The 144,179-nt window shown below is 43.3% G+C and overlaps 2 protein-coding genes across 4 annotated transcripts; one reads left to right on the top strand and one right to left on the bottom strand.

The window, feature by feature from the left end:
- Positions 1-6,410: 6,410 nt before the first annotated feature.
- On the bottom strand, positions 6,411-37,491 carry SMARCA1 (SNF2 related chromatin remodeling ATPase 1). 2 transcript variants are annotated; one of them, XM_069868020.1, is made up of 25 exons: positions 37,356-37,491; positions 34,930-35,016; positions 33,273-33,439; positions 32,258-32,358; positions 32,036-32,136; positions 31,568-31,747; positions 31,052-31,207; positions 30,684-30,815; positions 29,845-29,913; positions 28,977-29,086; positions 26,971-27,197; positions 26,276-26,397; positions 25,739-25,891; positions 24,190-24,322; positions 23,070-23,218; positions 22,305-22,424; positions 21,456-21,566; positions 21,142-21,255; positions 18,733-18,855; positions 17,083-17,215; positions 16,020-16,138; positions 15,604-15,816; positions 11,197-11,307; positions 10,399-10,492; positions 6,411-7,758 (listed from the first exon to the last, which is right to left on the bottom strand). In XM_069868020.1, the coding sequence occupies exons 1-24, from the start codon at positions 37,443-37,445 to the stop codon at positions 10,421-10,423; spliced, it is 3,093 nt and encodes a 1,030-aa protein (XP_069724121.1). In that variant the 5' UTR covers positions 37,446-37,491; the 3' UTR covers positions 6,411-7,758; positions 10,399-10,420. The 2 variants fall into 2 exon arrangements, with proteins under 2 accessions (XP_069724121.1, XP_069724120.1); XM_069868019.1 differs by having other exon boundaries at positions 6,411-10,492.
- A 15,971-nt stretch (positions 37,492-53,462) lies between these two features.
- On the top strand, positions 53,463-122,171 carry GAB3 (GRB2 associated binding protein 3). Of its 2 annotated transcripts, none has more exons than XM_069867471.1 (10): positions 53,463-53,626; positions 100,587-100,890; positions 107,271-107,487; positions 107,951-108,429; positions 110,956-111,011; positions 112,130-112,385; positions 113,536-113,617; positions 115,283-115,385; positions 116,620-116,733; positions 118,018-122,171. In XM_069867471.1, exons 1-10 carry the CDS (start codon positions 53,555-53,557, stop codon positions 118,132-118,134), a joined length of 1,800 nt encoding a protein of 599 aa, XP_069723572.1. In that variant the 5' UTR covers positions 53,463-53,554; the 3' UTR covers positions 118,135-122,171. The 2 variants fall into 2 exon arrangements, with proteins under 2 accessions (XP_069723572.1, XP_069723571.1); XM_069867470.1 differs by having other exon boundaries at positions 53,474-53,626; positions 110,959-111,011.
- The last annotated feature ends 22,008 nt before the right edge of the window (positions 122,172-144,179 follow it).

Here is a 144,179-nt window from a genome sequence, read left to right as displayed (position 1 = left end):
GGAGGGTGCTGGCCTCTTCTCCCAAGTGACGGGGGACAGGAAAAGAGGGAATGGCCTCAAGCTCCACCAAGGGAGGTTCAGGCTCAACATAAGGAAAAAATTCTTCACTGAAAGGGTCATTAGGCAATGGAACGGTCTGCCCAGGGGGGTGGTTGACTCGCCTTCCCTGGAGGTGTTTAAGGTGCAGGTGGATGAGGTGCTGAGGGGCATGGTTTAGAGATTGGTGGGAATGGTTGGACTCGATGATCCGGTGGGTCTCTTCCAACCTGGTGATTCTATGATTCTATGAAATATGCAAAACAAAGACAACCTGGGAACACCTGTGAAGCCACTTGACAAATTCAGCTTAATTTTAATCAACATTTCTGCTTTTGATAGCAAAAAAATGTTGAGGTAGAATGGTACCCAGAGCACAAAAATCCATATTCAACAAATTCATATGTCAGACATTAAAAGACCAGTGTTTGCAATACCAGAGATTCGTTTAGCTTAGGGGACTTTCTGAAATAAAGTCAAGTAACAAGTCCAGATCCTGGCCGAGGACAGAAGACAGCACACAGAAGAAGCTAAAAAAAGTCCCAGCCACAAAACAGCACAGTGATGGAATTTAAGGAGGTCTTACAAGGAGCAGCAGAGGTAACTGAAGTTATTTAGCCTGGAGTCTCTTCACTTTCTGCAGCTCCCTCAAAGGAAACTGCAGTGACGTGAGTGATGGCTTCTTCTTCCCAGTAAAAGGTGATGGCACAAGAGGAAATGGCCTCAAGTTGCACCAGGGGAGATTTAGATTGGATATTTCAAAATATTCCTTCACCAAAAGGGTTGTCAAGCATTGGAACATGCTGCCCAGGGAAGTGGAGTACCATCTCCAAAGACATTAAAAAAAACAACGTGTAAACGTGGCACTTCAGCACATGGTTTATTAGGCACTGTGGTGTTGGGCTGATAGTTGGACCTACTGATCTTAGAGGTATTTTCCAATCTTAATGACTGGAAAATGTTCTTTCCAAAGGGACTGTTTGCCTTCTTTAAAAGGCCTTCTACGTGATCAATCATTTTCCAATCATTAAGATTGGCAGACAGTCCCTTTGGAAAGAACATTGGATGGCTCTGAGTGAACAGATAGATAAATGCCACAGTTCTGCTGCAGTCAAACTGCATAGGGAAAAAAATAAAACAAAGTTAAGTGGGGTCTTTTTCTTTTGATGACTATTGGTAACTAACAAACTGGAGGAGGATGTCGTCTTCGTTTTTCCATCTGGAAAATATAGCAAACCTGAGAGATTCTTCCAATTTTGCTTCAACAGGTAAAACATCTATGAAGCTTTTACAGATCAGTTCACAGACACTTTTCCTTCTGATACCACTGACTCTGACAAGATATCTGTATCTATTTCTATCTATCAAGACATAAGCTAAAGTCTGCACAGGCCCTACTACATGCAACCTGCAGTTACTGCTGCTGTGATTGATGTGAATCCTCTGATCTCCAACAGCAATACGATTCCCATCCGAAAAAATAGACTATCTTATTTTGTCTTTTATTTTAATAGGTTTCCTGTCAGCTGGACTCTGCCTCCATTTGATCAAGGGTACCACATCCTCAAACAACTCTTCTCCCTGGGTTATTTTTCCCTCTATTTTTAAAAGCAGTGGCCCAAATCCATGAAAACCATAAAAATTTATTTTCTCAACTTTTATTACTATAGTTTATTCCCAATGGAAAGAATAATTTCTATAGCAGCCCTCAAATGAAGGTCTCGAATATCCTTAAACAAAAAAATAAATGACGTATGTAAACAAGCTGCAATGCTGCTGACCTCAGGTTGCATGTACCTTCCTTCATCCAAAAACACACTCTTGGAACAACTTAGAGTGCAATGGTTTCTCCAGGAAAAAGATAGGACTAACTTCTGAGGTGTGCTAATAAGAGTTATTAGCTTCATATTACTTTTGGCTTTCTCCGCTGATGAAGATTTCTGACCATTTTAAGACAGACTACATTCACACCGCACTGAGCCCCTTGCGCAGAAAAGACTCCAAAGAGTGATGCCAGCCTACGTATGATACTCAAATTTCAACCTATCCCAGAGAAGATCCAATGACCATTAGGACCCATGATCAGACAGCAAATCCTTACACCCCAGGCTTCTAAATAAACTTCTAAAATTGGGTGCCCATCAGTCAGCATTTTAAGAAAATCAGCATGCAAGAAATAAACAGACCAATATTATTCTTCTGTTTCCGATTTTGCCTCAGGCTCATTACAAAGTGACTTGCAGCTCAATAAACTTTGACATGTTTTCATGTTATAGAAAGAAAGACAAAAACTTATCTATTCACTTTTTACCTCATACATCCCAAATCAATAATTGCCCCTATTGATTGATGACAAATTCAAAACATTAATTTACATTGAGTACCTTAACCTAGTAAGAAGGCAACAATTGAATTTGTTTAAATCGATTTTGCATTTGTTCCAACATAAGATCTTCAGGCCTGTAGAACAGTAAGATGCAGCAAGGGAGCAGTTAATTATCAACAAGTATCACAAAAAGCTAAAACTAAATTTCTTTTTGAATATAGAAAGAAAATATTGAGCCTCTAGGACTGATGTTTAAGCAGAAGAAATTTCTTGTACCTCTTCCACATGTGTATTCAAGCAATGTGAATCAGGGAAAGGTGAATTTCAGTGTACTAAATCACTTCAAAATGTAAAAAGTTAAATTATTTCAGAGACGTGTACCTACAGAAGCTATAAAGTAATCCTGAAACATTTTGGTTTGAAAGGGCAGTATTTATTTATTTAAAAATCAAGCAACATAATTTTAATAGTAAGTCACTGATGCCAAATGCTGTGGCAGCAAGTGATGCTGCTTTTTGTGGAAGCGAGGGGCCTGCCTTCAAGCAGTTGCTGAACACATGTGAACAGTCAGCACAGTTCTTGTAGCATTGGCTCAGAGCTGCTCCATCACAGTATTGCACCAAGTGTCACAGCAGCTAAGAACTCAGATTAAACTTTGGTTGAGAGCTTTTGAGTTGAACATAATGCAATTTTTGGAAAGGAAGACCTACTCAAATTATCTCTCGTGTAGTAACTATCCAGCAAGCCAGCGGAGAACTCTGCAGGTCCCTTTGGTATGAACTAGCAGAATCTGAGGAGATAGCTGGACTACAGCCCCATTGATACAAAAATCTAAGCAATTGCAGAGAGCACCTCAGCAGGTCTTACCCACATGCAAAAGGAGCAACTCCACCCTCAGATTTCCTCCTTTCAGATCCACCACTGACCCCTGGGGTCCGAATGGGTAGAAGCACAAATACGCTACAAACAGGCAATGCAGGAGAGAAAAGCCTGATGCTCACTTTACCACTTATGCTCTGTCCTGAGGCTTCAGTGCCTTTGGTGGTAACTCCACTCACTAGGCAGCAAATTACAATGGTTTTACTTTACGTTTCAGTTTACTGCCAATAAAAATAGATAGATTTAGCTATCAATCTCCAGTTAATTACACACATAGCTTCCCAGCCCGGCCCCCACTCCAGCCTGCCATGGACAATTGTTTCCAAGGTTCAACCTTTTCCCTCTGCGTTTCAAATGTCAGAAGAGGAGCCTGCTGTGAGAGCAGCGTTTGCACAGTAACTGGGAATTGAGCCAAGACACCCAATCTGTTAATTTGGACAGGTTTCCAAGGAGCCTTCTTACGAAAACATCCGTTACATCAACTGACGCAGCAGGATTTGAAATAAGTCCTAGAAGCAAAGGCTTCCTTTCAACCAAGATCTGTGCTTTGATTAAGCACATCACACATACCTGTGCATCTTCCTGCTTTATACCGGGACTTGACCACCCTCCTATGCAAATACCAACCAATATTTAAAGCAGGTTACAGTAATAACTTGCAACTTCTTGTCTCTTCTCAATTTTCCAGACTCATAAGCAGAGTTCAGCACGAAGCAGTACAGGTTGGTATCAGCTCCAGGATTGGCCAGACTTGGGTGTCTGGAGAAGTCATGCAGACACCACACAGGATAGCAACCAGTGCCTCCAAGGAGGGTTTGGAAGCCCCACCTGGAAATGTGTGTTAGTGATAGTGGTCTCACATGGGCTTCAGGGCAGAAGACAGACCAGGAAAGCAGCAGCCTCCTTTATGCTGGGGCAAAGTACTAAATGAAGATACTAATCCACCTATTTGAAATCTCAACATTTCCAAGCCTATGAACAGTCTTGTTTGGCTTCAGGACCAGGCACAAGTGCCACCTCAAGACAAAGGGTTCTAAATAAACTTCTCCTGTCACCCAGAGCCAAACTGAATCAAGCACAAGCTACATCAGACTGGATTTTCTGAGAGAAGCCACCTGAAAGAGGGGAGAGATGGTGCAGAGCAGGCAGGGGAAAACACATATGCTCATATCAAGAGCCAGGCTTAAATGTCCCGCAGTGCCAAGGTTCTTGAAGCAGGCATCATTCCACACCTTCGCCAGGTTACACCACACCCAGCTGAGACAGCCTTCTCAATTGAACACAGACACTCAGAAAACACAGCTGGAAATACTTAACTGTTCAGTGATATCACCTAGGTAAGATAATCCATGGCCTAATTTGGTACTGCTAAATAAAAGATACCAATGCATTTACCAGGGCATTGAGTTAGGCCCCAATTAGCTGTTACTGAAAGACTCAACTAGGAGAGTGTCAACAAAAGGTGTCTCAAAATCTTTTGTAAGAAGACAAGACCAATTCACTCACAGTATCTAGTCAGATATTTTAACTAAAAAAAAGCGAAGGCTCCATTTCAGTGAAGAGCTAAAAATTAACTTCTATTTTTCTAAGCTGTTATGCCTGCTGCATGGTATACAAGTTCATTTAAAAAAGCATTAGTCAACAAAAATACATTTCAGGCAGGAAAAAAAAGACGAGTAATTAGCAAAGTTGCCAACAGTTTATCCATACGTACATGAAAGAAAATTATTGACACAGTTAAATATGAGAAGGAAGATTATCGTTTACCAATATGGCTATTTACTATGGTGCTGACTTTACTATAGGTACTTTACAACCAGTTCCTCAAGGTGAAAGATAATTAAAAATTTGTAACTGACATTTTGTTTCAAGAATCTTAAATTGTAATGAGTTGCTACTTGAACAAAGTGCTGTTACTATATTTTTAAGTGAGGACTTATTGCTATCAGCATGAATATATCCTTGGAATATTATGAAGTTCCACAAAATTCATAAACCACCAGTGTGCAACAGTTTGCACCATCTTCACGAAATCTCAGCACAATTTCATGAGACTAAGGACTATCCTTTCTTTTTCTAAACAGAAATGAAAAAACAAAAGCCTTCCTGGACTCTTAAGCATGCACTGTGAAGTGGTTTCCTAAGGAACACCCACCTGTTACGCTAGCGAAGATGACACATAATAAATGCCATTTACCAAACTGCTAAGTGGAATTTATGATTTTGTGGTCTACAGCAGTGTCCACCTAATTAACAAAAGAGAAGATAAATGAAGATGTCTTTTCAGCCTGTTTCCTTATGGCAAGAAACTGGCATGTAGATATAAAAGAAGTCTGTTCTCTGTAGGAGGTACCTATAACCTTGAAAGCAGATGATTTTAGTGCTGATAGACCACCAGAGAAGCACAAGTATAACGTAGCTGTAGGACCACGCCCAGGCTGGCACTAAGCAAAGCTCTCTGCAGAACAATAGTTCCTGTAGTGAAACCAACAATTGTCTTGGCCTGCTACTGAGGACAAGGTACAGCAATCCATGTTCTTGTTCCCAGCTCCCTCTTCCTGGCCTACGTGCCTCACCTGAAGAAGACTGAAATCTATCAAAAGTCACTGTGAAGCAGACAGAATTGCTACTAGCCAACAACAGGATAAACTGGTCTGTCAGAGCTCATTACTGTCTCTCCTTTTTCCCTAAGAGGTTGTCCTGAGGAAAAAAGGTGAAAAACTGAGCATTCCTTTAGGGCGCACACCTCTCCAAGCAGAACATCAAGCACATCTACTAGTGATCAACAGCTGCAATGACAAAATTCCTGGTCGCTACCATTCTGTCTCCAAGATTTAAGCTCTGAAATATTTTATTTTAGTAATACACCAGAGGTACGACAACAGAAAAACAGACTTGAATGCAGGATCAGCATAGACTGTGCCATACCACACTAAGAGAGAACATAGGCAAGGCTGTGTTACGTACACACTGTTAGTATTTTATTTTATAGATTACAGGAAATTAGAAAGTTTGAAAGCAGATGTGAAATAGCCAAACACACACATACCCTTATGTTCAGCTACCACAGCCTGACAATTACGAGAGGTACAAGCACAACAAAACTAAATCCAACTATTTTAACAGTACCCAGGTGCATCTCTACCAGAAGTACAATTACGAGACAACATCAGGTTCATATGAACTTTTATTGTCATATATACACAACTTAAGAAACAAATCTCAATTTGAAAAAGTTCAGAAGTTATCTTTCAACAACACAACACAGACATACCTTTGAGGCAGCAATTATCACTCCTATTAAGGCTCTTATGTAAGGATGGATATCATGCAAATGCAATTAAAGAGTACATTACATTTCAAAATATGCAAACTAAGTTTGACTTTAACTCTTTCAGAAAAAGAACATGTCAAACATTATAACTGTGACCCACCAAAGCACGTACATACATGCTTGAAGCTAAGTACACGGACTAGATAAACATAAGTAAAATGGAACAACCCTCAAGCTGTCTTAACCAGATCAGAACTACAGTCCCAACATCACAAGTGTCAATGTCTGCACCAACCGTGTCATTTCACATTCACATAAACTGCTGCTGACTGCAAAATTCCATATGCTTTTTCAACCTGAAAGGTGCACATTTTTTAGCTTTGGCATGAATTTGTGATCACTTAAAGTACTTAATCCCTCCACTGCTCTTCCCTCCTGGGGAAAATGCATGCACAGAGCGCATCTGTATCATAGCAGTGAACAGCTGAAACTGCAGGAGTGGCGTAACAGAAATTTCCATTAGGCATTTAGAAACATTCTGATTAATTTTTGTACACTGTGAGCAAAAGCTGGATTTTTAAACCATAACCAGCACTAGCACTAAATCAAACAAGCAATGCTGATCTACAAAAAGTCACTTAACATTTTAGCATAATAATGATAATCGTGCAAACAGAATCTAAAGACGGTCTACTATTACCAGCAGCAAGAAAGCTACATTCCCTCTTTATATTATTATAATAAATTGAAATCAAATATAATGAAGACGATCAGCTTCATGACCTTTTTATTGTCTTCATTAACATAACCCAAAACTAAAAAGACTGATTACTTGAAAGTGTTCAGTATGCGAAAACAAAAAAGAACCCAACTGTTGTGACCTCTCTCAGGACATTACGTGCACTGCATGATGTACGAAAGGTACCAGATTACTATGTTTTCTTTCTCCAAGCCTAACGCTAGCACAATAAAATTTTTGTTGTCTGCTCAAAAGGAGATAATAAGCTATTTTCAAGTTTTTATATCATGTAATTTTCTGGCAACTATCAAATGGCCTAAAGACCCATCATTATTATTATCATATTACATTCAGCACTTACAAATTTCCTACAAACGGTATCCCTCACTTAAGAAAATAATAGTTAAAAATAGGAAGATTCCTTTACTTCAGTCCATCTAATTCTGAGTCACAGCAACGTATCATTTCAATACTGCCAGGCATATACTCTGTGTGTATCTGCAACTATAAGGACAAAAAGGGAAAAGAAAGATTCACTTTACTTTAATCCTGACCAACAGCTGTTAGCAATTTTCTTTAGTTATCACTGTGGGACGTGATGGATGGGAAGACTCGATATGCTGAGGAACTAGTATATAGTGTACAAGCGCTCTCAAGGACTATTGTTCAACAGCACATTCAGTTTAACTAGAACTACAGACTGTAAGAGGAAACAGATAGTTCCTGGGAGCATCTATCACTCTTCAGAGAAGCTGTCTGATCACGAAGATAATATCTGAAAGAACAATTGCATTATCTTTTGCTATACAGCTAGTATATCATGCCACTGAAGGAAAAGTAAATATTAATTCAAGTGGTAACTCAAACCAAGAAATCAGCATAAAAAAACCAAGTTGAGATATTACCATTTTAAGACTTTCAATACACTTTGCAACACAGAGAAACTGGATACACACAAACATGCAAGTCAAACAAAGCTAATCTACAATAACCAAAACCAGAATACACTTATTTCAAGACTTAAAACATTAAAATATTCACCTGACAATAAAGAGGAGCAACAGAATAAGGTATAGATCTAACCATGTAATTCAATGAAAATTCAGTTGACTTTTCGAGTCTTTATATCTCTCCTCTTTTTACCTGTTTTTATAATTTCAGGTCATAAACTTACTGAGTGACACAGGAGCCAAAATGCAAATGTAAATAAGATATCTTCTCTCACTATTAATAGTAATGCTCCAGGGATTTGTGATTATCTATGTATGTAGCTGCACAGCCTTTTTCCAGCCCATAATTACACAGGATGTCCTTCTCCCAAGGATAAAGCAAAATGTCAACTATTCAAATAATATTTTTGGCATTGGAGCAGACATCCTTCTTTTTTGAGCAGACTTACCCCATCTGGGCTGCACACTCATTTAAAAACATGCACTGACACCCACCACTAACCTGTCGAAAAGTTGTGCCCCATCATTATTAGATGTAGCTCTCAAGTCAGTAGATGAATCTCAACAGACAAATGCCCTTTTCTACACCCAAAGTCTTACAAATAAGAGTCCATGGAAATAATTACTAATTTGGTCCTCAAACAAAAGCTCCATTCCAAAGTATGAAATAAAATTATTAATCTTTGCCCCAAACTTTAAACACAGACTATCAAGAAAGGCTCAAAATTGCTCATCAAGCTTAAGAGATTAATCTCAGAAAATGTCAAAGGCATTCCAATACATTATAAATGACATAAAAGAATGAGCAGAACTCTGAAAGGCTCAAGAACTTTTTTATAAAGTCCTGAATTTTACAAATACAGAAGAAGGTAGCCAATGCAAAACATGGAGTACAAAGAGTTTAAAGAGCTTTTTTCATCTCAAAACACCTCAAACCACAGAAGGAAGCAAACTGCACTAGAAGAAATTTACAAGTAGTCTTCAAGGGAAGCGTCATGTAAAGCACACTGCATTAATCTAGACTTGACATTATGAGGGCATGTCTCACTGTAGCAAGGTCCATACTAAACACCAGATCAGAGACAGAAGATTAAAGTAAAACATCAGATGTCACAGTCACTGTTCCACTGATCCGGGAAAGGCAGAGACTCCAAGGTGAGCAGAAACTATGAACCTGCTTAATAAAGGCCATTCTTGCAAAGTCAAAAAATCATACATCCAACACTTTCATCTCTTCATTAAAACAGAAATACTAAAAAGGAGCACTCCATAACATATCCCCATTGCTTCTGACTGACATGCTGAATCAAAGGTAAAAGCAGAAAGTTAGCAGAGATAATTAAAGCAACAAAGATCTTTTAGCACAAGGCAGCATAGCCGAGCAGCTTACCGACCTGAAGATGAATTTTGTTTGGTACTTAGAGAAGCTGTTAGTTGACTGCTTCAGTTTATTAGGCATAGAAAAGTTTTCATCTAGAGGTCATTCTGAAAAACACCTCATTCTGTGTTTAAACACGTATGAAGCCAAACAGAAACCAGTCATAAATTTTTTTTTTTAAAAAAAAAAGGATACCTATTTGCTGGTTTTCCTTCCAAATGTTTCAGAGAAAAATGTCAATTTAATGCTGACAGCAAACAAGGTTGTCAGTCTAATTAGATTTTTTGTTCTGTCATGCTCCTGATCCTATCTAAGTACTCCTGTGAAAACAAATCCAATCAATGATAAAGGCACAATTATACAAACCTGAACATTCATACTAAATGTAGCTAGGCAAAAAAGGGAGAGAGGGGAGGGAAAACAAAGGTGAAGTATATTTCTCTTCAAATAATTAAGTCAGTTTATTTTCCAATAGGCATATATATTTAAAATAAGAAACAGCAATAATACAGCTATAGAATCTAATTCTCTTTCAAAGCAGCAGCATATAAAACATAGAAAAGCTAAAACCTCAGCACAAGCTTCAATAAAACGGACTGAGTGAATTTTGCTGAAGACATGAAACTCACAAAATACAGTACACAAAAATACTGGAATGCGTAAGATATAAAGCTACACATCTTAAGTAAAGAAAGGCATTGTAAAGTATACAAAATTTGCAAAATTAAACCATGGGATTTGGGGGAAGAGTACCATGGATACAAACAAGTTGGCAATCAATACTTGTAGATGGAGAGAAGAAAGTGGCAGTTTTACATTTAGCATTCAGTTTTCAGGTTCACGACTTCACTTTCTTAGCATCCTTTTTTCCAGAGCTCTCTGTAGCCAAATCTGCTTTTCTCTTCTGTGACTAGAAAGGGAAAAGAAATTACTTCATAAACTCAAAAAAATGGTGGCATTATACTAAAAACATTAGAGGTACAAGACTAATTATGCACAAAGATAAATGACCCTAATGCACTATATATTTCAATTTGGTTTTGTAAGATGTAAAGGAAGAGCAAACAAAAATTCCACATTTAGGTACTTAATTCTGCTAAGCTTTTTATCTTCTTGAGATTATTACATGGTCTCAGTGGCACAGGTACCACACATGCTATGAGTTGTATGAAAAGATCAGGACCTTGATTTACAGATAATCCTGTTCTAACAATGACAACTCTTCAAAATAGAAGTAGCATTTTTTTTATCATTTCTTCTTCCAGGAACCACTATTTAGGGAAGGAATAACAATCTGAAATTAAATTAAGGCAAACATATGATATAGATATGTGGGTAGAAAGAGGGTCGTGCTACTTTTTATTAAAAAAAGTCTTCCTCTGCTACTTATACAAAACACTCACCTCAAAAAAAAAAAAAGCCACAAAATACTATGACTTGGCAATACACATACAAAATCTAGGAGAGCAGTGAATAGATAAATACTTCAGTTTAAACCATCAACTAATGGTTTATACTAACACAGTGAGTAGCTACATTTTTCCTTTTCATTTTCTAACAAAATATAATTGAATTCTGCCCCACAGGAAGTAAAGAAAGTGCTACTAAACATACTGCTGTAACTTTTGCTCCTCTTTTCTTCTTTTCAGCTCTTTCTTTTTCTTCAATTTCCATATTTTCTTTTTCTATTAATGATATGAGAGTATTGCATCGTCTCTGAAACTCCTAAGAAAACAGAAAACATCAAATTCTCTGTGTAAATTGAAAACAGCGATTCCATGGGCTTTTCCTTCCAACTCAAATGCGTCTATTAAATTCAATGAAGCAATTTTTGAACCACAAGTTATCCTAGAATTGCCCGGTAGCGTAAATCTAACCTACAACTGGTCTATTTGCAATGAAGTGAACAGGTGACCTTTTTGTCCAGGAATTCGTCTCTATTTTCTCAGCATCTGTACCCTGTATATTGGTTACATGAGGGAAAACGATGCAGCCTGCATACTTTCTTGATCCTCAACGTTCTGAAACAGTCAAGCATATGACTCATCTTTGAGACGTTAATACCCTCAAGCTTAACCACACTCCTTAAGATCTGTAGTTTCCACAGATTCCTCTATGAAGGGGGCTCCATGGCCTTGGGTGAGAGTTCTGTAATTCAGAATGGACTCTCAAGCACATAACTTTACTTTACCAAAAAAAAAAAATCAAGTTCTTCAGGACATTTTTCTTTACAACTCCCTGCTGGAAACATTCTAGTCTCATGCACGTAGCTCTGCAAACAGAGTACTGTAATGAGTCACTTCTACCATAGCCTATAAAAGCAATCCTACACCCCGCAGTACAGGTTCAAATATAAATTAGGGCACCACGCTTGTGCTCTGCAATGTGACAGCCCTGCTGGTGCTAACATACTCATTTTGACCAATAAAAACTCTCAAATTTCACCCACACAACAGTTTTTAGACAAAAAGGCGACAAGTCTGAGAAAACTTGAGTGCAAGCCATCCCAACATACATTTCACCACCAAACACACAACAAGAGAGCCTCTGTCCCAAACCCTTACATGCTATAGATGAATAGAGATGACAAAAAGTAAAAGACAGAAGTAGGAAGACGACTGTCAATATGTCAGGAGCATTTTACATCATTTATAGTTGGGCAGACTGCATTCAAAGACTTCGAAGCTGCAGGTAAAAACTGACTCACATTGCTCCATAATAACAATTAGCTAGATCTTTTCTAGTATATGAGAAACTCATTTGTGCTAAATTCAAGACAAGCAATTAATCAGAATGCACTAAGAAACAACCTTAATCCATTTGCCTAAGGCACGAAGAAAAATCCTCCTCTTCCCTGGGGAAAAGTGCTTGCATAACATTTGCTAAAGCATACAGGTTTAAGGTTACACTTTCCAGCTGGACTACTGCTCCAGAACAGCAGCACAGAGGATGGACCCAAAAACTATTTTCTCTGGAGAATCACAGAAAGCAATTGACAGTAAGATGCAATATGCACATAGGTTTCTTCTATGCCTACCACTGGAAAGAAACTGCAAGATAAATCCTGCCTTGAGCTACTAAAATTTCCATATGAATTGATCCGTTCCATTTTTTTGCACCAAAAATACACTTAAGAGTTTAAAATACCCTGCACCTTTAGAAATGAGATTTTATTCAGCATGGCTTGATACTTTTCTCTTTAGGATGGAAAGAGGTAAGATGTACTTCGCTCACCCCTTCACAGCTATAAAGACTAGTATTGCAATAAATAAGATGGGAGCACTGAACCATCACCTTCTGCATGACTGAAGGCAGAGATGCTGACTTGGGAGTGAAAGCAGTCCTAAGCTCTGTCAACAGGCCTGTATTTACAAAGGAGTCCTCTGTCTTATAATGGGTAGGGTGTGCAGAAACGTAGAAGAGAATATGTATAATTTATGACTTTGGAAAACAGATACACAATTCACAACTGCCATGTTATCTTGCATTCTTCCTGCATGGGCAGAAATAAAAGAACATCTAAACTTAAAAATTTAAACCTCTGTGCCCCACTGAAAAAAAAAAATTACAGTTTTAGGCACTCTCAATCTCTTTGAAAACTTACATTTAGGGTAAACCATCTGGTTTTGCAATAAATAAATGAAGCAGAATTTTTGCTTTCCAAAGAGAAATCTTCAGAAAGAGAAGGAACGGAAATAAGAAGATGGAAGATAAATGAGCTATTTTTGTGGAATTCAAGAGACATCTAGTGGTCAGAACACAAAAGTTCTCACAGAGCCTGATAAGCCCTTTTCAGAATTATGCTGCCCTTCCTCTCTTATGTAAAAAAGAGTATTTTTGAGATCAGATGTCAATTTCAGTATTCTAAGGAGTTTTATTCACTTCCACTGAACTTACTACTTATCAATTTATAAAGATTTCTATTCACATTTGGTTCATTATTCTTGGTACCAAGTGACTTTCCAGCACATTTCTTCATAAAAATTACCAAGCAAGTGCAAAGTGATCCACAGAAATTCATACTTCCACAAGTGTCAGGATATTTGAATACATATAGTTATAAACTACTAAACCACACCAATCGTGGCAATTTAAAACATTTTGGAAAACAGTGAAAGATTACTTTAGCTTTGTATTTTCATACTATTATTTTTCAATTGTATAATAGCAGAAAACCTGAAAGTATTAATATTAATGGATAGAATTTTAAGAGAAAACACAACCCAAAAGACTCTTATATTCCTAGTGCCTCAATTTAAGCATTAGACACCACGAAAGACATTCTACACTTAAGGAAATTTTCCGATCCCTTTAAAAATAAAATTATACTGCACATCAAAGATCTGCAAGAAGATTTAAACTTAATATTTAATTCTACCCCTTACTTAACTATACATCAACTAACATTGAACGTTAAGCAACATTTTTAATTTCTAGTGTCCATTTCTGATTTACTCAAATGAACTCCTCCCTCCGTAGACAACTTAAAAGAAACTACATTACTAAATACTAGAGGTTCCTCTCTTTGTGGATATAATCTTGAAATCCTGTATTTCTTCAAACAGACATTTTAGCAAGTAAAGCTTGTAATTCTTAATTAAGGGATAATTGCTGCACTACCCACAAACACTTTAATTGCAGAAATATCAAGTAGAAATTATATTGCATAATTATAAGTAGTACTGGGAAAAGCAAATATTCCCACCTGTTGAAATACACATTTTAAATATTTTATCTTATGTTTTATTTATTCTCAGCCCAGCACCCAGAATTCTGAAAGAACATTTTATAAACAAATCCTGAGGCCAGGAAATTAAAACAGTAGACAATAATGCACAGTGGTTCTGCAACTGCTAGACTAAACATTTAAGTTTCATGATTGTAGCATAGCATTTCATTAGAAATTTCCTTACAAGACTATGAAGAGAATCTATGACAGCTACACAAGGGACAGTGTTCTCCACTGTTGTATCAGCCATGATGAATATGGGTTTGTACACAAGCAGACAAAAATGTGTTCCAGCTCTCACTCATCACAAGTAAGATGAAGGTATTTCTGGTATTATAAAAAAATTGGGAAGTACATTTTTCCTGTATAAACACATTCACAGGAGAATGCACGTGTACTTCTTACACGAGGTACATGTACTTACAAGTATTACTTGCAAGAAAAAGGAACTGAACTACAGGAGATCTGAGAGCAAAGTCCAGGGCAGAGCTAACAGCTTATCATCACTAAGACTCCTGTATTCTGAGGCTGGGACCTATACAGCTTAATATTTGCAATCATCAAGGCTTCTGTTAGCGTTATCACTTCCCAACGAATAAGAAAATTAAAAAAGAACGGCTCTGCTCTTCAAAGGAAAATAAAATACAGTTAAAATATAGAGTAACGGTCTACTTGCTATTGAACTTGTGTTACATTCTAAGTATGAATAAAGCTTTCAGGAAAGTGTAACTAAAAAAATGTAAGCACCTGCATGTGATAATCCTTATTCAAAACCACAAAATACATTTTAAACCAATTGCTTTAATGATTAACTCTCACAGGAATCACTAAATTTCCTCATGCTTTTAGAAATTAAGTACCAGTTTCAGAAGAGCTGTTCTTTCCTCCCAGTATATAATTCAGATGTTTTCACCCTTTAATATTGTCCAGTAATTCTGAAAAGCAGTCACATTTTAAGGCATACAGTTAGGTAAAACTTTTTGTTTGCAATAGAAGTAATAAGGATATCTGTAAGGATAGTCTACCTCTGCATTAATTCCTTTGGGTATCATGGGACTTCAGCTAGGCAGGTTTTCTAATCTGTTTTTTTCAGCCGCATTGTGTTGTTCGCTGTACTAAGGGAAGAGGTTATTTTATTAAAAACTAGAAATGATAATAAAAAACAAGGTTATTTTTTCAGTACTTGTTTCCTAGGCTAATATTCTAGCCTCAATCCAAATTTGATGTGACTGTGCTTAAAAAAAGGAACAAGATACCTCATGGATTTAATCCATGTAACTGATAACACCTACCATTGCAGTTCTGGATTTGATAAACCAGTCAAATCTGAACTGAGGAGCATTGCGCACACACTGCCTTAGTTCCTCATACACATTTTCTTTGTCAAAGCCCATCTTGTGTAGCATGCATATCAAAAATCTGTCTTCCTCTTCTGTGTAATTTTTCCCTTTGTTTGTTCCATACTGAATACGCAACTGATGAAAAGGTGCCTTGTACCTTGCAATCTGAATGCAAAACAAAAGTAAGGTCTATTAAACATCCAATGTTACACCAAAAACTTACTACATATTAGTGCAAATTAATGATACATGGTACACTATATATGCTATATAAAAAGATAGAACTCCCATCCCAAACTAATCCTTTTATGAAGGAATTTGAAAGACTTCAGCTGCAAAAAAAAAAAAAAAAAACCTGCAATGATTACTTTGGCATCGAGAGCTTTCTTGATACTGATCCTCCGCTGAATTCTTGCTTCTCCTCGTTCAATTTGAGCCATAATCCTCTCAATGTCCTGTAGTTCATTACAACGTTCCCAGAAAACAGCTAAAAATACAAAACATAATTTGTAAAATAAAATCTTTTCCTCTACTCTTACTACTGAGGCATTCCAGCCAAAAAAGGAATGCAGTTTGTAGTTCCATTAAATCTTTTACTACGCTAGTCAAGATATAAACTTGTATAGATCCATTACTAAACATCTTTAAAAGTTAACTATAAGCAAAGGTTTGGTAACAATCATAACAAAGTTTACATTCAACATAATTAACAGTAGCCAGGAAAAATTCTGAAAATAATTACTTTAAATGATGGCTTTTCCTAACATGGTAGAATACATTAGAGCCCCTAGTATAGCAGTGAAACCCTGATACTTCAGTTTTCACTGGCTACCTCTAAAGTCAAAAGAGACTACTTAAGTCTCTCTGTTATAAAAACTAGTAATTTGTGGCTTCTTTGGTGGCACCTTTTCACAACAGCAAAATGAAATCCAACACTTGGAAGGGAACTCTTGTGGAGCTCTTCCTTTTTAAGCTACAGTAAGTACACTGTAAAGTTAAATTTTATTAAGGTGTTTAGTAAAATTAAATCCAAGGACAGAACAGGAAGAATTCTGTCCAGACTAAAAAGCACTGCGTAAACGCAAAAGACAAAAATAGAGTGTACTAGCTAAAATAGCATACGTACTCACAGCACAGTCACATTGCCACTACAAGGCAACTTCATGATTCCACAAGATCATGTCAATGTAAATTAACTATGCCCAGTTCTAAATTTTGGCTAAGGAGGGATAAAGGTGGCTGAAGGCATATTTATATCCTGCAAATTCAAATTTTTTAACATAATTAAGTCATCTGAAAAAAACATTGTGTACTTTTTAAAAAAAAAAACTATTCTTGCAGAATGTAGATGTGTGTAACTTTAAAAGAAGATGTAGCAAAAATTATGGTGATACCACAGGATTAAGAAATAAATTTCAAAATCTCACAAACCTGAATATTCAATGACCTCCTCAGGTGACTTTCCCTCCACTTCACGGGCAATATTGTCTATATCATCACGACCATATTTCTCATTAGCTTTAATAAACTGGTTAAAATCTCTTTTATTCCAGTTTGTAAAACCCTGTAAACAGCAAGATATCAAGAAAGCTTTACTTGTTAGAAGAGAAACATTTTGCAGAATTGTCCTGCGGGTCTATCATTGTTCCAACTGGCAATGCCCTTGCAATGTCACATAATTACCATGTTTAACAGCCTTTCAGGACTTCCATAAACTTGTGTTGTCCAGGGTTTATTACTGGATCGTTAAAAGTCTGAAGAGTTGTTTTTGTGCCTGACTCCACATGCATTAGTAAGAGTTTTTTACTCTTCTGTCTTTAAACTTTTTACGAGGTATTTCTCCAAAGAAACAAGCTCAATGACAGGTTACCGTAATTTTAATCACGCTTCAGCAACAAAAGTCTTAGGAGTACAGGGTGCATCAATGCAAGTGTCACTTCAAGTAGTGCAAATACCTAAAGCAACAGCTTCTACTTCGGACATCTACAAACTTTCAGACAAGCAGTTGGATGAAGGCATAACTATGTCAGGAAAGAATCTCTAGACCAAAAAGATGCAATCAAATGGAAACTCTATAGCACTGTCAAACAGAAAAACAGTTATGTATCAGAAGAAATTAATCCAAAACTGAACAACAGTTCCGTGAGATGCAATGCGCAAAAACATCATCCAAGAATGAGACATTACAATTTAAAGACAAGGAAAGGAGAAAACATCAAGAACAAAAGAAAAAATCACATGCCTGAACAGCAATTAGTAGTGCATTGAGCTTCTTTCATCATAAAAATATATCTACAATGATTTCTGTCAGTTCTCCAGCTGAATAAACTCACTATACAACTAGATTGCATCTTTACAAGAAGTCTACCATACACAATACAAATATTTCTTTTTAATCATTAACAGCAATACTGACGTGGGTTATCAGAACCAGCTTAAATATCTCTTCTGCTATAAACAGGTGAAATTGGCAGTCAAATTGTGACCTTGCAAACTTCTTCAAAAGGACACTACACCCAACTCGTTTACAGAAAATTTTCCTCAATCAAAAAATCCTCTTGTTTTTTGAAACACACCCTTCCCCTTAACAATTAGCTTTTCATAAGTCTACTCAGCAGGACAACAGTCCAAAACTATCCAGCGACAGGGATGTGGTCCCAGAATAAAAAAGAACATGCCTAACAACCCAGTAGGGACAAAATTAATGGATGCCTCATACATCTGTGGAATCATCATATATGTTGATAGAGGCTTGTCTCCTATTCAAACCCATGCAAGCTAAATGCTTACACAAGAAGCCCACTGATGGGATTTCCTCGTGTATTGTTGGGTAGTGCACCTACTATACAAGTCCTTGCCTCAGAAACGCTGCAGACATTCAAGGAAATAGTCTGTGACTACGATGTAAACCTGTTCAAGGGTCAGAAAGGTCTCTCAAAGCAAAACCAAGCAAAATCATTACATGTTGTGTGCTTTGTTCTTTCTATAACATCAGTGTAGCTTTCCTGTACATATCTGTTATTATTGGTCCATACTAGTAAAAAGATACATGATTAAATACTTCACCTGTTTTTATTTTACCTGTGTTAGAAGCTTTTCTTTCTCTTCGCTTTCCTCAGTATTCAGAGGCATAGACTCATCTATCTTCTTTTGTTCCTCTTTTTGTACCTGGGCTGCATTTGGGAGGTCAGGATTCCTGGGGACCTAAAATCAGGGTATCAATAAGCTGTAGTGCATGTAAAGAGACTGTATACTTTTATATCAACCCTGGTTTACAATTTATCAGCACATGATAGATCTCACAGGACTGATTCAGTCAACCCTCAGCAAGCATTTGCTGCCACAGAACAAAACCAACCCCAAACCCAAAGAAAAGAAACCCACCACCATACAGCTGGGCTGCCCTGAAGAAACCAAACCACAATAAAAACATTTTTTTAAAAAAATTGTGTAAGCTGTCACAGTTCACTGATTTCAGTACGACCTTTCCCTAGCTAAGGATCTTCTCTCTTACATCTAACAGTTTATAATGTTTTCTAAGTTCTGCCAGGTTTACTGCCAAAGTAAGGACCAGACAGACAATATTATGTAAACAACACCTTGCAACACTTCATCTGTCCCTTTCCACATTGACATCAATTTAGTATTTATGACCTTTAAACTGTGTATTGGAATTCCATACCACAAAACAGCAAACACATCAGAAAACAGCACCCAGTACTGATTTTGTAGACCTTACGTATTTCTGCAACAAAGCTTGGTCTCTACACCTAGTTGATACGTTCTGATATCATTTACAGCAATCTTCATTTTTAACTGTAAACTCTTCAGATGGAAAGCTATACTTCCACTGTAGAGCAGAACAAATTTAATCATATTTATCAATTGCACCACCAGTCATACTAAGTTTTCAAGACAACAAATATTCATGTCCAACCTATCCAATCCACCATTCTGTTAACAGGACTGAAACTCTTCTCTCTACGTGCACATTGTCAACATTAGCTGTTCTCTCATCCTGATTTGTTGGAGTATTAATAATTTTCTTTCCCTAAGCTAATAATATTTCATTTAATTCTGTCTTGCCATCCACAAAATTCTTTTTGCTTCCAGCTAAAACACCTTCTACTTTAAGTATATTTTGCTAATATTAATTCCACTCTTTTGCAATACCAACTTCCTATACATCGCTTTGAATGGCAAGTGTATGATCTCCAACACATTTCATATGTGATTTCTTCTTCCTGCAGCCTGCCATGAAACGCAGGGCTTTTTAAAGCAAGTTACATGTCTGGAAGTACGGGATCCATTTGATTTACTCAGCCAGCACTGGGACAAGTAATGAAAATCAACATCAAAACAGAATCTCTGTTCACTGCCTCTCCAATAATCTCAGCAGGAAAGATGGAGAAATTCAGCTAAGGTGCAGTATGGGGGAAAAAAAAAAAGTCAAGTCAGTTGACTGGTTTTCTTTTTGTAGTAGTAATACATACAAACTTCTCCACACCTCTAAACACTTTATATCCCAGCAAAATGCAAGGGAAATAGATGACACTTTGCTTACCACCATATCTCTGGATATACCACTCTCTCTGGAGAGAGTACAGAGAAGAGCAACAAAGCTGGTGAAAGGGCTGGAGAACAGGCCTTATGAGGAGCGGCTGAGAGAGCTGGGGTTGTTTAGCCTGGAGAAGAGGAGGCTGAGGGGTGACCTCATTGCTCTCTACAACTACCTGAAAGGACGTTGTAGAGAGGAGGGTGCTGGCCTCTTCTCCCAAGTGACAGGGGACAGGACAAGAGGGAATGGCCTCAAGCTCCGACAGGGGAGGTTTAGGCTAGACGTTAGGAAAAAATTCTTTACAGAAAGGGTCATTGGGCACTGGAACAGGCTGCCCAGGGAGGTGGTTGAGTCACCTTCCCTGGAGGTGTTTAAGGCACGGGTGGACGAGGTGCTGAGGGATATGGTTTAGTGTTTGGTAGGAACGGTTGGACTCGGTGATCCGGTGGGTCTCTTCCAACCTGGTTATTCTGTGATTCTGTGATTCTGTGATATCAACACAGAGTCAACTTCAATATTACTTTAAGTTACCTTCTGCACGAGATACAGAAAAGCTACAACAGAAAAAAAAATATACTCTGGAAGGCCAAAAATTATTTTCTCACCTTTGACCACATCACACTTCCGGGTCCAAGAGGTATAAGAAGCCTCAGAACTGTCCTTATTTTTTCTATTCTACTTTATTGTTCAGAATAAACCACTAAACTACAGACAAAATTTTTAATGAAGGAAGGAATTACAGATTACTTTTTCTGTTCCACTGTGGAACAGAAACAGGAGTAAGGGGTTTAAGCCATTTTCTTCACAGTGAGAAGCACTTTGGATAAATAAAGACCAGAACTGTATGGTTTTTAGTTGCAGTCTCATTTACTTCATTTAATCTGCAAACAAGAATACAAATACTCACTAATTTGAACAAAGAAAAAAATTACCTTATATCCTATAGTCTTACGATAATATAGAATTTCTTTTTCCAGCAGTTCAAATAACCGTGGTGGGAAAAACTGGAAATCCTGAATATTTGGTTGTTTTGGAGGTCGTGGAGCCTTCAAAAATAGACAGGTCTATTAACATTAAATAGTGCTCATTTCCGTGCAACTAAACTGTCACAATGCAGCAGCAGAGGCAACCAATCTGTTTACAAATACATTTTCTAACCAGCACAGGGTGAGAGCAGGGGACGCAACATGGGGGAGAAGAACAAGAGAAAAACACAGAACGCGCTCTGTACTTGCTAGCTCCTTACCTTTGGAATTTTGGGTTCACTAACACGTAGGGCTTCTCTGAAATAAGCATCCACTGCATAATTAGCTTTGCGTTCTCTTTTTGGAGGCTCTATCCATTCCATCATGCTCAGCTATGTGCAGAACAGAATAAAAAGATAGTAAAGTATTGTATGCTTTTCTAAAGTGGGAAAAATAATGACTAATGTGGCACCATGAAACAGAAACGTGGTTAGGCTCCACAATTTGGGTACTACAAGAGAGCTCAAATAAGCTAGAAATTATAGCTGATTATAATACATATTTAAACACATAAATGACAAACACAAGTAAGGCAGCACAGTGGCATGGACAGATCCCTTTACTATATTCTACTTACTTCAGACACCCAAGTAAGGTTATGAGTCCATCTACCTCAGGGTCCCTGAGTAATACCTCTTCAGTTGGATGATCCTCATATAATTAGGTAAACTGTTGTACATACAGGTCACAACAGTTGTACATACAGGCTTGTGACTATAACCTCCGCTGCAAAAGAGACTTAAACCCAGGTTCTATATCAAAAATCATTACCAGGTCTGTTTTTTCCTCTCAGTAACTGACTGCAGCGGTATAGTAGGATGCAACATAGGATTTTTGCTGCTGAAAGGATAAAATTTCAGCAATATTACCAGATTTTACTGTGAAGAAAAACAGTGGAGCTGAAAGCTAATTTAACAGAAATTCAGAATATTGATACTTCCACAGAGCTAAGTGGATTTTTCAGTAGCTTCTTACTTGCCTCCAAAAGCCTTTATAGCCGTATAATTTTTAATATGGCCTTTATGCTTGCACCTCTAAACTACAGTCTTAAAGACTTCAAGAAAAATTACCTTTTGTTTTTCTCTATAATCTTCACCTTCAAAGTTGTATAAGCTCATCTCTGTGTCCATAGTGAAATTCCGTAAGGAGCTCTCCCCCATTTTCTGCAATCGTTCATTCATTTCAGCTGTCTGAAAATACAGCAAGATACTTTTAGGCTTACTGAAACTGTCTTATCTTTTCCAAGAGGAAAAAAAAAATATATAATTTTGAGAGCTTTCACCATTATTAAAACATTCTCAGAGTCTTTTTCTGCTTTAAACTTTTACTTTCCTCATAAGAAAATGGTGAGATGCTCATATTGCTTTTCACTTTTTAACAGTCCGATTCCAAGACTCTCCATTAAACTGTATTTATTATGTTGGGATGCAGTACTATAACTGTAAGATTTAACTTTTAAATGTAAAAGAAATTTACGCCAAGTTCTGTAGAGCAGAAACAGTAGTTCATTTTTTCCACAGAGCTACCTATTTTCTAATAAAGCTCCATAAAGGTTTGTACCTACTAGAATTGTTGGCATAAAATGTACATCTTTCTAAAAGCCCACAAAACAAGTAGCGCTTAAGATATGGCACGCACAGTGTGAGCTTTGAAAATAATTATAACTCACTAATTCTACTCCTTCAAAACTTTCATAAGCTTTAAAATACTTAGAAATAGTAAAGGAAAAGTTGGGCATTAAAACCAGATTTACGTAGCCAGATTTAATTTATATTTTGTACATTTATATTTAATGTTTGACACATTTTGAATTCTGTACAAAACTATTCACTAACCTTCTTTTCACCTCTTTCTAAAATAGTGCTTATATCTTCTTCTGTCAGCTCACTATCTTTGGAAGCAAAAACATGCGTGGCTCCATGTCGGATCATCTGCAGCATTTCGTCTTTTGCCAGTTTATTAGACTGTTGGTCTATGAGCCTTCCTAACATTAGGAGGAACACATTGAAAGTTACAACACAAAAGTTCTAGTAGGACCATGCAAACATTGGATTTTTCCAGTTCACTGGCAGACCAAGAAAGGGAAAAATAATAAAGCCATACAACAAAAAAACTACATTTCACTTCAGCTGAAAATAAACAGAAAGCAGGAACTTCAGGGAAAATAAAAAAATGACAACTTTGAATCAAGTAATAACAGAGATGGGATCACATCTAGAAAATCCAAATATTATGTTTAAGAACTTATTCTTACAAAGTTAGCTGAACATCTAAGATTAAAATTCTATTTCAAAATGAAAAATAACCAGGTATTCTGTAACAACCATTAAGAAGTACTTGAGAATTTTAGCACTCCACTGATTTTAACCCAAGCCTATGAATATTTTTCCCAAAATTTTAATTTGTCCAAAAATTTCACTTATCCTACCTCATCTCTTCACAGACCAACAAAACTTCAACCACCATCCTTTCAGTACCCCACCCTTTAGGAAACACAACCAACCTTCACAACTTAGCTTGAGAACCTTAGTTTTTTACAAACTATTCTTCCAAGAGCATCTGAACAGACACATAAAGCAGTTTTAATGTTCAGTAAACTTATACGTGGTAGGAAGCACTTCCATATAATTATTTTAATCTGACATGCAATTTTTTTATTCCCTTTTGTATCACAAAAAACAAGTAACATCTCTTCAGCTGAAGTTTGCTTTCCTCATTTAGAGTCCTGGCACAAGTCTATGTCCTCATTATTTAGGAAAACAATTTTTTTTTGTCAAAAATTTCAGCTGAACAAGTAAATAACTTACACATGACAATTTCTTAGGCTGATTTAGTACACTGCTATTATACACAAGGCCTGCTTTTTCTCATACTGTACATCTGTACAGTTATTTAACCCATACTTTAAGGGACTGAACAATTCTGTTGCATACAAACATATATAGCAGTCAATACCTTGTTGTATAACTATAGAGTCCAGTCTCAGTTTTATTTCAGCTCTTTCTACAATCCTCTCTTCAACAGTATTATCAGTGATTAGTCGAAACACCCGTACTGGTTTCTTTTGACCAATACGATGCGCACGATCCTAACAAACATAAATCAATCAGTGTTCAGCAACAAAATCTCACAAGCAATACACATAGCTTGCTATAGAGCAGACTGAAATTAACATATATTTCTTGGTTCCTTGCTTGTTCAGAAGTATACAAAAGCATAAAATCAGTATAGTTAATATTTACCTGTATCTAGCTATTACACCTTTTTAGTTTGGGTCATTCTATAGTAATAAATGCACTATCTCACTGTAAATGAAGACGCTAAATGGCTGTCTAGACTGCAGTTGGGAAGGGGAGATACGCCACTATGTACATACACGTCTGCACTGCTTTCAAACTAATCCCCTCATTTGACATCAGTATTGAAACTTCGGCATCCCTGGCTTGAGCATATTAATTCCATGGGCAAAATCCATGCAGCCACAGTTTCAATACTGTAGCTGTCCCAAGCTCGCTACGTTAAAGCATCAATATGCAGCTCACATAATAGAGGCACAATACACAGCAAATGAGGTCGTATGACACTGTACTTACTTATAACAAAACTTGTGCTTATTTTCTCTGCAAAGTATGAATAAAAATATTATTTTGTCCTCTTAAGTAAAAAGAGCTAAACAACTGGCCTCCAAGCTGTTGGTACCAGGATTTTCTAACTTTCCCTTAAACATGAAGCATTAAATCTTTTAATCTCCTGCATATTAATTTCTTCCTGAAAAGCCTACCAAAGCTCACAAATCACATTCCTCAGCTTCCAGGAAATCCGAGTGCTACCAGTAATCAGCATGCATATCCAAAACATGAGTTATTCACAGCAAACATTTGATCTGTTTAAGTGCATTTCAAAAACAAAACCGAAAACCCCACAAAACACAGAACAAAACTCCTAGCCCAATCACACAAGAAGGATCATCTGATTTTTATTCCATGTGAATAGACTTGACTTTCTGACATCCAGCACTCAAGAAGCGACAATTTTAGTATCTTTAACCCAAAGACATGGGTTTTTTTCCACCCTAGCATCACCACCAAATAATTTTATATTTCTGCAGAAACAAGGCAGGTTGCAAAAGCATAAGCTTCCCAGGAAGGAAAAATATACAGCTGCATGCTTTTAATTCTTCGCTATTGTTTTGGAAAGAGCTCTCTTACTAAACTGTTGTCCTTTGGAAAGACAAAATTCAGAATAACTCTATGGATAAACAATATTGACACAGTATTTTCACAGAAGTAACCTTGTTTAATTATGAAAAGAATTAAGACAGATTTATAGAGAAAAACCTACAGTTTCTTCCATAGTTCTGTTATTGCTCTTTTTATTCAATTCCTTAGTCCCTTGTTCTTAAACAAAAAAAGTAAAGAAAAATAAAATGCAGGTTCTGGAAATGCATATATGACAGATCAATGACAACTTGAAGAAACAAGTGTATACTAGCGAGTTAACTCACCATGGCTTGCAGATCCACTTGAGGGTTCCAATCTGAATCATAGAGAATAACCACATCAGCAGTTGCCAAATTAATTCCAAGACCTCCAGCTCTGGTACTTAGCATGAAAATGAATTTACTACTGTTGGGAGCATTAAACGTGTCTATTGCTTCCTAAAAGAAAAAGTGTTATTAAAGTATCAGAGTTTTCAAACAGCCTTCCAGTATATTAGTGGCTTTTGAATGAAATCTCATTGAGACATATAGAATCTTTCTATCAAAACTATTTTTTATAGAAGTAAGAAACTATAGGTTTGCACAGGTAGTAAAATCCATTTGAGTTGAGAAAATATTACACTCTTCATATAGTTGAAAAACTAACGAAACCTACTTCCCTATGGGCTTTGGTTAGGAAAAGCATTTACCCTTAGCAGCCTTTTAACTGTAGCCTTTTTGCTTTACTTTCAACAACAATGTAGCTACTTCTATAGGTCAAGAATAATGTCTTAGTAACCAACACGTAAAAGAAGAAATGCTCATTTATACACAACTTCTCACCTCTCTTTCTTCGTGTGGCGTCTGTCCATCAAGGCGGCAGTACTCGTATCCACGCCACATGCAATAGTCTTCCAAAATATCCAGTAAGCGAGTCATCTGACTAAAAAGTAGAACTCTGGAACCTGACAGAATAACACAGAACATTGTAATTGGTTTTACATTTTCACATTAATCTTATCACAGAGTCTGCTATAGAGCATGAGTAAGAATTCATGGGAAATTATCCCTACGATGCCTTATTTACTGATAATAAGTAAACTTACTCAAGTCTTTCTTCTAAAGTAAATTTTCTGGTATTGATTTAACATTTCCTCAGGACAGGTTGTTTGATAATTTGCACAGAAGAAATATACAGCCAAAGAAACAGAACACTTAACACCTTGGTGTGATAAGTGGCTGATGACTAATGTGTACAAACTAGTCATCTCTTCAGAAATTTTCTTAAAGACAACAGAAGAGACATCATGCTCTTCCTTTCTTCTACTTCCCCGTATTATTAAACTTCCTCATCATTCCTGTAGGACTTCCTTCCCTCCATGTGTTAAGATCTACAGCAAAGTGTTCCACAAAAACCTCACAGAAAGGAATGAATGCATTCACTGGAGGAAAGACAAGAATGGATCTATAAAGATTCTGAAAGGTAGTTTTATTTATGAAGACCATTCAGATCACTACTGTTCATAAACTGTACTCACCTTGCTCTCTGAGTTTTGCTAGCAGTTTATCCAGAACTAACATTTTACCACTGTTAGTGATGAGATGCGTGTCAGTGGTGTAAGGAGGCCCAGGCTCAGCACCATCAAACAGGTATGGATGGTTACAGCATTTCCGTAGCTGCATCAGAATATTCAGGAGACGCATCTTATCCATTTTCCCAGCTGAATTCAGGATATCAATATCTTTCATCAGGATCCTTGTGTACCTGAAGTTTTACAGGCAATTTTGAACAACTCCTGGTTTTTATTTGGTATTTAAAACATGAATCATAGAATAACCAGGTGGGAAGAGACCCACCGGATCATCGAGTCCAACCATTCCGATCAATCACTAAACCATGTCCCTCAGCACCTCGTCCACCCGTGCCTTAAACACCTCCAGGGAAGGTGAATCAACCACCTCCTTGGGCAGCCTCTACCAGTGTCCAATGACCCTTTCTGTGAAAAATCTTTTCCTAATGTCCAGCCTGAACCTCCCCTGGCAGAGCTTGAGGCTATTCCCTCTCGTCCTGTCCCCTGTCACTTGGGAGAAGAGGCCAGCTCCCTCCTCTCTACAACCTCCTTTCAGGGAGTTGGAGAGAGCAATGAGGTCTCCCCTCAGCCTCCTCTTCTCCAGGCTAAACACCCCCAGCTCTCTCAGCTGTTCTTCATAAGGCCTGTACTCCAGCCCCTTCACCAGCTTTGTTGCTCTTCTCTGGACTCGCTCCAGAGCCTCAATGTCCTTCTTGTGGTGAGGGGCCCAGAACTGAACACAGGATTCGAGGAGCGGTCTCACCAGTGCTGAGTACAGAGGGAGAATAACCTCCCTGCAGCTGCTGGCCACGCCGTTTCTGATACAAGCCAAGATGCCATTGGCCTTCTTGGCCACCTGGGCACACTGCTGGCTCATGTTCAGTCGGCAGCCAACCAACACCCCCAGGTCCCTCTCCTCCAGGCAGCTTTCTAGACAGACTTCTCCTAGTCTGTAGCACTGCATAGTGTTGTTGTGCCCCAAGTGCAGGACCCGGCATTTGGCCTTGTTAAACCTCATGCCATTTGACTCTGCCCAGCGGTCCAGCCTGCTCAGATCCCTTTGGAGCCTCCTTACCCTCCAGCAGATCGACACATCCACCCAGCTTAGTGTCATCCGCAAACTTGCTAGGGGTGCACTCGATGCCTTCATCCAGGTCATTGATAAAGACATTGAACAGGGCTGGACCCAGCACTGAGACCTGGGGAACCCCACTTGTCACTGGCCTCCAGCTGAATTTCACGCCATTTCCCACCACTCTCTGGGTCCGGCCAGCCAACTAGTTTTCCACCCAGGAGAGTTTGCGCCTCTCCAGGCCAGAGGCTGACAGTTTCGGAAGCAGAATGAAACCCTGCAACACCCCAATTGCTTATTTTGCAATGTGGGAGCCTGCTCTTTTTTATATAATATTGAGCTATATTATCATGAAACTTGGAGAAAACATCTGACTGATAATAAAGACTTATAAATCCATACCTAAACATGGAAGGCAATTTGTCTGTGAGTGACAGTGATCTGTCGCTTCTTGGGCTATCTCAACACTTGCATTTCAGGATTATGAAGTGGATTAATTATATAATTTATTTGACTAAAGCTGCTACACTGAACTGACTCCTTTTCTCATATCTCTTCTGGGTATATGGCTCCTAAAGGCTTTACTTTCATTTCAGCTCAAACTTTTACCGATGCATACATGCTTCCATCAAAGGAAGAAAGTTAGTAGACGTATGTCCTTTCAAATAAAATGAAGAAGGAAAAGAAGTTTCTGCTTTCCTTCTCCCACGCCTTTTCAGCACCCTTCCTGAGCTCTTTTAACTTGGCATCTTTAAAAAAAGCCCTAAAGACATCCATAAATAGGCTTCTCTGTCTGACTGTCTTAACATGCAACCACAAGAAAAACGAAAAAATTCAGTGCAAAGAGCTGCAGTGTTCTTTATCAGAAAAGACTCTTAACTTTGATGTAAAAAAAACTCACCATTCCCTCTGCATTTTGCTGAGCCCAAGATAAATTTTTACTTCCTTCTTTGGAGGCAAACTCTTTTCTACTTCACCTTTTATGCGACGCAACAAAAATGGCTTCAAAACCTAGGGAAAGTAAGATATTTTCCACAGATAAATGCACAACATTGCCTCAAATACAAAATCAATAGATTCAATTATCCGAGCTTTATTCAGAACTAATCAATATTTATTGCTGTCATGGTGACTCCTTCAGAAAAATTCTGCTAAAGTCTGCCAAACAAAGTTGTCCACTATTAGACTAAGTTCACACATAAATATGTAACACTACACAAAGATAGCCATATTCATCCCAGTTGTTATCCTAAGACAGTGCCAAACCAATAAGCTTATACATCCATTTATAATCCATTTTATTATTTAACATAAGCTCCGTTTTATTTTCACAAGCAGCACACACAAAATATACCAACATTTAAAAGATAAGCAATGCAGATGTACTTCTTTCTGATCTGTTTTGTATGATGAAAAATGTCTCCTCATGCACAATAAAACAAAGGTGCTCTAAAACACGCCTTTAGTCAGACTAGCAGGATGTGCATATCAGTATGCTATTCACAATAATAAATGGCTTCAAAAAGATCTCAAAATTATTTATTTTCCTATTTTATATACAGATTTTGTCTGCTTCAAACAGTAACGTTACAGAAAGCAGCATCTGTACTAGTAAGTTTAATTCATGAAAATTCTGCTGGGTGTTTCTGTAACAACACACCTTCAAGTTCATCTCCTCAACCTCGAGATGAAAGGGGAAGTAATCTGTTTGGTTTTTTTTACACTGAGTATGCTAATAATGACATGTGATTACAGCTATAATTACTTACAGCATGAAGTCTTTCTACAAGTTTCTGATCGCCGAGACAATTTTTAGTGTCAAACCATGAATCAAAATCCTGTGGTGAGAAACAGCACAATTGGTATCAACAGTTTATCATCTGTAGTTTTAACAAACACATATCGACTCTCTTTCACGCCAGCTGAAGAGTGGCATAAATCTTGAGACAAATGGCTTCTATGAGTGAAATAAAAAAAATCAGTCCAATTCTGTGCCAGCTCCCCAGCACATTATAACACTCAAGTCATAAGTAACTTTGCAGACAAAATACTACTTAATTTACAATGGGTTTCCATGCTCATCACTGCAGCATCCAAGTTCATCCCCTTAGAGCTTGTGTAATGATGGGGCAACAAGGCAAAAGAAACAAGAATCCTTAAGTAAATGAGATGGACAACAGGGCAAAACGTAATAAAATAAAAGTACAAAAAGCAAGTAATACAAGTACAAGGAAATATTAACAATAAAAGAGGAGAAAGATGACTCAAGTTCTAAATAAAAAAGGCTTACATCTATTTGGATGCTGCGTATTATCCATTCCACATTGCTTTCCCAAATTTTGTTCCACTTGGCATAATTCCTGAACTATTTAAGTGTTACCTTTGCTGTTACTGGCCTGAGGCCTCATCTGCACTAACAGAATACACCATTTTAACTAGGCAGAGAAAAAAAGGTAGTCTACAGATAGGCAAGCCACAGAGTTTCTACTGAATCCAGGTCTCCCACATCCTATGTCTCTTACTAGGCTGGTCAATCTTCTCTTCTGCAGAAAGCAGACTGGGAATCAAAGTAACAAAAGCAAGACTCTATTTCCAAACCTCAACTTACATCTGCAGAATTGAAGACATCGGGTAAAAGAAAATTGAGTAATGCCCACAGCTCATGGAGGTTATTCTGTAAAGGGGTTCCTGTAAGCAGCAATCGATTTGTTGTCTTGAATTCACGTACAATCTCTGACAGCTAGAAATACAACAAATAGTTATCATCACATACATTTTAGCATAATGAATTTTCAACAGTTTCTGAAATCTGAGACAATCTCAACTAAATTCAAAGACAGCGAGCTACCCATTTACCACCCAATAGCTTACAGCTTATATTTTTAAAAAACACCACACCTAAAACTTAATCTGTTAAAAGAGATGGAAAGTATTGTGTAAAACCACCTTCAAAGTACCAAGTAATTCTAAGTTTACCTTAGATTTTTCATTCTTTATTCTGTGGGCTTCGTCAATTACTAGATATCTCCAGTTAAATTTTTTGAAGACCGATTTCTCTTTAATCACCATTTCGTATGACGTAACACAAACATCCCATTCACCAGGCATCATAACATCACGGATAAAGGCAGCCTAAAGCAGAACAATTAAGTTGTTAAAAACTTATAAATAAGAACAATTTATATGGAATTCAGTGAAACCTGTCTCTGCCAACATTACTGATGCGCTAAGCTGGCACACAAAAGAAGACACACACCTCCTCAGTAACTGAGCAGTTACACAGCTGTACTTTGATCCTGATCTATTATTTCACCTACTGATCTGCATTTTCCTCATAGTTACATGCGTAACACTTTGCATTTTCAACACTAATATAGCAAAAGATTATTAAAAAATTACAGTGATTAAGAATTAGCTTTGGGAGAATTCCACATACCTAGGTGCTAGTTTTTGACAAATAACACACACAACTTTGAAATGTAGAGCACTTACTCTGGCATCTTTATCTCCAATAAGGCAAACAGCACGTAATGATGGAACCCAGCGTTTGAATTCATTCATCCAATTGTGCAAAGTTGATTTTGGAACCAGGACCATGTGTGGCCCAGGAATGTTTCGGTAATGCTTCAGGTAGCCTAATAATGCTATTGTTTGCAGAGTCTTACCAAGACCCTGCATTGACAAAGAAGGGGGGGAAAGAAACCTGCTGAGATTAAATGCCATACAGAAATAGTTTCAAACAATTTTCCTAAGATGCAATTCTGCCATTAAACTTATTTAAAGTAAACTACATAGCAAATGTTTGCAAAACAATTTCCCTCACTGGAATTACAGTTGTAGTTGTGAAAAATCTGTTGTAGAACTATGCATGCCACTGTATAAACTTTGAAGAAGATAGGCACTTTAATGCTGAATTTTGCTCAGTAATTACCACAAAAATACCAAAAGATTACTGCTTACCATTTCATCTGCCAGAATGCCATTAACACCATTTTCATACAATGAGATCATCCAGTTCAAACCTCTAACCTGATAATCTCTTAGTGTTCCTCCTTTCACATCTGTAAATGTAAGATTCCTCTAAGTAGAAAAATACTAATTCTAAGTAGAAAATTTCAATTGCAATCTGCTCAGATTTCAATTACATCAAAGCAACTGGAAAATTGTCGATATAATACTTACATGAGGGAGACTCCTCAAATCGAATACACACATTAGATGTTTTACGACTCTCTGACAACAGCTCTTCATCTTCTTCTTGTTCTGTGCGTCTGTGACGATAACTAAAAAAAAAAAAAATCCAATATTCACATTTATATGAAACAAATTCAAAAACTATAAAATCAAGAAACAAATCATAACAGAAACAATCATCCATCTACAATACATGTGCCTTAGTACACTGACAAAAATTGTATTCTGTTAATAATTCCTTATGGTTCATTCCAACTTCAATTAGAAGGGCTCATATGAAGCCCTCTCCTCCAGAGCCATGTATTCTGACTAGTGTAATGAATTCACTACGGTACTTTTAAAATGAGCAACACAGAAATACAAGGCACATTAGCGGTGGCCTTAGAAGCAATTACTTGATAAATACACCATTTAGAAGAATCCCACATTCAATCAAAAAAAAACCTAAAGTATTTCTAAAATAGAGAATGCAATCTTGTAAACATTGCAAAAACTAGTTGCTTGGTACTATATGACCCCTCAGAAGCACCACATGCAGGCTATGTCTGCACTACTCACTAATACAGACAGATTGCTGGAATGACAACTGGTGCCAAAGATCCAATATTCATACTTCATGCACTTATTTTAACCTGGCCTCGCTCCGCTCTGGTCCCACTGACAGGTCCACTAGCAGCTGGAGCACATCATATGCATTTCTGGAGTGCATCTTCTAGCTCAGAGTTATGCAACAGAAATTCCATTCACGTGCTCCAAAATCACTCCACAATACGGACCAAAGCATGGTAAGTAGCAAAAAACCAGGGAATTTACTTTAAAAATGCATTCCTGATCCAAGGTCTTACTAACACTGATGGATCAACGTGCTTTTAAAAAGAGCACAAAATGCCATTAACAGGAAGAGTTCTGTACTTACTTACACAATCTCTATGCTACTAATTAAACAAATGTGTTAAAATGCATAATTTGTTTGAAAGCATAAAAAGTCAGAAATTAAACATACTCTCCAGCTGAAATCAAACACTGTTTTTCATCTTTCTTCATCCGTGGCCGTCCCAGCTTGACTTTCAATGGAGAAGTTGGTGATTTCTGTGCTGCAGGCTGAATAAAATGTGCAAAAAGTTCTGTCTGCTTCAGGAGGAATTCAAACCTTTTTGCTCGATCTGTTTTCTAGTTTCCAAAGCGGGAAGAGAATTAAAAAAAAAAAAAAAAAAATCAAAACTTTTCTTCATAAAAATGTATTTTTATTAACAAACAGAATTCAGACACTCATGAGAATAACTTATGAATTAGCCAACTCAGAGGTGTACAAGCATCATGAAATAGCTCTTGAACTGCTTCAGCTAAGCATGAATTGCTTTAGAGCATCCAGTAGTAAGGCGTATTAGTTAAATGATCCTTTGAGAAAACCACAGCAATGTGGAAGAAATGGCAGGACTTGACAGACTTATCTCCACTCAGAACTCAATAGTAAAATAAAACAAAAACAGTTTACTTGTATAGATTGCTTAAGCATGCATGACACGTTGTGAAGGAAGTTTTATAGCACTGTCTAAAAATGATAAAGAAAAAACTAAGGTTCTAACTTATAGTAAGGGATGAAATCTTCGCTCTGCTCAAATCAATGGCAGAACTTCTTTCAGTTTCAAGGCTATCAGGGTCTCATCCAAGACAACAACGTGGTAGCTCTGCTTTTAGAGGCATGACTAAAGAAAAGGAGGCACTAGCTCAAAACTGCTTTCACTGAAGCTCATGAACTTTGGTGTCAGATTTCAGTCATTTTGGTTTTGCCATTCCAGTGAGGCATATGCACTTCACTGTATAAACACAGCAAAACATATGTCCTTCTCTATATTTAAAAGTTAACATTACTTAATTTTTAAGTCAAATATGATAAAATGCCAGCGCTATCGTTTTCCCTATGCCATATCTAAGCAGCACGTAACACTGCACCACCGAAGACGATTTTCATGTGGTCTGTTATATATGTTGATATAAACTACAAAAGTGAAATTGTTCTCTACCATAACCTTTCTAAGAAATATACAAATAACAGAAAGCTTTCCTGCAGGTAACACATGCAAGTGCTCTGACAGCAATAACACAAACAAAAGCCGATGACATGCAATGCATGATCTTGCCACACGAGGGCAACGCATTGCTTTTAATAGAGCAGTACTTCCCGGCAAATCAACTTCTGCACAAAGCTCTCTCGGAAAAAAAAATACTATTATTTTTCCCTTGCATTCGTTATTGGACCACTTGTGCAAATAACTTGAAAACCAAAGAAAGTGTAAATATCAAGTAAAACTTCTTCAAAAAAAAAAATTCTAAATTGGGGAGTAAAGATGTGGATATTTACAAGAAAGAACAAATCCCTTCCAAGGATCTATATTAAACTAGTATTACAAGGTAGTTTTAGCTAGTTAATCATAACTGGTAAAGTTCTATATTAAATGCAACAATATCCTCTTTTGCCTCCAGCATCAGCGTCTGGGTGTAAGTAGCATGCCTTTATGGGTAGTAAAGGCCTGGCTTACAACTGCACAACACATGAAAGGTAGATTTTGAGACCTATTCCCTTTGCATCTTAGAACTGCACTAACATTTTAATTCAGGAAAGATGCAAATTCATCAGGAATTACTGTGAAAACACTCACCATCTTCTCTTCATATTCTGGGTCAACTTCTTTTTCAGGTCTAGCTGCCTTTGGAGGAAGTTTGAGTTGAAAAGGGGGATCATTTTTCTGGAATTCAAATTTTAAACAATTGATAAATATCAACTTCTTTATTTACTAAAGCAAAAAGATCAAACTGAACAAACTTACATACTACAAGATAAGCACATGACTTTTTCACTTTTTTACGTTTTACACTATTCTGTGCTGGCAGAGCTATATGGGTAGTACGGACGAGACTCATATCCAAACTTGCTTCTGCATAATGTTCCAAGTTTTAAAAGCCTAGGCCCAGTCAATTACTGAATTTTGGTATGAATAAGAATACTTCTGTCTTACTGCCAACTGGATCAGGTTGCCACCCAAGCTGGCACAAAATATCAATTCTCTGAGAGCTTTACCCCACAAACTTGACCCAATGCATCTTCATCACTAAGAGGGCTGGCTTAACAGGGTACAAGAGGACCAGCAGAAGCCTCGGTGCAAACAATTAATTAACCAGCGGAAGCAGTACTTTCATTTTTAACTCAGGGAGCCAGCTGGTAACAATCTGCCTTTACCCTAGACAAGTTTTCCATTAAAGATTAAACCCTACATAAGAGTCCCCTGAAACCCTATGTCATTTAAAACATCTGATAAGAAACATGACCATGCAGCAGTTTCAAAAACTACAGAACTCCAAGGATCCAAACTGCTTCCCCTTGAAATCTCGAACTAGCCTAAACAGAGCAACTCACTTCAGGCTGAGAGAGATTTCTATTTGGTAAGTGCAACTGTTAGTCCTAAATTGGGTAGGTGACATTATCTCCTAAATAAACAACTGAGGAGAAGAACTACTGCTGCTTTAACTGACTTTATTGTTATAACCTGTGCTATCAAGCACTTCAAACAGATGTATTACGAATAATTAGAAGGACCCCTCTAGTGTTTAACTCACATACACGAAGCGGAAATGTATTCCAAATGGCCATTAAGACAAGACACTGTTTTGGTACCACAATAAGACAATCTACAGTGAAGTGAAGCAGTGAGAGGGGAACAGAGCACAACAGGTGCCACTATTATGCAGATCATATAACAAAGAGTACAACTATGTAAGAGACCCGTGGCTCAAAGTGAAGTCAAATTTCACAGTCTGAATAAAAACTCAAAACAGCAAAACCTTCCTTTTTTTCTTCCCCCTCCTTTAAGAAATATATTGACCAGTTTAGCAGTGTCAATAATATCCAAAACCATTCATTGCTAACAAATTATTTATCCAGGTAGGCATTCCCTGAACATTAAGTACAACCATTTACCAGTTGGGATGCACAAAATTACACAGAATAAGCTGCATCCAATACAGAAACTTTTTCTCCTGAACAATCAGGTAACATTGAGAATTACACTGCACTGTATCTCACAGCTGTTTGTATACGTACATAATGAAATAAAATACCAAACATTCTCTTCAAGCAAAAACACTTTCATCACTTCAAATAAAAATATTAGTAATTCTGCAATTTTCTTCAAATCATACAGCCATCACTAAGTTTTTATGAGATTCATTCTTCAGGTTAAATCTTGTTCAGTTTCCAAGGATACGTCAATTTCAACATTCCTTGTGTCTTAGCCTGTACTCTTTTTCCCAAAAACCTAACGGGAGGAGGCTGACAGCCACACAGGCATTGCAGGGGGAAGGGGTTGTTCTGCACTACGGCTGCACCCAGTGGGGCAAAGGGGTGGTTATTCTGCATGAGGACTGCATCCAGCGGGGCAGACAGGGCGATATTCTGCATCACAGCTGCATCCAGCAGGGCAGAGAGGGGTGGGCAGGCGGTTATTCTGCATGAAGACTGCACCCAGTGGGGCTGAGGGGGGTTATTTTGCATGGAGACTGCACCCAGTGGGGCTGAGGGGGGTTATTTTGCATGGAGACTGCACCCAGTGGGGCTGAGGGGGGTTATTCTGCATGGAGACTGCACCCAGTGGGGCTGAGGGGGGTTATTCTGCATGGAGACTGCATCCAGTGGGGCAGAGGGGGGTTATTCTGCATGGAGACTGCATCCAGTGGGGCAGAGGGGGGTTATTCTGCATGGAGACTCCATCCAGTGGGGCAGAGGGGGATTATTCTGCATGAGGGCTGCATCCAGCTAGGCAGAGGGGGGCTATTCTGCACCACAGGAGTCCCCCGCCCGCTGCTCCCATCCCGCCCCAGGACGGGTCGGGTGAAACATCAGGGCGAGGGGCACCGGAGGAGGAGACCGACGCGGGGCAAAGCCGGGAAGCGGCCCCGGAGAGGCCGGCGGCGGCTGCCACGGCGGTGCCGAAGGACGGACCGGGCCAGGCCGCCTGTAGGAGGGGGCGACGGGGCCAGGGTCGTGCCCCACCGCCCGCGGGGCCCTCCCCGCCCGCCCCCGGAGCGGTACCTCCTCCTCGGCGCCGGGCTCGAGCGCGGGGGCCGCGGCGGCGGAGGTGGAGGGCAGCTCGGAGTCGGCGCGGGCGCTGCCGGCCTCCATTTTGCGCGCGACGGCGCCTCAGAGCCGCGGGGCCGGGGGGGGGAGGCGGCGCGTCCCCCAGCGCGCCAAACGCCAAGTCTCGCGAGACTGCGCGAGGCTCCCGCGTAAACGGGGCACGTGGAGCGGGGCTGGTGGCGCGCGGGGAGCGGGCGGTGGGAGCATCACAAGGCGGGGAAAAGACCTCCGGGAGCATCGATCCAACCATTCCTATCAGACACTAAACCATGCCCCCCAGCACCTCGTCCACCTGTGTTTTAAACACCTCAAGGGAAGGTGACTCAACCCCCTCCCTGGGCAGCCTGGTCCACTGCCCAGTGACCCTTGCTGTGAAAATTTCTTTATCTAATGTCCAGCCTGAACCTCCCCTGGTGGAGCTTGAGGCCATTCCCTCTTGTCCTGTCCCCTGTCACTTGGGAGAAGAGGCCAGCACCCTCCTCTCTACAACCTCCTTTCAGGTAGTTATAGAGAGCAATGAGGTCTCCCCTCAGCCTCCTCTTCTCCAGGCTAAACACCCCCAGCTCTCTCAGCCGTTCCTCATAAGGCCTGTTCTCCAGCCCCTTCACCAGCTTTGCTGCTCTTCTCTGGACTCGCTCCAGAGCCTCAATGTCCTTCTTGTGGCGAGGGGCCCAGAACTGAACACAGGATTCGAGGAGCGGTCTCACCAGTGCCGAGTACAGAGGGAGAATAACCTCCCTGGCCCTGCTGGTCACGCCGTTTCTGATCCAAGCCAAGATGCCATTGGCCTTCTTGGCCACCTGGGCCACTGCTGGCTCATGGTCAGTCGCTGTCAACCAACATCCCCAGGTCCCTCTCCTCCAGGCAGCTTTAAGCCACTAAAGTGTCACCACTTTCCCAAGGGGTGTCAGGCAAAGACTGAACATGCCGGCAAATCAGGTCCCCAAGACTCATTTTGGAGCCTTAAAAAGCAAGTGAAAGAAGGAACAAATCATTAAGAGTAATAAGAATAATAGGAATCAAATCTTGGCCAGCTTGCAGTAAGACAGAATGTGATTGTAACAGGGGTTTATCTTGTTCACTAGTTGAAACAAGGACGGTCCCCCAGCAGGGACAAAGTGTAAGAAACACTTATTCGCTGGTAAAATATTGGAAAGGACAAAGTCTTTGAAGCAAAGACGATAATATCTTTATGTTACAATTCAGTGCTAAATCAGATGCCCTTCTTAAAAAAAAAAGACACTTGGTCTGTTCAGCCTGGAGAAGAGGAGATGGCTCTCTGCATCTTTCTCGCAAAAGAAGAAGGAGGAGCTGATCTCTCTGGTGACCAGAGGTAGGACGCATGATAATGTCAGGAAGATGCACCAGGGGAGGATTAGATTGGATATTAGGAAAAAGTTCTTAACTCAGGGGGTGGTGGAGCACTGTAACAGCTCCCCAGGGAAGTAGTCGTGGCACCAAGCCTAATGATATTCAAGAAGCATTTGGACAATGCACTCAGACATATGTTGTAAATTTTGGAGTTGTCCTATGCAGGGATAGGAGTTGGACTTAATGATCCTTGTGGGTCCCTTTCCACTCAGGTCATTCTGTGGCCCTACAACTCACAGAGGAGAAAACAGTTAGAGCCACCTCACCCATTTTCCTAAATGCCCCAGGCTGTATTTGAGAGAGAAAATCATCCCTTAACATCTGCAGAGCTAAGAAGCAAGAGTGGAGCTCCAAAATCAAGAGGAGCTTATGAAGAAAATTTACATTTTTTCACAAGCCATTTCAAATTTGTCAGTGCTTGTGTATTTCATATTGAAAAGGGCACTGATGAAGCCACTTTGCTTAGTGCACTGCACGTTTCTGGCTGTCCATGTAAGGTGTTCACATTCTCAGCTGCTGAGCTGTAACATTGCCCATGCTGCTAAAGGATTCCAAAACAATCGTTGAAATCTCAGGCCTAAAAAACCGAGCTCTAAATCAGCTACTTTGCCTGGTGATTACTTACAAAAGCAATATTGTGGGTGTTTTGTCCAGAGAAACAGATGAAACCAAAGCCTTTTAGGCAAAATGAGCAATAAATGCATTTTCATTCCAGTAAAAAGCTCTGTAGCTGTTACAAGGTCTTTTTGCATAACTCAGTGACTAAGCTGAGCAAATGGATTATTGCAGCTCACGGGCATTGCACTTAAAAAGACCTCTGAGGCCTCTTTTCCATCCAGAAATTGACTCCAATGAGGTACCATTTTGTGAAGAGTAACCCTGTGTCTGAACTGTTTCCATGACCGATTGATTACTCTGAAATTTGGTATCTGATTTATGGTCCAACACAGAAGATTTAAGCTCTGTACTTGCCTTTTGCATGTTGTGAAACGCCTGCAAAACACAAACAGTGCTGTTCCCGATTATTTAGCTTCCTATTGCCTCCTGTGTCTGTTGTGTCATTTGCGATACAGCAAGGCCCACAGCCTCTGCAGTTGCCCATCCACAGGATTTATTTTTAAAAGCTTTGGGAAGTACATTTTCCGTAGCACAGTTGAGAAGGATGACATGACTGGTTTTGAAAGAGTACTCCAAATAGCTTTTCCAAGCAGGGCTATCTAGAAAATGAAGCTTACCGTTAGCTGTGTAAAAAAGTCTCTAAGGTGGGAAAATTCCAGTCTGTGACGTGCTTGTTCTTAACCTTTACAGAAAATAGCTCGCTAAACACTTTTAATATTTGACTTTCCTACTCCAGTTTCAAATGCTTGTAGTTTCTGTTTATGAAAAACATTCTCAAGTGTTTGTCACAGCTTGCTTTTCCCTTGAAACTCACAGGAACATTACATGCTGTACAAAACAATCAAGCTGCTGCTTTCATGAAAAGGTCCCCTTTGGATATTTTTTGCTTGTTTGCTTAACATTTGCATTTGGCACTTTGCATAGATGTTCTTAGTTGCTTCTCTTTGACTATGTTGTGTACTCCTGTGAATCCACAGACATTTGCTGAAAAAAAAATCAATCATACAACAGTATTTTCATGTGATAATCAAATTAATTATTTTTAAAGTAACAAAATGCTTTTCCATACTTACTTTATATGCTGTTGGGGGTTTTGTGCTCATGTATCTTTAAGTATATTCAAGAAATTCCACAGAATTTGGGTTGTTTTTTTTCTGTGCTTGGGAGGCAGGGATTGTCACATGAAAGTTGTGGGTTTCAGTATTAGCTCTTTGTTTCTCCAAGTTTATTGCTCCTTATTTTACAGTCTTCCAGGCACAGTCACTGGGGCTGGATGTGCAGTCTCCTACACGCTAAGGTTTCACTACAGTTAAGGTCTCCTCTGTCCAACTCGAAAGATGGCATTTGACATCCTGCGTAATGAAAATTATGGTTTCTTGTCAGACACAGAGAGAGAAATTGCATATACTTAGGCTCATTGTTGCCCCCTTATGTTTCAGGCACTGCTGGAGTCTTTAAAGAGTTGGTGACATCTGGATCCAAGGGCATTTTTGCGTATTACCCAGGTAAGATTGTTGTAATTCTTGGACCGTGACTACTCTACCTTTCCCAGTCAAAGAACTAATTATAGTGATCTTAATTGCTCTAGCACAGATCTGTTTACTCTGGGTAACTTTTTAAAATAAACCTTAGTATTCTGTGGCATTACTTTATAGGCAAAAAAAAACTTGATTGTATGGATAAGAGAGGCTTAAATCGTAAAAGATCCCGTACTCACCGTTGTGATTTGAGTCTTCCCCAAGGCGACAATCTTCTGGATGAGGGGAAGGCTGTGGATGTGGTCCTCCTGGACTTCAGTAAAGCCTTTGACACAGTTTCTCACAGCATTCTGCTTGAGAAACTGTCAGCCTCTGGCCTGGACAGGCGCACACTCTCCTGGGTGGAAAACTGGTTGGATGGCCGGGCCCAGAGAGTGGTGGGAAATGGTGTGAAATCCAGCTGGAGGCCAGTGACAAGTGGGGTTCCCCAGGGCTCAGTGCTGGGTCCAGCCCTGTTCAATGTCTTTATCAATGACCTGGATGAAGGCATCGAGTGCACCCTTAGAAAGTTTGCGGACGACACTAAGCTGGGTGGAAGTGTCGATCTGCGAGAGGGTCGGGAGGCGCTGCAAAGGGATCTGAACAGGCTGGACCACTGGGCTGAGACCAATGGGGTGAGGTTTAACAAGGCCAAATGCCGGGTCCTGCACTTGGGGCACAACAACCCTATGCAGTGCTACAGACTAGGAGAAGTCTGTCTAGAAAGCTGCCTGGAGGAGAGGGACCTGGGGGTGTTGGTTGACAGTGACTGAACATGAGCCAGCAGTGGCCCAGGTGGCCACAATGGCATCTTGGCTTGGATCAGAAACGGTGTGACCAGCAGGGCCAGGGAGGTTCTTCTCCCTCTGGACTCGGCACTGGTGAGACCGCTTCTCGAATCCTGTGTTCAGTTCTGGGCCCCTCACCACAAGAAGGATGTTGAGGCTCTGGAACGAGTCCAGAGAAGAGCAACAAAGCTGGTGAAGGGGCTAGAGAACAGGCCTTATGAGGAGTGGCTGAGAGAGCTGGGGTTGTTTAGCCTGGAGAAGAGGAGGGTGAGGGGAGACCTCATTGCTCTCTACAACTACCTGAAAGGAGGTTGTAGAGAGGAGGGAGCTGGGCTCTTCTCCCAAGTGACAGGGGACAGGACGAGAGGGAATGGCCTCAAGCTCCGCCAGGGGAGATTTAGGCTGGACATTAGGAAAAAATTTTTCACAGAAAAGGTCATTGGGCACTGGCAGAGGGTGCCCAGGGAGGTGGTTGGTTCACCTTCCCTGGAGGGGTTTAAGGCACGGGTGGACGAGGTGCTAAGGGGCATGGTTTAGTGTTTGATAGGAATGGTTGGACTCGATGATCCGGTGGGTCTCTTCCAACCTGGTTGTTCTGTGATTCTGTGAATCGGCTGCACCAGGGGAGATGCCACCAGGTGGGGACACCGAGCTGTGCACGCTGGGTGCTGTGGCGTGCGAGTGGTGTTCAGCCTCTTGCCTGATCCGATCAAGAATAGGAAAGAATTGCATCAATTAGATCTGCAAACCACCTTTTACCTGCTGTCGTTTGATTACTTTTTTAATTACTGTATCATGTGCCTCCAGTGCCTTCCCCAGAACGGCGAATGTGTCTGGTTAAGAAGGGCCTTGGGTAGGTAGTATTCTCCTGCTCTGGGGTTTGTTCACTCCCTTGGGTAGGTAGCATCCTCTTGCTTTGGAGTCTGTTCACTCCCTTGTGCACATTCAGGAAGCTCTCCATTAAATGCCACAGTCCAAAATCCATGCGTACTACAGTAGTAATTTCTAGCCTAAACATACTAGCGATGAGCTTAAACCACAACTAAGTAAAACATGTTAGCTGTAAGCAATAAACAGCTTTATAGCTCAGAAACAAACAGGATATGGGAGTAACAAAAGGGCTGTCTCTGAGACGTTTGCATGTTGACTTGCATAGTTGCCACCTTTACCTCTTTACCTACATTAGCTAAGCCCAAGTGTGAACAACCACAGCGCGCTAACCACTTATTACCCTGGCTGCAGTGTTACAGTCTTGCTTAAAACACTTACGTCAAGTGTTGCTATTAAAATGTTGCTTATATTAAATACACCTCTTTTCACCTCTGTTGTTAACTGGTTTAGAGTTTCACAGTTGCCTTAGTTAAAAGGATCTTGGTTGAAGGGCTGAAGAACCTAGTGTTCAGGCACAGTCAACAGGCAGGTCCAACATCAAGCTGAGCTGGAGACTGGTCCTCCTACAGCACAGTGCAGGCCACAGCTGAGAGCCCAGGGCTGATCTCAGATGAGGCTCCTGGGCCTATGGGTAGGAAGTGTGAGTGAAGGTTGCACATGAAGCTGGCCAGGATTATTAAGGCCTGTTAAGGCACTCAGACTGCTAGCAAAATCATACATCTCTTAACACAGCAGAAAACAGGCAATATTTTCCTTGTCTGTATTTCAAGCATCTTCCAGACAGTAAGACTCTCAAACAGCTCTCCCGGGGCTTTTCATGCAGGCTCCTATGAATGTGTCAGGGTTTTCCTTGTATCTATTTAGTCTTGTTTTATGGTGTTTCTGCCTCTTACATCCTTTCAAAAAGGTAAGTTGTGAGGTAGGCAGTCTAACAGCAGTCTGAAAATGGTGGTTTCGTGACCTTTCTCCAGGTGAGGTCTTACTCTATATGGTCTTGTGCAAGTAGTGCCACACATCTTAATGTGAGGTGAGCAATATCAGCATAAAATGCCAGAATACAAGGAAAAGTGATAAAAGGAAAGTGGTGGGAGGAGTTTCACAGCTAGGGGCAGGAAGGAGAGTGAAGCCTCCTTTCCAGCAGCAACTGGCTGCTGAGATGCAAGTAAACCACACTATGTTCACACCCCGGCACTTAATCAAACTCCATCTACTCCCACTGTCTCTGTCTCTTTGTTCTCAAGTCAACTCACCAGGTGAAAACCTGCTACGTATCTCTTGCACAGTTTTACTTAGAGTCTGTGGTTCAAGTTTACCTGTTCCCTCATTTGGCCTAAGCTGAAGTAGAACATTGTACAAAGAGACTGTTTTCCAAATCTATCTGGACAGACTTTCAGTGAAAAAATGGCTGTTATTTCTGTGAAGTCTGCTGCCTGGCTGGAGTGGCTTGTTTGTCGGAGAAACCATCTCTGCCAGATTCTGTTATTTCATCTTCTGCTGATGAGAATTAAGAAATTCTGCCTTTGTCTGTATGTCAGTGGTTATATCCTTATGATTGATGTTGTTTACATCCAGCAGAACTCTGTGCGTTCCAGCAATTACCTGTGCAGCCCTGTTTCATTCGAATCTTTATTTCATAGATTCCCTTCCAAAGTTTATTCACATTAGTATTCCAGATTTTTTCCTTCCTCAGAGGATTAGAAAGAAACCTAGGCCTCCTCCTCCAGAGCTTACAATCCAGAACTTCTCTTTCTAAAATGAGCTTTTGGTTTATGCGTCACTTTTTTGTAACACAGGCTGTGCTGAAGATGTCATTTTTGAGGATTTCCATTGCTGCTTTGTGGCAACTGGGCAGATAGAGCAGTCCAGCCCCTGCGTGATGTAGTTCATGGCTACAAACAAGTGATTACCTGGTTCTGCCTCATTTACAGGCACAGGCACATCCAAACCATGTACTCAAATAGGCTTTGCATTAAGTATTCTTATAAAAAGGGGTTTGGTGGTGGTGGTTTTTTTCTTTTGTGATATAGGCTTCATAACCACATGTCAGTTTTCTTTCTGAGTTTTTGTTTCACTCCACAGACAGTCTCTGGAGTTGCCAATAGGCTTTGCAAATGCAAGACCTCGTTCAGCAATGAAAAGTATGACAAAATAGCTAATGTATCCTTTGTATCTGGTTCGAAGAGCTGATAGCTGTACACATACTCGTTTTTTCCTATATTATATGAAATATTGCATTTTTAACTCCAGGTTTTGTCAAAACTTTACTGTGACACTGCAAAGTCTCCTAATATGGCTCTATTTCCCAACCACACAGGGGTTTTTGCAAAACCTTTTTTCACTTAGTATCCACTTTTCTTTGGCTGTGTGTTCATTTTCTTGGTGGGAGAGCTGGGAACTCTCACAGTTTGGTAAATTATGAAAATGAGAAGACTGTCAACTCTTTGAGGATGTGATGAGCCGGGTTTATGTGGTCCCATTAGAGTGTGTAATTTATCCAGCCTCATCAGGAACTACTAAGATACCTTACTTGCCTATATGGATACATTTAGGCCTTTGCAACTTTGAAATTAGACATAGTTTGTGTTCCTGACACTGTTACTGGTGTTTCTGCAGGTGAGTGTGGGTTAGCTCAAGGTTCTGAAAAGCAAAAATTAAGGCAAACAAAGAGAGTTACTAATTTTTACTCAGATCACACAACAAAAACAACTCAACTGCCCACACATCCAGGGGCCGATGCCAATACAGCAGGGAAACAGATACACAGCAACGGGGCGGGGGGGGGTTGGATTGCAGCCATCTAATTTGTGTCAGTTTAAGCTACTATAAACCAGACTTCAATAAACAACGTTGCAATTGTGTATTCTGTGTATTGTGTATTCTGTCCTGAACTCCAGATTTTGCCCACCTACAAACAATGGTATCATGCGGATTTAACAGTGATCATAAGGACTCCTTTGGAGGTCATACACTAATTCCTGACGTAATAAACTACAACTTAGCCAGAACCTGGAACACTGTGACAAGAAAGCCCTTGATGAGAAGAGACTAGTTCTGTTCAAAGTGAAACACATTTTAAAAGTTATTTTAGATCTAATCAAAAGCCGTAAAAAGAGGGTGGTCTAGCTGAAAAAAACCATCAGAAGCATACTTTGCTGTTTGCTGCAGCAGCATCCTTTTCTTCCCTAACCTAGCGCAGCAGGTTTCTCCCCTAAACATTTTCAATATTAAGAATCTGTAAATAACCTGTCCATAAAAGAGACAGAATTTTGAATATGTGAGAGCACCCAGCAAGCAGGCCGGTGCAGTACAGCCTTTAACTCTCTTCAATGATGGTTGAAATTCTTTCTTCACAAATTCTCTGCCCAAAGTAATCACTTTCTTAAGCAAAAGCCTGATTCTGTGGGTTTGATTTCACAGTTATCCTTAAGGTGATCACAGGCTATTTGTAAACGTAACAATTATTCTTCAAAGGTTTTAGCATGCACCAGGATTTCCTTTAAATAGAGGAAATACACGGAAGGATGCTGTGAAGTGCTGCCTGCATTATCCTAGCAAACATGGCAGATGCATTGCATAAGCCAAAAGCCATCACTTCAGTTGCCACAGGCTTTATCCTGCTGTGAAAATACTTTTAATCCTGTCCTTTTAATCCATTTTTCTTGCCAGCATACACTCACTGTGGGAAACTAGGCTGAACCTGTTATATTTTCCAGAGTACTATCCATTTCTGCTGAAGGACCTGTTAGAGTAGCCGATTTTAGTTTATCCTACTCCACATAGAACCTATTTCTGCCTTTCCCCTCGCTCCACCATTTTTTGGCTGGTTTGCTTCCCTGACTGTCTGGGCCTTCTTTCTTCCTCATCTTGTAATGATTCTTCCTTTTTTGTAACAGTCTCAAACACACAGCTGTCATCAAAACAATTCTTCCTTTGCTGCGCTGACTTTCCTCACACAGGGCGAACTTGTACACATGTAGTATAAGAATCTGTTCTGTTTGTTGTAACACCCTCTACTCAATTGTAATTTAAATAAAGTACCATTTGATTTTTCCTTCAGTTGCCTGGAAGGGAAAGATATGTTTCACCCCCTGTTTTGCCATCTGCATGAAGATTTCTCACAAATCACGGTGTGCGAGGTAAAGTTCCTGCAACTCTCAGTAACACATTTTTTGGGCAACATAGAGGACAGAGGCAGACAGTGTCCTGTGTTAATTTTTCTGTCTTCATTTTCTCATCATTCTGGAATGTTCTCAGGTCTCAGCAAGAATATTTTATAGGAGCCAGGACCCAAGCTGGACTTCATGATGAGCCTTCCACATTTGTGCATCTGAAAATAGCTGGGTAGATTTTTTTTCATTTAAACGTAAAACTACAGGCTACTTTTTCTGTGTGTTTCTGCAGGCCTTCCAGAGACCCCTCTTTAAGCATCACATCCAAACTTCAGGTTGCTCTGCATAGCTTAGAGTAAACTGGTTTCAGTAAATTCTTGCTTTCAGGAGATTAAAATTAAAATTTAATAATAATTTGCTATTTCTGATCTGGAAGAGGCATGTCATAATCTCGTTGTCGTATAGATTATTTTGGATTTCAGGCTATCACAGATTTGAATGTGTCATATCACCAGAATCCATCAGCTGTGCACATGTAAATTCCTGCAAATTGCCATATGAAGTTACTCAGTAGACCCTCTCACACACAGGCTGTGTCGTATTTGTCATTGTTATATATGAAAAAGGAAGCAGATTTTTCTTAGCATCTAAAAGTAATTAAGACAGTTAGAAAAGAAAATTTTGCTCACTAAAAAGCCATCTTCTCTACTTCTGTATCCCCTCCTTCAACCACAAGGATTATTTGCTGGTCTTGAGGGGCCATTGATAAAATTACCACACAAGGAAATCCTCAGGAAAGGGTTGGTGCCAATGCATATGTAGAGAATAACAGCCATGACTTGCTCAACTAGCTATGTAGACATCATAAAATAATTTTCTAGTCTGCAAACAGAAGCTGAAAAGTAGCAAAAGTGCAGTTTTTAATGTGTACGTTCATGGATGAGGAGAGAGAAACCTATCTTCTGACAAAAGTGCCAGGCCAGGTGTTTGTACCAGCGTGAGCCTCTTTTTTGTTACCACCCTTACTTTAGGAAGAGGCAGTGGTACATTTGCAAAGAAATACATTATTCCACAGAATGGCAGTTCTTCCACCAGTTATTCTCCTGAACAAGAGCCTTCCCTGTGAGATGCTGGATGTCTGCCGCTCTCTCCCAGGGGAGAGCAGTGCCAGAGGGCGTTGGTCTGTTTTCTGAACTGGATTGACAGAGCTCTCCCTATGTGTCATGAGAGCTTTTGGTAAAATTAGATTGTGCCCTGTCCACAACAATAAAGGCCGTACCCACATGCAGCTCGCATCGTTTGTATACTTCCTGGAGCAAAACCACAGCAACGTTCAACTGCCTGTTTTCTTTATTTTATTTTCACAATGGCTTCTGCTTTGAAAGCAGGTACCTGACCATGGCTCTCACTGCTGGGAGAGCCTGGGGCGACTGAGTCTGCAGCCCAATGCAGACAGAATAGATTTGTCGGTGAAGCGCTGTAATGGGAACATGGTCAGCATCGCTCTGTGCCAGTGGACAGTCTCCAATATTTTTAGTTTATTGTTTAAACAACAACAACATCTTGCTATGATGATCTGTGTGCATTCTTCTGTTAGATCTGATTTGTATGGTGAGGACAGGCTAGTGAAGGGAAGAGAACAGGCTGAATTACCCGCTGTGTTTTGCTGGATTTGTCCTTGTGAATGGAAAGAGAGTGAAACATTTGTCACAGAGCGGGGAGCGGAGTGGTAGCTGTCAGGAACAGCTGGAACATATATACTGTGTCATGTCTTTTTGTGATACTGGGCTTTTCTGCTTGCTGTGGGAATGCTGCAGAGGCATGTTAACATTTTGCTGAGTAAGTGTGGTGCGAGCTCCCTGTGTAAACAGGGATCAGGCACTAGATGAGAGAAAAGGGCTGTTCTCCCAGGGCTATGGCTGTCTCTTGCATGCACCTTAACCTTCACAATGCCTGTGGGGTCTTGTAAATTAAGTGTGGGGCTGGATTCTGGGAAAAATATGTGCTTGTGAGAATGTCGATCTGGATAACTCTTGTGTCTCTTCCTTCTTTGATACCTATATATTTGTGAATTAATTAAATCCTCCTGATTCTTCCCATCCTCTCTGTCCTGATTATTTTTCTGTCCACAGAGGAGCAAGGACTTTCACTGCTCTCAACATTAACACCACCACTTGCTCCACAGCATGGAAATGGGAAGATTAAATAGCACACTTACTGCTTTAAATCCATTGCTTGTAGGGTCACGAAGGAATTTCCCATCAAATGCAACTAGCCAATTTGTTCTCTTCTATTTTATTTGTAGTCAAATGTTGTTTTTCTCTGAAACATCAGCAACATAACTGAGAAAAGGAGAGGAGTAGACCAGTACGTTAATGACAAGAAGAGAATTCCTCTTAGGTACCTGACTAATGTGAATTGCACACACATTCAGGGTCAAACATGATGCTTACTCTGATCTTTGCTAGTGGCATGTCTGAGGTCAGTCTGGTGAGGACAAACACTCTGACATGATCCAAATAAAGACAGATTCTTGAAATTTCATTAAGACATATCAGAACATGAGTGACCTATACATTTTTTGAAGAACAGAATTATTTTACCTTCTGGGATTTCACTTTTACATTTTAATTTTGGTTTTCTTCACTTTCTCTGTAATCGTGTCTACAGTTCACATCCATGAAGGCTTGTTAGTTTTTAACTTTATTCTAGGAAACGTCACATCAAGAAAAGAATTATCTCTTGCAAGACTTTGACGGTTTGCTACGATTGGCTTTGATCCCATATAGAAAGAAAGATAATTTTATTCTAACTCAGGTCATTTTGTGTTGGGTTTTACAGTGGTCAGTCACTTTCAAGAACATTCCTGCAGCTCTGCCTGTAGTGCATTTGGAAAGGCAGGTGCCACTGTCTGATGTTATTGTTCCCAAGCAAAACCTGATCTCTTTCAAGATAACTATGTGATATGTATAAAATAAATGTAAAAAATGCAAGACAAATAAACCTAAACAAGTGTATGTAATTTTACACTTTCAAACTTTTCAGCATTGTAATAATATTAAGAAAATAATATTTATTTTTAAACTTTTTTAATTTACTTTTGCCAGTGATTTAATCACAAACGTTCAAAATATACTTGAAGTCTGAAAATAAACACTAATGGATAAATGCAAAAGCTGGAACTAAAATAGAATTCCCCATTCTGGCTTCGCAGAAGCATTCAGCCAAAATCAGTTTTTCTTTGCTCTTCTTTCCCTTCACTTTCCATTCTGTTTCCAACTTCATCTTACTTTCTACATATGTCTGAAAGATTTTTAAAACAAAGACCCTCTGATTCTCCATCATGATGAAGGGTTTAAGTAAAGAATTTTATAATTTAAGAGTGGTTGAGAAATTGTGCATGGAGCAGGACAAAACTGAAATCCCACTTCTTCCATCAGGGCTTGATATCATTAGTTTTTAAGCCTGTTTTCCAACATTGCTATTGCTATTGTCAAACACGTACGTGAGTGACACTTTGTCAGCACAATGAAAATCATTAGGGTAAGAAAATTACTTCATTTGCTCTTTTACTGTTTGGAGCACAAATACCAAGAAGGCAGGGCAGCTTTCATAACAAACTTGTTAACCCCCACATGCTCTGCTTGATTATGATTTCTGGCTTCCTGTATTTCCCCTGAGGCTACTGGCACTGTAAGCAAACTGGCACAGATTTTATTTATTCTGAATACACTGAGCTGCAACGTGCGAGTAGTTCAGCAGGTGCTTCACAGGCAACTGAGCCGTTCCAGCAGTGAGGAGAGGAGCAGTTGGACTGAGGAGCTACACATCTAGCAGGGAATATAATCGATGTGCCCCTCCCTGTCACCATGGCTACCACTCAGCAGGAGCGTTTTGGGCAGCAGTGCCAATTTAAGCAACTGCTGATTTCTTATGACTGCCCCCACATCACCCCCTCCACTGGTCAAGGACGAGCATGTAGCAGGCCACAGCATTTATCAGAGCAGGAAACTAGTCCTGATCCTGCTGGAAAATAATTCCCTTTTTTTGACTCATTTTTTTCCAGTCAGTTTTCTGATTCAAATTATCCAGTAACCACCCAAATATACTGTGACTGTGTAACAGAACAGGTGGCAGAAGGGCAGGGACAAGAGGCTTAAGAGAAGGGGACTGCTGGTGATTTAAGCAGCATTGTCACTGAGCGCAAGCAAAGCAGGAGACAGAGCTCTCCTTAAGGCTGTGGTTTGGTGTTCAGTGTCTAGATCCATTCGGGGTCCAAGTTCCTGGCCATTCTGTCCCACCCTCTCATCTCCTCAGCTGCTTTCTTGCAAGTATTCCTGCAGCTGCACAAGGAACCTGACAGGGGAACCCATCTGTCTGGGGTATGATCCAGTAAAATGTAATGTTATGACACTGTAGGGATAACACGCAAAGGGTATCACTATTCATGTTATTTTGGCAAGCTGATGTTTTAAATCCTTCAAGTTTAAGGCTCCCTTATCTGTCAGAGCGACAAAGTCGAGTCACATGTGGAAGGAAAGTCACACTTTCCTTCCCTAAGTAAGTTCCATGACTGGATGCATGTCTCCAAGGAGAAGTGCTACAAAGCTTTGTTCACAAACCCGCTATTAAATGTGTGAGGTTGTTAAAACATCACTGTGGATAAAGGATATATGGAGCTGGGAGAAGGTGGTAGTAGAGTGCCAGGCTGGGAATTAAATAAGGCTGCATGAAAGTCACTTACTCTGAAACAAAAAACTGTCTAGAAGAGTCAGAGCATATTTGAAATAAATGTTTTGCAGTTTATTCATGACAGTTTTCATTTATTGTAAGATTCTTTTAAGACCAGTGATAACGTAAAGAACTAGCACAAGGGATGCTATGAATTCATACAGATTTATTTATATGATTATGTAAATGCACATAGGGCATATATTTATATATTATAAACCATTAATAGTATGTATTATATTAAATACAATAAATACCTATTGCCATAATATTTTTCCTTAAAATCTTGCAAACCACAAGGATGGTTTCTAGTGTGTGAGACTCCAGCAGTGACACCGCAGGCTGTGGTCAGCCTGCCCTGCTGAAGAGCTCCAGCGCAACTCTGAACATCTGTGTCCAAACATGGAGCTCTCACCCAGCCCTGGTCCCTGTAACCACTCCTGGTGGGATCTAGCCCCACCGCGCAGTCTGTGCCCAGACAAAGGCACATGAGGATCCTCAGAAATCACAGGCTCATAAAACCTAGTGAGGAATCACTGCGTGCACTTGAAATACACATCAAGTTTATAAGCGACTTCTTGAAAATGAACACAAGCTGCCGTGTCCTTGAAAAGCCAGGAGTTTCCCATCCTGGAGAGAGGCACTAACTCAAGGACATCAGCAATGTTATGCACTCTGCAGTCATATTTTTCAGCTCTGACAGGAGAAGGGCAACTTGGCTCCTTGAAGTTCCTGCTGAAAAAGTCCTTTTCTAAAAACTCTGCACTGATGTAACCAGAAAAAAATCAAGTTTCTTCATACTAAATACATGCAGGGGAACAAATGCCACTGAAAACTCTTCAAATCCACCAAGTAAAGTTTGGAAGCGGTGGACAGGGCAAGTGGTGGAAGCTGAGGTGGACATTTCAGTGCAGACAGAGCAGAGCAGGGTCTCTCAGCATCCCCGAGCAGGGTCTCACAGCATCCCCAAGGCAGGATATCTCAGCACCCCAGAGCACAGTCTCTCAGCATCCCCAGAGCAGGGTCTTTCTGCATTACCAGAGCAGGGTCTCTCAGCATCCTCGGAGCAGGGTTGCTCAGCATACTCAGAGCAGGGTCACTCAGCAGCCTAGATCAGGGTCTCTCAGCATCCCCACAGCAGGGTCTTTCAGCATCCCCAAGGCAGGATATCTCAGCACCCCAGAGCACAGTCTCTCAGCATCCCCAGAGCAGGGTCTTTCTGCATTACCAGAGCAGGGTCTCTCAGCATCCTCGGAGCAGGGTTGCTCAGCATACTCAGAGCAGGGTCACTCAGCAGCCTAGATCAGGGTCTCTCAGCATCCCCACAGCAGGGTCTTTCAGCATCCCCACAGCAGAGTCTCTCAGCATCCTCACAGCAGGGTCTCTCAGCATCCTGGGAGCAGGGTCCCTCAGCATCCCCACAGCAGGGTCTCTCAGCATCCTCACAGCAGAGTCTTTCAGCATCCTTGTAGCAGGGTCTCTCAGCATCCCCGGATCAAGGTCTCTCAACATCCTGGGAACAGGGTGTCTCAGCATCCTCGGAGCAGGGTCTCTCAGCATCCTCGGAGCAGGGTCTCTCAGCATCCCCACAGCAGGGTCTCTCAGCATCCCAGGGCAGGGTCTCTCAGCATCCCCAGATCAAGGTCTCTCAGCATCCTGGGAGCAGAGTGTCTCAGCATTCCCACATCAGGATCTCTCAGCATCCTCGGAGCAGGGTCTCTCAGCATCCCCGGTGCAGGGTCCCTCAGCATCCCCACATCAGGATCTCTCAGCATCCTCGGAGCAGGGTCTCTCAGCATCCCAGAGCAGGGTCTCTCAGCATCCCCGGAGCAGGGTCCTTCAGCATCCCCGGAGCAGGGTCTCTCAGCATCCTCGGAGCAGGGTCCCTCAGCATCCCCGCGTCGCCGGTGGCGGGGTGGCAGCCCGACCCCCGGCCGCCCATCACGTGCTCGGTGTGCTGCATTGTGTTCTCGGCGGAGGGAGGCAGGGCTGCCCGTGTCAGTGATCAATGTCATGACTTCCTCCCGGGGCCGGAGCAGCGGCGGAGCGCGGCCGGAGGAAGCCGGTGGCTGCCGGGCTCCCAGCGCCGGGGACCTGCCCCCGCCCCGCACCCGCACCCGGGGGGGACCATGAGCTCGGGGGACGTCGTGTGCACCGGGTGGCTCATCAAATCGCCCCCCGAGAAGAAACTCAAGCGATACGTAAGTGCTGGGGGGGGTTCTGCCTAAGCGGACCGCGGCGGCTTCGCTTTCCCTCTGGAATCTCTCGCCTCGGACCCAGCCGAGAAGGCTCCCGACTCCGTGCGCCCGGGGGGTGTTTTAGTTTTCCCCGATATTCTTGTGCTCTTAGGAATTAACCTTTGCCGGCTCGTACATTTGTAACGCTCCGGTCGTTATGCAACGTATCTTAGGTTAAAAAACCACATTTCGGTTTCAGTTAATGTTGCCAGAACTAACAGAATTGTAGAAGAATTTCAGCTGTCGCTTTTCCAAGGAAGGGCAAGAACCTCATGAAAAAAAAAAAAAACCAAAACCCTAATACTTTAAATTCGGAGACTCTGCTTTGTTCGGATGCTCCGTAATTCCTATGACACTTGCTAAAGGCAACAGTTTTATTTCTCAGTTTAATACGCCAGGCGCAGCTGCTGGCAGGGAGCTTCACTTTTTGTCTGAGGTGCTGAAAGAGGCTTTGCTGTAAAGTTCCCGGGAGCTGGAAGGTGAAGGGGACCGAGGGGCAGCGAGGGCTGCATGCGAGGAGAGCTGCGACTGCCTTCGGTGTTAAGGGGGCCCCTTGTTTCTCTCTCTATCTCCTGCCTGGTTCTCTGGCTCGGGTGGGAGAGAGAGGGTGCGTGTTGCAAACATTGGAAACTGCCATCGCGGGGAAGGCGCTCCAGGCAGAAATAAACGACCCTCACAAAATTGCTTGGGGCAGCATTAAATCTGCAAGCCCACCGCGGGCCATTTTGCACCCTCAGCCGTGCTGGTCCCCCAGCAGCCGTGTGGTCGCTGATGTTGCACTCCTGTAAAGCAGCAATGCGATTGCAGCCCTGCTCTGCTCTCCTGACTCTCCGCCGAGCATCCCCCGGAGCAGGGGATCCCACCTTGCACTCCCAGGCACACAGCCCGCAGCATTTGTCCTATTCACTTCTGTTTATCAGCATATTTTTTTCCTCTGGACTGCTGATGTTAGCTGTTTCTAGTAATAGGAGGAGTAAACTGCCTCGCGAAGAATGCGGTAGATGTCATTTGGTAGTATGTTTTTTTTTCTTTGCACTGAAAACTAGGGGAAAGGATCATTTACTGATGTTAGGATTTGCTTTTAACTTATTCTAAGCCAGAGTTTCTTCCTTTAAATCACAGTATTGCATTGAAATGGCCGAACATATGCTTTGTTCAGTTAGCATTTTCCAGTTCTAAAATAACCACTCTGATGTGTCTCGAGGGAGCTGCAAATAAAACATGGATATCTAATTTTTGTTATATTTTGTAACGAGTGCACTAATAGCACTGTACAGCAGGCACTACACAATGTAAGAGCCACTGATTCACCCAGCTGGTATCATTAGTAACTCTGTCAGTGAAGCTATTTTTGATGACTCAATATTCATAAAAGGGCAAAGTAGAGAAAACAGAATGTGATAAAGCTGGGATTTGAAAGCCCCCATTATACAGTCAAGATAATAGGCACAACAGGGGCTCTGAACAGCTCACCAGACGAGTTGCAGCCTGCTCTGCTCAAATTTTGCACTACAAAACCTAGGGAAATGGGTCTATGTTATTCTTCAAACATCAGCCTCTAGATTAGCCAGATCTCTGCAGATTAGGCTTTGTTTTCTGATTAGGAGGATAAACTACTCCTTTGTCCGTAATAAAGCAGAAAGAAATCTGCTGCGAGTACAGCGAAGATTAATGTCCATTCTAATACGACTGGTTACACGGCAGATGCTACAAACCAAATGGAAATGGGCTCTTACCCGCTGCAAACTATATTTTTCCACTTTTTATATAGTTTCACCAGCGTGGTAGCTTGTGCATCTTGCGCTGGGGTGGTAGATAGCTCAGGCTGAGCCACAGTGGCTGCTTAAAAACAACACAAGCTTTAAAACAATGACTGTTTAAACTGACTTCAGTAGGTGTCAAGTGTCAACCGCTTACAGGAGAATGGTGTTGGCTCGGGTTCTGAACTGACAACTTACATAAATCCCCAAGCTTTACACCACCCTTTGTGTTCAGCTGGCAAAACCCAGGGTCTGGGCTGAAGCTTCCAGGGAGCTTCAAATGCTGCTTGGGCTGCTTCCCACAGGGACCTGTCCTTCCCCGGAGTGGCTCAGTTGCTCTCTTGGGGTTGTCTCCCAGCTTACGTTTTCCTGAGCTCAGCATCCGGTCTTTGTAAGGTCCAGTCTGAGGGTCTCTTGTTTTACACGCAAATAAATTCTTAATCCTCAAGCTATTATGATCACTAGGAAAATCCAATTCATTTCAGTGGAATCTGTAGTTAAGAGAGCAGACAAAGTGATGAATTCAGGTTGGGAGACTGCAGATAGTCCCACTGGAGGCACTGGTAATATTTACAGTGTTTATAAAATTAAACAAATACATCTTTGTGAGACTGGAGCCTAAAGACCAAATTATACCTTCATTTATGCTTGTTCTCTGATAAAGCAATTGGGTTTTCTACACGTAAACAAGTCAGAATTTGGCTCTGGGTAAGCAGAACATTATTTTCAAAACTTTGAAAAGCAAAAAGCAGGTGTTAGGAGTATATTTTTCCTGTAATGTCTTACAAAGCTGATGCTCTTAGTAGCACTATTCTTAGAAGTGTCTTATCATTCCCTAACAAAGGCTGCTCTCCTACATGTGCAGGAAACGAACATGAGATTAATTACCCAAGTGTAACTTTCTGTAAAAACAGAGAGCTTAACGCTAGATGCACAGAATTCATTAGAAAGCACAGGGAGCTTCACTTCAGCAGGCGAATGCTCTAATAGTGGTTTAATAGCATGTGCAATGCTTTTCTCTCTGTCTGATACTTGAACCATGAATCCAGCACGTCAGCCTCTCTAAAGAGGCAGTTCTGCAAGGGGTCTCCTGGGAGAGCATTTGGTGTGTGTTGCAGTTCTTTGTCCCCAAAGTGTGACCTGAAAGCTATGCTGCTCTCGTTTCCCCATTTTGTTCCAGCTTTTCTCACCAGTCAGGGCCGTGTGGAACTGAGGGACACAGGGGAGACCCCCAAGCTTTGGGGACCTGGGGCAAGAGAGGAAGAAACTGCTACCAAAAACTGGGAAGTGATGGTGGCGGAGGTGAAGTCCATCATGCTCTAGACCAAAACCACCAAGTTTTGGGCACAACTTGAAACTCAGACCCATGGGAGGAAAACCTGGCCCCACCGGAGATTTTTTGTATTGGTATTAGTGGGTCATGGGAGAATCTGCTTCAGGTTTGATGCGTTTTACTGTGCCTTGTATTAGTGCTGAACCATGGACTTAGATTAGGTGTTCAGAGCCACAAGGGAAAAAAGTGTTTATGTTTGTTAAAAAATTCAGAAGGCTCAGGGTGGTGTTGTTTACATATCTCAATTCTGTAACGTCAGCCTTGAACAGCTGGCTTTTGATACTTTTCATATGGAAATATATCTGCTTGCTGACTGGTAATATTTGTTTTCTGTTTATTGAAGAAGGGGGAGAATGTTTTCATGGCCTAGAAAACAAAGGAATTACTACAGCCCGTGCAAAAAGTCACTGTGAGAAGACAAAAAACACATGGAAGAAGTCACAGAGGATGTCTAATGAAATAAGAGACCAGTGCTATTGAGAAGATGTGTTGTTCATGTGCTCGTGAACAACATGATAAGGGGCAGGAGATGAGACTTTTAACAGGAGCTAATTTCAACCTGTCCTCAGATCAGTGTCCTGTAGTTTGTCACACCAGTGAGGAGCAGCAGCAATAGTAAGCAAGCCTGCCCGCTGGCTCCCGCAAATGCCACGCCAGTATTTACTTACTGTTGGTGTTCAGTTGCGTGGTTTGCAGTACTAGAGGGCTATGTACAGATGCTTGCTTGTGGTGAGTCAGTGCAGCTCCATTTAAGTCAGTGCTGCACAGCTGTACCCCAGCTGAAGGGCTATTTTTAATCTTCAGTACTATACGGATTGATGAGGGAAGACCACTTGCTCAAAAAAAGACAAGTTTCCCACTTTGCTTGAGTGACTGGATTCTTCAAACATCATTGAAAATCAAAATTCCTTGTCGGCATCTCTAGAACAAGAGTCTAGAATGGACCCCATGTTAGAAAATTTAGCCTTGCACGTCTTACCACGCTTCTTGGAGTGTCTGTCCTGAGAAGACAAATAGAGGTGTAATTTAAGGTACCAGATGCAAAAAGCTAGTAAAGCAGTGTCCACTCCTGCTGTCTCTGCGTGAGGGATAGTAAGTGCCATCAGAAAGGCTCAACAGCAAGGGGCTGTAAACATCCGTCTCTGGTTGATGGGGGGATTTGCCAGAACTTGGCCACAGCACCCACTGCCAGGGTTTTACAAGGTAAGAGAATCTTGACAACTTCTTCATTTTTAGCTGAAGTTCTGGTGTTTATCAGGAGAACAAATGGGAAGTTACTGGCCAGTAAGAAGAAAAAGTAAATTAGAATTATGGAAGAGTTTGCTCAAGTAATAGGAACGGAAGTCCCACAGCACTGCTAAGGGTGAGTGGGATGCAGATCGGCTCCTGTCTGACCTTGCATTGGGCTGGTGTCAGCAGAGGACACCGCCACCCTCATTTAAAAGAAATCCCCAAGTGCCATGTGAGGTCAAGTAATACTTATGCTGGTTTGGGATTTGGGGGAAGTCTCTGAAAAATAACTATCAAAGAGAAATCTGAACTTAATTTTTGTCCATAAGCCTTTATATTTCCATATGCTTCCTACAAATCCTCATCTCTTGGGCACTGTCCTCTCTGAATGTAGAGTTACAGCCACCTTTCATACCCTGCTGGAATCAGCATCCTGATCAACTCTCATTGAAATAACTGAGTTTATTTCACAAATTTGTGCAGGTTTTATTAGGTCTAGTTTATAGTCCGTGTGGGAATAGGAGTCCAGTGTGACAGAGAACATTGACAAGAGCTTTCTAGCTGGTTCTGTTTGTAAGTTTTTTGTCCTGCTTTTGCTTCATTTTAAAATTCAGTGTATATTCTGTCTGGTTTGTATATTAAGGAAGAACTCAGTTTTGAGAAAATGAAGACTCATACAGAAGTTCTAGTGCTGCAGGCTACATGTTCCCTTCTCTGAAATTCTGAACAAAATTGATCTAACTGGTAAAATAACAGTATAAAATTTATTTTAGGGAGGAGTTTCCATCATTGGAATTAAATGTTTGTAATTAGCTAAGAGCAAACTTGACTGTTTTCTACTACTTAGCCTTGTTTTGGTAGGTTAAGTGCAATGTTTACTCTAGACCATTTTCTTTCATTTTAACCATGCTTTGGTAGTTTAAATACAATGTTTGATGAGATAGGCTGACTTCTAAGAAAAAGATAATTTCTAAAAAACATTGCTGTTCTTGGCAACGTGCATATCAGAATGTAAAGCAGAATAGTTTCCCTTGGACTATTTATTTGGGTGGAGCCATAATAGCCCTGAAGCCCCAGTTTAATCTTTGCCTACATGTTTTCAGTGCACAGGAATGTTCAGCTATTGGTTTCTACTCAAAACACAAAACTGCGAGTTATCAGGTCTTTGCATTCAAAAACAGAGACTTAAAAAAACCAACATACTAATTTGAAATAGAGAAGGAAATGTTAACTTGAGTGGTAAATAAACTACAGATGCTATCAAACATGTTGTAGAGGACAAAGTGTTACATGCAGTTCTTTGGTGAACTCTGTTGTAGCATGAAAACTATAATATGGATAAACACATTACTTCTATCAATAATACACTAAAATGCTCTGAGTATGTATTCTGCCAATTTGATAGGTTTTTAGGGAAAGGGACACGTGTAATGTTACTCAGTAGAGAAAAGTCATTTTATTTGCTTTCTTGTCCTCTTCATTTGAGTTGGAAATTAATTAGCAATGTGATAAGACAAGGGAAAAAATGCCAACTTTGAAATGAAATTTGCATGTCAAAACATTACATCCAGCCAGAAAAAATAGATTTTTCTCTCTTTCTCATTTAACTGTTGAGTAAAAAGCAAAGCTTCCACTTTTTAGGTTTTTTTCTGCTTTAAAATATCCTTGACTTATTTCGCTTTGTGTTCCATCAGAAAGCCAACAAATGGATAGCCATGATAAACTCAGTTTTAAGATCCGCTGCAACTTGGTATTTGTTAAAAATAAACCAAAACTGATGTCTAGTCTTTGTGGCAGAAAAATACTCCCTTTCTCAGGCTAACACATTTGTGGCTTTATAATTGTTAGAATGAGACAACTGTTCTTAGAGATTTTGTTATTCCCTTCCCTTCTGATGCCAGAAACCCCACCTGACCCCTGCCGTCAGAACTGCTTTGTAGCTTTCCACAAAAGCCTTGAACAGTGCGTTTCAGTTGTTCAGTATCCTTTCCCATTGAGCATTTTACAGAAGGGCAGTAAAAATGCAATGAATTTAAAATTACTTAAATGAAAGTATTAATTTGAAAGGAACTTAGATTGTCAACTTAAAGATTTTGACTCATTTTTGACAACGCTTTTTAACAGACAACAGTTTCTGTGAGGCCCATTAGTGACAAATATTATTCATCCTCTGACTCCCAGGTCTCGGAGACCATGAGTTAAGTGTTCATATTTCTATTGGACAGAATAACAGCTATAATGGGACCCTTCCTAAATTTGCAACTGTTATAATCTCAACAGAGTGAATAGTTCGTGAACAATCTGGTTTTACATACCAGACTTACAAACTGTTTGTAGAAGTTCAAGGATTTTACAGTTGTTAAGTCATTTTTTTTCAAGCTGACATGAACTGATCGTGCCAAGGAGAAGCCAGTAGTTCAGAACAAGCATGAAACGTGTTTTACTTCCAGACTTTACAAACTATGCAGCAAAACCACCAAGTTTACAGAAGTACTGAATGTATAAATGCTGGGAAAACAGAATGTGTATGCCTGCTGTAAAGCAGCACTTCCAAGATCTGTTGCCGATTCCCCACAAAAGCCACTGGCATTCAGAGGTGACCATGTGCTGATAAAATCGCTGTGAGATGAGAAAAAGCATTTGAAGGGATGCCAGCTGAGCTTGCAGTAGCAATGAAGAAACAGTTTCATGAGAAGCCATACACTGCTTCATGAAGTGCTCACTGCAGTTCCAGTTACTACATCTGTGTTGTTTACTAATATTTATAGTGGAAGCTTTGCAAGCTTAAGGAGTTTTATTTTTAATAAGTTCAACATTTTGAACCCATCCTAAAAAAACAATTGAGTTCTCACTGAGGCCTCTGGTTTAAAAATAAGAACCACTTAAGTAGCTCAGGGAATTGCTTTTTTTTTTGAGATACTTAGGCACATTGCTTTAACAAAAAAGGATTTGCAAAATGTTTTCACTGCATATTCCAGGGCTGTTTTCACAGGTCTTCACTAGCTACCTTTCCCTGTAAACGGCGTATTACCCTGAAGTATGGTTTATAAATGATAAGTCAGTGAAAACAATCAGATAAATCCCATCATTATTTCAATATCCTCTCCAAACTCTGTCTTTGGTCTGTGCTGAAGCTGAGAAATATTCAAGCTGAAGCATCGTTAAGATGAACAGAAAGGTTAAGGGACGGTGACTGATGTAGGAAGAACAGGCTTCTTGATGGTGGTGCTGTACACCCCTCTGTTGGGTTTGCAGACTGGAAACCTAATAATACTGGCTTGTAAAGGGAAAAATAGAAGCATTTATTGAAGTGTTACTCGACTGCAATTCTTTAACAGTTTTCTTATGAAATATATGTTCTTTTTTTTTCTTTTCTTTTTTTTCAAATTCACAACTGAAAGTACTGTTGCTATGTTACTGTAATGGTGTGTAGGCTGCTAAATAAATAGAGGGAGTTTAGTCCATGCCAGAAATAGAAAGCCAGGTCAGAGGTGACATTTGGGACATGTTGAGAAAAAAAGGGAATGTATAACTTTCTTTCCTTCCTATCATTCTCTTAAGTCTCATTAACCTCAGACTATTTAGAAGGAAATTACAACAGAATTTCTGGACACGTGCGGGTACTAAAAACTGACATTTCTGGAGCTCCAGTAAGTCTTTTGGCTTTGTTTTTTTGCAAGATCAAATTTACAAGAGAATCTGGTAAAACCATGGCACCTTGCACACTTGTGAATTGATAGCTTTGAGTTATCATAGGGCAGGGGGAACGGTTAGAAATTCACTGTGCCAAGGTGTGCCCAGAAGGGAAGATATGACAGAGGGAACGAGCTTCGAGAAAATGTGCTCTTGTGAAGCCAGAAACAGGAAATTTCAGTCCATTGTCATTTGGGGGACAGTCTGGCAGGTTACCAAGGACCAGATATATGAAAATGTGCTTAGGTTATTGTGTGAGTAGCCCTAGGGACCTGCTTGTGCCTATAGCTGCCTAAACATACTGTAAACCTGACCTGTGAGTGTGCATGAGTGCCTGATTTGTACCACAGGGTCATTTTCATCCCTTCTCTATTGTGTGTGTGTGCTCCTCATTTACAGGCCTTGGCATAACAGGCTTTCTTTTAAGCTCTAGCAGCTGATTCTGTAAATGGTGGGAGCTGCAAGCTGCTAACGTGAAAACCAGAGCCCAGTCCTCCCTCTATCCATGCCAGTCGGAGCAGAACCAGCCCTTATCCTAGGAACGAGCACTGCAGCCTCATTAATTGCAGACAGCGCTCTCCAACTTTATTTCCTAAGTGTTCTCCCAGCCACGGAGCCCCTCAGCCCCCTCCCAGACCTTTGCAGCACCCCAATGCTCCCATCCTGCCGTGCCCTTGGCCACGAAGCTCTTGCGTGAGCGCCGGCAGCAGAGCAGCTGCGAGCTCTCAGACCTTCCTGCTGGCAGGAGGTGGGACACAGAAACACACACCAGAGCACACGCGTGTGTGAGATAATAGAGCACATTTGTAATGAATCTGGAAGCTCTTCTTAAATATATACGTTTACTTATAAACAAATTAGGAATGTGACACAACACGAGGCGTCTAATTTCTTTGTGAATCAGGGAAGAAGCCCACAGCCATAATTTAAACCAGCTCAGTGCATGCAAGGGCTGCTAGGACTTCTTTGTTGTGTTTTTGTAGTTCTACAAATCTTTTGCTTTTCTGCAAAGAAACAATGTAAATGTGCCCCCTACCCAAGAGAACTTCGGATCTGAGGCATTCCAGAAGATGCTACATTTACCATAAAACCTCTAGGGGAGGATTAAATTAGAGGGTACCAAAAGAGCCAATGATGCCAATATAGTTACTCTTGTCCCTAAATTGCAAGGGTTTTAAAAATTTTCTTTTTATTTATTAACACTTCTTGAATGGAGGACTGGCATTTGAATGGCTAGGAGTTATTTCCTAACACAGTGGGTGTGAATATCTCATTTAATAAGAAACTTTACTAATTTTCAGCCACAAGCCAACCCCTAGTGCCTTAGATCTTGAGACATATCTGCAGAATGTCTTGAGTTTCTGTGTCAGAAAAGGAACGAGAAGTTCAGGATCCATCAGGGCTGTTTAGTTCCTTCCATTAGGAGTTTGCTGCTGCTGCAGTGGGAGACAGTTCTTGTTTTGTAGCACAACCAGTATTCAGCCTCAAGCTGAAGGAAAGGGTGTTAGAGGCTTTCTTGTACCCTATGGAGTTCATACCCTCATTTAGGCTCCGTCAAATCCTTTACCCTTGCCAGAGACTGCATTTATCTCAGAACATAAAGAGCAATTATTATGATTTATCTGTCTTCAGAGTGACCAAGATTTTACCAGGCATTTTCTACACAGAAATCTCCAGCAGAAATGCAACCTACAGCCTGTCCTTTCTAGGGCTTTGTTGCCCATGCTCAGCAAATTGTCTGGGTTTAACCATCTTTATCAGCATTGCTAAATGGAAAGCAGGATGAATTATACCCTCTGCAGTCCTGTTATGTTATCCTCCTAGCAGACCTATTAGTCTTTCATTCTATTTCCAGGTCCTTTGTGCTTGAAATGACCTTCTAAACTTTAGAAGTAAACTTGGTTTGCTGAGGAGTAAATCAAAGCTGTTTAGCTGTTAGAGTGTTCTAAGCGGGCTGCAATGACATCTGCCCATGCTCTTTGTTGGGGCAAACAGCTTGATTGTTAAAGGCCAAATGAAGTTATGCTGAGGCACAAGACAGCAGATATGGCCAGGTTTTGGATAAGATAAAGTTACCTAGGTGAGGGTTAAGTATCTTTGTGCTGCTGCTCTAAATCCTTAAGGACTCCCCTCACCGTGACACTTACCTTGTTGTGGGTTCAGAGATGCTTTAGTGAAACTTGCCATTCAAGAACAGGCAACACAAGTTTGGGAGGTGAAGAGCCAGAACAAGCTTGCATGAAGTGGTAGCAGTGCAATCCTTTCCAGAATACAGCGATGGAGAGGGATAACCAGTGAGATGTACCCCAGTGCTATGTGTCAGGAACATTTCCAAGCAATTTGCATGTAGTTTAGCAGCCTGAGCTATGTGAAGATTTCAGCAGTGGCAGCCCTGATTCTCATGCTCAGAATTTACTGTGCAACCACAGTCAGGTTTCAGTTTGACTCGTTCCTTGGGTTTACTGGATCTGGAAATGGAACTGGGATCTCTATATGAGCATATCTTTGTAGATTCTAGTTCAGAGACTGGGTTGTTTGGGGTTTTTTTTTAAGAAAATAACAGTTTTATGTGCCATATATGAATAGTAATAAAAGATAGGGAACAGAGGGAAGCAGTCAGATTATAGAGCTTGTACTATTAATGGTTATAAGTCCTAGGATCATATTATTGCAGGGCAGCTGGTCACTTCTGACTTGCACCTAGGGTTGCTGCATTCAAGGTAATGGCTCTGAATGGAAATCTGGTCATGCAGAATCACTCCAGATCTAGTTCATTGTGCCATTTTAGGGCATGATCTTCACGATTCCTTGCTGGGACTGACAAGAAAATGTATATGACCCTTACGCAGCAACAGCAGCAAGTAGATATGGGAATATAGCACAACTGAGTGTAACCATCAGACAGTGAACTTGTCCTTTCCAAAATAAAAAGCGCCCGTAACGGACAGAAAGGCCAAGTAAGCATTTGCCTTAATAAACTGTTAGAATTGGGCAGGTGCACACTCAAACTGGAAGGTTAGATCTGAAGCTTTTATTTGCATTTATCGGTTTGCACAAATCTTCTTGGAATACCTCTTTGTCATCTCTAAAAAGATTTCAGAAATAAAGAACTTAGATTTTTCAGGAAAAAAAATCCTGAAATAGAAATGGCACCTCATGTTCTCTAGCAATGTAGGAGCTTAAGGAGAAACCAGAAGCCAAAAAATGCAGTCTTAAATTCTAATCCATTATGACCATATTTACGGGAAACATTTAAATAATCTGAGCTGTTTCCCCTACATGTTCCTTGCTGTTAACAACAATACGTTGTGACTGGTAATATCTTGTCTTCATTAAACACTGAACTTGAATATCAGAGTCGAGCTTCAGGCTTTTCTATTTATCTTTTGTATCAGTTGGCTGGATGCAGATCAAGCCCAGAGCCATGGCCCTCAGCAACAGGGGAATGTGAAGAGAGAAGTGGGTAGGAAGGTTTTGCCTCCTGGTGGATGCCCCCAGATCTGCCATTATCAGAGCTCCTGGTAGCTGCAGTGCAACCAGGAGAGGTGGCATGTGATATGGGAACTGCAGCACGTACCAGCTTGTAATTGGAAACTGAAGACAATGAATAGATAAGAATATGTTGAAATGCACAATTTCACTTTATTTTGTGTAACACCTTTCACATAAAGCTTTGCACTCAAAGAGATTACAGACAGATAAAATTATGGTGAAAACTAAAAGCAGAGTTGCAGAGAAATTGGTAACTTCTTAAAAAGAGTAAAAATCTCGCTTTCTATTTAAGAGATAAAATCTATGCATAGTGCAGCTTTGCATAGATTGGTGTAAGAAATGCATGGCTCATGGCAAGCAGCATTCTAGAAACACATAATGTGAAGGCAGATGCTAGCTGCTGGTTGCTGGCTGGGGAATTCCTGTACCATCTTTGAAATTATCATCCTGTTTGATGGGGCAACACACGAAGTGCGAGGCAAGTGCATACGATGTTTCTCCCCTAGGTGAGGTTATTAATCTGAAGGGTGAGAGACAGTGTGAAGGCTGTAAACACCTACTATCATAACAGTCCCAGCTGGTGAGGATGGGTGATGTAATGGATCAAGCAGGAGGAGAATGTTTTCAAATGGGAGGGTGTAAATTTGAAAGGCTGCATATAGGAATGAAGAGTCACAGACCTAATTCGAGCACACCAGCATCTCAGCAGATGGTCCAGCAGATGAGTTGCTGTGCGCCATGGTGTGTGTGAGAACATGAGAGTAACGTCAAGGCTCTACGCAGAACAATAGCCCTGCCCAGTGCCTGGCACAAGGTAACATCAGATGCTGTGTTCCTTACCCCCGCTGGGCCCTCCCTCTTCCATCACAGTGCTTTGTTGGCCTGCAGATCCGAGCTTTCCACAACAGTATTTCATACAGCAGTTCTGCATTAGAGCAGTTTCCTCCTCCGTGCTCTGCCTTCCCTCTCCAAACAGAGCAGAGCCAGCCCCTGACGTGCAGGTCCTTGCCAGTCGCACTGACACTGATGTTGCATCATTCACTTCGCCACCTGCCTTGGGCTCCAACTGAGCAGGCACTTCTCTTGTCTCCTTTTTCAGGCCACAGAACAGCCTCACTCGGATGTTTTGGGTTTATATCCTACAGTTCCAGTTCATCTAGCAGTGAAATCCAATGTCCAGAGGGGTTTAATGTGCATCCTATGTGACTTCCACCTTCCTTAATAACTGCAGCTCTTTGTGAATTTTAGGGAAAAACATCAGAAAATCTCCAGAAATCCATTCTTTGTTTACTGACCAGCTTGCATCTGACTTTCTCCAGGGGTCTGTTTACCTGCTTACTATTTGTAAGACCTTGGGGCTCCATTTGGAGTGAATCACATATGTATGCACTTACAACTAGCTCCTGGGAAAAATATTGTTACCACTAACAGCTTAGAGTAGCCTTTGCCACCTTACAGTCATGCTGTGTTCCTGCTTAACAGTTTTAAGACCTTTTTTTTTTTTTTCCCGGTGGTTTTCTAACAAACCTCTCTTCATGCAGAACAATATATTCATATAGGACATTCCAATAGTCCACATTTTGTGATACAGAAAAATCTGTCTCACTAACCAGTTTACATGTAACATTGATGAAATTCCTACCACAAAACTGTTTCAATAAGCTCCGTTTCCAGTGCAACCTACAGGAAAATCACATAGGTGTATAATGATGTATGAATTCAAATCACTATAATTACGCTGATAAACATCTTCTCAGATGTTCTTGGAATGAGTGACATCCTTTCCCTTTTTCTTAAACTAGTTGTGAAGCAATAAAAACTAAACTGGGAGCAATGTTCTTTTTTCCAGTATCAATGTTCCCATGGCACACTTCTAGCAGATATATGGCAGCTCAGCTGTGCCAATAAAACTGCAGACAAGTCCTTAGATTCAAGCAGCAATGACATAAGCAGTGGTAATCCCTACTTTCCCACACACTATCCTGTCAGATTCCTTTTATCATCTTGCAGTCTTAAGAACACAGTTCAGGTTTTGTGTTTCCTTCAATCTCAGCATATTTACTTGAATTGCAAACAAAGGCTTTCTTTAATCCTTCGTATTTTTGTTATAGTTGCTTGGAGCCAGCACTAAGGCTGCCAAACACACTGAGCTCATCCAAGGGCACACTGTCATTTCCATCGTGGGTTGACCAGTCATTGGGGTGACAGTAATTCTGTGAGCACCCAGTGACAGCTGTTTGGGCCAGGTGGTAGATAGGATACATGAGGATATTTCACTACTGGACCTTTAAATTGTGCTTAGCAAGAAGAATGTTCTGATCTTTCATAACTAAATTTTGTATGTACAGCAGCCAAACAACAACAACAAGAAAATCCAGGTCTGTATTCACTGTTTGTAAAATAAAACTTTGAAGTGTCTCTCAGCATAAGGGCTGTGGAAGATTTTATGTTAGTAAAGGAAAAATTAAACATCATAACCTATTTTATTGTAAAGAAGCAGAAGCATGTTAAAAACTGTTATGGTGGTTAATGTTTATTCTAAACAAAAGAACTCTTTGGAGCATTGTACGTGCATACAGTAAAACAGTTAAATAGGAAATAGTGAAATCCACTATGATTTTTACACAACTTTTTCTTTCATAACATACTTACACAACGGAGTATCATAGAATCATAGAATAACCAGGTTGGAAGAGACCCACTGGATCATCGAGTCCAACCATTCCTATCAAACACTAAACCATGTCCCTCAGCACCTCGTCCACCCGTGCCTTAAACACCTCCAGGGAAGGGGACTCAACCACCTCCTTGGGCAGCCTCTGCCAGTGCCCAATGACCCTTTCTGTGAAAAATTTTTTTTCCTAATGTCCAGCCTAAATCTCCCCTGGCGGAGCTTGAGGCCATTCCCTCTCGTCCTGTCCCCTGTCACTTGGGAGAAGAGGCCAGCACCCTCCTCTCCACAACCTCCTTTCAGGTAGTTGGAGAGAGCAATGAGGTCTCCCCTCAGCCTCCTCTTCTCCAGGCTAAACACCCCCAGCTCTCTCAGCCGCTCCTCGTAAGACTTGTTCTCCAGCCCCTTCACCAGCTTTGTTGCTCTTCTCTGGACTCGCTCCAGAGCCTCAACATCCTTCTTGTGGTGAGGGGCCCAGAACTGAACACAGGATTCGAGGAGCGGTCTCACCAGTGCCAAGTCCAGAGGGAGAAGAACCTCCCTGGCCCTGCTGGCCACGCCGTTTCTGATCCAAGCCAAGATGCCGTTGGCCTTCTTGGCCACCTGGGCCACTGCTGGCTCATGTTCAGGCGCTGTCAACCAACACCCCCAGGTCCCTCTCCTCCAGGCAGCTTTCTAGACAGACTTCTCCTAGTCTGTAGCACTGCACAGGGTTGTTGTGCCCCAAGTGCAGGACCCGGCATTTGGCCTTGTTAAACCTCATGCCATTGGTCTCAGCCCAGCGGTCCAGCCTGTTCAGATCCCTTTGCAGAGCCTCCCTGCCCTCCCGCAGATCGACACTTCCACCCAGCTTAGTGTCGTCCGCAAACTTTCTAAGGGTGCACTCGATGCCTTCATCCAGGTCATTGATAAAGACATTGAACAGGGCTGGACCAGCACTGAGCCCTGGGGAACCCCACTTGTCACTGGCCTCCAGCTGGATTTCACACCATTTCCCACCACTCTCTGGGCCCGGCCATCCAACCAGTTTTCCACCCAGGAGAGTGTGCGCCTGTCCAGGCCAGAGGTGACAGTTTCCGAAGCAGAATGCTGTGAGAAACTGTGTCAAAGGCTTTGCTGAAGTCCAAGAAGATCCATCCACAGCCTTTCCCTCATCCAGCAGCCGAGTCACTTTGTCATAGAAGGTGATCAGGTTAGTCTGGCAAGACCTGCCTTTTGTGAACCCGTGTTGATTGGGCCTGATCACCCGGTTCTCTTTCATGTGATTCATGACAGCACTCAAGATCACCTGCTCCATGACTTTCCCTGGCACTGAGGTCAGACTGACAGGCCTGTAGTTCCCTGGATCCTCCCTGCGACCCTTCTTGTAGATGGGCATAACGTCAGCCAGCCTCCAGTCCAGTGGGACTTCCCCAGTCTTCCGGGACTGTTGGAAGATCATGGAAAGGGGTAGTCACAATGCAATAATCAAACTATGTTTTTTCTATGCTTGAACATTAGTGTTCACCTGGAAAAGTGCATGCTATCTATATCCAGTGAATTGGCTGAGCAAGGAAGTCACCTCCAAGGAAACTTAAATAAGCTTTATGTGTTTGGGTAAGTAGATTTTTGCCAGGAAGAGACATAAAGAGGACAAAAATATCTTTTTTGCCACCGTTCCTCTTTGGAGGTGGTGTCACTCAGCACCAGGGTGCTAATCCAGCTCATGGACTCAGCCCACAGTCACTTGGCTGGTCCAAGGATTGTCCTCACATAGGATTGGCAGCAACAGACCTGATGTCTTTCTGGTAAAGACACTGGAGGAGAGAGAAGTGCTCAAGTGCTGGGAAAAAACCTTGACCTTATGCAGGAAGATCTTTGAGGAAGCACTGACCACTTCTGGTGAGGGCTATGCCATTCCAGATACCCTTTCTGCCTCTGGCACTTATAATTGTAGCATAGAATCATAGAATCCTAGGTTGAGTCCAACCATTCCTATATGCCACTAAGCCATGTCCCTGAAAGCACAGCAACGTATTTGAAAAGCTTTGGATGAAACAGCTAGTTATCACTCTGATAGCGCAGGGTGTTGCCACTTCTCTTCCTGGTAAAAACATTGAGCTGTGGACAGGGTCTGTTCTGGGAACGGGCTATGGGTTCTCTTCTTTGTCAGATACCAGAGCCCCGGGGCAGGGAGTCAGCAACAGGGAACGGGTAGGAGGGCGCATCTAATGCTTGTTGGCAATCCAGTTATTAAAAATAAGGCTTGTCTCAATGAACTTCTAACCAAAACCCTATTATGTCAGAAGGAAACTCTTTTAACGCTCAACTCCCAAGGGGTGTAACTGTGACAAAGCTGGGGACACGTCAGCTGAGTGGAAAGAAGAGCTGAACTATCCAGCTATCTAACTACACGAGGTCTTGGCAGCTTTGGCCCCTCTTCTTTCGGAACCCATGTCTGACTATGTTATACATTTGGCTTACTATTATTCCTGGACTTGCTCATCTTTTTGGAGAAAATGTCATTAATTACTAATTTAGCTCAGTGAAATAAGAAAGAGTCCAACTGTGTATGCATAGTGCATTTACTGGTTTCAGTCCTTAGCTTATGATTGCTCTTTCCTGAATATGATGCTGTTGGGGAAATTCTTCGTTTCACAGTGTCAAGCCATTAATTAATCAAGGACCAAATCAGAAGAACAGCACCGTGGAGAAGATTCTTAGGTATCAAAAGTCACTGGCAGTAAACCTCTGTGGAAATGGTGCCTGGCTGGGGTTGGGGAACTTGCCTTCCAGATACACGTTCCCCTGGCTGCAAATGCAGTGCTGCTGCTGCTTCCTCACTGTGCGAAGACGAGGCACAGCCAGTGAGTCACAGATCTGCGCTCAGCTGTGTCTGACACATGAAACTCTAAAGCAGGACAGAGGCAGCAGCTTTGTGGTGTGGGAATGCAAGATACACACGCACGCATACAACAAAAAAAAAAGTCTGAAGGTCAGTGCAGGCCAAAATTTGAAGATTTCTTTAGAGGTCTTCGGCTTTTCTGCTTTTTACTATATCCAGCCAGCCCCACCTCTCCCACATTCTTCCTTCTGGTGGTTTTCATGGCTAACCCTCAGCATCCATGCAAGTGCTTCCCTGGCCTCCTTGGGCGGCTGTGACCTGTGCTAGCTCACAGAAAAGCAAAGTAGCCACAGGTTTAGGAAATGGCAAACAGATAGAACCGTTGGGAGGGTTGGAACTGGATGATATTTAAGGTACCTTCCAGCCAAAACCATTCTATGATTCTATGATCTCTCATTGCTGTTTCTCTCCCTTGAACTCAGCTTCTATAATCCAAAACGGATTGTGGAGAGAGGTCATTATGCCTGTGAGTAGGGCTGCAGTCTTGGGGCTCTAGAGGGATGGAGCTGCTCCTCTCAGAAGGTGTTTCTAACTCATAGCATGTGACATCTATCATATAATGCCATGGCAAAACGATGTTTCTAACACAGAGCTGAAGCAATTTGTGAACTGAAATTAATCATGGGTATATGCCGTGGGTTTTTATTTAAATGTGGATTAGGAAGTATGTATAGCAACAGTCAGTTTCTAAAGTTTACAGCAAAAGAATGAAAGTGAAAATATTCTGAAAAACAATTACACAAAGTGTACTTTAGCTGTGGCTCTGCAAAAATACAAAAATTTCACACTGGTTGCAAGAAATGTGACAGGGAAGGGGCATGGTATTATTTTAGTCCTTCATTCCTCTCCAGGTTCAGTTGTACATTATAGGTCTGATTTTGCATCTGATTTTGCAGTCAAGAAAGTCTCGAGTTCCCCTTTTAGCTGTCAAATAGGAACGAGCACAGAATCAGCCATGGAGAAAGAGCCTTGGATTAAATAAGTGCAAAGTCCTAATCCAGCTGTATTTCAAGGCAATTGGATTTTATTAAGAATTGAAATAAATTGTAGTAGAGAGGAGTCTCAGCTTACAGGAGCAAAATTAGCATTCAAAGAGATGGGCAAAGATGTCTTATAGCATATAGGATAGTCTTCTACTGGATTTATTGAAAGATGAATACCCAAATATCCCAAATTTCCTAGATAGGTTTATAACCCTCTGTTCTTTTTTTTTTTTTAATAAATCATTGTGTAAACTATGGATATTGTAACTTCATGACAGTAGCAATGCAATAATCTTAGTAAACACTGTAATTCTCAATGTCTGTAAAGTAAGAAGAAAGTCACAGAACACATAGGAACATATATGATGGGTTAAAAAAAATGAATTCAAACAATCAGTAAGACCAGAAGCTCTGTTTGTTGCAGAAGTATTCTTTTTATCTATGGGTCATGTTTGACTCATAGATAAATGAGCAAAAAATGTAAACACTTCCAAACATTTGTCCCTTTGGGCACAGGGTGTATTAAATAACAGCTTCATTGGCAAGAAAGCATTTTTTTGGCCAAGGGCATTGTAGACAGAAGCAAATAATGCCTAACTTGGGGAATAAACAAGAAGAACAAACATACAAATGGTTTTCTCACCTGATTCATGGAAGTTCTCCATTCACGTGAGTTTTAAAGTGAATTCTCCTTCAAGTTTAAAGAAACAACTGGAGACCTTTTTCTGTACTAGAACTCAAAACAGGAGATGGTTGTGGTAATTACTGGCAAGCAAATAGTAAATACTCTCCGAGGTGAAAACCACAGAGCTGGAAATCATGCTTCTGCTAAGATTCTGGTCAGATTCTGTGCTTGATTACACCAGCTGAATAAATTATTGAAAGACTCATTTCAAACTCTTTTTTCAGAAATGAAAAAATAATCCCAATTCTTACTTTTGCAAAGCAGGGTGGAAGTATGCAGAAGATTGTGGCATCATTGGTTTGCTGCATTGTGGGTTTAGAGATGCCCTTTTGAATAATGCAGGTGCAAAAATCCCATTGATCCAAGGCTAGATAGTAACATTTGTAAGATTGTATAAGTTATTTAAGCATCTAAATCCATTTTGTTTCCCATGTCAGGTCTTTGATTGGTTTGATCCCATGATAAAAAGTTAATCGGTCGATCAAAGATGGGCTGAGAATCTGTGTTTAGAGGTGGATGAAAAGCAGCAGCATCCAGTGTTTTGTTGATATGAACTTCAAGTAATGGCACTAGGACTTAAAGTTTCATATAAAACATGAAGCAGATTCAAACACCATAAAAATCAGTAAGGATGTCTTCCCTTTAAAATCTCCTGGAACACAGCTGAGAACATACTGTAACTTTTGGAGCTGCCTCCTGGCAATGGTAATGCCTCATGTTTCACCTCAAGTACTATGTCTCCAATTTCTGCTCTGATTGCATACAAAAATGGTTATGGCACTGCCTCAGGAAGGATCAAAGCCAGAGTAAAATTCCTGGAGTTGGACCTGATACAGACCAAGACCATCACAAACCACAAATATCAGACAGTATTGAGTGCAAAACTAGAAAATGGCTAAGGCTTTTCTGTCTGTGGCAATCTTTGAAGTTTCCTCAACAAAATACAGTCTGCTGGTCAAGGAGTCATGGTATAAAAATCTGCCTTGCCTTCTTTGGAAGCTTTTTCACTTTCCCCCCACAGCTTACGGTCAACCCATCAGTTTTCTGGAAAGGCTGGTTTTTAGCTTGCTTATAGTTTAGAGACATTACACCATTACACAGTACCGCTTATCGTTATCATGCGCGGCACATGTGTGTTTTGGATGTGGTACATGTATGTTTCTGACTATACTGGTAACCCGCTGAAATCAGAAACGGAATTTTTCCCTCTTGTTTCACTAAGGCCAGGATGCCATTCATCATCTTCCAGTGTGATACTGTTTTCTCCCTCCACAGTCTTCCCTCTAAAGCAGTCTGTTCAGGAACAGAAGTGGCATTTCCCTTGGCATGGCCCTGGGAAACATCTCCCTGACATTTTGCAATGACTTCTAAGACGGCATCACTGTATGATTCTTCTTGGGCTTTGTAAACTGTTAAAAAATACACTTTTTTAACTTAGGAAAGGCGTTTCTATGTGCAGAAGGATTAGATGAATCATTAAGTTTTCTCACAAGTTCTCATGTATGCTTGTCTGTTACCATCTCTCTCAGCCTGTCTTTTAAGTCTCCTAAGAACATCAACATCACAATGTCCATCGGGATCAGACGTCCTCTGCCCAGCCTGCACCTGTGCTACAGTCACACTTACACCGTAAAGTTATATTTTAGAATCCACTTATTTCTGGCTGATTTACCAACGTGTGCTTTCATAACACAAATATTTGCCCTGATCAGAGGGTGTTTTGCCTCCCAGTTGGCTTCATTTGAAACTAGATGTAAGATTTAACATTGTAGTAACTGCATCAGAAACAGGCAGCTTGGTTAGGTTACTGGCTGCAGCACACACGTTACTTTTTACACTGCATCCTAACGAGTCACATTTACAAACTGCTTCTCTGAAAAACGTGGTAAGGAAGAATCTTAAGCGAAGGAGAACAGTAGGAGTAATTCTGCATTCTGATCTAAATTTGTGTCAAGTGTGGGATGAAGTTTAAAATAGGAAAAGATAATAGTTGGGGTTTGTTTCTTTCCATCTCTTTGAAAAGTCGTTTTTGATCATATTCTTTACCTCTTTAAACATGTAAATTTGAGTGGTGGACCTTTGCTGAAGTGTTTCAGGAGTTAAAATTAACCTTGAAAGTTAACAGAGGGTGTTACTTGCTCTGCATTTATTTCTTCTTTATTTTTCCGTATCTCACCAGAAATGGGTAGCATGCAAATGCCTCTTTGTGGTTTAAACAAATAAGCCATGAAGTCTAAAAAAAAAAAGAGCGGTAACTGCTTTCTGTGTACAACCACTGCTTTCAGATATCTCTTTTTTTTTTTTTTTATCTGTCAGTGCCTGTGCCTATGGCTCCATTTTTACTCAAAAGTATTCAGTGTTGTTGGGGTACAAGGGATCAGAGGAAAGGATTTTACAAGTTTGGTTCCCAGCTTGAAGGGAGCTCCTGCAGTATCCGTCCACTGGAAATCCGCAGGGACCTGGGGAATAGCACAAGTTTGAACCTTGTCTCTCCCTACAGAATGCAGAAGATTTGTTATTCAAAATGTCAGTTAATCCACAGTTGAAAGCTGTAAAGGTTTCAGACGTGGTGCCCATCTCCAGTTTCCCATGACAATGTCCATAGTTTTGGATGTCCTTTGTACACACTGTTCTCTGCAGTGTTGCCTTGTGCAGCACCCAGACAGCAAGGGCAATACCTGAAAAAAAAATCTCTCTTCATATTCAGGGCCAATCTTTGGGGCATCATTTGCAAGAATTACCTCAGCCTTCACAGGACAGAATTTCTCTCCTCTGTGCAGTTCTGGCTTGAAGTCTGTAGGCAGCACTTTGCATTATTAGTATGTTTTAAGGAAAGCTAGAAGAAAACAGTATATCCATTATATTTTTCTTTTTCCTCTTTACTGTAATTATTTTTGTCAACTTTGAGCTTTTGGATTTAATTTAGCTTAGATCATTTTCAGCTAAGATGAGGCACACGGCTTTCGCAGACTGTGAGCTCTCAGCAAGTTTGCTTTGCTGCTCCTGTTGGACATTTTCTTGGTCCTTACTTGGCTGGAAAGTTTGATGCTTCCAGACTGATGTTTTTCTTTCATGGTTTATTAGTGAATCACAAAGGTCTTGCTCAACTGTATTCCGATCTATTTTATTTACTGATGGCACATACTTCATGGACCTCTAAGTTAGAAAAATTGGTTTTGTAGATAATAAATAAAACAGAAACACAACGGAAGGATCAATGACTGTTGTTTAAAATACATATTAGCCTCTATATTCAGAGTTGATAGGCATTCTTTGTACTTTTAAAGGTGCCCAGAGATTGGGTTAGATATTAACATAATTAAAAGTTTGGCTTTCTAATATTCAAAATGCTGCAGGCATAGAAAGATGGAAAGTGTAAAGATCTAGAGCTTGAACAAAATCTTTCCAATAACTTAAGAAAATAACAGTGAGAAACTCTATAAACAGCCCTCTGAAATACATCGATTATGAATACACAGAAGAAGAAAGATGAGTTCACAACATTCATACAGTCCATTAACCTCAAATGGACTTACAAAGCGTGTCTGAGTATATTCTGGTTGGGGGCTGCCTGTTATTCAGGGGAGGTATCACATCCCGTTGGAAAGGTTAAGCATCTAACAGCATCTGCGCTGAGCTTGTCTGGCTGAGCATCTTCTAGGTAGCTGGGAAATGTACTGCTTTGTTGTCCAGGCTTAAATTCTCTTTCAAAACTATAGGTAAAAAAATTAGTGTGTGATTCATTACTTGGCTTCAGCTGACCCAGGGGTCAAGCTATTGTTGTTTGTTGTTGTAATTTCTATAGTTACAATGGAAGCACTCTGAGCATTTAGGTATTTTGACTGCCAAAAGCCAGAAATAACTAGTTGGAATAAAAGTGTTAATAGTCTGATGGCTGTGTGTGAGTCATAGCCACAGTGGCCTTTGAGACAAAAGAGAGATTGCTCTGAGTACAGCAATGGAGAAAACCCTTCCTCTGTGCAGCCTTATACGCTCATTGCACATAAAATTTAAACTTCGTTACTCAGAACACAAACAGGTCTTCTATTTATACAGTCCAGGCTCCCATACACCAAGATCCCTGTGTCATAGGATCATTTAGGTTGGAAAAGGCTTTAAGGTCATTGAGTTCAACCCTTAACCTCACACTCCCAAGTTGAACACTAAACCGTGTCCCTAAGCACCACATCTATGCACCTTTTAATTACCTCCAGGGATGGTGACTCCACCACTTCCAAAGAAGTACTTAAGGGGTCATTGCAAGGCTTGCAGAAGCAAATCCTGCCTCGCTCTCCTTGAACCCCAGGAAGACTTCTTCCCAGGCATATCCTGGACAGAGAAAAGTTAATCGTGCCCACTGGTTTTGCATGACCCACTTGCAAATCAAAATTAGTGGACATCCAATGTTCAACACCCATGATTTCCATGTACCTCTCATGCACGCGTTCCTGTATGGTGCTTACTTGCCTCTCCATGGTGCGTGGATTTTGCATTAGAAGAGGAAGTGTCCTCTCAGTTTCATTCTGTACACAATGGGTATGTTTCAAATACATACCGTGAAACAGTATTTGTCAGAAAGAAAGCCTGCACTGCCTTTGAAGTGAGAAAATGGTTAAATAGGAGAACATTTCTTAGCTGGAGTCAAGATTCTCACTTCATCTTGCCAAGCACTGCTTAGACTTTGGGCAGTGAAAATGGCAGGGACAAATTGGACTACAGCCCCCCAAAATGTGGGCTCAGTTCCTTAAAGTATCCTAGTTTAAAGGAGGTCAGAGACTTCCTGAGCTTGCTGTGAAGCATGTGCTCAAGTACCTTCTGTAACTGGGATCTAAACTTGGAGAGCAAATTATTTGGTTATAAATGACTTGGCTTTTTTTTGTTGCCCTCAGGAAACATCCTGCATCAGTAGGTTTCTGTCAGGTTGAGTTTGGGAGGTTAAATAATGCATTTACGCTTTTGGACTTGAGACATGGGGTGTTTGTAATTGTGCTAACCCTGTGGGAGTCTCAGGATCGAAGTGCTTTAGGGTGTTTGTTTGCTCTGTGCTCAAACAGCGCTTATCTCACATCACTTTTTGCGAGATTCAGTTAGCAAACCTTGCGACTGTGAACTTCACACTTCTGCTTACAGCCCCTGACACTGCTCCAGAGCAGATCATGTTGAGTTTTGTTGCCAATGTGAGGATACAGCCTCAGGAGCTCTGGCATTACAGTGGGGAAGCCTGCAGCTAAGTCAAACAACAAAAGCAAATTCTTGCTGAAGTATTGGAAGACGTGTATCTTCAGGAATGGGTGAGAGAGTTCTTAGCTCTGTAGCCAACCTGCAGACTATTTTTTGCCAAGACTTCCAGGAACTTCGTGAGAATGTGCTTAGGAATTAAGGATAATCTACCATTTTTGCTGGCGTCAAATTTGACTGAGGGAGCATCTCAGTGTGGAAGCACAGTGCCATAGTGTGGGATGCCTGTTTGGGTTTGTGTCAGAGGCCCAGGAGCTCTGGATGGAAAACATAAACAAGCCCTGAGATGCTTCTTGTTGCGAAATGGAACCATACAGAAAAAGAGGTGAAGTATGAAGCAAGTCTAAGCAACAGGCTTTCTCTTCTAGGGCTTTGTTTTTCTGGTATAGTAGAGAAACAGCCTGAGTCTACAGGGACCTGAGCTGTTGTGGTTTGCATTTTTTTTTTTGTTGTTTATTTGAGGGATTTGTTGTTGGTTTTGGTATGGTAGGACTGCTGTCACACCTACCCACCAAATGATGTTGTGCCTAGATAGATATCTAAACGCTGGCTTACTTAACACTTGCTCACCAAAGTGCGAACTATTATGAGTATGCCATGATCTGGTCTTTTCACTGGTAAAGTGATCAGGCGTGTTTGCATACTTGTTCTGAAATAAAATTCTAGATGTGTCTGAATTGTGGCAGTAGTCAACAGCTCAGACTCTACTAATAGAGGGAAAACCCACATATTCTGAAAAACTCAAAAGAATCTGTCAACATGCATTTTTCTCATGGTCCTTGTGAAGATGTGTGGTGGCTTCTTACTATTTATCAAGCATATTTATTGGGTGAATTTGTTGAGATTAAGGTGTGGTAAGAAAGACCAGTTACTCAGCCCCTGGGTACCTTTTAAACCGTGGGTGAAGAGAAACCCTGTGCTGTGAGGGTCTTCACTGTGTTTTTGACATACGTGATTTAGGATATATAAACATCATTGCATGAACTATCACTGATCACAGGCTACAAGTTGTTGTTTTTTCACTATGGGAGTATGAGTAGTTTTATTTTTATTTTCAACAGCTCTCCTCACGATAGTTCTCCAACCTAGTCTGATCACCTTGAGGAAGTTTTCCTATATAGAGCATTAATTTGCACAAAGCAGGGATATCACTGATTTTTATAATAATTTAAATGAGAAGGTAGAAATCTTTAAATTAAATTATACTTTCTTAATTTCATTCTTTTTTCCACAGGTATTGTTTTCATTTATTTCCTTGAATTGCGCTTTCATAAATTGCTGTGTAATGATTTACCACTAAATGGAGTTTTTAGAATATACGTGGCATTTTTTTTTGCTAACAGGGATATTTTATAGCCATCTATAAATATCTAGGCATTTCTGTGGTTTAATATACGATTACTAATAGTCTCTACGTTATATTTTTTATATTAAAGCAGTACCCTTGTGGACAGCTTTGTTCCCCCAGCAGGTATTATTTTAGGTGATTTAAAATGAGCTGCATTTGGATGGAACTGGAACTCAGTAGAAAGGCACAAAAGCATTAAAACACTTTTTAAAAGGAATTAAAGCTAAATAATTTGTGAAATTACTTACATATAAGATAGGTGTTTTTTAAAATTTTCACTTTGTTTTGATAGCAGGTTTGGGGGTGGTTTTGGTGTTTTTTTTGCAAATACATATGAAAATACATAATTCTGCTTTCTTCAATGCTACCTATTTAGAAAGCAGTAAGTGAAATACCCATAGGAGTCAGAACTTTAATGCAAACTGATAAACTTGCACAGTCCAGTACCACTTCCTTCTGCTATTTCAGAGAACTCTTGTGCACTGAAGCTCAAAGGTGCTACGTTATCGTTCTTACCATAACATACAATTAGATTACAAAGCACATATGCTGATACATATTAATAACACTCTTGAATTCCCCCCAAGCCGAAAACCTGTGAATGGAGTCGGTGCATAGAAGTGTTAAGTAAGTTGAATTTGTGTGTTAGTGTTTATTTGCTACAGAAATGTGACTTGGCTTTGGGATAGTTGTGCTTTTGCTTTTTCTCACCTGCTATGAAACAGCACAGATACACACAGATGTGGGGAGAACTGTATTCCCAGTCTTGTCCAAGCAGGGAGGGCTGACACTGGTAGCAAATATCTGCAGAGAGCCAAGCAGGAGGAGACGAGGTTTATAGCTGGGCTGGGCTGGATATAGCCTGAGTATTCCCCAGTGCCAGGGCATCCCCAGCTGGTCCTGCTTGGAGCTTAGTGGCCAGAAGGTACAAAATTACCTTTTTCAATCAAAGATCCTGCCCACCAGGTCTTCATTTGCTCAAAGGAACATCAGTAAAAACCCAAGATCGTTCCTACTCCCCATTTTAAGAAAGGAGAGTCAGAAGCAGCCAGTCTGTGCGTGAGTCATACAGGAAAACACTAGCACACATGACTTGTACGTAGTGATTTTGACTACTGATGAGTAAAATACAAGAAACAACCAAAAGCTTGTTTTGAAAAGCCTTTGTTTGACATGCTTTTTTCCTTAATTCTTCGGGAGTTCCCAACACCTCTGCTGAACAAGAAACCGTCTAGGTTAGGTCCTACCCTGCCTTTACAAGCAGTGGCTCCACGTGTCGGAGCTTCTGTGTAGAAGGACAGTAATAAAAACCTGAGTGCCAAACAGTTACGCAAAAGCTTTATCTAGGGCTTAAGATGGAGCATGGCCTGATCGTGAAAGGCTGGCACTTATTTACCTGGGAGCAACTGGAGCTCTTGCAAGTGCCATTACAAATTCCAGTGCGCTAATTGTGACTGTAAACTCCTTGGACCAAAACCTGTCCTTTTTGGGTTATCATTTTTGTCTAATGCAACAGGGTCACGGATGAAGGCCCTTAAGGAGTCTTACAGTACCATGACTGCATCTAGCCCTTTTCTGGATCCCCAGGCATGCACAGATTTGTCAGGCTGCAGCTATCAACTTCTATCCTGGCCAGGAATAGTGGTCCAGTGCATTTTGCCAGGTGTCCCCCCACCCCAGGCAGTTCCAGAGCCTTCAGCCTAGCAAAGACAATGAAGCTCCTCCTCCTCTGCAGCCAGACAGTTGTGCTGAAAGCATCTGACCTGCCAATGTCACTTTTAAAGGCTGCTAAAAGTCAGTTAAAGATGTAGTGAAATAGATACAGAGAAGACCGTTAAAGGTCTGCCCAGCATCCCTGGTTGTGTCGGCTGCATTTGGAGGCAGGGGAAAGCTGGAGGAGGGAGGAGCTTGCACAACTATTACTTGATCTCATCATCCCAAAGGATCAATTTTCACACCATTACCTACTTTCCCACACAAGCAGACACACATATTTCACTCATGTTGAGGGGATTTATAAGCTGCCATCTGAGGAATACCTATCAATATACAGAGACAATTTGCTTTAGGGTTGTTAGTGGCTCTCCAGTAATGGGTAATGCTAAAACCCAGCAGCAGCCCAGGTCCTGTTGTCCTGCTGGAGACAATGTACGTTGCTATCGGTTTATTTTTCTCTAAGGCACATGTGCTGTCTTTGGAATCTTTTAAATCTGTCTTCAGCTTAGTCACAGAGCGGAGGCTTTCTCCTTTCCTAAGCCAGCTCGGCAGACACAGCTATCTAGCAAGCCAGACTAGCCCTCTCCAGCACAATCGCAGGAAGTTATTCCAAGCCTCAGACAAATCCCATTTCTATCTCTGGAAGAGTAAAAGGTCAAAAAACACCAGGCTGTAGTTCTGCCAGCAATAGCAGCTCCAGCCATCACAGCTCCGCGGACGGGCTGCGCAGAGGGGAGAGCCAGCTCAACTGCCGCCTCCCACCATGGTTCTGTGCTCTCCTGGCAGGCCTGGTGGCCCCTGAGCACACAGCTCCAGAGGAAAGTGGAGGTGCACGAGGTTCCAAAAGGGCTTCACTGGCTGCATCATTCCACAAGCAGCCCCAGTAGCAGGAAGAAGGAAAGCGTAACTACCAGGTTACCAAAGCAGACTTACAGCAGAGTCCTCTGATCCCGCCTACCATATTACTGTTGGCATTCAGCCACATCCCCATCCTCTCCCAGCAATAGACAGCTTAATTAGCACAAGTCCTGATTAGCTCTTGCCCTCTGCTTGCAGCGTACTAGCAAAACAGGAGGTTTCCAGGGCTCTCTGCTATTCTTTAGCAACAGCCAGGTGCTCCAGTGCCAGAGCTCCGAGCTGTCCAGGCTTGGCCGTGCCCACCATGCAGTGCGTTGGACGCTTGGCTGCTGCAAGTGGCTGCCCCTGCAATCAAAGCAGAGACATGAGGCATAGTCTTTCATCATTTCTCACTGTTCTCATAGGATTTCAGTAATGGCCTCTTCCCTCCTGTTGCTTTGCTGGCTCTTGTGTTTGGCTTTAGTAAAGAAGATACCTCATAACAATGCGTACAATGGCCAGCCCACGGCCCGATGATTCAGAGTGTGATGGGGCTACTCCACCCATAGTAAAAACTTGGGTGTGATTTTGAGAAGCCCTTGCCTGGGGAGCTGAGAGGACTGCCCTGTCATGCTGTGCTGTGCCAACCATACCTCCCTCATCCTGGGCGAGGGGTTTGCTGTCAGCACTCTCTGGGTTATGGTGATGGGCATCACTGGGGATAGAGCTGCTCCCCCCTGAGATTCTTCCAACTGAGCTGAAGAGCCCAGTCCTTTTTCTGCATGATTCCTGCAGTTTGTTTTTTATTTTTCCTTTCTCCTTCAGCTTTCCTGCTCCTCCCATTCCTGTCCTTCCAATGTTCTTGCCCATTTGGGGCTCCCCTACTCTCCTTTTGTAGATCTCACTTTAACTCTCCCTTTGAAAACATTATTATTGCGCTTGCTCCTAGGACATAAACACTCTTGAAACGACCTCCGTTTAAAAACAGCCCTCATCCTTTCTCCCATCGCTACCTACAAGCACCAACAGCCCTGTGATACCCACATGCTGTTGCTCCTAAATTAACCAGGTAGGAGCCTAACCAACAGTCCTATGGGGCAAAACGTTGCCTCCCAAAGCAGAAGTGGATTTGAGACCTGTTGAAAAAAGAGACCTGCAGTGACCTATAGCTCCTGTGTGGGTATGCAGAGCTATGGAGAACAGCGCTTAAAAACACAGTGTTGGTGTGCATACAGCTGTGAGCTGTGCTGTTCTCACTGATGTGGCCTGCTGATATCTCACTGGCCTGGAAATGTGCTTTAGTCACTTGTTGAAAAACCTCGAAGCACTGCTCCCCACCACGCCAGACAGTTTACTCTCCTCCAGGATGCTGTATTCTTTATAAAAACGATTGAACAGATCTGTATGGCTCCCAACCAGCACATTTCAAGTGAGGGCAGGAACACAAAAAGTCTTATTTGTTTTTCTCTATTAGGCTGGACACTGTGGGTTCAGCCCAGAGCTGAGGATTTCATAAGGTTTCCTTGTTATAAATCTGTCTGTCTCCACACCCTCGAAGACAAATGCTTTGAGCAGTGGTTTCTTTGCCAGCGTGAAGGCACTGTCTGTCAATGTTCTACTCTCATTGAAACAAGCTGAAAGCAAACTGTTGTGCATAAACCTTCAGTTTTTTCTCTGTCCTGTGGTGGGAGCATCGCTAGTGGAAGGAGGAGAATTCAGCCTTCTCTGGGAAGGGAGCGCAGTGCCCTCCACATGGGCAGGAGGACCCTGTGGCTTAACTCTACTTGCACATTCAGCTGATCAGGAATGGTTATATCTGTAGAGAATTTGGAGTTTCTATGCATCTACTTTGTGGTTTGAGCAGATCTCAGTGTATACGGTTGTCTAGGCATTTCTGCTGTTAGTTTTTCTGTCCTTATGAATCTCTCCCATGGAACTAGAAGCAATAAAATCCACTTAAAAACTGAAAATGAGGTTGTATGACTTAAAAAATCAGCAGAGGAACTCCAAGCCAGCCTGAATTTCACTTCAGCTCCTGTTTTGCAGTTCAAGCTGACAGCGTCACATTAGCATCAGCCATGCTTACATTTGCTTCCTTCTGAAGCACATGCAAGCACTGCAGACAATGCTGAGGACTGTACACTTTCAGTTTTGAAGATTTATGAAATTTGGGCTGGATGAGGTATGGTTTTTAAGACCAAATAACAAACCCTTCCCATCAGAGGAACATGGAACACAGACTTTGTGATCATTGCTAAGGTCAAGAGGGGGCTCTTCATGCTGATGCAGTGTGTGCCCTTGCCAGCTGGTTGGGATTGGATCATCCTGCAGAACCCTGCAGCCTCACCAGGACTAGAGCCAGATGTGCTACAGGTGCCCCATAGGCTTTCCTCCTATTTCAGAGCACAGGGGGAGCAAATGTATGAGTATTTACACTGAAGCAAAAGATGTGTGAGTGGTTGTTGCACAGCTGACGGCACTGACATACCATGACTGGCTCTGAGGGGCTGCCCAGCGTGCAGGAGCTGTGAAGGCATCATCACTCATAGGCATTTAGGTGAGGCACAGCGACAGCAAGGAAAGGGGGTGGCCAAGGAGGTAGTGGAGCTCTTTCAATTCCCCACTTTCTTGCGGCCTTGACACAGGAGAGGACAGCTGGGTGGAGGTGTGACAGGCCCTGCCAGCCTCACGCTTTTGGGGTGCAGCAGTCTGGGTCTGAAGAATCCCTTATTTCTTTAGCTGCAGACACCGGGAGGGTGCAGGGAGGCACCACTCTCCACAGCAGCATCCCGTTTACATCTAGGGAGTACCAACACCATGTGTTTCTCCAGTACCGGTCTATTCAGCATCAGCAGCAGAGGCGGTGGGACATCCCCACACAGCATCGATGCCTTCACCTCCTCCCAGGTCCATTCCCTTGATGCTTCCAGGGAGCCCTGGTGCTCCTGCTGTGTCCGGGGTGGGCGGTGGGGAGGCAGCTGGCAGCACACACACAGAGAAAATGCAGCCCTAGACTGCATCCATGTCCTTACTGCTCCTTGGTGACCTTATTTTCTGGGTGTAGCTCAGAGTGTGAAAACCACAGAAAAAGGGGATAGGGGGAGGGAGGAGAAGCGATAGGGAAGAAGTTGCAGAAAAGCAGAAATAAATGCTGTAGTTTTGAAAATGACTGTGGAAAAACCCAGCTGGCTCATTATCCTCACTTTTGTAACAGTAACACTGATCTTATTTCACCATCCCACAAGCACATACTCCTCTGATAGTTTTACAGTTTAAAAAAGATTCAGATCCGGACAGGCTTCACAGCACCACTGCCTTCAACTGCATTTACCAGTTTACATTTACTTAGAATCTGGCTTTTGGTACTTCATAGATTAGTGTTCTGACAGGTTGAAAAATGATAGAAAGGGAGCTATTACCCTTCTCCCACATTGCTCATATTTAAGATATTGCTGCGCATGTTAATTGCACATTGTTCCCAATAGATCAAGCTGAACTTTCATTTCTGAAATCTGTTTTTACTCCCAAACTGTTCCACTATTTGTGGAGTTTGGCAGAGTTTTACTCCTGCTGTACTAGCAAAATGTCTGCGTTACAAAATTCTGACAACTGGCCGAACGTAACCCCAAAGAGAGGGCACCTGCTCAGGAAAGACGGCCCATCCTTTTGCAAACTGCAGCTTCACAGAGGAACCAGCACGTTCTGGCCATGGCTGAGGAGCCAGGCAGTGTGAGGACAGGGTTACCAGCTCCCTGCAGCCTGGGCTGCTTTGGAGCAAGCTGCACCACTCAATTACATTGTGACACTGATACCACAGAATTGTCATCACGCCATCTGTCACCTCACAGCAACGAACCACTCTATGTGAAATCCATGAAGGGCTGCACAACTGACAGTGTTTTTTTTTTCTCTCTTTCTCTCCATCCCATTTGGGGATAACTTGTTGCCTTCCCTGACACCCAGCAGCCCTCCAGGATTTCACACACACGGGACCTGACCCTTAACAGCACAGGGAGGAACATGGGCAGCTGGTGAGGAGCAGCCCGGCTCCTGCCCTTCGCTTTCCCTGTGGCCAGAGTGGGGAGAATCAGACACTCACACTGGCACAGAGTCAGGGTGGATAACAGGGAGGCAGAAGCAGATGCCCAGCAAGGCAGGACATTGCACCCCATCATTTTAGCGCTGCATTGGATTTGGGCTTTCTACCCTATGGAGACAGGAGGACACTATCGGTAATAGCTAGGGCACATTCCTGAGTGACACTGATCTGCTGCCCACAGACTGGCAGAAAGCTGGTTTGGGGCATCCTGAACTTACTGCCTGAGGCGTTCACTGCTGCAGCAACTTGAAACCCAAGCTCTCCAGGCAAAGCTGGTGTTTGGCAAGTCTGGGGCATTTCCTAGGAGAAAAATCAGGGTACATAGTTGGTTTCAATGCTGGTGTGATCAGAGTAAGCCTGTAAATACAAAGGGATACCAGAATTTGGAGTGTTAAGGATAAAGAGTGCAATGTGCCAAATATAATTGTTTTCCTTTCGCAGCCCGTTATATTCAGATGTTGAGGAAATGATTTAATATTTCTGAACATGTTATGATTTCATCGTTTGGTTCAGCAAGGGAAGTTTGAAAAGCCATGCAAATTAAGATAAACATTAAATATGCTGTTAGTATTTTATTTGCCACGCTGAGGTTTTCTACAGCACTGCTCCACAGGGTATGCTGTCCCAGGGCACGTAGATGCCTTCATGTTGAGATAAAAGTAACAGGGGACTGAAAAATGTAGCCTATATGTGACTGGAAGGACCAGTCTCAGGAGGTTAGGTGAGAAAGGACTGAGGAGGGGTTCAAGGCCAGGTTGGATGGGCCTTGGGCAGCCTGATGCAGTGGGACATGTCCCTGCCCATGGCAGGGGTGGGACTGGATGGGCTTTAAGGTCCCTTGCAACCCAAACCACTCTATGAATCTATGATTCTATGAGTGACACAGCTCAGGACCTGGTTGCACCGTCCTGAGCCTGTGACAGAGGCCACTGGATTTGGTGCTTGTTCCCAGCTCCATCAGTGCTGTGCTCCACGGTCCGGTGTGAAGTAGGCAGAGCATGAAATGATACACTGAGAAAAAAAGCGCAGGTCTGCAGAATTTCACAAGCGGCGTTGCCTTCCCATAGCGGAGTGGAGAAATGTGCAGTTATCTCCTAGGCGTGGGAAGTTTACACGATAAATGTTTGGATACTCGAGCTGAGTTTAACCAGCTGACTTTGTGAAATGCACCTAAAACATGAAGGAAAGTGGAGCTCACAGAGTGTTGTTTCTTCAGACCCTTAGCACTGAAAACCCTGTTTTCTTGGATGAGACACAGGGCACAACAGCAACAACAAAAAAAAAATTCTGACAACTCAAAGGGAATTATTAAACAAATAAAAGAAAAACTGGCACAAGGAACATTGTTTATATTTTTCCTAACATTTATATACTTTAAAATAAAAAATGACAGGCAGTGGATGCTGTGTATTATGAGCTGTATGAGTGATGACCGCTTTCCTACAAACTAAGCAGAATAAAAAAAAAATAATTCTAAAAACATTTAAAAACTAGCTCAGCTTCCTGCAAAGTGTAAAGCAGAAATTAATAGAAGACAGCTTTTAAAGAAGAAGAAAACCCAGTTCTGGAAATGTACTACTGCCTAGCAGAATACTTAAGGGTAAAACAACACAGTTTAGTTGGTGAGAAGACAGCAGAAAAGATTTTTAAATTAGCAAAGCTGGTTTTCAAGTATAGTACTTCGAAGTGAACAAATGGGTGTAAAACCAGCTCTGGAGCAATTCCAGACTCCTTCAGTGTTGTTGAGGCTCAGTGCAAACCCCTTTAGAGCTAGCTTGGGCCACCTAATATACCCCCCAGTGATATGTGTTCATACAGACACATGCATGACAGGAACAGAACTCATCCAACACATTTCACCGTGTGTTTTGGTTTGTGTCTATCCCACACTCTTAGCGTGCTCTTTATTGCGATTATAATATTTACTAAATAAGTCTGACAAATAACTCTTACTTTATAATCTGATTTGTTTTCTGTAAATATTCAGTGAGGGAATCTGGCCGGTGATGACTGGCTTTGGCTGAGAGTCTGAATCGCACAGCACTGTTTCCAGCTGGCGACTGGAGAGACCCGATTTCTTGAATTGTGTTTCTGTGACAAATATGGACCTTTCCAAATTCCAGCCTATTTCATCATAATTAATTTTCTTGCTATTGGTATTCTGACAGCCTGCCTTCCCCTCAGACAGGGTCTTTTACCGTCCCTGAAGCCACCGATAGAAGTTTGCTCTCTGGCTGGAAAAAAATTCGGTGTTGAAGGCAGCCTGTGTGTAACCCACAAAAACCAGGCTAGACCCATGAAGGGAGAGTTTGTCTTCTGATGTGGTTGATAGAAGGGCTCCTCATCAGTCCAGAGGCAGATTTTTCTTTATTCAGAGTATTCCTTCATATCGTGTTTCCATTTCTGGGAATCTCAGCGTTTCTCAGAGCTTCCTGTCAAGAGGAGGACCTGGCCCCCTCAGAACAAGTGGGAGATTTGCCATTTGCATGAGTGGAGTTTAAATGTCACCGCAAAGGCCGAGTGGTTCCCATGGGACTGATTTCAAGCCAATTTGTAGATCCCAGCAGAGATCTTCAGAGTCTGGATAGCTAAGAGCGTGCAGTGAAATCAGTGCACCCCTCCACATGCCTAAATACAAAGCTCATCTGGATATTAGATAGTTGCTGGTATGATATTGGACCTATTTCTGGTTTTGTATCTATCTCTGTACATATATCTAGAAAGGTTGATTCTTATTTTCAACAAATGCGACCTGCTCGCTAAGACAAGTCCTCCCACACATGTGCGCCTCCTCCCTGTTTTTCTGCTTGCCTCCTGCACACTTCCTTTCTCCAGGCAATTTTAGGAGTGAAATGAAGAGCAAAGGTCAAAGCCTCTGCAGCACGTAGCTGTGAATTCAATAAGGATGTAAAAAAAGGGACAGTCTAGATTTGGCCCCAAGTGGATGTGGAGGATATATCTTTTGACTCCTGGTTGCACCAACCTGGGAGATCAGCTGATCTGCTGAGCAAAGCCCTGAATGTGTGTTCATTTCCCTACATTGAACGACATTGTTATGATCAGGCAAGAGTGTTACAGCATAAACATTTGTGGCTTTTATTCTGATCCTGCTGGCTGCTCTGCTTTGCTTCACTAGGTCCAACAGCGTGTTGTTGAAGGGTTTATTTTAAATTTAAAAAAAAAAAAAAAAAAGGCGGTAATGTGGTCCCCTACTAAAAGAGTCACTTCACCCAGTTTCCTGTTTATGTTCCCTCTTTTTGGAGCTGCCACATCATGTGAGCACAGACAGTTATAGATAGGCTGTGTGACTGTTGCTGACCTCACACCACATGTTCGGTTGACAAGGTGAAACAGCAAAATTTGCTCTGTTTGTGTAGAGAATACTGAGAAAACTGCCAGTTCCAAGTAAAATAGAGGGAGAGAGAGTCCTGATAGCCTGGGGCAGGGCACAATCTCCAGGCTCGAGAAACCTCCAGTTCTTTCTGGTCTTTAACTGCTTTGCACATCTGTATGTACATCGTGCTTGCGAGTTACAAGAAAGGGAGTTAGCCTCAACTCTACTTCTTTCCTTAACAAAGCAAGTTTGGAGTCCTTCCATAAAAGCTATTAGTTTAGCAAATTTCCTCAAAATTTGTCCAAACTCCACTCCCTTTGGTACATACATTTATACTCGCTTCCAAAAATGACTGAAAACCTCTGTGACCTAGCTAGCTTCAGTCATCCAACAGATGATTACACCCAACATTTGTATTTCAGAACTGCTGTTTCTTAAACAACCTAGGATCAGACTACTTTTTATTAAGATTTCGACGATCCATGCGGAGCCTTTTAAAAATGTCTGAAGATTATGCAAGATTTTAGGATTAAAGCCGTTCCAAGAAATCAAAATTCACCTCAATTCAAGATTATATCTTATTACTATGTTGGTATTAAAGAATTTATTGTGAAGGAGTTAGAGAGATCTTAAGGTTTTCCACGTCATTTTACCCAAGCAGTTTTCGTGTAACAGTGGGAATCCCTAGCATGCGGCATGAGGTTTCAGTGGCACTTTTCTCACTAACAGAATATGAAGCTTTGTTGTTAAACCCAGTATGACCTGTGTCAGTGTGTTAGGTTTTTTTTTTCAGGAGTTTCAACTCATTTCTGTAAAAAGCCCAATCCTCCATCCTTTTATTTCCTAACTGGCCAGAGGAGGGGCACTAAGCCAGACCAGCAGTTTTCTGTCTTTCAACTCCTGCCGCGTTGAACAGGTAAACAAGGGTTTCAGCCGGAAAACCTGCACCACGGATTGGCTGAAGCCAAACGCACAGATGTGGCTGCGTATCTGTGGGTGTACGGATAAGCATCCTGATTACCAGGAACACCTCTAACTTCAGAGGCAGGTGTATCCCTGTGACAGGTGAACAAATCACAAGTGTGGCATGTAATAAGTACATACCAGTCATTAAGTGCTTTAGGATTTAGGGGTGAAAAAAAGCACTCCAGAAATTTAAGCAGCATTCAGAATGATAATAATAATGTAATTTTAGATACTACACATAAACATACTGTGAGGGACTATGGAACTAAAACTCTTGGCTAGCTGGTGAGGCTGTAAACATCCTCATGTAAAGAGTCCTGCCTGTAAGTCCTCATTGTCAAGGAGCTTAAATACCTGCAAAAAATGTAGCAGCTGTCAGGAGGTGACATTTGGGGGGCGGCTTAAAGGAATTAATGTTACACAGTGCCTGCCCTTAAGAAGGAGAAAAACGTTGCAGAGGAGAGGAGGGCTCTAGGTGGGAGGAGATCCTTGAATGGCTTTAATCCCTTCAGTGCAGTCTTCTGCTGCTGGGAACTCTACTTGGAACTGCAACCTACTTTACATCCCCATTGAAAGTGAAAAGGACAGACAAGATGAAACAGAAAGGAGAGCATGAGGATGCTTAGGATGAGAGTAAGTGTCCACCCCTGGCTGCCCCAGCAATTTGCTACGCCCCACCTGGCATCACAGCCTCCCAGGCTGCAGTGTGCAGGGATCCAGGCAGATGGGGTCTGCCTGCCGTCCCCAGGCAGGAACAAGGACAGATGGCCCAGAGCAGCGTCCCTCCACCCAGGGCTTTTGCTCACTCGTCACAGGTTCATTTTGATGAGGGCCAGTGGTCCAGGTGTGGAACATCATGTCTGCACGGGCTCTTGCCTCACCTGAAGGCTTCCCAAGCTTGTGTGGATCTCACGCTGCAGCTGGCGTTCTTTTCCTTAGTTTGGTTTTTCATCAGTGCTCCAGATCACTTTGGGTGTAACGATGCCGAGTCACAAATATTCCAGTTGCTTCCTGAAAGTGTGTGAGGCTGCCTTTACTGTCTTGTTAGTCCCCATGAAACACAGCCAAGCCCAGTGGGGGAGCTACTTCATTTATTTATTAATACCAACTGTGTCTTTGTACTGGCACCCTGCAGATGCTGTCAAGATTACTGGCCAGCCCTGGTCACTTGGTGCCCCTGACAAACCCCGCTCAGCCACAAGCCTCTCCCTGGGAGGTGCAGCCCTCCGGGGCACAGCGCGGTTTCTGCCCTGTGGTGGCAGTTAGCTGTGATTTCGTAATGACTGATCCTTATGCTTTCTATAAATGAGCTCAAAGGGGCCTGCACATATTTGCAGGGCAGATGTTAACAAGAAAAGCTCCAAGATTTCAGCACCACCGCTGTCAAAATAGGGAGAAGAATAGGGAAATGGGGAGGGTAGCCTGTTTACTTCATTCCTGTATCAGAATTTCACTGTTAAATGAATCCACTGAGATAGAATTGCCACCCTGCCATCCATTCTTAATTGTTTTGTTGCTGTGGATTTCCCAGGTAAGGCTTTATCAGCCCAGAGCCATTTCTGTAGCCGTGGGACACTAGTAAGCAGTGAGCTCCGTGAAGCATTGGTGGGGACGGTCTGATCCTGCCTGCACTGCACGCCCCAGGACAGGGCAAGCAGGCAGCCCTGCAAAGCCATTTGACCCATTTCAGTTCCCCCAGGCGACATGGAGTTTTTTTACTGTGGTAGGGTTGGTTGTAGCTGCAATCAAAGCCAGTGATTTTTTCCCTCTAGCAAAATCTTGTGGGATGAGATGTCCCATCTGTATCTTCCCCTGGGAATCTCAAGGACCCATCTGGGTGGCATGACCATAGCAACAGCATTTCTGCTTTGCACGAGAGCCCTGTGACACCCACATGCCAGGAGCCACCGGGAAAGCAAGGAGATGACAGCAGTGCTGCTCCTCTTCAGCCAGCAGTGTCTTGTTGAGCAATTCCTACTTGCATGAGGAGCAAGGGGATGCTCTGTCAGCTACCAAATGTCCTTGAAGGAAGCCTCTAATCAAAATTTTTATGAGAAGCACAGTTTTCATTTCATTACTGCTCTTACTAAAGGATGAGGGGAATGAAAGAAATGACATTTATTCATCCAAGCATCCGCCTCCTTCCTCCCTCCTCAAAATGCAGCGGTGCTATTATTAATTTTACTTACAGAACTTGTTTTCTTGTTTTCCACAAGGTTTTTAAGAACTTAGTACTCCCAAGTTTTTGTGTCACTATGACTTTGACCTTCATGCCCAAATGAACCTATTAGCTTTACAAAGAATCTGCATGTTTATTAAATACCAGTGACTCATGCTGTTGCAGATGTTTGTGTATGTAAAGCACCATAAATATTATGGATCAGGACATGGACCAAGCAATGGTAGTGTGTGTAGGTTAGCAGGCAACCTATGACTCGGGGACTTTTTCTCCTTTTTTTCAGTGTGTGTAATTTTTTCTTCGTAAAGCACAGGCTTCTTTTTGTGAGAAACAGAAACAAAGGAAGCCTCTCTGCTTCTACAGGACGTCATCTTAGATGCTTTATTACAAAGCCTTCATTGCACTTAGAGAGCAGGAAATTTTTTGGTTAGCTTTTTTAGTCAATGAATATATCAGATGTATCAGTCTCACCTTGAAAGGCAGAAGGTATTTCCCCTTCCACTATGCACCCACTGCATCTCCTCTGAGGAAGACTCATAAGGACTTTCTTGAAACAAGATTAGAGTCATACTGAAACTACAACACTCAGGAAGACGAATGACTCAATAAATGACTAGAAATTTAGCAGATGGAAAGAGTGTTAAACTCTAGTCTGTCCTGAGGTCATTATATGATGGTCCTTTGCACGGGACGAGCCAGACCATTTGTGATATTCTCTGTTGAAAGGTGTTTTGTATGGGAACACTGGTTAGCTCGGAGCTTTTTCCTGCCATAGTTGAGCCCTAACCCTGAGAAAACAAAGCTGTAGTGGGCATGAACAGGCACCCGTGGGAATGCACCTCAGCTTCCAGGCACCTAAGCAAAGGAAGAAAAAGTACTGCAGAAAATTTCTCCTTCTGTTCTCTAGGTTAAATAGAATTACATGCCTATGGAGGCAGAGGAAGGCCCTAAGGGGGAAATGTTCCTCTCTGAAATTGAATATTTATTGATTTTTCTTTCCTAGCCATAAACCTTGAGTTTCAGACTCTCACTGCTGAAGAAGTGAGATCTGAGTCAAAAATAAGGGAAACCAGACAGCAAGGGAGACAAAATCCAAGTGAAGCATTAAACCAGTGGGTGATAGGCAATGAGCTCAGCTGCTCCCAGAGTGCTGCACGCGGACATAGTGGAACAGACGAGCAGGCAGCCTTGTTAGGGAGAGATTTATTATGCAGAGCAGATGAGAACTGCTGACCAACAGCCACAACTGAAATAGTGAAACCATAACTCCAGCTGGGGGACAGGCTGGGTGGTTCAAGAGGTCTTTTTCATCTCAGATTTCTGCAAGTTAGTCGATAGAGCGCTAATACCAAGCAATACAGGCTACAGAGCAGAAGGCGGGAGCCCTTCTGCAAGTGTCTTGCAGTCCGAGGAGTATGAGCTGCAGGGGCTGGCCCTTGTCTCTTGAAAGGGTGGCATGAAGGTCTCAGCAATGTGCTCAGCTCTTTGAACATGAGGATGCTTGCTGGGAGCTGGGCCTGACTCTTTCCTTATTCCCTATGCACAGGTCTCTCTTGGAGCAACTGTAGTCTGCAGTTCCAACATCTCCCACTCTGTGTAGGTGAGGGAAACTCTCTTAACTTATGTGGTCTTAATAGGCTTAGACATCAGCTGCTTACAAGCCTGTCTACATATGAATTTAAACTTCCTCTTTTAAGTCATTTATAGGAAATGCTATAAAGTTCCACCTATTTTTGTGCCCAAAAATAATGTTAAAAAATTGTTCTTTAAAAAAAAGACAAGCTTTTAAAACTTGTGTCTCAAGCAATGGCACTCCTGCGGGACTCTCATCCTACAGCTCTGCTAGGTCTCTTGCCCTACGGATGCCTCAGGGCTCAAGGCAGCTGAACCGCAGTGAGCAGCATGATGCACACAGGCACCGCCAGCCCTCAGCCAGCCGCAGGAGGGAAGCCACTCCAGCCTCTTCTCTTGTGGGATTTGCTGCTTTCTCTTTCCCAGGGTATTTCCTGGATGATAGCGATCCCAAACATTCAAACCTTTCACAGTCCTCACCATCACTGAGCGCTCAAACTCTTCTTTCAGTGCCAGACCTCCCTGCAGCAGGTTTGGGGATGGACACATGTCCTTTGCCCAGAGCACACCTGCAAGGCCACCAGGTGGGTGAGGCATCAGAATATCTCTTGGTCGTTCTGCTTCCCCTTGCTGTTCCCTCTGCTGCATTCTGTTAAATGAAGATTATCTTCATGGGGGAGTCATAAGCAGTAATTTAGCTAGTAAAGAATTTCAAGTTTGTGGGTTATGCCATGTTATGTTATTAAAACCAGAAAAAAAATCAAAAATCCAGAGGAAAAAAAATCTATTTCAAGCCAATCTTGAAAGATTGTATGTACATACATTTAGTTTGTATGTGCTCTCATTAATTATTTAGATCTCAGATACTGGATATTTTGTACATACAAATGTAAACATGGTCCTCGGACAGAAGGTAAGCAATGTAAGTCCTTGGCTAAACCTTCCCCACACAGGCACTCAGCTCCCATTCTGGCCTTGTTTACCATCTAGCTGTTTTTTTCAGCACATAATAGGTTTGCTCGTGGCCTGTTTTATCTGACATTGCCACAGCGGAGCAAACATTAGCATGAAATAGCAGCCCTTTTTAAACCTCACCCTACTTATTCAGCAGAAGCAGAAACGTCAGATTGTGGAAGTAGCGATTGCTTTCTTAGAAATCCTACTGAAATTGAAACAGAGCTATTCCTCTTCCTTTTATAGGTAGCTCTGGAATTCCCAAACTGAAAAATTCAGGAGCAAGAAGAAAACACTGATAGCTTGTGTTGCACAGAGCAATATGCTGGCGTCCGACCAACACTGCTGCAAATTCTTTCTTCCTTTTGGCACCGAACTATTCCACTTACAAAGGGCAGATGAAAATTGTTCTAGATTTATTTTGGCTCTTGTCTGATTGTAGTTGTGCTTTTCTGATAAAGCATTCTCTCTAATGCCAAAAAAGCTTTGGAGGACATGTAAATGTATCATTGTATCATTCCTACATCAAGAAGGAACTAATTTCAGGAGGCCCCCAAATAAATGTAGTATTTCTTTGGATGTGTAGATCTTTTTCATAGTGTAAGTGAGGAGCCTAGGCTGCATCCCAGGAATCATCTCCTATTTAAGTATATAGGTTACTTCATCTCAACTATGGGAACATTATCTTTCACCCTTAAATCGATCCAATTTCGCTTGTACATTTGGCAGTGTGTGCAGCTCCAGACTAAGTATTGTCAGATATTATTGGCTCTGATCAGCTGGAATAAATCCCTCCTGCCAGAGCCCTGCTGACTGCTCGGGTGCCCCTGCCAGCCTCAAGCTGCTGCGGAGGCTTGAAGGAGCTCTCTGGCCTGATCCCAGCACGGCACAGCAAACACAGCTCTGCTTCTCTGGGCACAGGCTCGCAGTAACAGCAACTGTGCCTTACAAGCCGTGAGAAGGAAAGTGTTGCAGCAGCACAAGGGTGCAAGATGATCGTGCACCCGGGACTGGAGGGATCAGGGAGCAGAGCTCCTTGCTGTACCACAGAGGGCTGGCAGAGCGCACTCTTCCTCAGAGGGGTCTGTGAGCCCTGGGCAGGTGCCCATCGCCTTGTGTTGTGGTGCCAGCACAGGCACAGCTTCTGGTTTGGGTGAGTGATGGGGAAGGGGAAGAAAGCACGGGTCTCGCTACACCATGTCCTGGTCTGTGCGTGAAGATTGTGCTGCAAAGACAGAAATCCAGAGATGGTGGGAAGAACTGTAAGAGGAGAAGGAGGAAGCAGCTTTGTGACTGGTAAATGGCAAAAAGAAAACTACCCAGGGCATACAACTATGTAAAACCTCACCATGCTCTGCCATTGGGCTGGGGTGGGCACTGGAGAGGAGCTGCCATGGGGCATGACTGCCTGCATTGCAGGGCAGGGGCTGGGAGGTGCCAGGCACCCTCTGCACCTCCTTGGGTTCCTGTGAACTAAAATCTGCTGCCGCTGCCTTGTCTGAACAAGGACCTGCCACAGCTGGGCTCCCAGTGACCCCAGTGCACTGCATCCCCTTCCCCTGGGGAAAGGACACATGAACCTCATTGCAGGCAAATGCCAGGAAAATGAGGAGAGAATATTTGACTGTGGAGATAAAAGCCTTATTCTGAAAGGTGTGCTAAGCCCCTTGCTTTGCCTATGCCATGAGCGGGGCGAGCCCTCTGCAGTGCGATGGCAAACCAGCCGTGTGCATTTGCAGGTAGGCTACGAGTGTCTCAAAACCTTGGCACACTGTACACAGCATTTTAGGATAAGCAAAAGTCTTTGGGAGCACATTTCAAAAGCGAAGGCATCTATCGGTGAAAGGTAGAGAATGGACATAAGAAGGAAAACAGTGATGGGACTGGATATGCCAAATGGGAGAAGAGGTGCAAAAGATGGTCCTTCAACCCCACCCGTGTGGGTAGCTGTGTCAGTAGCCAAAGCTTCTTCCCTCCTGGAGAGTGGAGGGGAAAAAATGGAGCCCAGGGATGTAGGACACAAGTGCGCTGTATGTGTGGATGCAGGTTGGTGGTACAACGAAGTTGATGTTAACAGCAAGCACCAAGGGAAGGGCTGGTCCCATTCCCCCCCATCCTCCTGCCTGCCTCTGGTGCTGGTCTGCTGTGCCCGGGCAAGGCTGGGTGTTGGGGCTACCAGCCCTCCCCCTTTTCCTCTGGTTTTGCTCCACAAGGCAGCTCCCTTTGCCAGCAAGCAGGGAGCGGCCCGGGCATGGGGCAACAGGCAAGCTCATGAGGTGGTACCAGCAACGTCCCCACAGACCAGGCTGCACCATCATCTTGTGGTGCTGCCACCCTGATGTGCCATCTGCACTGATTTCGAGGGGGCTGAAGTACTTAAATGTCTTTGAAGATCTCAACCTGCGAGTGCTAGGAATGGCTGCCCAGGGAGGGGGTTGAGTCACCTTCCCGGGAGGTGTTTAAAAGACAGGTGGATGAAGCGCTGGGGGGGCACGGTTTAGTGGTTGCTAGGAATGGTTGGATTGATGATCCAACCTAGTGATTCTGTGCTATCTCAAGCTGCACCTATTTAAAGGCTGCCATCCTTCAGTGCCTCTCCCTCCCCTGGGCTCCAGGTCCAGTGGCAGGATGGCACCACGGGGAGGGTGTTTGCATGGGTCCCTTGAGCTCACAGCAAGACACCACCATCCATTTCTGAGCACATGAATATTTGGGGCAACGAATGGCTCAGCCAAGGGCTGTTAGGTTGTCCGAGCTTGTGGTATCATCAAAGGGCAATTCCTCTGTCCCTTTCCTCCCGCCGCGCTCCTGCATGGTTCCTACAGCTCGTGTGTTACCCCCACAAGAAAGAACTGCTGTTTCCAGCCAGATGCGGGGCTGGCTGGCTGCACGGGCCTGCGGAAGGCAGTGAGGGCGGCCGTGTGGGAGATGGAGAGGGAAGGCCCACCCTTCCCAAAGGCAGTGCAGATCTGAGCAGCTATCAGCATTGTTTCCCTTCAGCCCTGTTTTCGTGGCTGCCCAGCTATGATAGCCAGTGTTTTCTCACACAGCCACAGCCCTGCTCTCCTCTCCCCTCACAGGCTGCACTGACTGGGCACCTCTCTGGCTCCAGTCTCACAGCGCCAGCCAGATAATAAGCCTGATCAAATTGTGTATCTGTAGGGAAACAGGTTATTGGGCAGCTCCTCAGCTTGTACAAAACCAAAGCCAGCAGAGCTCACACCACACCAAAGCCAGCCTCTGCCTCTGAACAGAGGGACTGTGAGCTTTTCCACAAAGCACAGCTGCACTCTTGTCTTTCCTCTAACTGGCTGCCCAGGTTGTGCTGGAATTACCAACCCCGTTAGACTTACGAAAATATAAATGCTAACGAAATGGGGACAGGTTCTAGGCCATCCTGCCTAAGGGTGTGGTACTGGCCAACCTGCAGGGAGCCCTGAGCTGATCCCAGCCTTGGGGCTGAGCTCCCACCTCCCCACAGCTGCATGGATCACAGCTAGGCAGGGTGCTCCCATCCCATCCCATCCCATCCCATCCCATCCCATCCCATCCCATCCCATCCCATCCCATCCCTGCCCCCTCCACCCTCAGCTTGCTCATGTGCAGGTGATTTCCATCTAATTTCTGTCAGAAGAAGCCAAGAATATTTAAGCTGCAGTGCTGGCAACTGTGGGATAAGGAGTGGTTTTGCAGTTTGGGGGATCTGATGGCTCCTTTCTCTTCTCTCCTTTAGCAGCAAGGAGCAGGTTTCATTTGGTTTAGGCTTCTGAAGCATTTTCTCTTGTTCTTTGGGGGTGTGAGTACGTTAGGGGGTGTGACCTTTCTGTCCTGGGGCACCTGTGGGATGTGTGTTAGGTCTGTGTAGCACTTGCAGTCTCAGTGGCAGAGATGTGGACTCTCACTGGGACTATATGTGTAAGATACCTACTTGACTGTATTCCACTGTTAAAGCTTGCTAGTCAGGAAAGTGTTTTCTCCATTAAACGTTTTTCCTCTGTTTTGATTTCCTTTGAGGTGGTTGTAGTGATAGTGTTCTTTTTTTCCTGTGTCCCACGCAATTAGATGTGTCTGAGGTATCTCAGTAACCTGTTATCTCTAGCAGCTGTCAACAGAGACCAAATCACTTTCAAACCTCAACAGGTCAAGAGGGCAAGACTTAATTTTCTTCGTGCAATACATTTTGCACCTCACCTCTGCTTCCTGTATATTCCTGATGTGATCCTCCTCTCTCTGAGCCCCCCTCCTTTACATAGGCCAATATGTGTTTGTTCAGCCTTGCACGAGAACTCTCTCTGATATTTCATACACTGGTCTCTATGTATTGTTTTTGAAGAATCCTTTGCTTTCAAAATAGATTAAGGTATTGTCAAGCTGAACAGACTTGGTTCCAGATAAATTTTAGTGTGAATATTGACAGACTGTGAAGAGCTTCTGGCACTGCAAGCAAGTCTCTTTTGAGTAGAACAACAACAAAAAAAAAAACACAAAAAACCAAACCAAAAACAAGTGGGTTTTTTTTTTGACAAGTTATTGTTGCTGGTTTTTGTTGATCATTTTAACTATTGCCATGCCCATAGGAACTCAGTGCCAGCAAAACATGTAGTGCCTGTATTGATCCTGAACTGTATATCTTAGTGAAAACACCCTGAACCCAGTTATTTTCCCCTTAAGGTGCAGTGGATAGCTGTCTTCAAACTGACAGGCAGAAACACTTTTTGCAAACCATGAGTGTGATTTTTAACTCTAACACAAGCTATCGCCCAGATTTATGTCATTGTGACAAGTAATTTCGTAGAGAACACTTGAACAGGATTCAGGTAGGGGTGTTGTGATTGCTCACGTGTTTCTTTGATGAACTTTTAACTCTAAAGGTGACTAAAGCAGCCTGGGGCTGTACAGTTACTGTAGGCACTGGGGCAGTGCCTGAACCCCTGCACCTCTCCCCGGCTGCTGTTGGAGCTGGGCACCTGCAGCTTCAGAGTCTCCCTGGTGGCCACATGAGCCTTGCTGGTTTGGGCGCAACTTTATTCAACACAGTTTTTATAGAGTTTGGTAAGGGGGAGGCCTTTAATGTCTTTATTTCAGCTTTTCTTTGTGGAAGAGAGCTTGGGGTGGATTTCTTCTGGCACTTGGTGTAAGTGACAGTTGGTGACAGCTGCAATCAACACAGAAGAGTTTACGCTGTTGATGAACAAAAAACAGCTGCTAGAAAAAAAAGGGGAAAACATGTTATTTTATTCCTAGGAGCTTGCATATAGCATTATAAAGTGAAGGAGCATATTAATCCTGCCAGGACTTCGTTTAAGCCTATATGGGACCAGTACCTTCAGTCACAAGGGTCTAAAAGACATCAGTGCTTACCAGGCTTGGTTTGGGTTGACTGGAAGCACTGCCTGTGTAAATACACATCCTTATGTAAGGTTTGGAAGTTTTCTGATTAACTTTTTAGCACTACAGCTCCCTTAAGGTTTGTTTAGGGATTTCGGAAGTAGTAGGCAACTCATTAACAGCTTTTTATTAGCACTGAAAACCTTAGGAGGGAATCTGCACAGGTCATCTGGAGCCCTTGGCTTTGGTGGGCAAAAGGTGTTTGTTGCCAGATATTAGCTGATGTACTGCAGCACAGGGTACAGTACTAGATGTTTTCATTTCATGAAGAAAAAGGTGTTAACTGTTCTATACATGAGATGGTGAAGTATCAGATCATTGGGATTATACCACACTGACAGGCTGGGGGCAAGAAGAGGGGAGAAGTTTTGCTCCTCTTGACCTTCAAAGGGACAACCTGCATTTTTTCCTGTTACAAATGCAAACTGATAGCAAGTACTGAAAAACAAACTTACAGTTTGGCCAGCTTATCAAAACAACAATAAAACCTAGAAGAAAATAAGCGTGTGTGGGCTGATGGATACGTTATGTGGTTGGAACTAAACGTTTGTGCCTTTTGCAGGCATGGCGGAAGCGATGGTTTGTGCTGCGCAGAGGCCGCATGAGTGGGAACCCAGATGTGCTGGAGTACTACAGGAACAACCACGCCAAAAAGCCCATTCGGATCATCGACCTCAACGAGTGTGAAGTGCTGAAGCATTCAGGGCCCAATTTCATCAAGAAGGAATTTCAGAACAACTTTGTCTTTATTGTGAGAACCACCTACCGCACCTTCTACCTGGTAGCCAAGACTGAGGAGGAGATGCAGATCTGGGTGCACAACATCAGCCAGATCTGTAACTTTGGGCATCTAGAAGATGGCACAGGTAGGATCACGCTTGTGCTTGTCTTGGGGGTTGGGAGGACAACCAGTGTCTGGGCTCCTCCACGGCAGTGAGGTGGGAGAAAGCTTGGACCTTACTGACTTGTTGGGCTGGGCAGGTGGTGTGGGATTTTGTTTCCTACAGCTCCACACAGCACTGAGATGCTGCTAAATCCCTGTCTGAAAGTTATCGGGGATTTTACTATTGCTGGGTAGAAATAATAGCTGGCCACTTGGTGTCACTTTGATGAAGCAATTCCTGCTAGAATAAACAGCAGGTCCTTAATAAGAAAAGGCACTGTTATGTGAAAAGCTGACTGTTATCTTCTGGGGCCATGTATTTCATTAAGAGTCCTGTATTTATTTAGTTTGGCTTGATGTAAGACACCTGTTTCAGGAAAGCGTCCAGCAAAACTTGTATTTTCTCAGGCTTTGCTAGATGTGGAATTTGCACAGTCTTGAGTGTATGTGCACATACATAAATCAATGACAAATATACTGAGCTGTCTTAGTCTATTAATGAGAAGAAAAATAAAGAAAAGGTAGAGGATAGGAAAGTGTTAGAATTATGTGTCTAGACTTAAGAGATGGTCCTGCCAGTGAAGCATAAAGTCAGCCTGTTTTGTCAGGACCTACACCTGTATATACTCGGTAGGGTGCGTTCCTTGGAAAGCCTCCAAGAATTAACCACTCCAAGATGGATGTAGCCAGTAACTAAAGTCAGGACCTGTATCATCATTAACTTACCTTTCAGATGAGACAATCGGGCTCAGATAACAGCAATCCGTCTTTCCCTTGACATTTCCAAGGGGCAGATACAGCAGCAATTTGAGAGCTTCATAGGAAGTGAGTCAGAACAAAGTCCTGTGCTCTGATAAAAGGCAGTGCAAGAGCAGAAAAAGGCGGTTATGGAGGGACTCATCCCAAGGGCAGTAATGTGTTTGGCAGTACCCTAGTGTGGCCAGGCATATTATGCTGCCACGGTCCCTGTGATGATGCGCTCAGACTGCTATGGGTGTCTGCAATAGCCACATAGCCGTACCATGACTTGAACAAACGGCTATGTACAAACTAGTTGTGAATGCAGCTTGCAAACCAGAGCTGGTAGCTTTGAGGGATTGGAATCAACAGCCATTTGGAGCTTGGATGTAATTAGGGCTATTCAGTAACCTCCTTCATACTTATTTGCCCTTGTTGACACTGAGATGTTGATCTTGCATTGCTACTTCTGGTGTATTATTTTTAGATATGATTTTACCAATTGCTCTGAAATGAAGGTAAGTCTGTTTTGCCCATCAAATGTGCCTGCAGCCTTCTGCTGGCACTGTGAGGATATACACAGGGAGATGTGATTTGTGGCAGAGGAGCTAAGGCAGTGGCTGTCCCCAGGGTAGTTGCACTGGTACTGGGAAACATCTGTTCTCTTACACATTGCTTGTAAGACTTACACACGGGCAATACTTAGAGTATAACGCAGTGGTATTTCTCCCAGCAAAGATTGCCAGTGCAAACACTGATGGAAAAGAAGGGACAACTCTTGGTGCGGCCCCTGGGAAAGCTGGCATCCCAGCTTTCTACTCCATTCAAGGTCAATATTAGCCCCCAAGAAATTCAACAGTGCAGAGCATTGTCTTGGTTCGGTATAAAGTCTGGCACCTGAACTTACAGCCTTTATCAGACTACGTAAGCTAAGCTTCCAGGCATGCACTTGTTGTGTCTCTGATGGCAAACAGTTCATAAGATCTTCTATTTATCCTGCAGTTTATGCCAGTGAGATCAGATCTGGGGTGTATTCAAGTCAAGTTGCAGGGCATGTTCAGGTCTTCTGATTTAAATCTGCATGGTTCTACAGGTTGCATGTCACATTTCGAACAGTTGCCAATTGCCTCAGCTTTTTGGAAGCACCTAAATCCCCCAAGAGCCTGTAGGTTTAAAAAATTACCCTTAAAAATTAACATAAGAAGAGAAAAGCTCTATTAAATGCCATATGTGTTTTTAACTACTGTAGTAAAAAAATAATACTCCCTGAAATGAATCATCAAAAGAAAGGCACATAAATTGCAGAAGACTTTAATAAGCTGTTCTGTGTATTAAAATGGATCTCAAAGACAATGTTATATTGTGTAATCAATCAATCTTAATCCTTGTATCTCTCAAAATTTGCTGTGACTTTGAGGCCAAACCCAAATCTGCTGCTTTCTCTGCCTGATGCACAGAAAGTGCAGCCACAGGTTTACACAGTGACTCAGCTGTAAATGCCACCCTGTTTCTCCCAGTTAGATGCTTCCAGTAGCAAAGGAGCTGGATGAACAGCCAGGTCCTAGTCATCAACAGCCAGGTCCTAGTCATCAACAGCCAGGTCCTAGTCATCAGCAGCCTCCGATCTGACATATAAGCAGCCAGACACCAGCCAAACTTAGCAAAACAGCAGCTGGCCCTGTGAGGACAGATTTTAGTCAACAAGAGAAGGGATGGCTGAGAGGCAGAGGTGAAGTGCAAGCTCCAGGCAGATGTCAGGAAGCACCTGGGAGGGTGGCTGTTGAGAAGGACTCACCAGCAGCAACCATTGTGCTATGGCACTTGACTGCCACAAGAAACAGCCGCTGGCTGTGCTTAAAGTAACAGAGGAGCTGGCATCTCCAGGGGAGTCAGTTGGAGGAGAGAAGGGGCTTCACTGACTGTTTTCCTATCGCTTTTGTGTAAAGACTTGCTCCATCTTTGGTGAAGGCTCCCAATGGAGCAGTCTTTCCCCAACCCCAAAGGACCCCTGGCCACAGACAGGATCTAGAGGAGGCTTGGGCCACGCGGCTGGCTAGGGGAGGGGATGCGATGAGGTGGTTGTGGAACATCATAGGCACACTTTATCCCACATGCAAGCTGAAACCATGACTAATTGACACAGTGCAGTATAGCAGCTTTTCATTGGAGAAACTGCTGTGAAAGTTGTTCAACCATTTTCATTAGGAAGATTTACTTTTAAAGATTGTAGCTGTGTATTGAATACTCCCCCAGGCCATGCCTCAGGCAGGCAGCTTCCACTTCACTTCTTCCACAGGCTCCTGGTTATACATCCCATGTGAACGCCTTGCTCCATGCAGATGCAGCCCTTACTGGCAGGTCCCTGCTGATGTCCATCACTCCCCTGTTGCTCTACTCCCTCCCACAGCACCCAGGACCACAGCAGAGCCTGGTGTCCCTGGGGATGGCCTCTCACTGGTGCCCTTTCTGCAGAGTGCATGGACCAGGATTTTGGCAGGGTCACCATAAGTGACAGGTTACCCTTGGATTCCTCTTGCTTGCTGGCAGTTGGATTAGAGCATTTCTGCTCCTCTGCCTCTCCCTCCCCTCTGGACTCTCTGTTGTTCACACCTGTCTTTGCCCATTGCTGGGCCTTCTCCCTTTCTCCTTGCTCCTTTGATGGTTTCTTTGCCTCCTTAAATGTCTCTCCTATTTTGGTTTGGTTTTTTTTTTGCTAATGGGAATGGTTTGATTCCCCAGGATCTTGCTGCAGCCACACTGCAGACTATGTCCCTTGGCCAGGGCAGTGTGTGGGGAGCAGGGGGAGCCAGGAGCACCACGCTGAGGGGCTGCTTGGGGGGATCGTGTTCTCCTTGCACAGACTCTTTCTCCTGAGCATCTTCGCTTTATTTCCCGACTCTGTTCCCACATAAAGCTGGGCAAGCAGCATGCTGGCAGTCTTGCTTACGGCAGCACCTGGCCCTTTCACAGGAGTTCAGGGGAGCTGTGACGGCTCTTCCCAGCCCATGCTGGAGGACAGGCACTAGGCTACTCCCTCCTCACTCTCCTCTCAGCAGGAGGAAATCCCTTCTTGGCTGCATGGGCTCAAGGTTGCTCTTTAATGTCAAGCTCTGGCCCTCGGCCAGGAGCTGTGGGTGGCATTTCTACCTCCTTGTTATGGCCACGCAGCCTCGTGGGGGGGTTGCCGTGAGCAGGACCGCCTGTTCACTGTGTCCCTGCACTGCTCTTGCACTGCAACAATTTTGGGGGAGGGGGCTGGGGTCTGTAGCACGGGGGAGAAGACTCCTGAGTCTCCAAGCAATGATCCTGTATTGACAGGGAACGTCACCACAGAGGATGCTCCGCGATGACTTTCCCCGTCAATGCAGGGCAGACTTTTTTAGGGTTAGTACTCACCCAAGAAGTTATTTTGGCAGCCAAAGCTGCCTGCTGCCTCTCAGGCAAAGGAGAGGGCAGGCACCAAACCTATTCTCCGCCTTCTCACTGTTGGAAATGGCCATGCATAATTTATTCTAGCCAGTTGCTGCTGCGGTACAACTTCACTGCAGGCTGATTCAGTTACCAGCAGAGCTGGCAGGGGCAGGGCTGAGCTGTTAGGAGCTGGCTTCAGGTCCCTGAGCCCCTGAAGGTTAGAAAAGGGCTGGGCTGCTCTGTCCCTATCCCTCCCTCCTGCTCACAACGGTCGCCATGTGGTGTGCAGCTCTCAGTCTTTCCTGATGGGATAATCCATGCTAAACCCTGCAAGTACCAGATGGAGTTCAGGCCTGTTTGTTCTCTGTGTCAATAATCCAGAATGTCATTAATTTCTCTTTCTTATGCATTGTGGTGGGTTTTAGTTGTTTCTTTTTTTTGAAAAAAGAAAACAAACGTGTGGTCAGATGGCCATGTGAACATGCTTTTCTGAGATCCCTATGGAGTTAGCTTGGTACGTATTTGATCATCCCCAGCTTGCAAGATCATGGTTTGAAAGCAGAGTTACTGTCTGAACCAGCACAATGAACAAGAGAAGTTATTTTTCAGATAGGAAGGCTGCAGCCCTCAGCTTTGCTTTGCAAATGGGAAACCCTGTAAAAGCCATTCCTTCCAGATGCTCACTGCTGAAATCCCGCTGCTTTAAACACTTGCTCAAAATTAGGCAGATGTGTTGCATAAGCTTGAATTTAAGCACATCCTTATGTGATTTGCCAACCTGGGGTCCTCCACAGCACAGCACCAGACCCTCCAAAGCCAACAGGAGGAAGCAGCAGTGAGTCAGTACTGATAGATGGGATGGAAAGAGGTGGCTCCCATCCCAACCTAAAGGGATCAGCTGTAGGATAGTGTAGAGAGAAAAAAATCATTTGTTTTACTATTCTTCTGACTGAGATCAGAAAGAGGACAGGGTGAAGCCTGCTGTGGCTGGTGTGGAAGTCTGGGTCACTGGAGGGTTTTGTTTGTGTTCAGTGACGTTGCTGTCTAACCACCCAAGTCTTGGCAGCCCTCTCATCCCTCCTCGCCTGCTTGCACGTATACCTAGCACCTCCCAGGGTTGAGAAGTGACTACAACAACCTAGTGCAGTGCCAAGGCTTCTTGCTGTGTTGAGCTGAGAAGTAGATAGAACCTGCTGGAGGATCTCAGGACCTGACCACACTGTGCAGGATCTGGCCCACAGCATGCATGCAGATCATCTAGGGCTAACTACCAGCATTTCCAGCAAATTCTGGATATCGGCATTAGAGAAATCTGCCTTCCTGCTATGCTTTGAAGGTGTGTTTATGCTTGGTTTGGTTTTATCAGCAGTAGCTGGTTTCTTGTGCTTGTTTCTGCTGCGGAATCTTTTATTTTGAGGAAGGGTTTGTGGCTGTGACTCAGGTGGTGTCTACGCTTCAGCCAGAGAGATGAGTACCCACTGCTGAGCCCTGCAGGTGTCGGGGACAGCTGGGGTTCCCAGTGAATAGCGACTGATCTCCGCACAGCCCTGGTGAGGGAAATGCCATGTGGCAACCTGAAACTTCATTAGAAAAATATTATAGTTTCTAATTGAGGGCTTGTGTTGCTGTCTGAGCCTGCTGCCAGGAGCAGATGCCTTTGGAGAGTTGCTCTATCAAGACGCTTCCCCAGGCCCTTCACACTCCAAGGCTGCCTGTGCAGGGAGAGCTTGGAGACAAGTTCAGAGGTGCATCAAATTTGGCTGCTCCATGAGCCACGAAGTTCAGTTTTGTCCATTGGGACCTAGAAAGTGGGAAGACAACAACCCCTTTCTTTATCACCATTGATTTGGAGTGTTGGATAGTAACAATGAACTAAAAGTCCTAAAAAAAAATCTTGATAGTACTGATTGCACTGCCTCCGTGCTTTCCTCAGCATAGGTTGTCTCCAGTACTGTCTCAGTGGGGCACCCCAGAGCCAGGGTTGTCTGTACCCCCTGCAGCCCTGGACTGGGCAGCTGCCTTGCCCAGCCTGGACAGGGAGAATTGCTGCAAAATTTGTCTCTCCTGTACCCAGAATCAGTTTTTGCCTTGATCCACTGCTGCTCTGGTGTAAAACATCCCTGCTAGCAAAGCCAAGTGGCGATGGCCAGGAGAGGCAGTGGGCGAGGTGAGTCAGAGCAATCCCTCAGCCAGACTCATCCATTCCCATTGCAGGTTCGGTGGAGAGCCTGTCTCACACGACCTCATCCCCACAGCCATCACCGGCTGCTTCCACCCACGCCTCCCGAATAGCTGATCCCTCCTTCTCGGTTGACCACGCTGCTGCTGACGTGTCTGCTGCAGAGGAGACCCCCAGCGAGTCGGAGTCGGTCTTCCTCCCTGACTACCTCTTCCTCTCCAACTGCGAGTCGGGCAAGCTCAGCCACAACAGGTAGGTCTGGGGTCTGCCAGATGCTTCGGGCTGGAGCATCTGCCTGCCCCACTCTGTCTGCCCCTGGGAAACTGGAGCAAACTGGTCCTTGAGCCCTATCACTCAAAGTATGCTCCTGAGCACAAGAGGGGACCATCAGCATAATCCAATTTACAAGGGGATTTTCATAGTGCAGATTAGCAACCAAACATTGTATGTTGGTCCTATCACTTTTTAGGGTGAGTGGCTTGGGGACCTCATATATGGCCTCCCTCCAGATGCACTTTCTGCCTATCATTGCCTATGGTGGTCCACAAAATGCCCCATCCCCTAGCCCAGCTCAGGGAGAACCTTTCACAGCCACAGGGAAGGAACAGTTTTTGTCCCAAACTGTGAGGTTGTTTTGGTGTTTTTGCTGTATTGCTTGTTCAGTTACAACTAGAAGAAAAGGAAAACACAGGTCCTGATCTCTGTCTCTGTGCAGGTGTGACAGCTGGTCAAATTCAGACAGATCTCTGGAGCAAACATCATCGGACGATGTTTTTGTTGACTCCTTGCAGTCGCAGTCCTCCTTGTACCTTGTACAGCCATCCAGCGCTGGCACTGTGCACCAGGATGGGACCCTGCTGGCAAATCCCACTACTGTGTCCAGGAACATAGACATTAGTGGGCCACCCAGTGACTTTTCCTCCTCTTCTCCACGGCTTGGGACGCCACTGACACCAACTTTTCAGATTGACAAGAACCAAAATGCACTGCCCTATGGCGTAACCCAGCTGGACATCCTATCCAACACGCCTCCACCGCGGCCACCCAAGCCAACCCACTTCTCAGACAGAAGAGGGGACGAGGTGGGCAGCGGGGCCCTCCAGAATGGGCACGCAGGGATCTGCCGGGCTCAGGTTGCTCTGGTGCCCAGGAGGATCTCCTTGTCCAGCTTAGACAACGTGAGGAACTGGAGAGGTAGGTGTGTTTCTGAGAACCAGCAAAGCAGGACTGGTGTGAGGGATGGAACTGCCCACAAGTGCGGAGCAGTTGCCCACCTCCATTTGTGCCTCTCCCCTGTGAGATCATACCCTACCCAAAACAACCTGAAATGCTTGCTTCTAATTAGTTAGCAAACAGGATTCAGACCTATCCCTGACATTCAGCCCCTGCTCTGTAAACGCACCTCAATGCATACACATCACCAGCAATTCGGCTGTGATCCTTTCAAGGTGCCTTGTGACGTGCTAGTGTTCCATGCCCCCTTCTTCTCCAGAAAAAGAAAGAGGTAGAAAATCAAAAAATGAAAATCCATGCACTGAATTGGGCAATGTGAAATTCTCTATTTATGCAGGTGGGCTTGCACATGGGAAATGCCTTTACAGCTGTGCTGCTTTGCTACCTCCAGCCCCTGCCATAACAGCAGCGTGTCTCACAGCTTAAAGTAAAGAACAGGAAGCCAGGGAGACGCTGGGGATGCCATGTAATCCCAGTTGAACCAGGGACTCTGCGTGTCCTTGAGTAAATCCCACTTTGTCCTTGCTCTTCAGCCAGGGTAGCCTGAAAAGCTGCTGCAGAGCAAGGCTCAGCTGCAAAGCAAGTTCTGCTCTGAGTTGAGGTGGCTTTTCCAATTGTCTTTGAAACACCATAATCACAAACAAAAATAACAGTCAAAACCTTAGGACATCAAGGTGTCAAAAACACCTTGAGTTTTATTTTGTGGAGCCGTAGAACAGCAGCTGGAATACCTGGCTGGAAATTCTCAAGTATTTTGCAGTGATGTCTCATTTTTTATGGGGAAGAAAATGTAGATTTTTAAGCATCCTTTAGACTCTTGTAGTTCGAAAGACCAACCAGTGTTTGGGCTCTTATTTCTCTGAAGCTAAAGCAAGGAGAGCTCTGTCCAGCTTGTTTATCAGTGTACAAACAATTCTTGGAAGGTTTCTGGAGAAACACCCATCAGTGCAATTGGTGTTCTTAATTATCAGTTGTGTTTTGTTGCTCCCTGAAAGGTGCTGCTCTTGCTTCTGCATGTGTGCTGCTCCAATGCTGCCAGTGCGCCAGAGACAGCTCATCTTCCTCCAACTCAATTTTATGCCAAAATGTTTTTAAGAGGATTAAGTGGCCAAGTGTCATGTTCTGCTACCGTGCTGCAAGGTTATCTCTGCCTGACAGGGGGCAGCAATGACTTAATAAGTGCTGCTATTTTTTCTTACCCTAAGTGCAGCTGAAGCTATTTGAAAGGTTAAACTTTGAATTGAAATGTGTTTAGTAAGAAAAATTGGAAAAAGAAATAGGGAGAAAGCAGCTGTTCCTCACCAGCACCCAGAGTGAGCCTACTCAAGTTATTTACTTCATTTTTTGCTCCTGGCAATCTGTAAAAGCTGAACAGATGTGATTAACCCAATTAAGTGCAAAGGCAGCATATGGTTGCAGTGCTGTGAAAGGGAGTGAGATGTACGTGTGTAAGGCACCTGTATCTTGGCATCTGCCAGAGCGTTGTGTCTGGCTGTGTCTGCCAAAATAATAGCTGTAGCTGTCCCAGGACAGCCACTCTATCTAATGTATATCTGCACTAACAGTGTTGCTTTGTTCTTGTTTAGCAATTCAGCCTTTTATGCTTTACCACCACAAAGACCCTCAGTTGCAGTGCAGTACTGACATCCTCACCACAAGAGCAGGGACAGGATTAGAATGGTTGGAGGGCTAAAAGGCATTCCCACAGAAAAGCCCTTTTCTGCACAGAAAAAAAAAATTGCAGAAAAGGATGGCAGTTTTAAGCATCTCTCCCTGCTGATCTTCTGTGCATTGAACACTGAATTTCAGGAGTTTTGCCTTCTGCTTCAAAAATAAAGTTGACCTACACCAAGATAGATGCCAGTCTGCACAAGGGGACACTGACAGGTGATGTTTTCTCTGTCTGTCTGTTCCCCATCAGCTTGAGCCACTTCTACCACATCAGTATTCCTCGATGACAAAGATAAGAATTTCTCTCCTACCATTAAGTTCCCCAATGCACCCTCTGTACAAAAACGTGTGTTTCCCTGGCACCTTACATATAAGGCTCCTAAATAATTTTCCAGACAATAACAAATTAATATTCCCTACAGTACCTTTCTACATAATTTCCACAATTTGCCAGAAGGGGAAACAGAGCGGGAGTATAGCAGGAGTTGTGTTTAAATTCTTGCTTGGTCGCTTGCTCTCCACACCAGTCTTTCTCCCCAGCTGCTTGCGTTACAGGAAGTAAAAGTTACAGCTGGATTATACATGAACATATTCCCTGGTTTCATCATACTTAAAATAGATGTAATCATGCCTGAAATGCAACCAAGCTGGTTCTGGTCTTAAGTGTCATTAGATTTCCTCATTTAGGTTAAATACTAGGAGTTATGGGATCTTTATAAAGCTTGAATTATTTTAGAGCCATATGTTTTGCTCCAGAATTATCTCCATGAGGTTGCACTGCTTTATCACATTTTTAATCACTTTTTTTCCTTGCAGCAGACATGGAAGGCAGTTCCTTAAGAAGTCGGGATAAGAGGCTTAGCTTGAATTTGGTAAGTACTCTGCTTGCATAAACGTAAAACACTGGCATATGAGAAACTTCAGAAAGTGAATCATTTCACATCCTGATATTCAATCATTCCTCTCTTGTGTTCAGCAGAAGAATAAAAAAGTGGAAGAAAGACATGGCTTTGGGGTGGCTTCTGTGCTGCTGTTTCTCAGCTTCAGGGAGCCTCTGAGAGAGGTGAGAGGGGGAGGCCACAACACTGAGCATCCTGCTTTTAAAGCAGGTGAAGCCAGGTCTGTCGTGAAAAAGGATACCAGTAGCCTTGAGAATTAAGCTATTGACCAAGAGTACCTGAGAAAACTGCTTATATCTTTCTTCATGATCCTGAGGGATAAGTCCCTTTAGGACACAGGAAAGTCTCTGCTCACAAAGCACCTGTGATTCAGGGCTCTGTCAGTCCAAAACTTCCTGACTCGGCCTTTGACAGGCATGGTTAAACATAGCACCATCACATAACCAGTCTTCTACCTAGTGCTGGATACACTCTTCTATGTGGGAGATGATTTGCTGCTTCTATGTAAGCTCTTGTGGTGGGCAACTTAAATTTTTCTCCCCTTTGAAAGCTTGCAAGGTTTGTAATCAGTCCCGCTTGTCACTCAGCCAGCATTAACCTGCATGAAATTAATTTCTAGTGTTTATTCTTAGTTATCAGAAGCAACTGGTAGGTTTGTGCGTCTGCTCTCTCAGCTTCTGTATTTGCAAAAATCTAATTCAGCAGATGTTCTCCTTTCAGATTTTTTTCTGTGAAGGACCCTCCTTCTTTGTATAGGTCAGAATTACTGCTGGGAGAGGCAAGTGCAGCCTCACTGAAGGTGGAGGATTTAACCTACTTAAGTCACCAATAAGTTTAGTCCTAGTTTCCAGCAGTGACTTGCAAAGTTCAGAAGTGGAGTTCTCCAAAGCCAGAATGTGCATCTGAACTCATGTGTTTGTCTCCGGTCTTCTTCCCAGCTTACACCTCTCGGAAAGGTCATGTCAGGACTCTCCTGGCCTGGGGCTTGGCTCAGATCTGCACCCAGATCACACCATCTCTCAGCTTGCAGGGTGTTGGCTATTCATTTATATTGACCCATTCCTCTTTCTTTTCCTCCTTTGCTTCTGAAGCCCTGCCGGTTCTCCCCACTCTACTCGACTGCTTCGGATAGCCCTGAGGACAGCTACGTGCCCATGCGCCCCAGCACCTCTCCCTCTGCACCTGGCTCGGACTGTTCACCTGATGGCTACATCCCCATGAGCCCTGGCTCAGCCACATTTACCTTCCCTGTCGTCAGCACTGAAAAACTCACCAGCCCATTGCCTGAGCTTCCCTCAGACTTGGAGCCCCCTCCAGTGAACCGAGACCTCAAGCCTCGGAGGAAATGTAAGCCCAAACCTGAAGTGCAATTGGCAACCAGTGGTCCTGGTCCAGGACATGGGTGACTTCCTTTGATAGTGTTGTTGGCACATTTTAAAGTTCTTCCTGCTCTAGAAGAGGGATTCAACTGCTGTGTAAGTGGCTTATAGCACTGTAACATAGGATATGTCTGCAGGGTCCTTGGTAAGCAGAGGAAGAGTGTCCATGCCTACTTTTGCAGTTGAAGATCAGGTGGCTGTGCTAGCGTGGTGCATGGCTTCAGGTCCACTCTGACTGCAAATATTCAAATGGGTGTAGCCTTGGAGAGACAGCAGACTCATCCTGCAGCTCTGAAGTATTTGTACTGCTGGCTCACCAGCTCCCTGACCTTCCAGGAACAGGACATCCGAACACTCAAAAGACTCAACCTTGATGTATGGCTGTTGGTTAAACCTCTGTTAGGTGCAGCTGTCTTGGTTTAATTAGGATTTTCCTGCAGATGCTTTTTCTGGTGGTAATTTTCCACTCCATCTTTTCATGGCATCTCCAAAATCTGTGTTGCACTTCCAGAGGATATACGAGGGACAAAAATCAGATTTGCTTTGGAGAAATTGCATAAACCTAGCCTACATTAAACTCTTCAGGCTGCAAAACCACGGGGCTACTTAGAAACTGGTTTGGGAACTGCTGCTGTGATGTGGGGACAGAAATTTAGACCACTGCCAGGAAGCAAAGCAAGCTCAGGCTCTTTCTTAGAGGGTTCCGAGAACAGAGGGGAAAATGTACATAGGACCAGTGAGAGGAAGGATCTTGATCTCCATGTATAGGACCTTTTTGTTTAGAAGAGAACCCCAAACCTGTTTTGACTTGTAGGCTGAACTGGCCTGTCCTGTTGAACACAGCACATGCAGAGCAGATTTGAGACAAGCACATGGGGCATTTGCTGTCCTTATGCCCATTGTATTTATTTTGTTATTGCAGGGCAAATGAGGGACTTTTCTTTCCAGTGCTGACTGAAGTGGTCATTTGTTATGGATTTCTGTTTTCATTATATCAGTTGTGTTCTGTGAAATACTGTTAGTTTCTTGCTGTTAATATAAAACTGCATTTTTCTCAACAGTGCAGTCTACCAATAGCAGAGCTAATGAAATGTAGCTCTTTTTGTATCTACTTGCAGCACGGCCACCTCCTCTGGACTTGAGAAACCTCTCCACAATCCGAGAGCATGCTGCCGTGACCAGGATGTGGACTGTGCCTTAGTAAGTCAACAAGAAACCCGCTGTTCCAATCTTTTAAGCATTAACATTGTGGAATGAAGTTAAAAATAATGCATCACATACCACAAGAAACAGTTTCCTGACAAAGTCCGCAAACAAGAATTCCCCAGGGCTCCTTCCAGCATCCCCCAGGCTTTTGCTGTCTCTAAAAAGCAAGACTTCTTTTCATGATGGGCAGTTTCAATGCGTTCAACACCACGCAGTGATGCTCAGTCTATTTTTGAAAAGACTGGAGCTGGTCTGCACTGTGGTGTGTGGTTGCTGCAATGGCTAAAGGCTTCACATACCTTAATTACTTTTTCAATGTAATGGATCCATTTTTGTTACTGAAAATTCATATAGCATATGAGAGCCAGATAAGTTAAAACTCTACCTGACTTGTAGCCTGGGTGTAGACTACTACACTGCCACGCAGCAATTCAGATTGGATCTTTTGGTCTGAGCTTTTGTCACTGGAAATTACTTGTGAGGTAAAACAAATGCATTGGGTCCCAAAGCCCCAGTAGTATGAACAGATGATACTGTGGGGCTCCAAGGGCAGCGAAAGGCTCATCTTCAGGGAACTCACAAGCAGGTGAAGACTGCAGCCTGCTGGCTGTGGGGTTCTTGGTGCTATGGGCAAAGGCTGACAGAGCCAGCTGTGGTGAAGCATGCACGCAAAAGCCAGTAATTCTCACCAACTTCCTCTGCATACCCCATGCACTCCATAAAATGTGGTCTTTCGCTAGCGTGAGTGCCAGATGGGGCATTCCTACTCCCCCACCTCAGGTAGTCATTTGGAGGGCAAAAGGGACAGGAGATGGGCAGCTTCTCAATTGCAGGTCCCTCTCTCAGCTGCACAGTCCAAAGCTGGTTAAGTCCTTCGGCACTGCCTGACACGTGCTGCCTGTTAGGGAAACCCAGTAGCCTGCCTCCCAAGCCTCCCTGCCAGAGCGCTGTGGCTAATTAGTGCTGACACAGTGCAGAGTCCTGAAGGATAACAAGCTCGGAGGGAGTTTGCATGTTTTACATTAACAATACTAAAAAAGAAGTATGCCTGGAATTAATAAAGCAAAAGGAATTATACTGTTCATGTTGCACCAAGTGGCCGTCCAGTTTTCTGATAACTAACCCCATTGCGCTAGCCTGCAATAATACCTCTGACAGTTATGTTAGTGGAAGAGATTTCCTTGTACAAGGGCTGAGTCACAGCCACCTCTATAGCATAGATAGTATGTGTTTACACTGTGTTCAAAGCCAGACAAGTTCCTTTGCATGCAACTCCGGCAGCTGATTAATTCACATCCACCTCCAAATCGTGGGTGCCCGCACAACTTACTGCCTGCCCCACTGGCACGTATTATGTGGATGAATTATATCTGTCTGTGTGTCCCTTGTTGGAGACTTGCTCCAATGTTTTATGCTTTCTGTTACACCAGAGGTGGCAAACTTTTTCATAAATCCTAGGGGAAAAAAAAAATCAACAAAACCACTCATGGCGATATAGCACAATTTTTCTAGAACTAAGGAGTGGTTTTGGACATCCTCTCCTTAAAGGCTGCAGCATTAGTGTGAGTTTATTCACCATATGAGCTGTGTCAGGCTTTGGCTTCATTTCAGAGCATCTGTAAGATGCTTCCTTAACCTCTCCTGTGTTTTTCTTCATAGCAATCGAATGAGCTTTATCTCACCAGAAAGAGACGGTATTAATTCAGCAAGAATATTTGCCAATTCAGTTTCCGGAGAAGAGGAAGAAAGTTACATTCATATGGTAATCTTCATTTTCACACAGCCATCCTTTGCTTTATCCTGCTCTGTCACACTGATGGAGAATGCAGAAGTTTGTTTTCTAAGAAAAAATGTTGAGTAGGTTTGTCCTTTGCCTTCTGTTTTTTAAAAAAATGATGGAACGGTTTTAAACCAAAGACACTGGGACCAATTTACAGAGAGATAAGGGAAGCCCTTCTTCTGCTCTGCAGAACTCAGCTGTTCGCCCACGAATGTTGCTAAGCAGTTCCAAGAGATCACAGGGATCATCCATATTTACATGAGAACTCATTAAGGCAAAGGAAAATTAAATCTTTTCACCTTTTAAAAGCGTGCCCTGCAAAATCTTCTAGGAAATGACAGAAAGCCGTTAGTGCACTTCCTAAAGATACACACTAAATACTGTGCAGAAACAGAACTCCCATTAAAGCTTCTGCTTTGGCTGTGGCACTAACCCCACTTCCCATCCCATGAAAGAAGAACATCTGGCTTTGTGGTGGCTTTTCTTCATTCACTCTAGCCCTATCTTGGAAAAGATCAGAATCTCTATTTCCTTTGAATTTTAGGTGGAAAGGGATCTCAAATTCCTTGATCTGAGACAATGTCTACAGATTTGTCTCCATAGCCAAGGCCCAACAGCAATGTATATAGAAATATATTGCAAAACTGACCACGATTTCTATGTACCATAGTCCAGATTTTAACCCACACCTCTACTAAATCAAAATCTGCTCAGGATGGCAGTTCCAGTAGTAACTACTCCCCATCTGATTGTTCTAGTCAAATAAAACCTTCCATCCATTTGTTGTCATTGTGATTTTCCTGAGACTGATTTTCAGCTGCTAGATTTGAGCAGATTTATCACCACTTCTTCAGCTTCATAGGTCAATGATGGTTGAGAGGGCACCTCTGCAAATCTGAGCCTTCTGAGAGCTAGAGTTAAGAAGCTGGGCACAAGTTCTTCCTGGCAGCAGTGAATGAAAATCAGCCCGATTTGCTTGTTTTGCCGTAATTACTGTGAGGAAAAGGCTCCCACAGTCTCTCTATGCCATCCTGCAATTAATCAGTGTTACCCTGTGATTAGTCACCAAATGAACCCTTGGCATAGAAAATTATGTGGGTGCTGACCCTCCTCACTTGTGTTCTACCAGACAAGTTTCCTACCTCACAGTTGTAGTCCTGATTCCTTTTAGGATCATGTTTTAAGGGCATTAAAAGTGTCTCTTCTTTCTTAACAGGAACACAGACAGGCAACATCTCCATACAGTGGTGCTTTTCCATGGACAAGGAAATCTAACCTTGATTACTTAGCATTGGATTTTAATTCTGCTTCCCCATCCCCTGTACAGAAGGTATGAGTCATCTGAAAAACCCCACAGCCTCCTGTCTTTTTGTCTGCTGGGAGGAAAACAAGACCAAGAGTCACACTGTGCTAGGTGCCCAAAGTGTCATGATGAAGCCAGCCGTGTTTCCAGCTGACTGCATTTGTGGCAGGCTCAAGATTAATATAATAAAAGTCTTACCAGGGTGATGACAAGGTGTCCTTAGCGTGACTCATAGGGATTCTGTTAACACCCAGCAGAGAGCATGGAGCTGCACTGGGATGTGCAGCCATGAGGGCTTGTGGGCAAGCTTGTTGGTGTTTGCAGGATCTCTGCATGCTCTTCTATTTTCATCAAGTCTCCACAAAACCTTTTCTACTAGCTTCCCCCCAAGTCTCTTTGCAGTAACAAGTTTACAGCCCATGATAAATTCACAGGGTAAAACTGTATATGGCAAAATGTACATCTTTACTGTTGCATCACTAAAACCATTTCAGTTACCTTACCTGGGGTGGTGGGTAGGCATCACTGCAAAGCAATGAACTGTTGGTGGTTTGGGTCATTTTGTCCTGTGTATCACAGAATCATGGAATAGAATCCTAGAATCACCACGTTGGAAAAGACCCACTGGATCATCGAGTCCAACCATTCCTATCAAATACTAAACCATGTCCCTCAGCACCTTGTCCACCCGTCTTTTAAACCCCTCCAGGGAAGGTGACTCAACCCCCTCCCTGGGCAGCCTCTGCCAGTGCCCAATGACCCTTTCTGTGAAAGTTTTTTTCCTAATGTCCAGCCTGAACCTCCCCTGGCGGAGCTTGAGGCCATTCCCTCTTGTCCTGTCCCCTGTCACTTGGGAGAAAAGCCCAGCTCCCTCTTCTCCACATCCTCCTTTCAGGTAGTTGTAGAGAGCAAATCATTTTGCCCATCAGCTAATACTCCTGGATGCAGAAGTCTCGAGAGTCCTAAGCTTTCTTATTTAAACCCTTCCTGGAGTTAAAATGCAGTTAGGCTATGCCTGCAGCAGGATCACTTGAATGAGACGAGAATGATTATCTGCATGAAAACAGCCAGAACAGCACGTTTCACTCACTCCCTGTGCTGGGCTGAGTGACAGGGTGACAGATGGATAATTATAACTAAAGCGAGCTGTAAAGCAATGCTGTTGTCAGCTGATGTCACTGTGAGCTTCAAGGTGAAATGAAGCAATCAAGGAACAAGGGAAAGAGAAAACAGAAAATGAAGCCAAGTTTCATTAGCATCCCTTTTCAATCCTAAAATTAATATGTTGTTTTTTTCCTCTCTTTCCCACAGAAACCTTTTCTCTCTGAGGAGCAGAGAGTGGACTATGTCCAGGTAGATGAGCAGAAGACTCAAGCTTTACAGAACACTAAGCAGGAATGGACAGATGAGAGACAATCAAAAGTCTAAAGGAAGAAGATTTGGATCCAGAGGATTTTTTTTTTTTTTGCACTGGAACCACAATGTTAATGAAGCAGCTATGACAGTAGAGCTCGAAGGCAGAGAGAGTTGCAAGATGCTTGCAGTCTGTAGAAGAATGGCATTTTTAATGGGAACCTTTGATTTCAGCTGGAGATAGTATGTTGAATGAGCGAGTGGTTCACCGATGATTGAAGTAATGCATTGCCCCTTTTACTGCCCTTACCAGTAAGCTACGTGGTACCAATTTCTGGCATGATTCTGTGACAAGTCATGCACTTCATGTTAACAAATCCACTACATGTTGCATTAATCTAGTTAGTCCTGCCGTCTCCCTCTGTTGCATAATTCCTAGTTGCTAAAGCTATTTTTTGCTATTTCTACAAATACTGCAGGTGCGCGGAGTGCTTTTATGGCCGCGGGCATCTGACAGGTATTGGTGACTAATCAACTAAGGGCTAAAATACTGAAAAAATAAACAGAACTTTTTGAATATGTAGTGCTTAAGCAAAGAGAATTTTGGAAAATATTTTTCCCCTGGATTTAAAAGGTCTGAGTCTGAGCTGATGCTGTCAGAAACTCCAGACAGGACTATGTACTGTTGGGACTGGAACACGTGGGTTTTGACCCTCTGAACGACGGTCATCATATTAAGATTCTTTCCTCTGTTGTGGCTCGCACTTGTCGCCTTTCTGTCTGATTCCTACTGATGTTTTCTCCTGTATCTTGAGGAGTATCTTTGGCACAGCACAGCTGCTCCTCGAGCAGGAGGCTGCAGGCCCACAACTCTTGGCTGGCCAAAAAATAGAAAGGGAAGCTGTGGGCCTGTTTCTGCAAGTCTTGGGAGAACTGGCAAAGGATCAAGAATGCTTTCATCTGAACTGCAGAAGAAACGTCATTGGAATTGCTGGTGGCAGTCATCAAACTGATTGTTTCACTCGACCCACCTCCCAAAACCAAGAGAATTAGGAAGTGCCGCGTGCTCCGAGAGAGGCCAGCAGGCCTGCCAAAATAAAACAACAATGCGCTTGCACAGCATGAGGACCTCTGGGTTCAGGAAGCTTATCTACCTTGGGACTTGTTACAGGCACTATCTCAGGATCACATATGTGTATAGTTTATATCATATTTAACTTTAAAAGCTTGGCTGCAATCTTTATTTTAAGGTGGCACACAGCCACTTGAATTGTGGAAGTATGCAGCACCACCGAGTGACCCGCACTGGATTTGATCTTGCTGGCTTTGCTCCTGCAGGTAAGTCCCACTAGCCATAAGACAGACGTCTAGTCCTGCCAGCAAGGACAGACAGTAGGACCCTTATGAAAGATTTCCTCTTTGACAGTGCCAAGCCACTGGCCTCCCTTCATGTGCCTGTTGCCACCACATTGTACTACTGTAATCTGACATCCCAAATATGCTGATTTACCAAACAGAGGTTGTGGAAATGTCACTGCAGAAACCACTGGCATTTCAAGGCTTCTATTTACTGTCCTCCACTCACCCATTCTGCTTCAGCCATTGGGGCACTCTGGGAGGCTGAGAGATGCGGCTGAGTCGCACGTCCTGCTGGGAGAGGCAGCGTAGCTAACAGAAACACCATTTTTCTCCTACCTCAAGAGAGCTGAAGTGCTTGCAAGTCTCGCTGCTTCTTTAGAGCAAACACAAAGCTGGGGATCAATGATGACCAGGCTCTTATTAGCTTACCCTGTGAGAACAATGAGGTTCACCAGCGCCTTTATTGACTCTGGGGCAATCTGGGTACCCAGGCCTGTGGGCATGAGTGTTCTGGACTAGAGCTGCTTGGAAAACTGGGGGTTTAGGGTCAGAGAGTTTGTTCCTTGCTGTTTCCTCCTACTCTGCTCCCCCCACCCTCTCATCAAAGCTCTAAAATGGAAGTTCATGTTCTTAAAAGTTTTGAAAAGAAATCAGACTTTTCCGTATAAATCTTGTCTGTCTGGTCCGAAATTTAGTTTGTTAAAACCCAGTTGTTTTGTTCTAGAGCTGACGTAGGGGAGCTCTGAGCAACCGTGCCCCGGGTGTGGTGTTGCTACAGGGGAAGTGGGTTTGGGGAGACGTGGTGGAGAGCTGTGCCTCCTCAGAGCCATTAGAGAGAGGCAAGCAAAGAAGGGCCATGGGTACAGAGACGTTTGCCTTTCTGCTCAAAAAAATTGCCTTTCTTTCAAGCTTCACAAATAATATATGTCACTGAAAGCTTTTGGTGTATGCTGCAGTACTGAAAGAATTAAAAGACCAGCTAGGATGTTTATTATCATAGGGACAGAAGGCATCCACGAAGGACAGGTACAATTATGCTACGTGACTGCAGATCCCAGATTGCAGAGTGATGGCATGGCAGCCTCCAATGCAGATTGCAATAGCTCACAAATTAGCTCGTGTTTGACTGGAGTGTTTCTTTTCGTGTTGTCAGATCTTCTGAAGTGGAAAAAAACCCCAAAACAGGTTATTGGAGACAACTGACTCGCTTCATACTCTAGTTTATTGTAAAAGTATTTAAACTTTGACCAACCTGGCTAAGAGATCATTCAGAAGTTTAGGAGAAAGAGCTCTTTTGGTGTTTTTCCCCTAAAAGGACATAACCATATAGATTGGTGGGGCCTCTCCTTAGATGAGAATGGCCCCCTTTCAGCTTCCACATGTGCCCTGCTTGCCCCCACCATTCTCTTATTTTGATCAAATACTTGCCTTGATCAAAAAAGGTTTGATTTTGAACTTTTAAAATAAAAGTTAAGTTTGGAGATATATTCAGATTTTTCATTTAAGGTCTGTTTTTACCTGCTGTTCCAGGGTCCATTACATATATTCTTGCATAAACACAACATATGAAATAGGAACAATTTAAAAAACTACAAAAAAAAAATCAACTTAAAAGCAGAACAGTCCTCCCACAAGGCTTTTTTTCTTTTTTTTTTTTAGTCAAATTCCCCAGTACTCCAAATAGCGTAAAGAGGAGGAGGATGGGAAAGGCCAAATCTGCTGTGGCCACCCCATCATTAAGGATCTTCGTGTGAACCACTGTGGTACACGACTGCTGTGCCAACTGTGGCAGCCTGGGGCCAGCACCCACAGATCCTTCTGGTGGGAGAGGAGGGATGTTACCGAGCTCAAAGGAGCCACTGGTTAAGTAAGCCTGTTATTAAATACTGATCCTGTAGTCAGAGGAATGAAAATCTGTGAAAGTACCTGAAACTGAGTCAGCTTTTGACAGTGTCATCTCTAAAAACATTGCCCAGGCGAGAGCCCTGGGTTAGCACTGGTAGTGTCTGCTTTTTGCTGTTGGCCTGTTATGTTGTTATTTGTATGTGTTTCTTTAAAAAGCATTATGAGAGCTGGTGCAGAGAGAGGCTCTGCACCTAAATGAGCAGGGGGAGGCCAGTGTTCCCTTAGGAAACTTTTGACTCCTTGGGGAGCTGGCATTGCCTGGCTCAGGACTTGTAGTGCCTTCTCAGCGCCGCTGGGGTTTCTCATTTAAAATGGAGAGGAGCACTAAATGAGCAGAATAGTTTTTGCTTAATTGGAAATGTTGCTCGGCGGAGTAGCTGGATGAAGCCAGGTGTTCTCCACCAGCTCACTTTTGCCAACGGTAGCACCCGCTCTCTTCCATGTCGCTAATTACATCATAGGTGTGGATTTTGGGGTTGCATTCACTTGAAGGGATTCAGTGGTTTAGTAATTCAAAGACCATCAGATGCTGTGATGAGAATGAAGCACAGGGCAATGCCTTTCCTTTGTTCCCCTGTTCCGCAGAACTCGCTCAGGTTTAAAATAATAAAAAAAGCCACCAAAATAGCAGACTTTTGCCATGTCAAAGCCAGAATATTTTTTGTTCAAATAAAAATAAACTTTTGTCTTGTGCGAATGAAGCATTATACATTTTTTGTATTTGTAAATCTGTGGGGAAGCATTAAACAGTCATCTCTGTTGCAAAGGAGTAAGTCATTGAAGGAGGGAAGGGGCTCGCCTTCCCGATGCATCATTGTAATGTTTGTTGTATATATTTGCACATTAAACTGTATCTTTTTTCTAATAAATTAATATAAAATGTAGATGTGGTCTTTAATTATTTTGATAAGCGAAGGTGCTCATGGGGAAACTACTTCATTTAGTATCTTTGTCCATTTTTTAGATCTCTCACCAGGCTGCAACTTGTTCCTATAAACTATTTGGATGCAAACTCAAGCAAACTTGCAAACAAATTTCACACACCTGTGCACTAGGAAGATTATTTGTGAGTGATCTGAGAAACAAAGAACAATGAAGCTGTGACCTGGGCTCGTGTCTGTAACCCTCCTGGGGCCCCGGATGAGCTGCAGCTTCCCCATCCTCAGCTCCTGCCCCTGCTGCTGCCGTAGCCAAGGAGAGCAAAGGGATTGTGCTTATTGACCAAAGACGTAAGCCACAAGCACAAATTTGTTCAGCATATGCTCTGGGCTTGGATACAAAGACTAGTTGTTATTTAACCTGATCCTTTAATTGCTCTGTGCTGAAGAGCGTAGTTGCTGTTAACGTAATTTCCACATGTAATTTTCCCCACAGCGAGCTGGGGACGTGGGATCCTTTCAACACGCACAGCTCGGGGCTTTGAAGACAAAGCAAGGCAGTCTATGGGAGCAGAGCTGAGCCAGCCTAGCTGCTAACAGGCAAGGTAGTTTGGGAAGTAGTTTATTTATTGCTTCAGGCAAGTATCACTTCTGGATCCGCGTGCTTCGTTACCCTGGCTGGACACCCACTAGAGTGAATCGAGGGACTGGTGCTGTTTAGGGAGCCACTGACACAAACTTGGCCGCAGGACTGGAGAAGCACAGACACACGTGTGATTTAGATAAGCCTGCGCCTGGGGGCTTGATATGAGGGAACTGCATGACATGTTGTGTTTGGTCTTACAGGGAGGGCAGGTCGAACAAATAAAAGGTCAGATAAGGTCTGACTACCTGTTCATGGGTGGCTTCTGTGTCCTCTCTCCAGCGGGGATGAGAATGGCAATTTGAGCAGGGAGTATCCCCACAAAAGTGACCTCCTCCTCCTGTACCATCTCCCAAACCCTCGTAGGGAAGCACGCTGTGCCAAAGCCACCGCCACCCCTGCCGCAGTGGCCTGGCATCTCCCCTCCACGGGGAGCAGAAAGGTTTGCCATAGAGGGTCCCAGCACCCTGAGCGTCCCTGCAGGCAGGGAGAGCCTGGCCCGTGGGAGCCGAGGCCCTCTGAGCTTGCTATCAAGAAACTGCGCTCTGTGAGGAAAGGGAGCTGAAATGAAGCAGCACAAGGCTGCACTAAACTCAGGAAGCTCTCAGACTTCTCACTCTGCTGTGCAAAATTCTTTGGCTAGTAGATGATGATGATGATGATAATAATTAATAATAATGGTAAAAGCCTGTTAGCAAAAAGTATGACTGCATAAGCACTTCTCTAGTCACATCCACAATTTCAAACCACATAAAACACTGCCCTGAAGCAAAAAGCTGCAGAGCAGCCAGACAGTTAACAACCCAGGTCATCTTCACGGGGCATGAAACACAAACCCCTCCAAAAAGGCACTAAGTCCTTGTCGTTCTGGTGCTTTCTGCCTCTGTAACTCTTCTGGTTAAGAGAACAGTTGCTTTGGTCTTTTTTAGCCTGAGATGCTCAATAGAGCACTGCTTGAAAATGGGCATTCCTGTGTAATTGTGTCCATGCTGGGGAATGTTTCAGTGCAAGGTTACAGGGCTCGGGCCGCAGTGCTGAGATCTCATTTCTCTCTGGTAGATCTCCAACAGCTTTTGCCAGGGTCCTGCACTTTATTTCTGATTTTTCATGTGCGCTTTGAGGGACAGTGACTCCCCCATGGCTGGTGACAGCAGCAGAGATGACACCTGGGTCTGTGGAGTCTTAATCCTGCCCTTTTGCCAGCAAATAGCGGGGACAGCATGCTGTGTTTTGACAGGTTTTAAGATCTGCGCTTCCCCATCAAACAGCATCTAAAGCTCCTCTTCCTGTTGTTTAGGTCAGAGAGTGCAGAGGGACATTGCTTTGCTGGTTATGCATATTTATAGGAGCATACTGGATGTCAGCAGCTCCGTATCCAGCACTTAAAAACAAAGGATGCCTGTAGAGGCTCAGCTCCTTCCCACCTGGGGAGCTGATCCTGGGCCCTGTTGTAATGCAGGAGTGAGCAGGGAGCAACCCAGCCTTTCATTCATTATCCTGTTTTGTTCTACTTTGATATTTGCTTTTCCTTTCACGTCCCATTTTAGCATAAGCTCCTTGTTATACAGCCCCAACATGCCCTGCTCTGACAGCTCGGGAATTTCAGTTTTGGCAAAGTCATCACTGTGTAAGAGCCTGAAGAACCCTTGCTCTGCTGGTGGGCTCCCACCAAGGGCTTTAAAGCTTAACACAATTCAGAGGTACTTTCCTTGCATGTGCTTGTGGTGGTCCTTGTTTCAGCTTGGTTTGTTCCTTCATTCAGAAACGCTCAGTGCTTTGTCTGGGAATTCAGCAACTTCAAAGTGCCTCTGACTACACTGTATTCCAGAGACACTTGTTTTTGCTGTTGCTGCTGTAATTTCTTAGCTTCCTTCCCCACACAAACAGTACAGAGCTACGGGGAAGAACTATTCTTTTTTCCCCAAAAAAAAGAAATCCACAGATCCTTCAGATGAAAGCAGCGGTCCTGCCGCCCACCCCAGGAGGATGCTGCTCTGCAAGCACCACAGCGTTCTCTGTGAAGGCACAGAGCGCTTTGTAGAGTTATGGGGTGATGGAAAAGGCAAAACATCAAATGAAGGCAGCGCTGGCAGAGCGCTGGAGGAGATGCCAGAAGGCAAACAGCTTTTGCCTTTAGGTTTCCAGATCAAAGTTCAGGACAAGATTTCAGCGTGACCTTTTGTACAACCTGAAACAATTCCTCTACAGAGAGAGATGGAGGATTGAGCAATAAAGGAATTCAGAAAATCTCTCCGGTCTAGGTAACTCTTCGGTCTAGGTAACTCTTCGGTCTCTCGGTTTTGTATTAACATGGATTTTGGGAAGCAGCCAGGCTTGCCCAGCAAAGGGAGCCAAGGTTTCAAACAGCACTCCTAGTGGGGTTTGGATGCCTCCACCTCTGGGCTCCCAGCTGAGATCCCCTTCAGTTGCCAGGGTTTCAGAGCTGCTGAGCTGTTCCCCTGCAAACCTGCAGTAGGATATGTTGGACCAGGAGCTACATTAGCCGCCCAGGAGGACTGCAGGGACAGACTGACCCTCTCCCACCTTCTCACACTGCTGCTTCTCCTGCCCAGCAGGCTGACACCCACCAAACCCCACAGCGCTGTGCCAGGCCCCTTGGGGTTTCAAAACCAGAAACTGACAGAAGCTGAGAGACCTGCCCTTGGCCAGGGAAGCAGGCAGCCCTCTGTCACTGACAGCTTAGGGTACATTCTTTCAGACTATGAACTGTTTATTTCAAAGTGCTGCGCAAGCCTGACATACTGACATCAGCAACTGAAGCTCCTCCAAAATGGTAAAGGGCTTCCTAGCAGGAAATGTATCTGCCTTTTGGTGTATTTTCTATCCATGAAGATGAGGCTCTCCGCAGGGCAGTAGGCAGGCTGTTTACAGTTCAGAAATAAGAGATGTGTTCTTAAAGATTTTTTTTAAATAAAAAATGAAAGATTCATCATTTCTTTGCTTTGACTTCCTCCACAGTTAGTCAGAAATCATCAGGAAATGCCACCAAAGGAAATCCGTCCTGTTCTGCCTGGTCAGCACAAGGATGCGCACACAGAGGAGGACGGGGTGGGGGGTCTGATTCATCCCAGGCAGAGCTGAGTGATGCAGCACAGACAGCTCAAGAGCAAACTTGCATGACATGCCAAGTAGAAATGACAGGGAGACAAAATAAAGATGGATTTCCACAATCAGCACATCCAGTATCTGACTTTTGCACCCAATCAAAATGTGGAATAACTCCAGAAATGTCAGTAGATTTCCCCCCCCATGTTTATACACAACGCAAACACATCTTTCACCATCCATACACATCTTCAGATTTTGCTTTCCTCTAAACAGTTCTACTGGTAAATTATGTTATATGACTGTTTATTTTGAAGGCTCATAAAATAGCTTAAAATCTATTGCAGGCTTGTCCATTTTCCTATGTTCCTCTCATCAGTGATCACACCGTTACTTCCTCCACAACCTGCAGCTGGGCTGGCTCAAAAAGCACCTGAATGTGGTAATTTACCTTCAGTGTCTCTCGATCATGCTGGGAGAAAGGGATGTTTTGATCTTACTCCATCAGGTATGGTAGCATTGTGTCTACCACTTGTGGCTGCAAAAATGGAGACAGCTAAGACAAAGCACCACTTTCTTCCATTGGCAGCATAATGTTAATCCTAGTAACAAGCTCTTGCTAACTGCTGAGTGCAGTTCATTGAAACAGTAGAGGGAGGAGTGTGTAGAGTGGCCTGTCTAGATTGGGAGGAGGTGAGAAACAGAGATGTGCAGGAGCTTGGAGCAAAGAGAAGAGCAGCTTTATCCATGGGGTTTGTTTCAATCCTGTAGATGAGACATTGCACAGGAAAGGTTAAGTAGGTGAGCAACCCCAAAACTCAGTTTTACAGGCTAGTTTCTTTAGAAACTGATGTTCTTATTCAGAACCATATACCTCTATTGTATTCTATAGCAGTGAGTAAAATGTGCCAGGTAAGGCAGCAAAGCATTGCTTATTAGTTCTTTGCATCATTCTAACTGTCTGACTTTTGCTGCTCCGGAGGAGGCAGATGCAGTCAGGCTCACCCTCAGGGTCTCTTCATGATCCCAGAGAGCAGAGCCCGCCGCGTGCCAGCAGGTGCCCAACACTGCTGCAAGGTGGGTAAGGAAAATAACCTTTACAGGCAAAAACATTGTGTCCCAGCCCTGCAAATACTGCATCCAAAGAGTCTACAAGCAGAAATAAGTAAAGGCTCTGAATTGCATCTCATGTTTATTGGGGCTATTATTCCTACAGGTGCATTTGATCCCACTTCCCAGGGAAATGGCAGGTTCAAGGAGCATTGTGGCATAAGGAAACCTCAGAGGTCCTTCTGCTGGGGAAAGGCGCAGCAGGTCCAGCTGCGCAGTAACACGAAGCCCACTCTTGGCCATTAGCATAGATTTGCTTGCCCACCAGCTCTTGGCACTGAGGCATGGGCTTTGTTTGACAAATATGTGAGCTGCCACTTTAGCTTGAAAGCCCTGCGCAAGCTCCTTTTGCTGCATGCATCAAGAACAAAACACACCCAGCTGCTTGCACCTTCTCCCTTCCCAGGCACCCAGGGGAGAGTCTCAGTCTTGTACCTGGGGGAGTGAAAACTGCATATCAGGAGAAGGCAATAAAAATCACACTCAGCTGGAAGTGTTGCTTACAAATACTGTATCTTAGCAGCAGTCAAGGGCATGCTTTCTCAATATACCCAATGCAATTCTGAATGGTCAGAAAAGACATAAAATCAGATTTCCCTGAGAACTCTGACACTTGCACCGCAGCCAAGAGGAGTTCTCTGCCTGGAAAACATCGACGCAAAGACTTCCTAGTGATGCAAAGCAGCGGCTGGCATGAGATGGAATCAGTAACTCTAACCCAGGGTTGAGCAACCTGTTTGTGAAACCTCGATCTGGCCACTTCCCGGGGCGGTGCTCGCTTCCCCTCTGCACCAGCCACCACAGTACAAAGAGCCAAGGTCATGGTAAGGAAGGAGAAACCCAAAGAGAAAAGCTGCTAGGCACAGGGTGCGATAGTGCCGGGCAAGTGCAAGCCATACCCCACCGTGCCAAATACCTGGCTGCTACTTTCACAAGGAAATTACAGCCCAGGAGCCTCCAGTATGTTCAATCACATCTTTGCAGGAGGTTGGCGGAAGCGTTAGGATGAGCACAAGGTGTCCAAACACATTTGTAGCTGAGTGAGTGGGAGTTCAAGGGAATACAACTACAACCTCCTAAAATATTACTTACTATTTTGGCTTAGAAAGCATGTAAACAGCTGCCCTTCAAAATGTGTAGAGCCTCTCCTTATCTGCTGTTCACATCCTGTGTGGCCCTGCAGCCGTTGCCCCAAATGGGGAGAGGGAAAAAGGGAAACGACTTTGGTGAAAGAAGTCACTTGGTGCTAGTGAAGGGCCCCCATAAAGATTTCCAGTTATCACGGGATCTACTTTGTGCCGTGATTGTTTTTTTATAACTAACTAGCCTCAGGAACTATCACAAGGTAAAGCCAGAAGGGAGAGTCAGTGCCAGGACCTGAGGGCCACAGGTAACCTCGAAACGAATCTCTGCTGCTGTCAAGGCAGAGAAGAGGAACCAATGCTGCTGCCTCCCTAAAGGCTAATCTTCTATCTCGACTTGTGAAACCTTTCAGGGGGAAGTGGTCAATCTCTAGCTGCTGTTTGGAGTAATTTTCATGGAAGTCTCCAAATAGATGTTACGCCTCAGTGCTGAAGAGGGCATTTTTCAGAAAAGTAAATAACAGGCTGTTGCCACAGACCATGTTTTGTCAAGAACGGTACTGAAAGTGGATCAAGTTCAGCTGTATGCCTTTTGTTCTCTTTCTGCTCACTTTCCCACGTGCCTGCAGCAGAGGGAAACGAGCCCAGTAGCAATTTGAGCAGCAAAGCAGAAGGGAAATGCAGGAATTAGGCCCTCAAGTAAAAGCAATTCACCTGGATTTCTTGTCACAAAGGGGTGTTTTTCATCAACTCATTGGTAACGAAATCAGTCCAAATGCTGATGTGGCTGATGCTAAATTGGCTGAAGAAGTTGCCACCTGTGGTTCCCCATTTGCAGTCCCTGCAGTGACCACTGCTGAGGTCTGTGATGTCCAGGCCTGCTTCTGCTGACACCAAATAACCAAGGTTTTGGATTTACCAAGGTAATCTAGGATTTCTGATGTGGCTTGTTCTTCTGTGACAGTGGGCTAGGCGCGTAGGAGAGAGCTCAGGGAAGGCTGGCATGCAGGGCTCACCTCCTTCTCCTGCCATGTGCTGCCAGATGCCTTCCCTGCGTGCTTGTTCTTCAATTCACAAGCCATCTGAAAAAGGCACCCAACCCTAAGGGGTTGCTAATGACATAGTGTGCACTGGAATTAAAAAAACCCACACCTGTATCTGTATAAAAACTATATATGTATGTATCTCTATAGTGTGCACATAGCTTGAGAACATATGTGTTCTTGGGAAGCACAAGATGACTGTCTCTCACAGGAGGACCTGGAGATGTGTGCGGTCTGGCCTGGACCTGCACCGTTCCTGTGGGTTTCTATTTTAGTTTGCACCTCGTTGCCCGGTGCCTGTTCTGCTGTGCCTGCGCTTAACAAAATGTGGGAGACCACACGCGTACAGGCAGCTCTGGGCTGATAGAACAGGCAGGGTGGGGAAAGGAAGAGGAAAAGTGCTTGTTTTCCCTGTCACCTCTTCCCATTTGGGGTTGCCCTGTGGCAGATGTGACCACCACCACCAGCATGTGCTGTGACTGGGATGCTGCAAAACACACCTGGCCATGGTGACTTCTGTTTTCGGCAGCTCAGAGGGGAACAGAAAACCTCCAAAATAGAAAAAATTCTATTTTGGAATTTTTATTTTATTGCTGTTGAAAATGTGCTTTCTAACCCCCTTAGTATCTTGCAGGTCTGAGCCCACATTGTGGCTCCTGGCACTGGAGTTCATTGGTCCGTTAAGTTAAAGCTGGTGATTCTATGATTCTATGAATTCAGCCTCCTGCTTTTCAGCCCCAGGAGTACAGTCCTGCCGAAATCCTTGGTGCTACAGGTGGGTCACCAAGGCCAGAATTGGCCCCAGTCTCTGCACATGCTTTACTAGGCCTGTATCACTGTTTTCTTTGGAAGATTAAGGCAAGCTATGGGTTACAGAAGTTGGCAGTTGTGCCATCTGTAATGATTTTGCTCCTGTTCCCTAACCAGGTCAGTAGATGACGATGGCCAGGCTTCACTCATACTCACTGACATGTTGCCTATTGGGTTTGTTGCAATATTGGTCGCCGGTTTGGGTTTGCAGAAGTGGGTATCAAAATAGCGGTCACTTTGGTGCTGGGATGGGAGCAGTGGAGCCCCCCCTGTGGCCCCTCACCACAAGCAGTGTGGGTGTCACTGTCTGAGCAGTCAGGCATGGGGCAGGACAGAACTGTGAGCACTGGGTGAGCTGGAAACACAGGCTGGTCTCAGTACAGATATCTCCCCTCTGGTGCCCTAGGCTCCTTGTCCCAGGGAGATAATGCAGCCAGCAATATCTGGCTGTGCCCAGGTGCAGGGCTGCTCTGCACTGGGCAGGCAGTAGAGACCTGCCAACATCCAGCAGCTTTAAGGTGGAGAGGCTCTGAATCATAGAATCATAGAATAACCAGGTTGGAAGAGACCCACGGGATCATCGAGTCCAACCATTCCTGTCAAACACTAAACCATGTCCCTTAGCACCTCGTCCACCCGTGCCTTAAACACCTCCAGGGAAGGTGACTCAACCACCTCCCTGGGCAGCCTGTTCCAGTGCTCAATGACCCTTGCTGTGAAGAATTTTTTCCTAATGTCCAGCCTAAACCTCCCACTGGCGGAGCTTGAGGCCATTCCCTCTTGTCCTGTCCCCTGTCACTTGGGAGAAGAGGCCAGCACCCTCCTCTCCACAACCTCCTTTCAGGTAGTTGTAGAGAGCAATGAGGTCTCCCCTCAGCCTCCTCTTCTCCAGGTTAAACACCCCCAGCTCTCTCAGCTGCTCCTCGTAAGACCTGCTCTCCAGCCCCTTCACCAGCTTTGTTGCTCTTCTCTGGACTCGCTCCAGAGCCTCAACATCCTTCTTGTGGTGAGGGGCCCAGAACTGAACACAGGATTCGAGGAGCGGTCTCACCAGTGCCAGTGCTGAGCCACACCACAGGCATTCGCTCCAGGATGTTGCTTCTCCTTGCTATTAGTTTAGCACGCAAGAAGCTTTGCAGTCCCTATTCTTGTTATTTTTACCATATTTTACCCTCTGAAGCAGGCAGACAATGGTCCATGTTAATGCAGCTGTTTTCACTCTGTGGCACGTGGAGCTTTGCAGCCTTTGGCCTGCTCCCCACACACCCATGGGCGGTGTTCCCAGGGGCCAGGCACAGCGATACCCCTCGCCCCGGGAACACCGCGCTCGTTGCAACTAATCTTGGGCTGAGGTTGGTCCGTTGTCCCTCGCTACCCGCCCGTGACCTGCTGCCTGTTGGGTGCCAGCCCTCAGCCCACCCTGGTCTCCCCTGGCAGGCGGCACCACTGTGAAGGACGGCTCAACACATGGTGTCCGTGATAAGAACCCATGCCCTGCTGCCCAGCAGCCTCTGCAGCCCCCTCACAGCCCTGTGGCCTTCTCAGCCACCACCCCAGATGAGTAAGCAATGCCATTTTCTTCACAAGCTTGCTAGCTTCAATTCACATGTAACCTTGCTATGGTGATGCCTGTGCTGGCTGCTCTCAACTGGGGTTTTGCTGCTCCCTCCATGTGGGGACACTGTGGCCTTCCCAGAGGTGAACGAGGGGACTTGGGGACCACACATCTCTGTCATCTGGGCCAAATCCAATGGAGTTTTACATCACGTTCTCTGGTACATCTTCTGCTGGCCACAAGGATGCCCACAGATGCAAACTCCTGCCTTGCACAGCACGGCAGACCCCAGCTCCCTTCAGTGTCTCCAAGTGCATCACCCTGTAATACTGACCCCACTGCCGTGTGAGGAACAGAAACTTCATCCATCAATAAAAACATTGCATATTAAATTGCATACTTGCATTCAGCAGGTGGAAAAACCTGTCACAATTGGGGATGCATTACTGTTCCATTTTCACTGATTAATTTTATAGACAGAAGGGAAACTCTTGCAAAAACAGGACTGCAATAGTGGTGTGATGTTTAAGGGTGTAGGGACGGTGAGATGCATAGTAAGAGGCAATAGTGTTTAACAGGCATGATAGTGTAGCCGAAGAAAATAGCAAGGCTTTTCAGCACAGAAGCATCTCTGATATTGCCTGCATACTCCTTCAGCCTGCACAACTTTAATAGTTCAAAATAACACAGGAGCCAAAGCTACTTATTGTAATGCAAGAGCCAATCTGCAACTTGCCATAGTTAAGAGGTAAAGTAATAACATCATGAACAGCTAATGAAAGCTTTAGTTTTAACTTATCACAATGAAAGGTAAAATAAAGCCATGCTTGCTGAGAGCAACAGGTGCGCATGGGCTTGTGCTGTTAATGTGTATGAGTTTCACACTTTAAGAAATGTGTGTAAAAATCAAATCACGGGGATTTCGGCAGCCAGAGCCACCTTGTGCTGCGTATGGAGCAGGGGCACTGCCCTGTGCCCAGCGTACCTGTGCCGTAAACTGTTACCACCTGGTAGAAAAGATGTGATGGAGGAAGCATTGCTCTGTAAACCCTTATAAACACCTTCCAGAGCAGTAACCACTTTCCTTCTCCCATGACCTGGTTCGGAAGCTTTGCCATCATCAGCTGCCTAATTAATTTGTTGTTGTACTGCTTGGCTTTTCTCCAGTACAATCAAAAGCAGGACCTGGTTTCCTGAGCCTGACGCTGTTATTGCCCGGCAGGGTGACATGCCCAGGGCTGACCGCACCCGCGTCCCAGTCACCTCATCTCATCTCCAGCACACAGATGAGTGGCAATACCCCTCTGGTCCGTGTGGCCACACACCCCAGGAAGCCTCCACCCCTGGCCCTGCAATAGAAGACCTCCCCAAAACCCCTAGACTGGTTTGTGCAGGTCGTTTGCCGTTTTTCCCCCCAGGCAGTGGAATGGACAGCAAAACATCTCCTCCATAGCGATGCTAGTTGGTGAAACCAGCTATCTTACTGCTGGTATTTTGCACACCAGTGCTGACCTCTGGGATGACGACTGCTTGTGTGAAAAGAAGGCAAGAGCCCAGAAAGGAATATGGCATTGTCTGTTTGGCCGACTTTCTAAAAATACAGTGCACAGCTCTGTCATCCACGCAGCAGCTTCTTCTGGCCCTGCCAGGATGATGGGATTTAATTTTCAACTTGTTTTCTTGTAAGGTCACACTCCCTCCATCCCCTCCCCAGTGATTCTTGAACCCTCTGCTCACCTTACTCACAGTTTTATCAAGGAATGAACGCCTGGAAAATACTAAGGTTTTGCAAATGTTGTGAGAACAGGTAATCAGGCTGAGAAAAGAAAGACAGACAACAGAGTGAATTAAACCCTGGGAAAACCTTAATGGTAGTCCAAGTCTTATTAGACACCAGAAAATCCACTTCTTAGGTAAGATTTCTCTCTCATGTGGATTCACTGGTGTTTAATGATGTGTGAACTCCCATTAAAGCTTTTCCTGTGGTTAGGACATTCGCAATGTGTGGCTTCTCTGATGTCTTATAAGCAAGAGTTGTGCTGCAGCCTCAGAGAACTAAGCCTGTCAGTCCACAGGCACAAAGCCATAGAAAGTTATTTACCAGTTTGTTTGTTTGTTCTGTGGCAAATGGGTCTGCTTGTCAGATCCAGCGTTGCCCAATTAAAAAAAGATGAAAGGGCAAAAGGAAAAAGCAGGCTGCATACAGCAGGAGCCATCCCATCCCATCCCATGGCATGGCATTCACTGCAGCACTAGCTCAGGCTCCTTCTCCCATCATAACAGCCCCTCACCTGTCTCTAGGTGTTCTCAGCTACCTTCATCAACTCTCTGGTTTAGTTAAATTCTTAGTGTTGCCAGTATCTTGATGGGGTTCATTTTAGCTTGTATAAAAATATTAGTTTTGTATAAAAAAAATCCACCTCATGGATGCTTTTGAATTCACTGTGTTTCAATGGCATTGACTTAGTGCTCGTTCCACCAGCAATGACAGGTGATGCAAATAAGCATCTTGGTTTCAAAACACTTGTAACACTCTATTGTTTGCATCTACTTCCATTTCTCCTGTTCAGGATCAGCTTTTCAGAGGCTTGTGAGCAGCTAGTAATACAGCGAGATACCTCCAGGGCATTTCACATGTGCCTCAGCTCATTTGTCCATGTCTTTTCATTTTTCTTTTTCCTTTTGTTTGCAAGTCTAGATAAAAGGTATGTGCTGGTTTGCCCCTATCTTCTGTTTCACTGACATGCTCAAGGAATTCTGTATGTTTTGAGATAGAAGATTTTCACCCCCACCCAAAATCCTTCTTCCCAAAACCAGGTACGCTCCTCTTCCTTGACAGGGATGGAAATACTGAAGATCCTTTTTGGTCCACAATTTGTATCATTTTATTAGGCTGATGATTTTAGCTTTCTTGCTTCCTCAGGGTTATTGAGTCTGTGGTTAAAACCGTCAGTGTTAGCTCAGAGAACAGCCCTCCTGGTCCTGACCAAGCATCCTCTGAGTTTCAAATCTTACCTCTAAGCACAGCCAGAAAGTAAAAAAGGCACCCAAGATGCTGACACTACTGGCCAAAATAAAAATCCTCCACCTACAGACTGGTTTAAGGCACAGATTTCATTTCTGCCCCTTTCTCTCCTGCTCTGAGTGGACATATGGATTGCTCTGCTCTGAAAATCAGACTTTTAGAAACCGGTGATGCCCTGCTTGCTCTGAGTGGCCAGGACTGATTCGCAGAGCATGTCAAACCAGGTTCCGCTCTCCTGCTTGGGAAGTTTTCTAAAAGATCACCAGTTATGGCCAGCACAGCCAAATGAGCCCCAGGCATACGGCTGTGGCATTGGCACCTGCATGTCAACCTTTTGCAGAGAGACAACCTGAAATGAGTGGCAAGCTGATGGAAACAGAACGGATTAACACATTGGTCAGCTGTCAACCCAAACCCTCAAAAATGTTTGGAGCAGGGCAAGCCATGCCATTTTCTCAGATGACATTCACATTTCAATAGGTGTCTGCTAATGCCAGCAGTGAATGTCTGTATCAAAACTGCTCACATGTACACACACACACGCACATGGTTCTGGCAAATAAACAAGGTTTGTTGTCCTGGGGCAGTCCCAAAGCTAAAACAGAGATCTCTCTCCTGTCCTTATACCAAGACTAATCTTCCAGTCTAAACTTTGGATCTTGAATTTGCATGAGATTCCTCATTCAGCTCCTGTTTTTCAAAACCCTTGTCATAAACCCCCTCATAAAGTAACAGACCAAACCAGAACAGGTCAAAGCAATTAATTACTAATTATGTTATATCATAGTATTTATTTTGTTTTCTCTTTTTTGTAACATCAAGCAGAGGAGCCAAAGAAAGGGGACTTTGCTGAACCTTGGTTAAATGCTCAGCAGTAGGAAACAGAACAAGCTTCTTCACCAAACAGAAACAGTTTAACAGGGAATTACTTCAGCAGTAATACAGAAATCTTCTCTAATATGTCATTATTGACAGCAATACACCTGCAGGGAACACGATTAGTCTAAAGGCAGGAATGGTGGCCAGCTGCTTGCAGCAGGAGTGTAGATCTCCTGCCTTTCTGCCTCCAAGCACTTTTGAAACCATGGCATAACTCCAGATATTTTTTTTTCTCTTTCCCCCTCTTTCTTTTCCTCTTTCCTTTCTCCCTTTTCTATACAGAATCAGCAATTTAAAGGTTCCAACTTCACCAGCAGTTTGCAAGGCGGAAGCTGGAGATGGTTGAGAGGCAGAGGGCTCCCAGCCGAGGCTCTCGCGTCTCAACAGGAGCTGCTTGGAAGGAAAGGGCAGAGGAAGCATGACTGACCCTCATGTGACAGGAGATGAGAAATCCATGTGATTTTTACCAGTCATACACTGCTGAGCACAAATCTCACGTCCTCAGGGCACTTGGAAAAGGGGCTTAAAGGCCCTAAGAATTGTGTCTGATTTTGTAGGCTCCAAACCCAGCCTTGAAGCAAACCTTACGGTGACTCAGAGTCCCCTGATGGTCCTGGAGGAAAGATTTTTATCTGGGATCAATACAAGATAGTTTAGCAGGACTTAGGGCATTCACAAGCCCTTGCACTGCACCCCTGCACAGAGCTGAATCTCCCCTGAGAGCTGGGGCTTCTCCTGGGAGCAGGAGCTGGGCAGGGAGGCACAGCTACCATTCTGGAAGAGGTGAAAACGCCTCTCAGCACCACTTCTCCAGCCATGCAGTGTCTTTGGGTGCCAAGCTTTTCAGTGGAGGCACGTTTTAGCTTTCTGAGCATTGGCCTGATTTCTGGAAGCAAAAATCCCCTTTCCTTTATTCCAGAAACAGTACCAGATATTAGACTACATGGAGAAAATGTAGCAAGAAAGTGCAGATAGAGTTCATGAAACATTTTTACTGCAGCCTTTTTTATTTTTTACTTTTTACTTATGATGTATAATACCAGCCATAACACTTCTTGGAGAAACAAGTGGTCTGTTTTTTGTGTTAAGCACTATACACAGGCAAGCAGCTGTAGATACATTTTTTCTAAGAATAGATTTCCTTCAACTGATTTCTCTCTTGCTGTTTTCAGGCCAGATTTGTTTGCCACTCTGTACATTTCAGGAACTTTACTGATGAAGTCAATGAAACATAAATATAAGGGGATCTGTTTCAGATTCACACAAAAATAAAAGGATCTTTCATGGCTTATTCTCACAGCAAACCTTTTTCTTCACCCTCTCTTTCACAACTCCTTTCTGTACATCACTTCTGCCCTTCCACACAAACTGAGACACAAACTCTACTCCTCGGCACTCATTTTCTGTAGCTTCTTCACTTCTGTTCCTTGTTTCATTATTTCCACACCACATTCTTCTATTAAACGATCCTTTTAAACAGCTGCCTATTCAGGCCTGTCTCTTCCTGGAATTCTCTCTGATCCCAGACTAAATATCCAACTCGGACACAGTGACTTTCAGCCAGGCAATACCCAATGATAGACTCATGATCTGATCTTTTTGTATTTTGCTGCAAGGTTTTGATGAATTTAGCCAGAGAGTCCTAGTTCTGGAGCTGAATTTCTTATTCACATTTTACAACTTACACAGAGGGAAACTAAGATTTTTGAAAGAGATTGGCAGAATATGGTACCCATAAATCCAAGCTGGACAACAGTGTGTGGGGGGTTTTTCCTCTCGTGCCGCTGCTGAGGTAAGAATTAGCACTGAAACTCATTCTCATTGTAGACTTTTTAGATGATGCTCATGTCTTATTTCTCTCCCACAAATCATCACATCCAACAGCCAGTTTCAACCACATCTGACAGCAGTTAAGATCACCAAGACACTCCAAAACTCATGGAAAACGAGGCCAACCAGAAAGGACTCTTGGTGGCCCCGCAGGGATAAAGGCAGGGGTCCACCTCTTGTCAGGGACTGGATCACTAGGGCTGGAAATCAGCATCGAATCTGATTGCAGCATGCAGGAAACCCAGCTCTGCCACTGCTGTGACTGCTTGCAGAGTTACATTTCCTTCCCTTGTGGGCAGCCATGAAAGCAAAGTGTTTCTCAGGCACCTCAGTGTCCTAAGCTGTGTGAAAAGCAGCTTCACTTGCAGCACACCCTTTTGTGGGAACATCTTACTGTCCACCAGGAAAAATGCCAGCAGTAACAATTTAATTATCCCAGGTTTAAGCTGGGATTGAACAAGTCTGATTAAATTTAGAGTTTTATAATTTTTAGGGAACAATCACAGTATTTACAAAAAAAAGAAAAATTAGTAGTGATTTTTATCTCACCTCTATCTAGCAAAACAGCAGCCACTGGTAAGGAAGGTTCTGCAATATTTTGGACTCGGTGCTGTTGAGCAGATGGTATTTATTAACAAACCTGCTGCTAAATTGTTTGCATTCTCGGGGTTGTAGGTGCAGCCAGCCTGAAGCACGTTCACTGCTCATTACAAATATACTCATTTCCCTGGAAAACCATCTGTGTCATTCAGTGTGCTGGGTTTGGCTGGATAGAGTTAATTTCCTTCACAGTAGCTGCTATGGGGCTACATTTTGGATTTATGCTGGAGACAGTGCTGGTGGCACAGAGCTGTTTTCCTTATCACTGAGTCATGCTCATAGACAAGACCTTTTCTGCTTCTTACTCCACCTGGTCAGCAAGCAGGTTTGGGGTGACAAGGGGTCACAGTGGGGACAGCTGAGTTCAACTGACCCAAGGGACATCTCGCACTGTGTGGCGTCACGCTCAGCATATAAAGCTGGGGGAAGAAAGGGGAACGGGGGGACGTTCGGAGTGATGGTATTTGCCTTCCTATAAGTCACCATTAGGTGTGATGGAGCCCTGCTTTCCTGCGGATGGCTGAACACCTGGCTGCCGATGGGAAATAGTGAAAGAATTCCTTATCTAACTGTGCTTGCATGTGCAGCTTTTTCTTTACCTGTTAAATGGTCTTTATCTTAGCTTTGAGTTTTCACACTTTCTCACCCTTCCAATTCTCTTCCTCATCGCACCACAGGGCAGTGAGCAAGCAGCTGGGTGGTGCTTAGTTGCCAGCTGCAGTTAAACCATGACATTCAGTCATGGCAGAAGCCCAGAAATATTCAATTTTCTTGGCCACCACCACCTCCTCAGCACTATTTATACACATCCATGCCTGGAATATGTTTCCTGTCTCCTTTCTGAAGCCATCACCACCCACCCTACAGTAAACACAGAGCAGCAAGAAAAATGAGATGTAAATTGTCCATATCATTTCATCATTTTCATGCTCACAAATATAAACTAAAGCCCATAGGTACAGCAGAGTGGCTAGGAGCAAGACTTGCTGATGGAGCAAGTTAAACTACATTGTACAATGTACTGCTTTCACATGAAAGGGATGGAGAGAGAGAGAGAAACAGTCACAGAGTATTACCAAGCAGTACTGATGTGTGAACACAAGGATTGCCAGGTACCTCATGTAAGTTGTGCTGTCATTCTGGCTGTAGTTTGCCAGAACGACAAAGGCAGTGACTAGTAAACAGCCTTGGAAGGCTCCTGTAGAAAAACTCGAAGCCTCAGGTTGCTCAGCTGTTCTGCAGAGGTGAGGTGAAGCAGAAACCTCAGCCCTAAAAAACACTGACACTTCCTTGTCTCCTTGGGACCAACGATGCAGTGGGCATTGGTGAGCTGATGGAGAGGTGGGTAAGGCATCACTCTATCACTCCCTAGGAGCTATTTACATACCTCTCAATTAAATTTCCATGAAATGATTTGCGTACCTAATTGTGCATCTTTCATGATGACATGGCGCAACCCTCTGTAAATACATCTTTAATTCAGGATGATGAATGCACCTTGCCACTCCACCTAGGAGGTGCTACCTTCTACTTCTTTGTCCTTATCTGATTCAAAAGATAGAGAACTTCACCCAGCCACACTCATTCTAACAACATAAAGTTCTGCACTCCATCAGAAATGAAGATGTGTCTATTCAGGTAGATAGATGATGTCCCAAATTGGCTTGTCACTGATTCTCTCCTCTCTGTACTGACAGGAATTGCTTTTCCTTCACTAACAGATCCATAAAACATCAGATATCTCAATAGTCTCATATCTGCATAAGTCTGGAAAAACGTAAAAAATACCAGAATGACAATGCATGTGAAAATAGAGGTTGCTCAGAGAGGCTGGGGAGTCTCCTTCCTTGGAGACCTCCAGTGCTATTCTGAACGGGGACCTGAGCAACCCGATGCTGGCCTCACTTTGAGGTCCAGCTGTACTACATGACCTCCAGTGGTCCTTCCCAAAATACTTTTTCCTATGCTTCTATGACCATGGCAAATGCCCCTACAGTACGCTTTAGGATTTGGAATAATTCTTTTAAGTATCCCAACCTAGCATAATTTGTTGTCTGGAATAGGAATTATACAGGCAGACTTTCTTTAATTAATGAATTAAACCAAAAGAAGACACATCCATAGAGCACTCCACTGAGATGGTCTGAACCAGCGTTTCCTACCCATTGGCTTTCAAGCTGGATAGACTGTGCTCGGTTTGTTGGGTTAGCCTGGGGAGACGTGGGAGCTGAAGGGCATACACTGTGCACAGGACAGCTTGAACCTGGAGCAAGTCAATGCACTGACCGAAGATGGACATTTGATCTCATTTTCGGACCTGACTAGTACATGGAGTAAAGACAGAGCCATAGCAATGAGAAACACTCAACTCAGGCACTTTAATGCGAAATTTAGGCTTTCTGAAACAGAATAAGAGAGTCCCTGCTGGGCGTGGAGGTAGCCCAAAATAGCTGCTGTGCTTCAGCTCACACCCCTCACTTACTGTGCAATAACTTCCCTGTTTAGACAAGCCCTGAGAGATGTAGACATTTATAAGGCATATTTAATCTTTCCATCTCTTCCTTTCCTACTGTTCTGATGTTTCCTCAGGCTTTGAAAATCCAAGATCTTTTTTTTTTCCCCAGAAACTACAAGTCTTGAGACAAAAATTAAGGCAGCTAGAAATTGCCTGCTGCCAGCTAGGCTAAAGTGTTTGTAACTTTTTCCAGCACAGGAATTGTTTAACATTTTAACAGCAGCGACCATGTTTTTTTAATGCATTTATGCCCTTAGGATTATAGATAACCTTCATTCACAACATTACCCACCCCAGACCATAGGACTGCTAATATTTTTTCAGTGACCTCATGTACCAAAGATAAACAGCTCGGCTTGGGAGCTAGAGCTGTCCCTGCTCATCTTTGTTGTTCTGCTTAACCCCATATTGGAACTGGCTGAGATGGAGTTAGTTTTCCCTGCAGCAACCCTCAGAGTGCTGTGCTGTGTATTGGTAGCTAGAAAGGCACTGATAACACACCAGGGCTTTGGCCACTGCTGAGCAGTGCTCCACAGCTCAAGGGTGTGGGTCCAACATTCCTCCACCCCTCATCCCCAAAAGCCAGGAGGCTCAGGGTGGGCAAGATCTTAGGAGGGAACATAGCCAGGACAGTTGATTCAGAGTGAACAAAAGGATATTCCATGCCATATGACATCTGCTCAGCAATAAAGCTAAGGGAAAGGCCTGCGGAGGGCATTCATTTTTACAGCATTTCTCTTCCATAGCAACCGCTACACACACTTCCCTACAGCTACAGCCCTACTTCCCAGGAAGTGGCTGGACATCACATGCTGATGGGTAGTAGGGAATAATCTTTTCCTTTGCTTCCATTCATGGCCTTTGCTTTTGCTTTATTAAACTGCCTTTATCACAACCCACAAGTTCTTGTCCATCTTATTTTATGGCCCCCCCATTCTGCTGAGGATAAGGAGTGACAGGCTTGGTGGGCACCTGGTGTCCAGCCAAGGTCAACTCATTACCATCCTTTTTGGCATCCAACCTCAGGCCAAGAGAACAACAGTTTTGTGTTAAACATGCTATAGTTACACTAGTTATTAAGTGGCAAGCTTCTGTGTAGGTCACAACATTTGGTGGCTTCACTGCTTACATATTTTGCTGGGAACAAGCTCCACTGGGGGAACCCAGCCACCCAGGAATCCTGGAAGAGATCGTGGACTGGCCAGAATTCAAAGATTTTGGAGCATTGCTGGAGGAGGTGTATCACCATAAAATCGGTTACCAGAAGATGACAAGCGCGATGTTGTGTTTGCTGATGGATCCTGTTGTGTTGCAGGAAACCAACGGAAGTGGAAAGCTGCTGTGTGGAGTCCCACACAACAAGCTGTTGAAGTCATTGAAGGAGAAGTTGCATCAAGTCAATTTGCAGAAGTGAAAGCCATCCAACTAGTCCTACAAATCGCTAAATGAGAAAAGTGGCCAGTACCCTCTCCCTGTACTGACTCCTGGATGGTGGCTAATGCCCTATGGGAGTGGCAAGACCAGCCAGTAGCACAGGGGTAAACCTATCTCAGCTGCTGCATTGTGGTAGGACAGCACTGCCTGGGTACGAAACACCACTCTCAAAGTATGTCATGTAGACGCCCAAAAGCCATGCCAGTGAAGAACGTGGAAACAATGAACAGGCAGACAATGCTGTCAAAATTGAATTAGTGAAATATACAGTACTGTGGATGCAAATGTTTCCTGCTTTATTGCTTTTATATGTGCAATGCAATAACAGACAGTTGGTTGGGTGTTTGGCAGTCTAGCACACGTATTTATGGAGCATCTCACTTTAGGGATAATGTAAGCAATAAACCTTTATTCAGCACTCTAAAATACGAGTCAACCACCAGAGTTTTGCTACAGCTTTGTTTATAACACTCTCACTCAACTGCCTCCTTATTACTCTCCTTACTTATTATGTTCTACTTCAAAGTTGTAACCTAAAGTAACTATTGCCGTATTGACAGATCTTCTGTCTGTATGAGTGTTCACATCTACATTAATGTATAATAAACACAGAAGTTAAAAAATACTTTTCCATGAAATGGCATGGGAAATCTGAGTGTTCTGAACGAGTAGTAGTGATGTTGCATCTTTTCCTTATTTCGTATTGCTTCTGGCTGAGATGGAGTTAATTTTCCCCATAGCAACCCTCACATTTTTGTGCTGTGTATAGGTAGCTAGAAAGATGTTGATAACACACCAGGGGTTTGGCCACTGCTAAGCAGTGTTCCACTGCATCAAGGCTCTCTCTCCAACAGTCCCCCCTCTCCAGGAGGCTGGGGGTGGGCAAGATCTTGGGAGGGAATGTACCCAGGGACAGCTGATCCAGAGCGACCAAAGGGATATTCCATACCACATGATGTCTGCTCAGCAGTAAAGCTAAGAGAAAGGAGGAGGGATGGAAGGCATTTGTTAGCGCTACTTTTGTCTTCTAGAGCAACCGCCTCACGTACTGAAGCCTTGCTTCCTGGGAAGTGGCTGGACACCACATGCTGATGGGAAGTAGAGAATAATCTTGTTTTCCTTTGCTTCTATATGCAGGCTTTGCTTTCACTTTATTAAACCGCCTTTATCTTGACCCATGAGTTCTTTTCCATCTTATTTTCTCCCCTCCTGTCCTGCTGAAGGAGGGGGTTGATGGAGAGGCTTGGTGGGCACCTGGTGCCCAGCCAAGGTCAACCCACTACAAAACCTCTTCTGTATTTTTAGCCATGTAATAAGCTGGTACGAAGACAGCCAGGCGAGGAGGGCTGCGGGGGAGTTGCAGAGCCCATCATTTCCAGGCTGTTTGTTTAACCCTGCTGGCGCAGGACCATTAACATGTAATTGATGGTGGTTTGAAACATTCTCCTGGTAACGGCCCAGCTGCAATGGGCCAGTGTCTGTGTGACAGAAACCACTGTCCCATCTGCCAGAAGCTGTGCATGGCCTCCTGTTTGCCCTCTGGAAAACAGCAAACAAGTGAACACACAAGAACAGTGAACGGCCACCCATTTTCGTCTGGACCCTTCACCCAGTTGCTGTCCCACACAGTTCTTTGGAGTAATTTTAAACACACAAGACCCATCTCCCCCCAAACCAGGTCAATGCCAGGCAGGTGCCACTGCCGCAGTTAACAGATTTTCAGGCCTCAGATGCAACCCTTTCCCCTCCAGAGGAGTTTCTCGTGAAGTTCCTCAGCAGCCTTACAGAGGAGCAGGCACACAACCCGGTTTGGCTTTGTAGGCAGAACGCAGAACACGCTCAGCTAGGGAGGTCGGGCTCTTTTTATTAATGGATGTTGCTTCTGCAAATAAAGTCTGCAAGAGAAAAATTTTCCAATTTTCCTCATCTGGAGTATTGTGTCCAGTTCTGAAATCCTCAACATAAGAAGGAGATGGAGCTGTTGGAACGGGTCCAGAGGAGGCTACAAAGATGATGAGAGGGCTGGAGCAGCTCCCACACGAGGACAGGCTGAAAGAGTTGGGGTTGTTCAGCCTGGAGAAGTGAAGGCTCTGAGGAGACCTTATAGTGACTTTCCAGTACCTGAAGGGGCTACAAGAAAGCTGGGGAGCGACTGTTTACAAAGGCTTGTGGTGGTAGGATGAGGGGCAATGGGGATAAACTGGAGAGGGGCAGATTTAGACTGGACATAAGGAGGAATTTCTTCACTAGCACAGGTTGCTCAGGGAAGCTGTGGCTGCCTCATCCCTGGAGGTGTTCAAGGCCAGGTTGGATGGGGCTTGGAGCCCCTGATCCAGTGGGAGGTGTCCCTGCCCATGGCAGGGGAGGAACTGGACGGACTTTAAGG

This window comes from Phaenicophaeus curvirostris, chromosome 13, assembly GCF_032191515.1.
Source record: "Phaenicophaeus curvirostris isolate KB17595 chromosome 13, BPBGC_Pcur_1.0, whole genome shotgun sequence".
Lineage (NCBI taxonomy): Eukaryota > Metazoa > Chordata > Aves > Cuculiformes > Cuculidae > Phaenicophaeus > Phaenicophaeus curvirostris.
This window is presented reverse-complemented; position numbering and strand designations above follow the sequence as displayed.

What these genes read in the sequence shown, in the direction of transcription:
- GAB3 (XM_069867471.1), top strand. Translation starts at nt 53,555, where the DNA reads ATGAGCTCGGGGGACGTCGTGTGCACCGGGTGGCTCATCAAATCGCCC. An exon ending in AGAGGCTTAGCTTGAATTTG is followed by an intron (nt 111,012 to 112,129) that starts GTAAGTACTCTG and finishes TTGCTTCTGAAG; the next exon opens with CCCTGCCGGTTCTCCCCACT. An exon ending in CCCCATCCCCTGTACAGAAG is followed by an intron (nt 116,734 to 118,017) that starts GTATGAGTCATC and finishes TCTTTCCCACAG; the next exon opens with AAACCTTTTCTCTCTGAGGA.
- SMARCA1 (XM_069868019.1), bottom strand. Translation starts at nt 37,445, where the DNA reads ATGGAGGCCGGCAGCGCCCGCGCCGACTCCGAGCTGCCCTCCACCTCC. An exon ending in CAGAATATGAAGAGAAGATG is followed by an intron (nt 33,440 to 34,929) that starts GTGAGTGTTTTC and finishes TTTGGAAACTAG; the next exon opens with AAAACAGATCGAGCAAAAAG. An exon ending in TAAAGAATGAAAAATCTAAG is followed by an intron (nt 30,816 to 31,051) that starts GTAAACTTAGAA and finishes TTGTATTTCTAG; the next exon opens with CTGTCAGAGATTGTACGTGA.